Below are 138,957 nucleotides of genomic sequence, written 5' to 3' on the forward strand. Positions count from 1 at the left end.
TTCTGTGTTCTGACAGGGGGCTGGACTAGAAGACCTCCAAGGTCCCTTCCAACTCTGTCATTCTGTGTTCTGATGGGGTGGGTGGACTAGAAGACCTCCAAGGTCCCTCCCAACTCTGTTCTTATTATTCTGTATTCTATAAAATCCTTTTTAGGGGGGGGGTTCTTTGGGCAGTTTAAAATTCAGGGGTTTTTAATTCCCACCCCCCAGTCAGTCTCTCCCCGAGAGACTAGTCAGTCTCTCCCCGAGAAGGACCCCCTTCCTTCCTTTGCTCTCGAGCTAAGGGCCAGAGAGGTAGACTTTCCCTGTCCATGGAGGATCCATTTTGCCCCAGCGGCAAAATGGACTTGCCCTTAATAGAGAGGCTAGTTTAATCCTTACCCTCCTCCCGTCGTTGAAATCCTTCACAGCTAAGCCGGAAAACATTCCTTTCCTGTTGTGTGTTTGTGCGCACACACACACACACACACACACGCACACGTTGCCGAGTCATGTAAACAACCCCAGGTGCCTTGCACAACCTGGAAAGGACCAAGTGCCACGGTTTCCCCTTTGGACTGAGGGGTCATTTAGTTCAAAGTTTAGCCCTTGGTAGAAAACGAAGTCCTTAATTTTACGACGATTCAGTTAGTGACCTGAGTCACAACGGCATTGAAAGAACTGGCTTGTGACCATTTTTCACGCTTAACGACCTTGCTTTTGAGCACTTCATCCCCAGATTCGGCCACTTGGCAACTGACTCATGCTTATGACGGTTGAAGCGCCCCCCCCGGAGTCACGTGGTCTCCCCCTTTCACGACCTTCCGACAAGCAAAGTCAAGGGGGCAAGCCAGCTTCGCTTAACGACCGTGCTTCTAACTTCACCGCTGCAGGGATCCCCTTGTAGCCAGCGAGGTCATAAAACGGGGCAAAGCTGGCTTAGCCGGCGTCTCGCTGAACGATAGAAAGGTTGGGCCTGAAACGTGGTCGTAAGTAGAGGATTAGCTGTCACGCTCGTACTGATTTAAGCCGGCAGCTGTGTCCGTAGCCTACCTCGCAGGGTCGTTAGTGAGGCTGGACGGCAGATAGGTGAATAAAAATACATTTGAGGAGGGGAAACTGCTATGTGTGTGTGTGTGTGTGTGTGTGTGTGTGTGTGTGTGTGAAGCGAGGGCAGCCTTTGGTGGCTTGTCGGTAGCATGTCAGAACATCCCCACCCGGGTCTGAGCAGGTCAAGAGGGCCGGCCTCTTACGCCGCTTGGGACGCCTCGCCCAGCCAATGACGCCAGCGCCCCACGCAAACAGCCGGGGCGGGACGCAGAAGTGTGCCAAGAGCCTCCAGGGCAAGGCAGAGGCTACCGGGGAACTAGGTCACCGAGTGTGGAAAGGGCAGGAGGTTTGAACACCCTGGAACAGCCAACCTTTTACCTCCAATCCGCCTGGGGGCTGGGGCGCCTTCTGGACGTGCACAGAGGCTACACCTGGGAGGGGAGGGTTGAGTCAGGAGAGAGGCACCCCAAAGCGGCTTCCACCAATAGGGGCCAGGGAAGCCCCGGAACGGGGGGGGGGGACTGCCGGTTCTTGCCAAATGTAATTGTGGTAATTGAAAAACTAAGATTATTTGAAAGGATCCTATGTTAATTCGGGGCTCCCAGCCTTAGTTGAGCAACCGGGGAAATATTTATCACTCAGCCATATAATTTTGGTCTTTCTTTTGTTTCTTTCTCTCTCTCTCTCTCCCTCCCTCTCTCCCTCCCTCCCTCCCTTTCTTCCATCCTTCCTTCCTTTCTCCCTCCTTCCATCCTCCCTCCCTCCTTCCCTCCCTTCCTTTCTCTCTCTCCCTCCCTCCCTCCCTCCCTTTCTTCCTTCCTCTGTCCCTCCCTTCCTTCCTTCTTTCCTTCCTCCTCTTTCCTCCCTCCCTCCCTCCCTTCCTCCTCTTCCCTCCTTCCCTTCCCTCCCTCCATTCCTTCCTTCCTTCCTTCTTCCCTTCCTCTCTTCCTCCCTCCCTCCCTCCCTGACAGAAATTCCCGCCGGATCTGGCAGCAGCTGGGAGCAGCCACACAAGCGCCGCCTTGGTGCCCAACCTCAACACAATCACCACCAGCCACAGCCTGCAGTGGATGGTGCAGCCGTCTCTCATGGGCGCCTCTTCGGCTCTTCCTCCTTTCCCCCGGCCTTACCGCTGTCCGCACTACGCAGCCGGCATCCGTCCTGGCGTGATTCGCACCATGGGCCCGGGCTTAGTGCCTCGGAGGCGTCACTCAGAGCACGTGAGTGTCGGGGGGGAAAAAAGAAAACTCCGCAACCACATTCGGCTAATATTTTATTTGCCTGCTGGTTTGTTTTCATTCCGCTTGCCGCGTTTTATTTTTTTTAATAAATAACTCGGGGCGGTGAACTCATGCCGGAGTTTGATGTCCCTCAAGAGTTGCCAAATTTGGAAAACTCCCGTCGCAGTTCAGTTTGCACACCTGCCCGGGTCAAAGACGAGTAGTCCTCGGACTTACAACGGTTTGCTTAGCGGCCATTCAAACTTACGACGGCAGTGAAAAGAGGGGACTCAGGGCTGTTTTTCACACTTACGACAATTGCAGCATCCAGAGATTTCATCGCGTGGCAGCCGGCTCACATTCACGACGGTTGCCGTGTCCCGGGGTCACGTGATCCCCTTTTGGGACTCTCTTGGCAAGCCACGTCAACGGGGAAGCCGGGTTCCCTTAACGACCGCGTTCCTAACTTTATAACCGCAAGCGATTCGCTTAGCAACCGTGGCGAGGAAGGTTGTAAAACAGGGCAAAATTCACTCGAACAACGCTCTCGCTTAGCCACGAGAAATTTTGGCGTCGGTTGTGGCCGTAAGTCAAGGACTACCTGTCCTTTTAAAAAGGAAAAAGCTTGGAGGTCCATCCTGGAGGGGGAAAAAAAAGTGGAAATCCTCAAAACTGGAATTAAAAAAAAACAACAGGACAAGTTATCTTGGATTGTCCTGGTATGTTGCGCCCCCTGCTGGCCATTAGGTGACATACTCATTCAAGACCCCCAACTGATGGGTCAACCCACCGTACCGGAATAACAAGGTTGGAAGGGACCTTGGAGGTCATCTAGATCAACCCACTGCTCAGGCATGAAGCCCTGGCCTATACCATTTCAGACAAATGGCTATCCGATCTATGATCTATGGATCTATGATCTATAGAGATGGGTCCACAGCTCTCACTTTTGTGCTCCGATTTGATCCTGTTTCTCCTCCAATTCAGGCTGGGGAGTGGGGATGATGGGAGATGTATTCCAATTAATTATGTTTTTAATTTTTAACTCTAATTTTTAATTTATTTTTTAATTTTAATTTATTGTACAGAGGCCTTTAATTTTAATTTTATCTTAACTTCTGTATTTATTATATGTTATTGTTGTTAGCCGCCCTGAGTCCTTCGGGAGATAGGGCGGCATATAAGTCCCAATAATAAATAAATAAAATAAATAAAATAAAATCCTGAAAGTGAAAAAAAACACAAAAATTGCATTCATCGTCCGCTTTTTAATACACCGCAATCTGATTTTTTACAGTCTGGAGCGTCAGTCCAGGCCCAGCCAGAATTGGTCTGGTTTGAAAAAAAAAAAATATTTTTTTTGCAGATTTTGCACAGCTAAGCAAGGCAGTGGCAGTCGCACCCAATTTTATCCCTTTTTTTGGCCACCGTTGTAAAGTGAATCACACGGTTGTAAAGTGAATCTGGCTTCCCCATTGACCTTGCTGGTCAGACGGTCGCGAAAGGGGATCGCGTGGACACGGCGACTGTCATAAATATGAACCAGTTGCCAAGCGTCCGAATTTTCATCACCTGACCCTGGGGATGCTGCAATGGTCGTTAAGTGTGAAAAATGATCATCAGCCGCTCTTTTTCCAGTGCTGTTGTAACTTCGAGCAGTCACTAAGTGAATCGTAAGTCGAGAATTAACTTTATATTGGGTATGTGTGTGTGTGTGTGTTGCTGCCTGTTTGCAGAGCCCCCCCAAGTCCTTCCGAAGCATGGCAATTGCATGCAAGGATTGTGTTACGCACCGTGCTGCTCCAAGAGACAGTTGCATTGTGTTGTGTAGTTGTGACTCCAGACTCTCCTTTGCAGCTTTCCCCGGAGGAGGAAGAGCGACGGCGTTTGCGGCGGGAACGGAACAAGCTGGCGGCCGCCAAATGCCGCAATCGGCGCAAAGAGCTGACCGACACATTGCAAGCGGTGCGTTCAAGACAAGCGGGATAGTTAGACCCATATTAGGTCTTATCTCGCAGCGATGAGGGTGGCGAGGTCTAATTAATTTGTATTAATTTATTACGGGCACTCTTGTTTAATTACTTTTAATAATTTTTAATTTTTGTATCTTGTTTTTATGTATTGCCCTGTTCACCGCCCTGAGTCCTTCGGGAGAAGGGCGGTATACAAATTAAATTAATAATAATAATAATAATAATAATAATAATAATAATAATAATAATAATAATAATAATAATAATAGTTTAATTGCATTAGCACAACGGTCTGCAATAGGCGGGGGTGGGGGTCAGACTGAATGATCTCTGATGTCCCTTCCAGGTCTTGCAAGCTGAGCTTAGAAAGGATGGACAGGGTCCTTCAAAAGAAGGGTTTGTTTTCATTGGGGGGGGGGATTTGGGAAGGGGGTGAGTAGGCAACCGGGAAGGGGTATAATTCTGGTTTGCCATGCCTGTTTGCAAAACAGGTTCCCTTGGTAACCAGGTTAATCAGGACAGGCAAAAATGAACTGCTATGGGAAATTGCAGCCATCTTTTTCTGAATTTTGTCTTTCTTCCAATGACAGCCCTGCTTTTGGGCCCATTTTTAGAATAGAATAGAATAGAATAGAATAGAATAGAATAGAATAGAATAGAATAGAATAGAATAGAATAGAATAGAATAGAATAGAATAGAATAGAATAGAGCTGGAAGGGACCTTGGAGGTCTTCTAGTCCAACCCCCTGCCCAAGGCAGGAGACTTTATAGCAAGGGGTCTCCAAGCGTGGCAACTTGAAGACCGCAACTGCCAGAATTCCCCAACCAACATGGCTGCCCCAGGGAATTCTGGGAGTTGAAGTCCACCAACCTTAAAAGTGGCAACTTTGGAGACACGCCCCCCCCTAATCTTATACAAGGCAGTCCTCGACTTACAACCAATCAACCGAGCCCAAAATTTCTGTTGCTAAACAAAACATTGGCCAAGTGAATTTTGCCCCATTTTACGAACTGTCTTGCCACCCTCATTAAGTGAATCGCTGCAGTTTTGTTCAGTTAGTCCCACGGCTTCCCCATTGACTTTCCTTGTCGGAAGGTCGCCAAAGGGGATTCCCAGGACCCCGGCACGCTGCGACCGTCACAAATACGAGTCAGCAGCCAAAGCACCTGAATTTTAATCGCGTGACCACCAGAGGACGCTGCAACGGTCGCAAGTGTGCAAAAAAATGGTCCCGAGTCCCTTTTTTCAGGGCCCTTGCAAATTCGGTCACTAAACCAACTGTCGTAAGTCGAGGACTACCTATACATTCCGGTCAACTAGTTTTCCGGTCTAGTTTTTTTTTTTTTTTGGGATAAACCTCCTAGCAAGGAAGCCCCCAAAGATCAGAAGGGTCAGATTCCTCCACCCACCCAACCCCGGGTCTAAATCCCTTCCATTTTTCATCCCCCCCCCCAGGAAACGGATCAATTAGAAGCCGAGCAGTCGGGCCTCCGGAAGGAAATTGCGGAACTGCAGAAGCAGAAAGAACGTCTGGAATTGGTGCTGGAAGCTCACCGACCGGTTTGCAAGATCCTGGAAGAATCGTCCGGAGATGAGGAGGGGGGGTCCCACAGTCGGCCAGCCGGCCCCTCCCAAATGCTGGACAAACAGGAGTCTCCTCCGGGCCCCCGGCCTGGCTCTCGCCGGATGGCCCCGGTGCCCCCCAGCATCACGCTGCCCCCCAGCGGCCTGCTGGAGCCCGAATCCCTGCACACCCCCACCCTCATGTCCACCCCGTCTTTCACCCCGTTTACCCCCAGCCTGGTCTTCACCTATCCAGCGCCGGGGGACTCCGACGGGCCCTCGGGGTCTGGCTTTCCCTCCGAGCCTTGCTCCTCCGCCCACCGAAGGAGCAGCAGTGGGGACCACTCCTCGGATTCGCTCAATTCTCCAAACTTGCTGGCACTTTGAGGAAATGAGCTGGATTCGAATCTTGTTCACGGTTTGGTTTTTTTTGAGGGCGGTGGGAGGGTGTCAAGAGGGTGAACCAACCTTCGGGCATAACCCTTCGGCTATGCCCGATTCTCTTTGGCCTCGCTTTTGAGAGCCCGGTTTCCATCCGTAGTTATAGGCCTGCTGTTTTCCCCGCCCAGACGCGGGCGTCAGGTTGCTAGTCCTCAAGACAAGAGCAGCCAAGGAGCCTCTTTTCTTTGGTTCGGAAGGCCCGCTGTCTGGGAAAGCCGAATTCCAACCAATGTTATGTTCTTTCACGAAACACTAAAATGTATCTCTTACACAGGCCTCTTGTCCTTGCACTTGTGTTTTTTTAAGGCCCAAGTGGCGTTAGTCCTCAAGACTGACTGGTCAGTCTTTTTTCTTTTTCTTTTTTTTCTTTTGACACCCAGAATTCTGTTTCTGGAAAACGAGCATTCGGGTCCTTAGATCACGTTCAAGAAAAAGAAATCACCGTTTTAAAGTCATTTTTCACATATATATATATATATATCTGATTTTTTGAAACCAAGAGAAGAAATTTAGGACAAATATAGATTTATTTTTCTACAATGACCTACAGCCGCCGGGATGAAGTGGGATGCATTTCTTTGCGGTCCAGAACTGAAGCTGGTTGGATATAATGTATATTATTATATATAAACATACAAGCGGTCTTCTGTTTTTTCCTGATGCCTCATGAAAGTTACAAGGGATGTTTGGGCAAAGTTGTGATGGTCTCGTCCCGTTTTCGACGCTGGTGGTCCTTGATCACTTGAAGCTTGTGCAAATAGGAACGGATGCAAATCTATACTGTCATTTTTTGTGTGTCTTCAAACCTCATAGGAATTAATCTGAGTTTGGTGGGAAATTTAAAGAAAAATGAAGTAAGCACAGCAAGATGTGGCATCCGTCCCAGATTTATCCATTTGTATTCTGTTATTTTTTTTGGAAAATGTATGTTGAATAATAAGCTGAAGAAACCTGCAGGATTCCACAGTGCTGGAGCCAATCCCAGGTGTGTTGATCTAGATGGGTTGGGTATTATTTTTCTGCCCTTTTGGCTTAGTTTTTCTTGGAAAATAAACCAAACATTGCTGCTAGACCTCATGAACTCATGATTTGACCAAGAATACTATCTAACCCTAGGACAATTGTTTTGAGAAAGCTTGGAAAACAAACAGAAAGACGTGAAGATTCTCCAGAGAATAGCCTTACCTGAGCAATCCAGACCACAGATATTCCTCACTTTACGACTGCAATCCAGGCCACAGGTATTTCTCGCTTTACAACCACAATTGGGATCAGAATTTCCACTGTTAAGCAAGGCAATTGTTAAGTAAGTCCCGGATGATTTTATGATTTTTTTTTGGCCACGGTTGTTAAATGAATCACATGGTCGTTAAGCAAATCCAGCTTGGCCCATTGATTTTGCAGATCGGAAACCGGCTGGGTTCGAATTGCAAACGAATTGAATTGAACTGAACTTGATTTGGCCAAGTGTGCTTCGACACGCCAGGAATTTGACAGCGATCATATATGACTCTTGAAACGCTCCATACATACCAATTGCCAAGCGCCCGAATTCAGATCACCTGACTTACAGGAACATTTCCGTGGTCGTAAATGTGAGGACCGGTTCCTAAGTCGACTTTTTTTCCCAGTGCCCGTCGTTACTTCGAAGAATTGCTGAGCAAAGAGTTGCAAATCAAAGACTGTCTACGTACCGCACTTTGCAACGTCCAATCAGATCGGCGCTTTGCCTTTGCAGACTTCGCCTCAAACCTCATGAGGACTAGCTCCCTGCAGAGCCAAGTGCCATACATTTGTGATACTTTTAAGGCTAAGCAATACTGCAACCGCTCTCAGCCTTGCTTCCCGAAGCCGTAAAAGGAGATTTTTAACCTACCTTGGACCGGAAAACCAAAAAAGAAAAAGAAAAAAGGAAATCGTCTTTTTCCAAGAAAAATCACAGCCAGAAATTAACGCTGTAATCCCAGCTGAGTAGAAAAGTGTTTAGTTCCAGCATTGCCAAAAAAGCAGGTTTTCCATTTCTTGTATTCCTTTTTTCCTGTTTGTGTTTTGGCAGGCCCCTTCTTTAAAAAAAAAAAAATCTGTGCAAGCAGCTTTGGGAGAAAATGTTTATTTGGAAAAACGGAGGAGTCTGATTAAAAACAAACACTATTGCAGCAGGATTTGTGTGTGGGTTTTTTTTTGTGTGTGAGCAGTTTCAACCCAGGGCGAGCCAAGAATTTGGGCAGGTAATTAGAGAGAGTGGATTTCTTTCAGGCCAGCCAAGGAAACCAAGTAAATGGATGGATAAAAGCCAGGGAAACTTCACAGAACTTTGTTTTTTATTGGCTCAGGGTTCCCCGTTTCTGGCCACATTCACACAACCAGTTTCCCCCCCCCCGAGTGGATAGAAAATGTGAGTTAGTTTAGGTTTGGGGTGAGAATCCCACCCGTTTGCATAATTTACAATTGTGTATTATTATGCCAAACCAGGAAAAGAGGGATTTTGATCCCTGGGTCAAACAAGTTGTGTGAATGCAGACTTTCGCGGGTCGAGAAGGAAAACCCACGCAAACACACTTTCTGCTGCATTTAATCTGCCTCCGCTCCTTTTCCAAGTCAGATTAACCGTTTTCATTTTGATCAAGCAACGTCAGAGTCCCCAGAGCAGACCAAGGGATCTCTCCATCCGGTCACGAGGATGGTAAAGGTTGCCCTTATCAGAAACCAGGATCCGGCCACCTGTTTCCTGGCTTAGAGATCTTTTGTCTCCATCCAGGCTGGGCAGGAAGTGTCAGGAAGGCCGTTTTGTGGCCCCATTCGGTTGTGATTTTGCAAATAGCCGAGGCGCATTGTGGTTCCTCCTCTTGCAATCCACCAGATATAGGTCATACACCGACCAGCAAATCTTGGCCTGGACCAAAAGAAGATTTTGAACAAACCAGGATTGTTGTTGGGCTTGCCTTGGGGAGGTGTGTGTGTCAGACTCTTGGGGTTGCTGGCTCTTTTCACCCACTTGTAACCCTCCACACTCTTGTTGTGTTTGCTAAACGGGGGATGCCCAAACTGAACCCTATTTTGATTTGTACAGGCTAAATGAAGTTTGGAAGGGACCTTAGAGGTCATCTATCTCAACCCCCTGCCCACTGCAGGGATCTTCCATTCCGGCGACAGCCAGCCATTCTCCCATGTTCACTAGGGAAGAGGCTCTGCTTCCACCAGGAATTTTCCCCCTCGCCCTCTGAAATCTACTTCCCTACAATTCCCGTTCTATAGAACAGCACGCTTATATACCTGGGCAGCTTTGAGATGGGTGGGACTTCAATTCCCAGAATTCCCCAGCCAGCGGATGGGTGACCTATTTTTCCTTCCTCCAACCGAAGAAAAAAATTCCTGAAAAAAAGTCCACATTCAGTTCTTACCATTAGGTAATTCTTCCTACGGTCCGATTTCCATCCGCTTCTTTTCAACTGAATATCATAGAGTGTTAGGGCTAGAAAGGTCCCTGAAGACCACCCGGCTGCCAATTAAAAGATACACACACACACACACACACACACACACACACACTTTTCTGGTCTAGGTTAGCGATTTTCAGTCTTGGCAACTTTAAACTACTGTTTGGGGAATTCTGGGAGTTTGAAGTCCAGCCATCTTAAAAGCATGCTGGCTGGGGAATTCTGGGAGTTTGATGTCCACCCCTCTTAAAGGCATGCTGGCTGGGGAATTCTGGGAACAAGAAGTGTTGGGCCGGTTCCGTAGAGAGAGGTTTTTCCCACAGACCGGAGGGTGGGTGGTTTTGTGTGCTGCCTGCATCCCACGGATGGAGCTTTGCTTGTTTGTGCGGACCGGTTGCTGGCGTGCCGCGGCCCAGTACCGGTCCACAGCCCGGGATGTTGGAGACACCCTGACCTACACCACGCTTGTGCATTTGGCTTTTCTTGTCTAAATGCTGCTCAAGTACCATCCCCGTATCTCCATCCGGGGGAAGAACGCAAATCCACCCATGCAGAAATCCTTCGCCAAAGTTGCTGTTTTGTTTTGCTTTTAAAGATATTTATTAACATTCTCACTTTCAAGAGGATGAATCCGACCTCCGCTTTTCCAAAGAGGCCTCTTTGTCTTTGTCCCTCTCCGGGGGGATTAGAGGCCTTATCAACTCAGCCAGATGTGGTTTCCTCTTTTAAAAAAATAATCCCGCCACCCAGTTTCCCTCAGGGCTGGCTGAAAAAAAAAATAAAAATAAAAACTGGGGCCTAATCAAGATTTTGGGGGAAAGGGCCTCTCTCTCTGGCTGGGGACCTGTAATGTCGTTTTATTTCTATTTAAAAAGAAAACGGGCCTCTTTCACTGACACCAGCATTTCTGCAATCTTGCCAGCGACCGCTCTAAGTTGCGACGGCGACGAAGAACGTGACTGATGACCCTTTTTTTCACACTTACGACCGTGGCTGCTGCACCCCCATGGGCCAGGTGATCTAAAATTCGGACGCTTGGCAACTGACTCACATTTACGACGGTCGCAGTGTCCCCGGCGGGGGGGGAGGGGAGGCTCAGGGGATCCCCTTTTGCGACCTTGTGACCAGCAAAAGTCAGGAGGGAAGACAGATTGTTGTGACTCACTTAAAACTGAGGCAAGAAAAGGTGGCCAAACGGGGCAAAAAAAAAACAACAACAAACAAACCTCCCTTGGCAAATTTCTCACTTAGCAACGTAAATTTGGGGCTCAAGTGTGGCCGTTAAGTCGAGGACTACCTGCAGCTGGTGCTTTCCCCAATTTCAGCCCTCTACCGGGCAATCTGCCAGCTTTGCCCTCTCTGGGGTGAATGGGGGGGGTCACCCAGCATCCGCGACCACAAAAATAAATCCCAAAGCCACAACCTGCCCTAAAATTCCATTTTGGCACATACGACAGCCAAGTGGCAAGGAGTTCCTCTGTCCGCCCTTTGGAGCTCCACCTTTGGGGTCCAAAGCTGGATCTTGGAAATATTGCTCATCAGAAAGAAAGAAAGAAAATGGGGGAAGCCCCCCCCCACCGCATATATTCTATCGAAATTCAACGCCTCCCCCCCTCCCTCTTAACTTACCCTGGGTTAAAGGGGGAGGGCAAACAAGGAAGATTTCAACGCTAGCAGAACTTCGAAAACTTTAGCGCCAACCTTGTGTACCCAACTTCTTAAAACTGGGGTATCTTTGAATCACAAAAGGCATCCATAAAATCCCTATTTTCCCCACCGGGGTTTTGGAGTGCAAATCTCAGCACCGCTAGGTAAAAAAAAACAGGTTCAACCTTTAAGCCAGGGAATACATTTTGAAATAGTTTGGCATATTTTTTTTTTGTTTTCACAGTAGGTGAGCCCGTGGTGGATGGATAAATGGGAGTCTGTCCTTCCACACCCAACAACGCGCCCTAAATTTGTACATCCTGTCTTCCAGGTCTGTTCAAATCCCGCCATGCTGTTGCTGTCCCCCAACATGGCTGCAGTTTTTTTACAGTATTTTGCACCCAGGTTTAGCTTTTCCGTAGCTGGTTTTGTGTATGATCCATCGTATTCCACAAATTCAGAAAAAAATGTTTTTTATTCAGTAGCCTTTAAAAGTCCTTTTTTTTTGGAGTCAGTGATCCCCGTAGATCTCTTTGTGTGGTGCCTCCAGATCTGTTCTTGCAGGAATTAAAATTGGGAGTCAACAAGAGTGGGGAGAAAGTCCCGAGGAATCAGACGCTTCCCCCCTCCCCCAAAAAAATCCTGCCCAAATTCAAGCAATAACCACATTCGTGGAACGCTGGTTGGTTCCAGACAGCCAGAACAAAGCTCCAAAATGGTGAATCCTTTTTCTTGCAAAGTTTCCGCCAAATCTGCAAACTGCTTCCTCGGATTTCTCTCTCATTCGTCCTGCAGGAAACCACAGAGTTCAGGCTGATCTCTCTCCTCCTTCATTTCGCCTTTCCCCAACAACCATCCTGCAGGGTAGGCCGTCCCGAGGACACGCAGGGAAATTCTTGACCTCCGTGGTGGAGGAAGCCGGAGACGTGTGTAAGAAAATTCCCAATCCAAACCGCCTGTGTTTCCATCTGGATGGGGGTGGGGCGGGAGAGGAACGCCAAGGCTTTCCGAAAGACTCCTATAAGATTCCCAAACCTTGCTACTCTCATTCAAGGAAAAAAGAAAAAGAAAAAAAAGAGGGGGGGGATTTAGCCATAAAAATTCCTCATTAGGTTAGGGAAGGAGACTTTTGTTCTTTGACCCGCAAGGATCCCGCTTGGGCTGCTTGTTCAGCTGCCTTCAAAGGAACCTATTGGCTGGTGGGCTGGCGGGTTCGAGTTCTCCCCAGATTCCCCCCCCCTTGGGAGAAACATCAGAAACCACACAGGTAGCCCCAAAACCTGGGGAGCCAGCATTTCTCCACCAGCCTTACTTATGCCTTCTAACTAATGTTTTTTAAAAAAATAATAATTCCCCCGCAGAAGAGCCCTGTGTGATGCAGAAGCTGGCTGTGTTGGCAGCGACTCTGGGCAGCCCAAGACTTGGAATCGGGAAAGCAGGTGGGTGGGTGTTTGCTTGGTGTGTGTGTGTGTGTGTGTGTGTTGCCTCCTTCCTCTCCTCCATTGGAATCGGGAAAGAGTGTGTGTTTGTGTGTCTGTCTGTGTGTATTGCCTCCTTCCTCTCCTCCCTTGGAATCTGGAAAGAGTGTGTGTTTGTGTGTCTGTCTGTTTGTGTGTGTTGCCTCCTCCCTCTTCTCCCTTGGAATCGGGAAAGTCTCTCTCTGTGTGTCTGTTTGTGTGTGTATGTGTGTGTGTGTGGATTGCCTCCTTCCTCTCCTCCCTTGGAATCGGGAAAGTGTGTCTGTGTGTGTGTCTGTTTGTGTTTGTGTGTCTGTTTGTGTGTGTGGATTGCCTCCTTCCTCTCCTCCCTTGGAATCGGGAAAGAGTGTGTGTGTTTGTGTGTCTGTGTGGATTGCCTCCTTCCTCTCCTCCCTTCCATCTTCCTCTCCGCGCGGGTTCCCACGCTCCCGGGCTGCCGTCCGTCCGTCCGTCCTTTCATCCGGGACGGCAGCCTTCAGCCCCCCGTCCCCGCCGGCAGCCTCATTCGTCGGGGGAACAGGCGGGGTGCGGCTGGTCGGGGCTGCCGACGCTGCCGGTGCTGGAGCTGCCGTCGCCCAGATCGCGGGGTCCGCAAGGCAGGCTGAGCTCCGACGACCCTCCGCCCGGGCTGGGGCTGGCGTCGGGCCGGGCGGCGGCGGCGGCGCTAACGACGGCGCCGACGGCGGCGCACTCCTCCAGCGCCAGGCAGAGCTCCTTCAGCTCCAGGTTGTCCTGGGCCAGCCGCTCCTGCAGCCCTTCCAAGCCGGCCAGCTTGCGCAGGCAAGCGGCCACCTCGTCGCGCAGCACTTGCGCCGCGTGGTGGCCGAAGAGCTGCCAGTGGCGGGCCAGCCGCTTGGCTTTCAGCCGGTCCTCGTCCAGGAAGCAGCAGAGGTCGCGCAGCTCGCGGTTCTCCGCCTGCAGCCGCCCGTTCACCGCCTTCAGCTCGCGGATCTCGCGCAGGTGCTCCTGCAGCTGCCGGTTCACGCCCTGGATCAGCCGGCCGCGCTGCACCAGCGCCGCCAGCTTCTCGGCCTCCTCGCGGCGCAAGCGGCGCACCAGCTCCTCCTTGCTGCAGCCCACCAGCTCCGCCTCGCCCGCCGCGGCTTCGCCAGACGGCGGCGGCGGAGGCGCACCGGGGGCGGCCGAGGCCGGCGGCGGCGGAGGCGGCGGCGGCGCCGGGAACATCGCCTCGCTCAGCTCCGGCCGGTGCCGAGCGGCGTCGGGGAAAGCAGCCGGCTAGCCCGCCGTCTCGGCAGCGGCATCTTTGCGAGGCGGCAGGGCGGCAGAAGCGACGCGGCGGCGGCGGATAGCCGTCCTCCAGTCCGCTCCGGCGCCGGCAAATCGCCACGGGCTGACGCCGGACGATGCGCCTCCGCCGGCCAGAAGCAGGTGCATCGCCGGCAGAAGGGCGCCTGCGCGGCGGAGGGCGGCGAGAGGAGGGGAGGGGCCGGGGGTGGGTGGGTGGGGGGTGGCAAGGATTGCACGCCGTCGGTGCAAAGTGAGTGGGTGGGTGGGTTGGGAGGGGAGGGACGCTGAGGAGCGCGCGCGCACGTCTGCATGCACGCGTGGGTACGCCTGCATGCGCGCGCGCACGTGTGCATGCACGCGTGGGTGCTCCTGCACGCGCGCGCGCACGTGTGCATGCACGCGTGGGTACGCCCGCATGCACGCGTGCAGACGCGCGCGAGGGGGGGGGTGTCGGACGGCGGGAAAGGAGAAGGCGTCGCTCGCTTTTGCGAGGCGGGGGAATTGGGGGCGGGTGCCTAGGGTGGGGTGGGGAAACGGAGCTGGCCCGCGCCCCCTCCCCCGGGTTTTGCAATCCGGATTAAGGGCTTTCTCCTGGGGAGACCCACGCACCCACCCGCCCACCCACTCCGGGTTGTGGGACGCCCCAGCGGTCTTCTTGCAGCTTGGCAGGGCGTGGGCCGAGCGGATTCCCTCCGCCCGTGCTTTCCACGCAGGATGGGGAAAGGGGCCACGCAGTGGAGATGGGGATGGGGAAAGAGTGGAGGGGGGGCCCCGCCGGCCGGGATGGGGCTTGGAGGAGTTGATGCAAAGGAGGGAGGATGGGGAGGGGAGGTTGAATTCGGATTGGCAGGGAGGGAGAGACTGGCAACCCCACCGGGGTCGTGTGGACGGACGTGCGGCAGCGGGCTTGCGTGAAGACACTGGGGGTCTTCGGGATGGCCTCAACCGGGGTTGGGGGTGTGGGTGGTGGGCGTGTGGGGAAAACAAGGCAACGGCGACGAGGTTTCTGGGCTTGGGTGGCTGAAAGGCTGGAGAAGGGGCCAGGTTGCCACCTTCTGCGGTTTGCAGCTTGGCCCATGTAGGCTGAAGTCGTGTAGGCTGGAGTCGTGTGAACTCTGCCGATGGGTTAATGAAGGAGGTTGCGGGAACCGATTGCCTTTGTCTGGCTGCTTTGCAAAGTAATTTCCTCTGCATTTCTGTGGGAATTCTCTGAATCACCGGCGGCCCATTTGGCTGGCGGCACATCCTGCCCCGGCAGCCTTTTGTGTTAAGTGGAGCATTGTCTTCATTTTGCAGGATACGAGATCGAGATTTCTATAATCCAGGGGTGGTTGGATTATCTCACCAACCAGGTTTAGCTTGACGGGTGAGTCACTCAGAAATATAATTTCCCCTTACAGCCAATTTTCTGCCCGTCTGTTTGGAGGGGGACAAACCCAATCCTTCTTTAGGATTGCTTTGTCAAACACGATTTCCCCCACCCACACGACCGAAAACAGATTTAAAAACCAAACGGATTCCATTTGAGGCTTCAGTTTTCCTTCTCCCTCCCGGAGTGGTTTTCCTTCATTGTCGTGCCTTCATCAAACAGCGGCCCCAAGACCAGGGGCCTTCTTTTGACTGGTTTATAATTGGTAAATTTGACGGTGAAAGGTATAAATAAAATCTCAGACCTAGTGGTTGTAATTCTTTTATGCCAGAATAAATCGGGCTTGCTGTCCCGATTTGAAATGAAGGACAGTGTGACTGATTCCCAACCTGGTTAGCCAAGCTATGGCTTACCTTGTTAAAACTACAGGTCCTCAACTTACAGCAGCTCATATAGTGACCGTTCAGAGTTACAACAGCACTGAAAAAAAGGGACTTAGGTCCGTCTTTCACACGGCCGTTGCAGCATCCCCATGGACAGGAGATCGACATTCAGATGCTTTGCACACTGACTCGTATTTATGACGGTCGCAGTGTCCCAGGGTCGTGTGATCCCTTTTTGTGACTCTTCGGACAAGCAAAGTCAACGAGGAAGCAAAATTCATTTAACAACTGTGTTACTAGCTTAACAAGTGTAGTGATTCACGTAAAAAGAAAGAAAATAGAATAGAATATAGAATAGGAATAGAATAAAATAGAAAATTGAATAGAACAACAGAATAGAGACTAGACTAGACTAAAGAATAGAATAGATTAGAAAGAATAGAATACAATTACAGCATAGAATAGAATAGAATTACAGAATAGAATAATAGAATAGAATAGAATAGAATAGAATAGAATAGAATAGAATAGAAGCTGGAAGGGACCTTGGAGGTCTTCTAGTCCAGCCCTCCTGCTCAAGCAGGACAATCTGTACCATTTCAGGTAAGTGACTGTTTAGCTTCTTAAAGGTCATAAAATGGGGTAAAACGTACTTCAGAAATGACTTGCTTAGCAACAGAAATGTTAGGGTCAGTTGTGGTTATGAATTGAGGACCATCTGTAATTTCCTGCAACCTTTTGAAGTCTAAATTCTACACAGGGGTTCAAAAGGTCCATGAACCTCCAAAACGTGGCTTATCCCAGCCTTGATTCTTAGCTTGCGGCTAACCCTCTGCAAATTTCCCATCATTATTTTTTTTTTTCCTGCTAGGTAGGTAGGGAAAAAAAAACAGATAAGCAAGATGCAGAGGCCAAGACACCTTTAATTTGTTTTTTCTCCGGGGTTATCATCGTTCAAGAGGATGTGAGCCAGGCCAGAAAACTGAAAAGGGGAGGGAGAGAAAAATCTTGAGTTTTTGACATGCCTGGGTGCCGTGCCAAGTAGAACTCGGTGCCTACCTCGTTGCTTGGCACAAAGGAGGGTTTTGTCAGTTCTGGCACTAAAAGGAAAGCGGAAAGGGATTCCTGCATGGAGAGAGTCTGCAGGCAGAGACACTGTGTGTGTGTGTGTGTGTGTGTGTGTGTGTGTGTGTGTGTGTGTGTGTTCAAAACTGGGAGCCCCCCAAATTTGTTGCAAAAGGGAGAAACCAGCACACAGCTGTAGGGAATGCTTGGGCTATATTTAACATGCCCCATCCACACCCCAACTAACAACACACAACCAGGCCCTGCATAAATACAGGTAGTCCTCAGCTTACAACCCTTCATTGAGTGACGGTTCGAAGTTACAACGGCACTGAGAATGGCCGTTTTCCCACACTTAACGACAGTTGCAAGAATTCCAAGGTCAGGCAATCAAAATTGAGACCCTTGGCAACTGCCTCATATTTTATGGCGGTGGCACTGCCATTGTGCTCAGGGTGCCCTGGCTGAGGAGGATGGTTGTTGTAATCCTTATCTGGGTGATAACATAGTTCAGTTCAACGCTCCTGCTTTCCAAGTTAAATTGGTTTATTTCTGCCTTTCTCCAACCTGGTGTCCACCCAGCATATTGAGTGGCATCTCCCATAATTCTGCACTGGCTGCTGGGGATGAGTGGTGTGGTAGTTAAATCACAATTTGGAAGGAAGGTGCTTATTCCACGGATTACAAATTCAATACTTGGTTATAATGTGAGTAGCCAGGCCCCAGATGAGCCCCATGCCAAGAGATGGCAGAATAACTGGTGAGATTTGATTCAAAAGTACAAAGGGATCAATGTTCTTCAATGCTCAAAACAATGAATTAATCATGCTTCTAGACCTCAGATTCAGCACTACTTCCAGCCCCAAAGCCCAAAGGGATCATTTTTTTAAATGCACAAAACGCTGAATTAATCATGTTTCTAGTCCCCAGCTTTAGCAGTATTTCCAGTCCCAAAGCCCAAAGGGATCAATTTTTTTTAAATGCACAAAACACTGAATTAATCATGTTCCTAGTCCTGAGCTTCAGCACTATTTCCAGTCTCAAAGCCCAAAGGGATCAATTTTTAAAGAACGCACAAAACTGGTTAATCATGTTTCTAGTGTTCATCTATTTCCCAGTCCCATTTTAAGTCTCAAAATGTGTGTGTATATTTTTTTAAAATTTTATGCTGTTCATTCCAGAAGGCTTAACCACCCTAGGGAAGCCTCCTCTGAAATGCATCGGACCACAACTCCCATAAGCCCCATCATAGGCTTATGACCCATATACGAAGTCTCTCTATATACATAGTTCATATGTGGGTCATAAGCCTATGATGGAACTTCTGGGAATTGTAGTCCAATGCATTTAAGAGGACGCTTCCCTAGGGTGGTTAAACCTTCTGGAATGAACAGCATAATACATACACATATACATACACGCACACGTTATCTACACACACACACGCACACACACAGATATTATACACACATCCATACACAGAGAGACACATAAACACCCAGGCATACACATATTGAAAACTAAAACGGGACTGGAAAATAACTAAGGACTAGTAACATGATGAATCAGTTTTGACTGGAAAATAACTTAAGGACCAGTAACACGATTACGAAGGCCTCTAATGGAGGCGCTTGCCAGTCGTAAAGATGGAAACCGGGCATACAGCGGGGGAGGGAGGGAGGGAGAGAATGTCGCGCATGCGCGAATCTCACCCCCGGCGGGCGGCGACCCGGAAGAGGTTCTGCCCGGCGAGGTCACGTGAAAGGCTCCATCTCAACAGCTGCAAATGGCCGCTGGTGGGTCTTTTTTTTTTTTGCAGCTGAAAGGGGGAGAAATGGATGGATATCGAGGGGGCCGTTTGGGGTTTGGCTGGCTGGGCTTTTTGTGCGGAGATGGGCCGCTGAACGGGCCGGGAAGAGGCGGGGAGGCTCTATCCAGCAAGGGTGTATGTGTGTGTGTGTGCCTCTGAGCATGTACAGAGTGCCACGCCTCTTCCCTTTCTCGGCGGAGCAGAACGGCTGGCCGAGGCTGCGAAGCGAGGAGGGGGAATAATACTAATACTAATAATACTAATAATACTAATACTAATAATAATAATAATAATAATAATAATAATAATAAAAGCACAAGAGGCGCATTCAAGAAAAGGCGGAAAAAATATAGGTGTGAATATGAACCAGATTTTTAACTCCTATAAAATTAACATTTTTTTTAAAAAAACCAAAAAACCCAGCACCTTTCCTAGAGTGCGTTCTTTCCTATGATTTCATCCCCCATTCTTCTCCTTTGGAGAAAATATATATTTTTTAAAAGGGTCTTTCCCCGTAAACATGCCATAATGGAGTGGGCTTTAACCATTCTCTTCTGTAAACGTTTTTAAATGAAAGTATTAATTTAACTGTTTCGTACCACATATATATGCTTGCTTTGGGATGTGCTGTTTAAACATCCCTTTTCCTAGCGCTTCCTGCGGAGAGTACTTTTAAAAAATTTTCATCTTTTCATTTAACATTTCGGGGCAGTTGGCCGCTGCATTCCTTCCCCCAAAGACTTTAAAAACACAAAAGTCATAACTGGGTTTGTAAAGGCCCCAAATGTCGGAAGACTTCTGGGTTGGAGCTTGCTGGCTACGAGAGCCTCAGAGGTGGAAAAGACCTTGTGGACTACAACCTTGACTTCTCTGCTTTCTTTGCAGGCTGTGGGGTGCAGCCTGATGCCGGCAAGGGATTCCATGCCAGAAGAAAGGGACTCCATTAACCATGACCAGCAATCTGGACATTTTTGTGGGGAACACCACCTTGATCGATGAGGAGGTCTATCAACTGTGGCTAGATGGATATTCTGGTAAGTCTTGATCCTTCACGTCTGTTGTCTTATGACATAGTGATTCTCAATCCTGGAAACTTGAAAATGGGTGGACTTCAACTCCCAGAATTCCTCAACTGCTGGAGAATTCTGGGAGTTGAGATCCACCCATCTTAAAGCATGCTGGCTGGGGATTTCTGGGGATTGGTCCACCCCTCTTAAAGCAAGCTGGCTGGGGAATTCTGGGAGTTGAAGTCCATCCATCTTTAAGCATGCTGGCTGGGGGATTCTGGGAGTTGAAGTCCATCCATCTTTAAGGATGCTGGCTGGGGATTTCTGGGGATTGGTCCACCCCTCTTAAAGCAAGCTGGATGGGGAATTCTGGGAGTTGAAGCCCATCCATCTTTAAGGATGCTGGCCAGGGGATTCTGGGAGTTGATGTCCACTCATCTTAAGGCAAGCTGGCTGGGGATTTCTGGGGATTGGTCCACCATCTTAAAGCAAGCTGGCTGGGGATTTCTGGGAGTTGAAGTCCATCCATCTTTAAGGATGGTGGCCAGGGAATTCTGGGAGTTGAAGTCCACCCATCTTTAAGCTGCCATGTTGGAGAAACTCTGGAGTAGATGATCTCTAAAGTCCCAGTCCTGGCAACCTGGGAGAACATTAACTGGATGCGTGCATGTGTGTAATTGTGGGTCTGTGCATGCTTTTTCTTGCCTTTGAGCCTTAAAGCCAGGCACAAATATTTGCAGTCCACCAATCTTCCCCTGCTCTGAAACTCACTTCTTGAGACAAACCTTTCCCTCTTGGCTGTCCCCAGTGGACGATGCCGTCTCTCTGCGCCTCCGCTCTGGCATCCTGGAGCAGACCGGCGCCACGGTTGACGTCCTCCAGAGTGACACCATGGACCATTACCGCACTTTCTACATGCTGGAGCGTCTCCTCCATTCACCCCCCAAGTTGCTGAACCAGCTGCTTTTCCAGATCCCGCCTTGCCGACAGACCATGCTGATTGAGAGGTGGGCCGGCCAACAGGACACTTGAGAAAAGGGCACCTGGGTTGGGTTTGTGCAACACATCCGCTGAGGACAGGGGTCTTCAAACGTGGCCCTTTGATGACTTGTGGACTTCAACTCCCAGAATTCCTCATGCCTGGCTGAGGGAGTTGAAGTCCACAAGTCATAAAAGGGCCCAGTGTGAAGACCCCTGACTTAGCAGGATTGTGGTAACTCAGTTGTTTTGGAAAAGTACTGTATGCGAATCCAGTCCAGGGACTCATTAGAGGTTTTCAAGAAAGGACTGGACAGCCATTTGTCTGGAATACAACCAGCTGCATTTGTTAAATCAAAACTCCAGGCTCTGTGTGACTTGTGAGGCAAACTCATTGTGGCTGATTCGAGAAACATTAGCTACAGGGTCTCCTACTTGAACAGGGGGTTGGACTAGAAGACCTCTAAGGTCGCTTACAACCTTACGATTCGATGTTCTGTGAAGTTCACAGGCAGGTTTTCTTGTTCTGGGGCCACAGGCACTTCTCTGAATTAATCTGACATTGGAATCTACTCTTATTACAGACTCCAGGCAATATACTACATACAGTGTCTCAGGTTTGACAAAAATCACTATTTACGCGATCATGTCGGGGATCTGAAGGATAAATTGCACAATGAATGCCTAAGGCAGGGGTAGGCAACCTCGGCTCTTTTATGACTCATGGACTTCAACTCCCTATGCTATGCTGACTCAGGAATTCTGGGAGTTGAAGTCCATGAGTCATAAAAGAGCCGAGGTTGCCTACCCCTGGCCTAAGGAACTCGATACGTTTAGCCTAATGATGAGAAGGACGAGGGGAGACAATGATAGCAGTCTTCCAATATTTGAGGTGCTGTCACAAAGAAAAGGGGGGGGGGTCCATCTCTTCTCCAAAGCACCGGAAGGCAAGACAGGAAACGACGGGTGGAAACTAACCAAGGAGAGAAGCAACCTGGAATTAAGGAGGAATTTCCTGACAGTGAGAACAATTAACCAGTGGAACGACTTGCCTCCAGAAGTTGTGGGCGCCCCATCACTGGATGGTTTCTAAGAAGAGATTGGACAACCATTTGTCTGAAATGGCAATAGGGTTTCCTGCCTGAGCAGGGGGCTGGACTAGAAGACCTCCATGGTCCCTCCCAGCCTTGGGATTCGACTTCTTTGTTTATTTGGAAGGAAGCAATTAGATCCATGATAGTGATGGCTCTTTGTTCCTGGTCTTATTCCTCTCATTCCCAGGTACTATGCCTTCAATGATGCCTTTGTCCGCGAGGTCCTGGGTAAAAAACTATCAAAAGGAACTAAAAAAGACCTGGATGATATCAGTGCCAAAACTGGGGTGACCCTTAAAAGTTGCCGCCGACAGGTAAGTTTGGACCCGAATGCACAGGACCAGGGTTGTTGTCGTGAGGAAAATGAGGAAGAAGTATTTGATATCTTCGCCACCTTGAGTTGAGGGACGCGGTGGCTCAGTGGGTTAGGACGCTGAGCTTGTCGATCGGAAGGTCGGCAGTTTGGCGGGTCGAATCCCGAGTGCCGCATAACAGAGTGAGCGCCTGTGACTCATCCCAGCTTCTGCCAACCTAGCAGTTCGAAAGCATGTAAAAATGCAAGTAGAAAAATAGGGACCACTACGGTGGGAAGGTAACAGCGTTCCGTGAGCCTTTGGCGTCTTGTCATGCCGGCCACATGACCACGGAGACGTCCTCGGACAAGCGCTGGCTCTTCGGCTTTGAAAAGGAGATGAGCACCGGCCCCTAGAGTTGGAAACGACTAGCACACATGTGCGGGGGAACCTTTACCTTTACCTTTACCTTGAGTTATTTCCAAAAATAATAAAGGCGGGATATAAGTGTAAAAATAAAATTGGTCAGACAAGCTGCAACCCCAGTCCTGATTTTTTTTATTTTTTTTTGCAACTGCAGACGAACACGGTTGGCCTCCCACGTTGATGTCTGTTGTTGTTGTTTTCCTTCTGCTTCAGTTTGACAATTTCAAGCGTGTTTTCAAGGCGGTGGAGGAACTGCGCGGATCTTTAGTTGAAAATATTCAGCAGCACTTCTTGCTTTCCGATCGCTTAGCCAGGTATGGAAATAAGCATGTGTGATGTTGGTGCTTTAGAGTTTTTACGACTCCTACCTTGGGCAGGGGGTGGGACTAGAAGATCTCCCAAGGTCCCTTCCAGCCCTATGATTCTATGAATCCCAGATTCTGGGCGCTCAATCCACCATAGAATTCAAGGAGAGATTTTGGACTCGTCTCTGTCTCTCTCGTTTCCTTCCTTCCTTCCTTCCTTCCTTCCTTCCTTCCTTCCTTCCTTCCTTCCTTCTTGAAGTCCATCAAGTCGTCAAGCTGCCAAGGTTGGAGACCCCTGCATTACGCATCTGCAGGCTCGGCTGTCTCTTATCTTGTGGCAAACAAACGCAAACAAAATAATAATAACAATATCAATCTAATCATCTCTCTGTCCTGTCGTTCAGTGGTCTTTTGCTATTACAGAATCCCACCGGATCTTTGTTGCACCGGGACTAAAAACAGAGATTTCTCGAGAAATAGGTAGAACGAGGCGATATTTTTTTCCCCCCTTCTAAACTGAAGTCAGAAGAGGGAGGCCCTTAAGTGTCTCTTAAGCAGAAACAGACTTTTTGACGCACAGTTAACCTGCAAAAGGCAGGTCCTTGATCCTTGCTGAGCCAACTGCCCTTAGTGGTTAAGCTGTCCTGGCTTAAACCCCCAAAACCTCTTTTTTCCCACCCCTCCCCACAGGGACTACGCGGCCATTGTCTTCTTCGCCAACAGTCGCTTTGAGACGGGGAAAAAGAAATTGCAGTACTTGAGCTTCGAGGATTTCGCCTACTGCGCCGAGCAGATGATCGAGAATTGGACTTTGGGGGCGATGGGTAAGATGGCAGATCCCTCAGGGGGTGGGGTGGGGGTCCTGGAGGAGACCAGGCCCTCTTCGAACGGGAATTCAGGGTCCCAACAAAGGGGACTCAATCTCTCTTTTTAATTTTAAGAGTGTGTTTCCGTAACCCGTGTCAGGTTTTTTTTTTACCAGACAGGAAATATGACCAGATAAACTAATTCCACTTTATTGCAAAGCTGCATTAACGGGATCTTGCATGTCTGAAAGCACCGTTCTTTCCTCCCTCCCCCTTTACAAGCAGAGGAACTAGCATTTGTTCAGCATTTGCCCCCCACCTGTAATGCAGCTGAAGGCTAAGCAGTCTCTTATCTGACCGTTCCTGGCCAGGGTCTCTGCGCTCCGTCTCCCAAGGTCTTCCCTACGTAACATTAGACATCCCTGCACACACTCTGAACTCTTCCCATAGATCTAGATCCCCTCCCCCCCCCATTTATAAACTGAAAAATTGGGGGGGTTGTCCCTCCTGACCCTCTTTCTTCATCCATTATGCAGCTGAGGGCAACGCAGTCTCTTATCTGACCGTTCCCTTGGCACCGTTCAGCTAGTTGCCACATGCCATTGCACCTGCCGCCAGACACTGTAATAAATTTAAACCCTTAATTCTATCATTTAAATCCCTTCTCCTGTGGCTTTTGCTCAGAGACGGTGCAAGCCTATATTTAAAGGGCATTTTCGTTCACCCTTTAATCATATCTTCTCCAGGCTAAGCCATTCTCCACTTGTAAAGTCTTGTTTCTGCTCTCCAGTCATTTTTCTCCTTGCCCTTTTAAGGGGAAAACAAGTTCCCAGCTGCCTAAATTCATCTGAAATGTGGCACCGATAAGAATGATCCCCCACCCTCCCCCAGAGATAAGGTTCTAGCCCTCATTTGGGTCAAATGCTTCGACAAATTAAAGCTGTGGTCTTCCAGAAGGAGGGATGAGTGGGGTTTTTTTTAGGGGACCAAGAGTCAGTCAAGGTAGAGAAATGTCAGCTTAGTGATTATGAGGCAGTTCGGTGGAGGGGTTAAGATGCTGGGTTGGAAACCAAGAGATTGTGAGTTCTAGTCCAGCCTTAGGCACGAAAGCCATCTGGGTGACTTTGGGCCAATCGTCAGGAGACGGTGAGTTCTAGTCCTGCCTTGGGCATGAAATCTGGCTGGGTGACTTTAGCTGCCCATCACCAGGAGACGGTGAGTTCTAGTCCCATCTTATACCTGAAAGCCAGCTGGGTGACGTTGGGCGAATCACTGGGAGACGGTGAGTTCTAGTCCCACCTTAGCCATGAAAGCTGGCTGGGTGACTTTGGGGCCAGTCACTTCCTCTCCACCCAGCCAGGGTTGCTGTTGTAAGGCAAAAGAGAGAGAGAGAGAATGAGAGAGAGAGAGAGAGAGAGAGAGAGAGAGAGAGAGAGAGAGAGAGAGAGAGAGAAGGAAGCAATAATTACAGACGTTGACCACCTTGGGTTGCTTGTAAAGGAACGAAGGCGGAAACGACACAAACAAAACGGCTCTCTCTTATTTGTCCTGGCAGATACGAACGTGGACGACATGGACGTCGACTTGGATAAAGAATTTTTACAGGGCCTGAAAGAGTTAAAGGTCCTGATTGCAGACAAAGATCTGCTAGATCTCCACAAGAGGTAGAGGAGGGGGGACTGCCTGGAGGGGGCTTTGCAGAACACTCAAAGCTTGGGTTAGCGCACTTTGCCCTTTGCCGATAAGGCAGCTGAATAATGCGCTAATGCGCTAGGAGCTGGCTGGAGATGATATTATTCGATACCATGTCTGAGATGGCATAGGGCCGTGCTGGCGAACCTGAGGCACGGGTGCCACCGGTGGCACGCAGAGCTCTCTCTGTGGGCACCCGCGCTGTCGCCCCAGTCCTAGGCCTTCAGCTGGGTTTTATAAAACCTTTTCGCTTTAGGCCTCCGCCACCATGTGCAAAAAAAAAAAAAAAAGGTTCAATCAATCAGTCAGTTTCAACTTCTTCCAGGGGGGAAAAAAGATCTCGCAAAGTTGGAATTGATGGATTGAACTTTTTAGCCCCACCCAGTCTCCCGTTACCACCACAGCCATGCCCACTGAATGGGCCACGCCCACCCAATTGGCCACACCCACCCAATGGGCCACACCCACCCCGGTACCCAACGATACATAAGTGGGTTTTGGGTTGCAGTTTGGGCACTTGGTCTCTAAAAGGTTCACCATCATTGGTATAGGGTCACCTGCTTGAGCGGGGGGCTGGACTAGAAGACCTCCAAGGCCCCTTCTAACTATGAGCATTCCAACATTTGAGTGTGTGTGTGTGTGGGGGGGGGGGGTGTTCTGTAAAATTTCCTGAATTTTTCCTACTTCTTTCCTTTTCATACTTAATCCACAAGCCTGGTGTGCACAGCGCTGCGGGGGAAGATCTCCGTCTTCAGTGAGATGGAAGCCAATTTTAAGGTGGGTCCAGCTGGAGCCCGAGTTTTAATCCTGACACCACCACCACCACCACCCCTTTGCTCCCACAATCTCCTTTTTATGTAATAGATTAAAAAAAATGGGACAGGATCCGAATTTTCTCCAAAATCTCTTGATACAAATCGGGAAGTCCTTGTGAGCTGTTATTTATCATTTGGCCACACGGGGGAGCCAGTGCACTTTGGGGGAAAAGCCCTCCCTCCTGCAGAGCCACAAAATGCGGGTTTTACAGATGTAGAAAAGATGAAAATAGCGGGTTTTTTGGTGCAATGTCTTGATCGCTTTAAGATAAGTGAACTTCAATTCCCAGAATTCCCTAGCAGCATGACTGGCTGGCTGGGGAGTACTAGGTGTTGAAGTTCACAGATCATTTAAATTGCTGTGGTTTGTGAACACTGTTCTAATGATTCCCTGACCTATTCTATTCTATTCTATTCTATTCTATTCTCTGTTTATTGTATTCTCTGCTTATTCTATTTCTATTCTGTTCTATTCTATTCTCCGCTTATTCTATTTTTATTCTGTTCTATTCTATTCTATTCTCTGTTTTTTCTATTCTCTGCTTATTCTATTCTATTTCTATTCTGTTCTATTCTAATTCTCTGTTTATTGTATTCTCTGCTTATTCTATTTCTATTCTGTTCTATTCTATTCTATTCTCCGCTTATTCTATTCTATTTTTATTCTGTTCTATTCTATTCTATTCTCTGCTTATTCTATTCCATTTCTATTCTATTCTTAATTCTATTCTATTCTATTCTATTCTATTCTATTCTATTCTATTCTATTCTATTCTATTCTCTGTTAATTCTATTTCTATTTCTATAATATTCTTATTTCTGTTCTGTTCTATTCTACCCCATCCCATCCCATCTTATCTCATCTTATTTTTTCATTTTATTATTATTAATCAAATTTCTATAGCTGCCCATCCATCTCACCAAAAGTGACTCTCTTCCAGAATCTCAGTCGGGCTTTGATCAACATTGCCTCGAAGCTAACCCACAGCAAAGACGTCCGAGATTTTTTTGTTGACCTAGTGGAAAAGGTAACGTTGAGCCCCTTCCAGCTCTGGGTTTTGAGCTGCCCAACATTTATAGTTTTAGAACTAGATATCAACTCCCAGAATCCCCCAGCCAGCCGTGCTTTAAGAGGGGTGGACTTCAACTCCCAGAATTCCCCAGCCAGGACACTTTAAGAGGGGTGGACTTCAACTCCCAGAATTCCCCAGCCAGCCCTGTTGGCTGGGGAATTCTGGGAATTGTTCTCGTGTTAAAAGTCGCCAAAATTGAGAAACACTATCTTGGAGTGCCACGGGACTTCAGAAAGTGCCCTGGAATTGGAAAAACATTCACGCAAGGCCCCTCTGGGCCCCGCACTGAATCCATTCGTTTTTTATTCGAGGTGCTTCTGATTTTGTGGAATTTGGGGACCTTTCTCCGACTTTCCTCCTGGTGAGACGGCAGCCTCTGCCCCTCTTCCAAAACTCCCCGGGGCTCCCAGCCCGAATCGCTCCTTTCCAAAGCTCGTAAATTATCACTTTTCCTACCAAGAAGCCTTGCCCAATTTTTATTCTTTTCTCTCCCCCCCCCCCCCGCTTTTTTTTTTTTGGAAGTTTGTGGAGCCGTTTCGATCCGACAAATGGAGCTCAAACGACGTGCAGCTTTTCCTGACCCAGTACACGGCCAGCGCACACTCGTTGGAAGTGTTCAGGTTTGCAACACGCCTTACACACACACACACACACACACACACACACACCTTGGTTTGTTTTGCAGGGCAGGTAGTCCTCCACGTACGACCTCGGTTGAGCCCCAAATTTATCTGGCTATAAGTGAGACATTTGTTTTTAAGTTTTGAGTCATGGCCCAATTTGCAAGCCGCCTCGCCCGGAGCTGCTGAGTGAATCACTGCAGTTGTTAAATTAGTCACACATGGTCATTAAGCGAATCTGGCTTACCCCCTCGACTTGGCCTGTCGGAAGGTCGCAAAAGGGGATCACGTGACAACCCCCTCCCCCCCGGGACGCTGCGACCGTCATAAATGTGAGTCAGTGGCGCAGTGTCTGAATTTTGATCATGTGATCAACGGTCGTCAGTGTGAAAAACGGTCATAAGTCCTTTTTTCCCCCAGTGCCGTCGTAACTCTGAAACGTCACTGGTTGTAAGTCAAAGAGTATCTGTATTTGTTTTCATTTTCCAATCTCTGACTTTCTCCTCTTGCAGGCATCAAGTGCTTTGGGAACGCTATATGGGTACCCTCAGGGCCTGCCTGCTCAAGATATACCACGACTGAACCCCACTATCTTAATTTCTTTTCTTTTAAAAAAAAGAATAGATGTTAATATTCCCTCTAGGGAGAGACCTGGTGCCATTCCTCTGTGATTGCTCTCCTCGCACCCATAACCCAAAAATTCATCCTCCCCCTTTTCTCTCTCTCTCTCTCTCTCTCTTTTTTTTTTTTTTGGACAATGAGGACTAGTCAATTGTTTTGAGTTTTTTGCTCGGATGAAATAAAGAATCCGTTTTGAACCAAGCAGGCGCGTGTGGCTTGATTTGCCTGGCTGGTTGAAGTAGGGGCACTGAGTCTTAAGGACAGAAGGCTGTGCCTGGTGGGGGATAATGGGGATTGTTGTCCAGTTGATCTGGCAATGGAATGGGGGAGGGGTTTTCAGATGTCAGAATTAAAATTGGGGACTGGCTGTCTTTGGGGGGAGTTTTTCTAGGGGGGAAAAAATCTGCTGGATGGCCAGTTGGTTGAATTAGAGCAGAGTTAAGGGGAGAAGGTCAGGCCTGGTAGGGGATTATGGGAGTTGTCATCCAATGCATCTGGAAAGGGAAGAGGAGCCTCAAAGTGTCAGAATTAAAATTGAGTTTATCGCTCTTTAATGGTGCTAGTTTGGTTCTTGATGGTGTGTGTGTGGGACTTTGATTTTCCATAAATGATAGACTAGATGACCTCCAGGGTCCCTTCCAATTTTATTATTATTATTATAGAGGCAGGATCAGACTTGGAATCAGAAATTTGGGAATAGAGATTCAGACCGAAGCTGGATGGCCCCCAGCTTATCCCAGCATGGAAGAATGGGGAAAAATGTGTGTTGGCCATTATCAAAACGGGCAGTCCTCAATTTACAACCAATTCACTTAGCGACCGTTCGTAGTTACCACGCTGGGGAAAAAAAGTGACTTATGACTGGTTCTCGCACTTACGACCATTGCAGCCTCCCGGGGTGACGTGATCGCCATTTGCGGCCTTCCCGGCCGGCTTCCGACAAGCCCAAGTCAATTTCACTTGTGCCACTTGTCTGAAATGGCATCGAGTCTCCTGCTTGAGCAGGGGGTTGGACTAGATGACCTCCAAGGTCCCTTCCAGCTCTGTTATTCTGTGCGGTTTGGGGTGGGCTCCGTGCCTAAGGAAGAGAAGGCTTTAGGGTTGATACAATAGCAGTCGAGGGGCTCTCACAAAGAAGAGGGGGGATCAGAAACAACGGATGGAAACTAATCAAGGGGAGAAGCAACCTGGAACTAAGGAGAAATTTCCTGACTGTGAGAAAATCAAATCAGTGGAACAGTTTGCCTCCGGAAGTTGTGGCTGCTCCAATCACTGGAGGTTTTCAAGAAGAGACTGGACAGCCATTTGTCTGAACTGGTATAGGGTTTCTTGCCTGAGCAGGGGGTTGGACTAGATGACCGCCGAGGTCCCTCCCAGCTCTGCTCTTCTGTGATTCTGCCAAACGGTTTGAAATCCAACAACATCCAAGTTCTCCCAATGCCACCCTGCAAGGTTGGTGGTGGTGGTGGGGGGGGGTGTCTGCCCCTCCCTGAGGAGTGGAGCAAGTGAGGTGGGGGTGGGGTACAGCAAGTTTGGGGGGGGGAAACGAAGGCTGGTTTGGAGAGGCAGAGCTGGCTTAATGGATGCAAACAGCTGGCTGGTCCCGAAAGGGTGTTTATTGCAAGCTAAAGTGAAAACAGATGTTGGCTGCGAGCCTTTGACAACATCTGCTTGTCTCGGGGCCAAGAATTCGGGGTGGGGGGTTGAGTGTGTGTGTGTGTGTGTGTGTGTGTGTGTGTGTGTGGTGGGGAAACCAGCCAGCAGCGCTCTTCCCAGAGCACACCCGCCCCGTCACTTCTCTCTCGCTCTCCGCGCCCCGGCCAGAATTGGGGGTGTTCGCCGGGAGACGGAGAGAAAGGGGTGCCAGAGGCCGTGCCAAGGGCTTGTCAAAGGGTGAGTGATGGGAGGTGTCTTTCTGGGGTGGGTCTGGGGGCTGGGAAAAGGGGGCTGAGAGGGGAACAGAGGAACAGGCCAGGCCTGTGAGAAGGCGCAGGAGTTGAGAGGAGGAAGGGAGGAAAGTCGTGCGTAAGCGGCAGAAAAAAAGGGGTGCCTTTTTTTGTAAGCAACGCCACACTGCTCCGAAGGGGCGTCGCTCCATCCAAGCCCCGAAGGACCCCCCAAAATAAAATCTAGAGGTGCCCTTGCTCAATTAATTCCGCTTCTGGTTTTTTTTTGCAACCGGGCACCAGAGAGAGCGAAGAAATTTATTTCCGCCGCCTTAATTTTCTGCCCAGTCCCTCTTACCCATGTTGACATCATCTTGGTTTGTTCTGCTGCCCGAACGCTCCAGCTGAGTTTTTTTTGGGGGGTGGTGGTGGAAACAGAGAACTAGCCTGGTTTTCCCCAGAGGCTCTCTTTAATTTGGGGGGGAGGGGGGTGCAGGGGGCATTTATATATAGGGCACTGAGGACGAGATAGTCCTTGCGGGTGGCCGGTAACCCCCCCCAAAAAGAGCCTCTAAAAGCAGCCAGCAAACTCGAATGTGGTGTTCTTTGCAAGCCAATGTTTATGGGGACCCAGATTGTTGGGGGGCAATTAAGCTGTCTTTGTAATAATGCCGCTTGGGGTGTGTGTGAAAGCCCTAATAAGCAGGCATATACATAGAATGAAGGCTACTGCTAAGCTTGTAAGCCGCCCTGAGTTTTCGGAGAAGGGTGGGATATAAATGGAATTAAAATAAAATAAAATAAAATTAGTGCAGGTTCGAGTCCCACCAGGCTCAAGGTTGACTCAGCCTTCCATCCTTCCCAGGTAGGTAAAATGAGGACCCAGATTGTTGGGGGCAATTAAGCTGACTTTGTAATAATGCCGCTTGGGGTGTGTGTGAAAGCCCTAATAAGCAGGCATACACATAGAATGAAGGCTATTGCTAAGCTTGTAAGCCGCCCTGAGTCTTCAGAGAAGGGCGGGATATAAATGGAATAAAAATAAAAATAAAAAATAAATAAAAATAAATCTGGAACTGATGTGCGGTCTGCATCTGCTGCCGACCGCCTTTACCTTCTCTCCGGCATGTTGGTTCCGAAACCTAGATAACTTGACGGCTCCCTTGAAGTTCGTTCTGTACCTGAAATGAATAGTGTCTCCGTGTCAGTTTGGGTTTCTGTCCCAGGCAAAACCGGAAAACTTTTATTCTTAGTTCACTTGATCCGTGAGAACAATTCACCGGTGGAACAACCTGCCTCTAGAAGCGGTGAATGCTCCAACCCTGGAAGTTTTTAAGAACAGCCTTGTTTTTTTTCTGAAATGGGATAGGGCAGGGGTGGGAAACCTGGACTCTTTTAGGACTCGCGGACTTCAGCTCCCAGAATTCCTCAGCCAGCCACACTGAGGGGAAAGGGAGAGGTTTCCAAGCTGAGCCAGGCTGGGAGTTGAAGTCCACAAGTCATGAAGGAGCCATAGTTTCCCCCATGCTGGCTCAAGAATTCTGGGAGTTGAAGTCCACAAGTCATGAAGGGGCCATAGTTCCCCCATGCTGGCTCAGGAATTCTGGGAGTTGAAGTCCACGAGTCATGAGGGGGACATAGTTCCCTCATGCTGGCTCAGGAATTCTGGGAGTTGAAGTCCACGAGTCATGAGGGGGACATAGTTCCCTCATGCTGGCTCAGGAATTCTGGGAGTTGAAGCCCACCGGTCATGAAGGGGCCATAGTTCCCTCATGCTGGCTCAGGAATTCTGGGAGTTGAAGTCCACGAGTCATACAAGAGCCCAGGTTGCCTACCCCTGGTCTAGAATCTCCTGCCTGAGCAGGGGGTTGGACTAGATGACCCCCAAGGTCCCTTCCAACTTTACTATTGTTCTCTTAGAGGACCCTTTCCAGATTGTTGGAGCTTCAGATCATACATAAACAAGACACAGACGCACACAGAAACCGAGAGAGAGACTTCTTCACTTGCAACCATTTGTTTAGTGACTGTCCGAAGTTTACGACGGCATTGAAAAAAAGTGACTTGTGACCATTTTTTACAACTTCGACTGTTGCGGCATCCCCAGGGTCAGATGATCAAAATTCAGGCCCTTGGCAAATGACTCATATTTGTGAGGGTTGTAAGCACGAGGACCCGTCTTCCTGTGCTGTTGCCACTTTGAATGGCCGCTAAACGGATGGTTATAAGTCGCATTACCAGCCACTTTGAGGTAGGGAGGATTTGGTGTCCGGGTTAAAAAGGAAATAAACACCGGATAAACTCAGTGGCCGGGTGTGTTTTATTTATATTGTCTACCTTTGACAAAAGGCTGTATTTAGTGTTCCTTGGAGACAGTAGCTCTCTTGTGTAAATATACAACCCGCCTTGATCCGTCTGGGGAAGGGTCACCAATTCCTGCCTCCGATTCCTGCAGGAACTGAATTTGCTTTCAAACCGCTGATTTTAAAACGAAATAAATCCCAGCATTTGGAGCTTACGACCGTGCTACCTTCTTCGGTAGGACAAATTGGGTATATTTTATTCCTTTCTTTAACTTTTGCACGCTGTTAAACACACACACACACACACACACACACACACTAAAATTCAGAGTGAGTTTGGGATCGGATAAGATTCGCTCAGCCTGGTGTATTCAACCTGCTACAGCTAGTGACTCGATTTACAACGGTTTATCTAGTGACCGTTCGAAGGTACCACGGCGCTGGAAAAAAAAGCAGCTTTTTTTTTCATGCTTACAACGGTTGGGGCATCCCTGGGGTCACGCAATCAGAATTCGGACGCTTGGCAACTGGTTCACGTTTGCGACGGTGGCAGCGTCCCGGGATCCCCTTTTGCAACCTGCAGTGATTCACTTAACAACGGTGGCGAAGAAGGTCCTAAAAATGGGGCAAAATTCAGTTAACGTCTGTTGGGCTCAATTGTGCGTGGCTGAAAACAGCAGAGCTAGCAAAGGAACACAAGCTGCAAACACGTTGAATTTTTAAATGATTTTTTTTTAAAAAAATAATAGTAATAATTGCTCATTCTTCCTCTCCCAGGTGTGAAAATGAGGGTGGTTTCCTGCGTCTTCCTGGCCTCCCTGCTGGAAGCTGCATTTGCACAAGAGGACCCCAATACTTACACGGTAAATGTTCCAAATCAAAGCTTGCGGGGTCCCTATTGCTGAAACAGGAGAGAGAGGAGATTTGCACAAAAAGATTTTTGTCATCCACAATCCCGAATTGCATCCTTGGTGGGGATATCAAGAACAGGGGGGCCCTCTGCATGCTGGATTCAGACTCAACTTTTGTCCAGATTTTCTGGGCAAGACCAGTGTGTTTGTGTGTGTGTGCGTGTGTGTGTGTGCACATGCATGCCTAAAATACCCTGTGTCTCTCTCTCTTAGCCTAAACTACCCTGCAGGGTTGATGTTAGGATATGGAGATATGTTAAGTGGATGACCGCTCTTTTTCAGTTAGTAACCTGGCTCTGAAGGCAGAGAGGAAATGGGGCATTAAGAAAAACACTTCCCATCTTTTAGGATAGAAGTGGCTGCGATCCTATCCTAGATCTAGGAATCTGACCCGTTTCTTTCCAACTTTCCTAATTTCTCCCCGTCGTAGGAATGCACGGACGGCTATCAGTGGGACTCCGAAACCCAGCACTGCAAAGGTACAGCTCAGCCCCCAGACCCCGTCTTTCAAATCCTGGGTTAAATGGTTGTGGGAAAGGGACTTGCGAGTGAACAGCGGGGTGGAGGGAAAAAACTGCTAAGCTTGTAAGCCGCCCTGAGTCTTCGGAGAAGGGCGGGATATAAATGGAATTAAAAACAACAACAACAACAATAACAGAAAAGAGTGGGTTTTTCAAGCTCTCCAATCTGTCTGCCTCGAGAAAGAACAGATGGAAACTAATCCAGGAGAGAAGCAACCTAGAGCTAAGGAGAAATTTCCAGACAGTGAGAACAATTAATCAGTGGAACAGCTGGCCACCAGAAGTTGTGGGTGCTCCATCACTGGAGGCTTTTAAGAAGAGAATAGACACTTGCCTGGAATGGTATATGGTCTCCTGCTTCAGCAGGGGGCTGGACTAGAAGACCTCCGAGGTCCCTTCCAGCTATTCTGTTATTCTGAGTTCCAAAAACAGGGCAGGCTTCCAAACTTCACCCAGAATGTTGAAATACTGACATGTCAAGCTAAGTTTACTAAAGTTTGACGGCGTTAGTTTGTGCTGTCGCCTCAGTCCAGCTCTTTACGTTAGTCTGAAGTTAGTTGCATAAGTAGTCCTTGACTTACAACTGTCCATTTAGCTACTTTGAGTTTACAACAGCACTGAAAAAAATTGACTGATGATCGGTCCTCGCACTTATGACCGTCACAGCATTCCCAGGCTCACGTGGTCAAAATTTGGGCACTCGGTAGCCGGTCACAGCATCCCGGGCTCGCCATTTGCGACCGTCCCAGGCAGATTCCGACGAGCCAAGTCGATGGGGAAAGCTGGATTCGTTTAACGACTGCCCGGTTCACTGAACGGTTGCACTGATTTGCTTAACAACCGCGACGAAGCGGTCGTAAAATCGGGCAGGATTCCCTTCACTCCCTCGCTTAGTAATGCCGCGTCCGGTTGTAAACCGAGAACTGTCTGTAGGGTGCCAAGGCAGGGAATGAGTTCCTTGGGTCAGGGGGTTTAACGGGTTGTGTGAACTGGGTAGTGGGTCAGGATCGGGGGTTGTGGTCAGGTTTTTAGTTTCAGAGACGTTTCTGCCTGTCTAGACATTAACGAATGCGAGACCATCCACCATGCTTGCAAGGGGGAGATGAAATGCATCAACCATTATGGGGGATACCTCTGCCTCCCGCGTTCCGCCTCCGTCATCAACGACGTCAATGCCGAACGAGCTCCTCTGGACAGCCCCCCAAGGCCAAGACCCCGCCCGCCGCCCCAGCCCTCCGTCCGACCTCACACTTGTGCCCAAGGTTACGAGCCGGATCGGCACGGATCGTGCGTGGGTGAGTCGGCCGGGCCTAAATTCCAAGACAGAAAGAAAAAAAAAGAGACACTGTGTTTGTGTGTGTGTGTTTGGTTTGTTTTAAAATGGCTCGGCTGCGCTCGCTGTGTCAAAGAAGGATCCTGCGTGCAGATGTTGCTGAAAATAAATTGAATAAAGGCTAGAAAACGGTGTCTCTCAAACCTCAGTAGCTGGAAGATGGGTGGACTTCAACTCCCAGAATTCCCCAGCCAGCTTCCTAAATTCTGCCCAGTGCCACAAGTTCGATCCTGACCAGCTCCTTCTGAGGTTGGTAAAATGAGGACCTGTAAAAATGAGGACTCTGCAAACCACTTAAGAGAGGGCTGTAGAGCAATAAGCCTACCATGCTATTGCTATTTTCCTTCCTTCCTTCCTTCCTTCCTTCTTTCCGTCGGTAAAATGAGGACCCAGATTTTTGGTGGCAATATACCGACTGTAAACAGAGGGCTATAAAGCACCGTGAAGAGACATATAAGTCTACATGCTTTTTTTTTTTGCTGTTGCTATTCTTTCGCTTTTCATCCTGCTGGTGACCACCTCCGTTTCCCCCCCCCCCACAATCCTGGATTCCAATCTGCCTTTTTTTTTTGTGTGTGTGTGTGTCCCCCTCCAGACGTGGACGAGTGTGAATACGATTTGCACGACTGCCAGCCCAGCCAGCAGTGCATCAACACCATCGGTAGTTTTCATTGCCAGTGCCCGGATGGCTATCGGAAGATCGGCACGGAGTGTGTCGGTAAGTGAATCGCACACACTCGGGCTTGTGTCATTCACTGTTTAGTCAGTGCATTGTCGGGCACAGGGGTCGCCAGAGGACCCCTTTAAGCATTTTATTTATTTAGGAAATTGATATTGCCGCCTACTCGCACATGGCGACTCGAGGCGGCTTGCACGGATATGTAACTTCATAATTCAGAAATTCCTGCTGAGTTTTCCCCTTTTTTCCCGCTACAGACATCGACGAATGCCGTTACCGCTATTGTCAACACCGTTGTGTCAATTCCCCAGGATCTTTCACTTGCCAGTGTGAATCCGGATTTCAGCTGGCCAGTAACAACCGCTCGTGTGTGGGTAAGAGAAAACTCGCTCCCTGGAAGTCCCATGCAGGCGGTCCTTGACTTACGACCATGACCGAGCCCAAAATTTACGTCGCTAAGCGAGACGGTGGTTAAGTGAATTTTGCTCCCTGATATGACCTTTCTTGCCTCCATTGTTAAGTGAATCGTCGCACTTGTTCAGTTAGCGACACGGTTGTTAAGTGAATCTGGCTTCCCCCCCGATTGACTTTGCTTGCCGGAAGGTTGCAAAAGGGGGATCACGTGATCCCGGGGACCCTGCAACTGTCGGGAGTACATGCCAGTTGCCAAGCCTCCTTGGATCATGCGATCATAGGGACGCTGCAACGGTCGTCAGTGTGAAAAACGGTCTGAAGTCACTTTTTTCCAGGGCCGTTGTAACTTCGGACGGTCATTAAATGAACTGTCCTCAGTCAAGGACTGCCTGCCCAGCGCTCCTTCCGTTCAAGAGACCCAATTTCTGATCAAAACACACATTCAGGTTTGGGACAGGTCCACAGAATCTAAAACCATAAGATCGGAGGGGCCCGCCTGGCCGTGTCTCTTGAATAGACTACTGCAGTGCGTTCTGCATGGGGCTGCCCTTGAGGAGTATCCAAAAGCTTCAACCGGGGCAAAAAAACCCAAGCAAGGCAGGCAGTTACGGCCACCTGCACGTGTCACACCTCACCTCTGCCAGCTCCGTGGCTTGCCAGTTTTGCTTCTGGGTCCGTGTGTTGGCTGGGGAATTCTGGGATTTGAAGTCGAGTTTGAAAAACACGGCATTAACCCGTCATTTAGTGCTTTGAAGGACCCAGGGTGTGTTTTAAAGAGAAGGGAATGGCCCTCCAAGCCAGACCTTCCCTATTTTAAGCCTTTTAGCAGTGTACAAACACTTAGGGTCAAGTATTATGGGATGTAAAGTCTGACTTTTGTGCAACCTTCCACCCCTCCCCAGATGTGAACGAGTGCGAGATGGGGGCCCCTTGCAAACAACGCTGCTTCAACACTTACGGCACTTTTATCTGCCGTTGCAACCAAGGATACGAACTGGACCACGACGGCTTTACCTGCAAAGGTAGGCGGGGCTTAGCCCCACCCCTTTACCCTTCCCACACCTTGTGGCAAGCTCCTCCCCCTGCCTCTTTGCTCTTTGCTGGTGGGTGCTGTGGGGGGAAAAACAGGAGGAGAAAAAAAGAAGAACAGATAAATTTGCCGCCTGGAGTTATTTATAAAGATATTTTTAATTTTTTTTTAATTATTATTGAGCGTATGGCATACAGGAAGTCCTCAGCGTATGAGCACCACGGGGCCCAAAATTGCTGCTGCTAAGTGACACGGGTGGTTCAGTGAGATTTGCTCCCATTTTACGACTTTTCACGCCACGGTTGTTAAGTGAATCGCCGAAGCTGCTCAATTAGTAAGCCGGTTGTTAAGCGAATCTGCCTTCCCCCCATTGACTTTGCTTGTCGGAAGGTCGCAAAAGGGGATCACGTGATCCCGGAGAGACTGCCACCATCGTAAATGTCTCAATTTTGATCCGCTGAACATGGGGATGCTGCACCGGTCGTAAGTGCGGGGAAAAAACCCCGGTCGTTTTTCTGTGCCGTTATAACTTTGAACAGTCACTGTTGTAAGTCAAGGACCAGCTGAGCAAGGTCAACTGGCGTTTTTACACACAGTAGAAATTTTGGCAGCCCACAATTTGAAATAAAAGTGAGATATAAATAAGTAAATCAATAAATAAAGGCCAAGGGTGGGGAATCTGGGCTGTTTTAGGACTTGTGGATTTCAACTCCCAGAATTCCTGAGCCAGCATGGCTGGCTCAGGAATTCTGGGAGTTGAAGTCCACAAGTCGTAAAACAGCCCAGCTCCTGGCTCAGGAATTCTGGGAGTTGAAGTCCACAAGTCGTAAAACAGCTCAGCTCCTGGCTCAGGAATTCTGGGAGTTGAAGTCCACAAGTCATAAAACAGCCCAGGTTCCCCACCTAGACTTACAACCATTTGTTTAAAGTCACAACGGCACTCCAAAGAGGCTTAAAACCCATTCCTCGCCCTTACGACAGTCGCAGCATCCCCATAGCCACGCAATCAAAATTCGGGCGCTTGGCCACCGTATTTACGACGGTGGCCACGTCCCCGGGGTCACCTCTTCTCCATTTGCGGCCCTCCCAGCCGACAAGGGCTTCCGACAAGCCATGTCAGCCGGAGGAGCCGGCTTCGCTTAACGACCGCCTGTGTCCCTTCACCGCAGTGATTCGCTTAACTACCGTGGCCGAAGCCCTCAAAATTGGCCGTGACTCATCGAACCAGCGCCTCGCTTAGCAACCGAAATGGCGGTCGTAAGTCGTGGCCGACCGATAACAACCCCTCCTTTCTTTCTCTCCTTCCTGCCCAGACGTGGACGAATGCAGCTATTCGAACTACTTGTGCCAGCACCAGTGTGTGAACAAACCTGGTCACTTCTCCTGCGTTTGTCCTCAAGGTTACAACCTCGTGAACACCCGGCTTTGCCAAGGTAGCCAAGCGAAAAAAGGAGAAAAGGGAATTTTTGACATGGCGGATGGGTGGAACAGAAATTGTGGGCGCTTCGTCACTGGAGGTTTTTAAGAAAAGACTGGACAGTCGCTTGTCTGAGAGGGTCTAGGGCAGGGGTAGGCAACCTTGGCTCTTTTATGATTCATGGACTTCAACTCCCAGAATTCCTGAGCCAGCCTGGCTCAGCTTGGAAACCTCTCCCTTTCCCCTCAGCGTGGCTGGTTCAGGAATTCTGGGAGCTGAAGTCCACAAATCATGAGGGGGCTAAGTCTGAAGACCCCTGGTTTAGTGCATAGGCCAGGGGTAGGCAACCTTGGCTCTTTGATGACTCATGGACTTCAACTCCCAGAATTCCTGAGCCAGCATGGCTCAGCTTGGAAACCTCTCCCTTTCCCCTCAGCGTGGCTGGCTCAGAAATTCTGGGAGTTGAAGTCCACAAGTCATGAAGGAGCCAAGGTTGCCTACCCCTGGTCTAGGGTCTCGCTGCTTTGAGCAGGGGGCTGGACTAGAAGACCTCCAAGGTCCCTTCCAGCGCCTGTTCTGTTCTAAGGTTGGGCGACCTGGTTGGGGGGGGGTCTCAGATTACAAAATGGTTTCTCGCCTCCCTGAAGGGATGGAAATCCTTTCAGCCAGACTAGAAAACATTTCGGGAAGCTTGAGGAGAAAATCCAAGAAGAGCGACTGGCAAGGCTGATTGAGGAAAAAGCAAAAATAATTTTGGCAGCGTTTTAGCGCTGGGTTTTTAAAAATTTTTTCCCCTCCTTTCCTTTCTCTCCTCTTCTTCCCCTGCCCTCGTCTTCCTGTTTCTTTTCCTTCCTTCTTCCTTTCCTCCCTGCTCTTCTCCTTTTTACCTGCCTACCCTCCTTTTGTTTCCGTCTCCTTCCTTCCTTTCACCTTCCTTTCTTCCTTCCCTCTCTGTCTCCTTCATCTTCCTTCCTTCCCTCCCTCCCTGTCTCCTTCCTGTCTTTCTCCTTCATTTCTTCCATCTGTCTCTTTCCTTCCCTCCTTCCCTCCCTTTGTCTTTCTCCTTCCTTTCTTCCATCTATCTGTCTCCTTCCCTCCCTCCCTCTGTCTCCTTCCTGTCTTCCTCCTTCATTTCTTCCAACTCTATCTCTTTCCTTCTTTCCCTCCTTCCCTCCCTCTGTCTCCTTCCTCTTTCTCCTTCATTTTTTCCATCTCTCTGTCTCCTTCTTTCCCTCCCTCCCTCCTTCCTGTCTTTCTCCTTCATTTCTTCCATCTCTATCTGTCTCCTTCTTCTTTCCCTCCCTCCCTCCCTTTCTTTCTTCCTTCCTTCTTCCCTCCCCCCTCCATTTCTTTTCCTTCCTTCCTTCCTTCCTTCCTTCCTTCCTTCCTTCCTTCCTTCCTTCCTTCCTTCCTTCCTTCCCACTATATCTGTCTCCTTCATGTTCCTTCCCTCCCTCCCTTTCTGTAACCTTTCTATCTTTCTCCTTCCTATCTTCCATCTCTCTCTCTCTCTCTCTCTCCTTCTCTTTCCTCCCTCCCTTTCTGTCTCCTTCCTGTCTTTCTCTTTCCTCCCTCCCTCCCTCCCTCCATCTTCTCTGGCACCCGCAGACATTAACGAATGCGAGTCAGGCAGCCATCAGTGCACGGAGTCCCAGAACTGTGTGAACTTTCACGGAGGGTATCGGTGTGTGGAGAAGAAACTCTGTCAGGAGCCCTACATCCACGTCTCTGAAAAGTGAGCAGGGACAGGTCTTTGGGGGGGGGGTGTAGCAGTGGAGGGGAGAAGCAGAGGAATTGTAAACAGGCCTGGTCATGCTTGCGTGGGGCACAAAGGCTCCTTTATATGCCCGCCCAGAGTCAGTCTCGTGGGGCAGCTTGCAAACTGCGACGAACTAGCCTGCAGGATTTCTGGCCCCGCAGAAAGTGGCGAGAGGCACCTAGGTAGCCGAGGAAGAAATAAAGGCCGCGCAAGCCTCCACATGTGGTGGCAGTCTACCCTTTGAGCATCAGTGTGGTTAAAAAAGAAAGAGTGGCATTCTATCTGGTTGGCATCCTCAGGCATTGCCCTACGTGGTGGGAACCCAAATTCAGGGAGGAAAGGAAGGGAGGGAGGGAGGAAGGAAGGAAGGAAGGAAGGAAGGAAGGAAGGAAGGAAGGAAGGAAGGAAGGAAGGAAAGGAAGGAAGGAAGGAAGGAAGGAAGGAAGGAAGGAAGGAAGGAAGGAAGGAAAGGAAGGAAGGAAGGAAGGAAGGAAGGAAGGAAGGAAGGAAGGAAAGAAGGGGAAAGGAAAGGAAAGAAGGGAAGGAAGGAAGGAAGGAAGGAAGGAAGGAAGGAAGGAAGGAAAGGAAGGAAGGAAGGAAGGAAGGAAGGAAGGAAGGAAGGAAGGAAAGAAGGGGAAAGGAAAGGAAAGAAGGGAAGGAAGGAAGGAAGGAAGGAAGGAAGGAAGGAAGGAAGGGGAAAGGAAAGGTAAGAAAGGAAAGAAGGGAAGGAAGGAAAGGAAGGAAGGAAGGAAGGAAGGGGAAAGGAAAGGTAAGCTAAGAAAGGAAAGAAGGGAAGGAAGGAAGGAAGGAAAGGAAGGAAGGAAGGAAAAGGAAAGGAAAGCTAAGAAAGGAAGGAAGGGTAGAAGGAATGAAGACAGGAAGGAGACAGAAGGGGAGGGAGAGAAGGAAGGAAGACAGGAAGGAAGACAGGAAGGAGAGAGGGAAAGAAGGAAGATGGAGGAGACGGATACAGAGGGAAGGAAGAAATGATCGCAACCATCCACCTTCCTGTTGCAGCCGCTGTCTTTGCCCGACCACAAACCCTCTTTGTCGCGATAAGCCTTCTTCCGTTATCTACCGCTATATGAGCATCTTGGCTGATCGGCCAGTGCCCTCGGACATTTTCCAGATTCAGGCTACCACCTTCTACCCAGGAGCTTACAACACCTTCCAGATCCGCTCAGGCAACGAGGATGGAGAATTTTACATCCGGGTAAGTCCGTATCCTAGCAACAGCCAATCACAGTCTTTTTTTTCTTTATTTTTTGGAATGATGCTTTGCCAGCAAGGTTACTCTGGTACCCGGCTTCCTAACACTGATTCTTTAGGACAGGGGTCTCCAAACATGGTAGCTTTAAAACTTATGGACATCAATTCCCAGAATTCCCCAGCCAGCATCGCTGGCTGGGGAATTCTGGGAGTTGAAGTCCACAAGTTTTAAATTTGCCAAGTTTGGAGATTCTTGCTTTAGGAGTATTAATATATTTTATCGAAGCGGTCAGTTGCTTGGTCTGACCTTCTCATAGCAGCGCTTTTGATCCCTCTGGGCGGAAAAGTCAGCTCTTAATTAAATGATGATCATCACAAAGCGACTGGAGTGCTTTGCATCCCGTTTGGGGGGGGGGGAAAGGTCTCGTTTATAGGCAGTCCTTGACTTACGACCGTAATTGGAACTAGAATATCCGTTGCTAAACAAGGCGGTGTGTTCAGTAAATCATGCCTGAGTAAATGACATCTTTTGCAAAAAAAAAACAGTGTAAAATCAGGTCAGTCGCATTGCCAACTCATTTGACGGCTTCCGAGTTTCCGCTCCATTACGCGGCCGTAACCTGAGGACTACCTGCAAATTGAGTTGAACCCATTTTCCCAGGCTGGGGTGTGTGTGTGAGCTTCTGTTTCCCGGATTGTTTGAAACTTAAATCCTTCTTCTGAACTCAACGGCCGGCTTCTCACAATCTGTTTCCTCGGCAGCAAATCAGCAACATCAGCGCCATGCTGGTCCTATCCCGGCCGGTGTTGGGTCCCCGTGAGTTTGTGCTGGATTTAGAGATGGTCACCGTCAATAATCTGATGAGCTATCAAGCCAGCTCGGTGCTTCGCCTCACCGTCTTCGTGGGGGCTCATCCGTTCTAGCGGGGGCAGATCTCCTGGCGTGGCAAGCAAGGGGGTAAGTTGGCTTTGGGATAGGGTGGAAAGTGGTTGGGGGGGGGTCTCCAGTGAAGAGGAGAGCATAGCACTGGGGTTAGAATCTCTGCTTTGCATGCAGGAGATCTCAATTTCAATAATTTGGGGTCAAAGCACCGGAGGGCAGGACAAGAAACAATGGATGGAAACTAATCAAAGAGAGAAGCAACCTGGAATTAAGGAGAAAGTTCCTAACAGTGGGGACAATTAACCAGTGGAACAGCTTGCCACCAGAACTTGTGGGTGCTCCCTCACTGGAGGTTTGCAAGAAGAGACTGGACATTCACTTGTCTGAGATGTGATAGGGTCTCCTGCAAGGGGCTGGACTAGAAGACCTCCGAGGTCCCTTCCAGCTCTATGTTGAGTGACGGATTGATTGGCACTTTTCACCGTTATAAATGCTGCAACAACACCCCTCTGGTCATGGGATCCAAATTCTGACACTTGGCAGCTGACTCATACTTATGACGGACGCAGTGTCCTGGGGCCACGTGATTGCCTTTGGCGACCTTCCGACAAGCAAAGCCGATGGGGAAGCCAGATTCACTTAACAACCGTGTCGCTAACTTAACAATTGCAGTGTTTCACTTCGCTTCACTCTGAAGCAAGAAAGGTCATAAAATGAGGCAAAACTCCCCACTTGTCTCGCTTAGCCACAGAAATTGCCGTAGGTCAATTAATCAATCAGAATGGAGCTGGAAGGGACCTTGGAGGTCTTCTAGTCCAACCCCCTGCTCAAGCAGACCAGGGGTAGGCAACCTTGGCTCTTTTAGGACTCATGGACTTCAACTCCCAGAATTCCTAAGCCAGCCACGCTGAGGAGAAAGGGAGAGGTTTTCAAGCTGAGCCATGCTGGCTCAGGAATTCTGGGAGTTGAAGTCCGCAAGTCAGGAAGGGGCCATAGTTCCCCCATGCTGGCTCAGGAATTCTGGGAGTTGAAGTCCACGAGTCAGGAAGGGGCCATAGTTCCCCCATGCTGGCTCAGGAATTCTGGGAGTTGAAGTCCACGAGTCAGGAAGGGGCCATAGTTCCCCCATGCTGGCTCAGGAATTCTGGGAGTTGAAGTCCACGAGTCAGGAAGGGGCCATAGTTCCCCCATGCTGGCTCAAGAATTCTGGGAGTTGAAGTCCACGAGTCATGAAGGAGCCATAGTTCCCCCATGCTGGCTCAAGAATTCTGGGAGTTGAAGTCCGCAAGTCATGAAGGTGCCATAGTTCCCCCATGCTCACTCAGGAATTCTGGGAGTTGAAGTCCACGAGTCAGGAAGGGGCCATAGTTCCCCCATGCTGGCTCAAGAATTCTGGGAGTTGAAGTCCACGAGTCAGGAAGGGGCCATAGTTCCCCCATGCTGGCTCAGGAATTCTGGGAGTTGAAGTCCACCAGTCATGAGGGGGCCAAGATTTCCTACCCCTGATCTATGCCATCTCAGACAGATGCTTGTCCAATCTCTTCTTTAAAACCTCCAGTGATGGAGCATCTAGAACAGTGATGGCGAACCTTTTAGAGACCGAGTGCCCAAACTGCAACCCAAAACCCACTTACGTATCACCGGGTGCTGGGTGGGTGTGGCCCATTGGGTGGGCGTGGCTGCGGTGGTATTGGCAGACTGGCTGGGACTAAAAAGTTCAATCCATCAATTCCAACTTTGCGAGATCTTTTTTTTCCCACGAGAAAGTTAAAATTGATTGAACCCTTTTTTTTTTTGCACACGGCGGCGGAGGCCTAAAGCGAAAAGGTTTTATAAAACCCAGCTGAAGGCCTAGGACTGGGGCGACGGTGCGCGTGCCCACGGAGAGGGCTCTGCGTGGCACCTGTGGCACCCGTGCCATAGGTTCACCACCACGGATCTAGAACTTCTGGAAGGGAAGCTGTCATCCCTGGGCCTCACCTTCCCCAATGGCAGAATAAATTTAGCTCATTGTGCGGCGGGCCTTGTCCAAGCTCTTCAAAGAGCTGATCCATCGGAAACCTGACATCTCTCTTGCAGAAACGTCTTGTCCAAGGTGGAGGAACGACCCAACAACAAAAAAAGGACACAACTGCTGCTGCTGCTGGGAAGAAGAAAAAAAAAGAGGTTTGACGGTCCCACGGTTTTCCCCAGCAACTGTCTACCAGAATCACCAATTCCCAGAACTGGATGAGTCCCGCAGAACCAGATCCTTAAGCTTAAAGAGATGATGTTTGTGGCCATCCTGGACCCAAGCCACCCTTCCTTAGCATCGCTTCTTGACCCGTTTTAACGCCGGCCAATAACGCAACCTTTGTCTCCTATTCCCAAGGGTGGACAACTGCATAGGGGTAGGAGGACCCATCCTCACGCTTGGGACGGAGGGAGGAAATTTGAACCTTTCCGTAGAAGTGCCCTTTTTATTTCTCTGGTTCAAAGAGAAAATGAGAGAGAGAGAGAGAGAGAGAAAAGACTTAACAAGATTTAGTAAAAGTTTGGGATTTTTGGGGAGGGGGAAAAGAAAGACCGAGGAAGCCGTTTGTGATGTCTGGTTTGGGGAGGGTTTGAAATGGGAAGAGGGCGAATGAGCGCAGGTCTTGTAAATGCAGCCTTTGGAAAAAATGGTTCAGGTCTTGGGTCAGCTGTGGGAAGACTGGCTTTAGTCAAAGGGCAATGGTTGAACTGGTTGACTTTTGCAGACGTTTGGGGTAAAGTTATCTCTGTTTTAAGGGAGGGCAGAGCAGAAGAGCACAGAGGTGGATCTTGCTTGGCTCGGCGGCTAAGTAGGATCAGATGATGCCACTCACGTGGGAGATGATCAGAAAGAATTGAAGTCCCCAAGTCTTAAAAGTTGCCAAGGTTGGACGCTCCTCCCTGAGACCATGGCATCTCAACCTTGGCAGCTTTAAGACAGGTGGATTTCAACTCCCAGAATTCCCCAGCCAGCATGCTTTCAGAAGGGGGAGGCATCAACTCCTAGAATTCCTCAGCCAGGCTGGCTGAGGAATTCTGGGAATTGAACTCCACAAGTCTTAAAAGTTGCCAAATCTGAAGACCCCCTGCTTAACTCAAAATAGCCTCTGAGCCTAACTGGATTTGTTCTCCCAAGGTCTGAAAAATCCTGGGTGGAATTAGAGCATCACGACTAAAAAAAAGACACTAATTTCGACTCGGAGATTAAAAACTAATATTTGCCTTTCGAATATTACGAATTCTTCCAGTGGTCACGGGGCTAAGGATTGCGAGCTGTTTATTTTTCTCTCTGACTGCCTAAAAGTTTTTGCTCTTCTTCCCACCTATAATATTTGAAAGTGTCAAACAAACAAATGACTCTTCTTGGAAGTCTGAATATTACTGGGGATCCAAAAACAGTAAATTTCTTTTTTAAAAAAACACCAAAACACCCCCCCAAAAAACAAAATATAATCCGGCCCCTTTCTACATTGTTTTTAAGCTCCAGTTTCTAATCAAGGAGGGTCAGTTTAAAAAAAAACATGGAAGGCTGAAATGTGGTTTGGGAAATTAAGCTTTATTAAATAAACCATTGTTGGCTGGGTTCACTCATGATGGCTTGGGATGCTGTTAGGAAATTGGAAAAGGGCCCGGCTGCGTTAGACCAGAAGTTCTCATTTCCTGCATTTGTCAATGATAGGCAGTCCTTGACTTATGACCAAAATTTGCATTTGGGAAGGAGGGAGGGAGGAGGAAGAAGACATTAAGAGAAGGAAGGAAGGAAGGAAGGAAGGAAGGAAGGAAGGAAGGAAGGAAGGAAGGAAGGAAGGGAGATATTGTGGGAAAGAAAGAAGACATTAAGAGGAGGAAGGAAGGAAAGAAAGGAGATATTGTGGGAAAGATGTCCTAGAAGACATTAAGAGGAGGAAGGAAGGAAGGAAGGAAGGAAGGAAGGAAAGGAGATATTGTGGGAAGGAAAGGAGGGAGACGGGAGAAAGGAAGGAAGGAAGTAAAGGACAGAAGGAGGGAGGGAAGGAAAGATTGTGGGAAGGAAAGGAGGGAAACATCGGGGGGGAAGGAAGGAAAGGAAAGGAAGGCAGTTGGAAGAAAGGTGAGAACGCTCATTTTTAAAAATTACTAGAAATTTTATTGGAGTATTAAGACAATTTTCTTAGGACTTTATTAGCATTTGAGTATATTTCTAAGGTTGCTTTCAATCAAACAGGACACAGCTAGGCAGGATTGGGCACCGAAGGGAACATCCAGTAAGCCCATCTGGAGAAGGACTGTGTGTGTGTGTGTGTGTGTGTGTGTGTTTGTTTGAGTGTAGGCAGAGATGAAAACCCCCTTCCGGGCTGTGCAAGGAAGTGCGTGTTGGGGAAAAAAACCCTTTGCCTACTAGAGTTGAGGCATGCTCCTTTCCCGGTTTTACAAGAGGTGAGCAATTGTGTGAATTTTTCCTCTTAATCGACAGCACAGTAAATGTCGTTATTTTATTCCTCTTTCTCTGATTCTCTCTCACACACACGCACACAGCCAGCGCACACTTCTCACAGCCTTTTGACGTTCAAGGCAGTGGTCCGGGTGTACAGTACAGTTGAGCCAACGTTTTGCTAAGAGAAGGACCCAGATTTCTGGAAAAAAAAAAAAAAAAAGAGGCAGGGGTTGTTTTAAAAAGGCAAATTCTACGGCTCATTCATTAATCCATCCAATTTATTGGGCCCCGCTCTCTAACAATCCCCATCAGCTTACAGGGAATCCTTGAGTTATGACCACGGCGGAGTTTATCCATCCCGGCCGCAAATCGTGATGGTTGCAAAATGGGTCACTTCACACACACACACACACACGACCCAGTTTTATGACTTTGGCTGTTAAGCAAAGGCGGCAGTCATTAAGCAAACCGTGGGGGTGGTTTCGCTGAAAACCCGAAATCACCTGATCAAAATTTAGACACTTGGCAACTGGCGTGTACTTATGTCGGTTGCAACATCCCGGCATTGCACGATTACAAAGATTGCCACCTTCCCAGTCAGCTTCCAACAAGCCAAGTCAAGGGTGGGGAGGGGAAACTGAATTCTCTTTAACGACCAAGAGATTCACTTAACAACCGGGGGGGGGGGGAGAAAAAAAAAGGTTGTAAAATTGGGCACTTATCTGCCTGGCTTAGCAATGAAAATCCTGGTTCCAATTGTAGCCGTAAGTCGAGGACTACCCAATATTCAGGGGGAGGAGGGGGCTGAGGAAGCTTGTGCAAAAGGGGGGGGGAAGAGGGGAAAGACACCCACACACACACACACACACACACACGCCCTCCAGCTCTAATCCTCACCTCTGCAATTGGCCGCATTTGATGTTGCTCAGAAGTTGCCCTTGACTTTCTGCATCGGGACACGCAGCGTAAGCCTCCATCAGGCTGAGAAAGAAGCGAAACAGCAGGTAAAGTTGCCAGCCCCCAACACTGACATGCCAAGGAGAATCCCCCCATGTTTCATCACACATGTGAATCTTCACACTTCGCCGCCTAGAATGGTGCTTTAAACTAGGGCACAACGCGGTCTGTTCTGCCAGCCACCGGCCTCTAAGCTAGCTTTTCTCAAACCTGACCAGCTGGAAGATGCTGTACGGCAACGGGTCTTCAAACTTGGCCCCTTTATGGCTTGTGGACTTCAACTCTCAGAATTCCTCAGCCAGCAGGGACCATATAAGCCAGGGGTCTTCCAACTTGGCCCCTTTATGGCTTGTGGACTTCAACTCCCAGAATTCCTCAGCCAGCAGGGACCACATAAGCCAGGGGTCTTCCAACTTGGCCCCTTTATGGCTTGTGGACTTCAACTCCCAGAATTCCTCAGCCAGCAGGGACCACATAAGCCAGGGGTCTTCAAACTTGGCCCTTTTATGGCTTGTGGACTTCAACTCCCAGAATTCCTCAGCCAGCAGGGACCATATAAGCCAGGGATCTTCAAACTTGACCCTTTTATGGCTTGTGGACTTTCAACTCCCAGAATTCCTCAGCCAGCAGGGACCACATAAGCCAGGGGTCTTCCAACTTGGCCCCTTTATGGCTTGTGGACTTCAACTCCCAGAATTCCTCAGCCAGCAGGGACCACATAAGCCAGGGGTCTTCAAACTTGGCCCTTTTATGGCTTGTGGACTTCAACTCCCAGAATTCCTCAGCCAGCAGGGACCATATAAGCCAGGGATCTTCAAACTTGGCCCTTTTATGGCTTGTGGACTTCAACTCCCAGAATTCCTCAGCCAGCAGGGACCATATAAGCCAGGGATCTTCAAACTTGGCCCTTTTATGGCTTGTGGACTTCAACTCCCAGAATTCCTCAGCCAGCAGGGACCATATAAGCCAGGGATCTTCCAACTTGACCCTTTTATGGCTTGCGGACTTTCAACTCCCAGAATTCCTCAGCCAGCAACGCCGATCGTCATACCTCGCGGGCGTTTTGTATTTTTCCAAAATGGCAGCCGCCTTCTCTCCGCTGAGCCCGCTGATCTGCATCAGTTGCCTTGCGAAGACTTCGTACACCGTCTGAGCCTGGGAAAGGGAAGCAGGGACGGGGTTCCAAAAAAAAGCAAAAAAAAGCGGGTGCGCTGGTTGTGTGAATGCAGCTGAGGACCTAGTTCAGCAAGGCTGCTTTTCTTCCCTCGTGTTTAAGCGAAATGTCTGGGCTAAATGCACGTAGCGGCGAAGGCACCAGATTACAGGCCGGGAGCCCCGAATTCAAATCCTGCCTTGGGCCAGCCCTGCTCTCTCCAGCCCTGGGAAGGAGGCAGTGACAAACCAGCCACAACCAACCACGACTGCAATTGAGTGGGAAAATTTCCACGGCTAAGCAAGACGGTGAAGTGAGCCTTGCCCCCTTTTAAGGCCATTCGTTGTTGCAGCTGTTTAAGGGAATCACGTAATTGTTAAATTTGCAACACGGCCGTTAAGGGAATCGGGCTTCTTCACTGCGTTGGCTTGTCAGAAGGTTCTCCTCTCCTGCTTGAGCAGGGGGCTGGACTAGAAGACCTCCAAGGTCCCTTCCAGCTCTACTCTATTCTAAAGGTCGCAAAAGGGGATCTTAGGGCCCTGAGACACGGCCGCCGTCGTAAACATGAGCCAGTTGCCAAGCGTCCCAATTTTGATCACACCGTTGTATCTTAAGTTGCTTTTTTCAGGGGCCGTTGTAACTTCAGCCGGTCGCTAAACGAATCGTCGTTAAGTCGAGGACGGCCTGTTGTTTTCCTGTTCAATCTGGGATCCTCCACACGGAAAGAACATGTTTATTTATTTTATTTATTTTATTACATTTATATACCGCCCTTTCCCGAAGGACTCAGGGCGGTTTACAGGGTGATTAAAAAACCAAGATACAAAAGTTAAAAACAAATTTAAAAAATTTGAGGTCCTTCCCTCTTGAGGTCCTTCCCATCATCTATTTTTTCAGCCCGCCCCCCCCCCCAAAAAATGCAACTCCTGCCGGATTCCTCACCTTGTTCTTTACAGCCCCTTCGTTAAATTCAGCGAAAGTCAGAAGCCTGCAGGTGCCTTCCATGGGCTGCAGGGGGCGCTCTTCCTCCAGTTCCTGTTTGGTACAGCTCAAGAGCATTTTGTCCTACAGGGGGAAAACAGGAAAATAATCCTCAGTAAGCAGCTCTTTTCTTTTAACTCTTCTTCCCACCCACCCCCAACTATTGGTCTATGTGTCTTTACAATCAGTCCTCCACTTACGACCCACTTACAGCCAATCCTCGACTTATGACTTACTCCCCCCCAGGGGAATTCTGGGAGTTGAAGTCCTCGTGTCTTAAAAGCATACTAGCTGTCAAGGGGGGGGGATTAACAAGTGTCTCGCTTAGCAGCTGAAATTTTGAGCTCAATTGTGGTCGTAAGTTGAGGACTCTCTGTAATGAACGAATGGAGAGCTGAACCTCTTTAATAGCTATAAGGACACGCAGAAGTTTAGAAGAGACGCTGTTCCAATCCTAACAAGAAATATCCAGAATTAAACCCGGAAGGTTTCACACCCAAAGTGGAAATCATAACGCCGGGGTAAGAGACTAGTCCTCATCAGGGCCAAGGAAGTCCCTATTGCTCCAAACTTACCCCGTACAGCCTGGTCAAGTGACGGGTCAGGATGGTCAGATAAGCAGCAGATTCCCGAATGTCACGGGTACGTTTGACGAAGAAGCCATCTATCACCTGAGGAAGATGAAGATGATGAAGGATGATCACGGCCATGCCCCAAACCCCTTTGGAGATTACAATTAGTGCAGCTGAAAGGAACAAGTTAAAGGCGTGGCAAAACCTGGGGCCAGATAGAAAGCAGGTTTACGGTCCGAATAACCCGAGTGGGAAGGGACCTCGGAGGTCATCTAATCCAACCCCCTGCTCGGGCAGGAAATCCATTACCGGTTCAGACAAAGCGTCATCCAGCCTCTTCTTTGGAAGCACCCACAACTTCTGGTGGCAAGCCGTTCCACTAGTTAATTGTCCTCGCTTTTGGGAAGTTTCTCCTTAATTCCAGGTTGCTTCTCTCCTTGATTAGTTTTCATCCGTTGCTTCTCGGCTTCCCTTCTGGTGCTTTGGAGAATAATTTGACACCACCACCCCCTTCCTCTTTGTGGCAGCCCCTCAAATATTGGAATATTGCTATTATGTCCCCCTTAGTCCTTCTTTTTCTCTAGACTAGCCATCGCCAATTCCGGCAACCGTTCCTTCATAGGTTTTAGCTTCCAGTTCCCTGATCCTCTTTGTTGCTTTTGGAGTTTGAGACGCCAAGTTTTCCCCTTTGCAGGTAAACCCAAAGGCGCTTTTCCAGGAGGCAACTGTGGACTTCCTTGTTCTTTCTTTGAAGACGTTTCGCTTCTCCTCCCAGAAGCTTCCTCAGCTCTGACTGGAGGGTGGGGGAAATGGGGGGATTTGTATTCCTTGCGGTCTGACCAGCCATCTGCAAGGAATATACTGTAAATCCCCACCCTCCAGTCAGAGCTGAAGAAGCTTCTGGGAGGAGAAGCGAAACGTCTTCAAAGAAAAAACAAGAAGGTCCACAGTTGCCTCCTGAAAAAGCACCTTTGGGTCAACCAGGACCTGGAGGAGGGAGAATCTCCATAGCCATTTGCAGGTGAACCTCACCTGAGTGTTGACAATAGCTTGTTGCAGAGTCTTTTCAGGAAGGCTGAGATGTTGCACAGAATTCGCATCTTCTACCAAGTAGATGGGGTGGGAAAGACCACACTGTCGCAGGCGGAACTGGATTCCAGGCATGACAAGAGGACGGGGTGGGTGGGTGGGGGGAAATGGGTGGATAGATGGTTAGGAACCAGAAATTAAATCCTGAGTGAAAGATGAACATTAGAACCTCAGTCAGGAATGGAAGATCTATTCCTAAGCAACGTAGAGCGAGACGTTATTGTGGGAGCAGGCCTGCTTCTACAATCTTTTTTTTTTTGCCACGGTTGTTAAGCAAATCCCTGTGGTCGTAAAGCGAACCACAAGGTTTTCTTGACAAGCGAGGTCAGCGGCGAATCCGGTGAGGGGAGTCGCTTAGCAAACCGTGGCAAGAAAGGTTTTAAAATGGGGGCAAAACTCATTTAACAACTGTATCACTTAGCAGCGGAAATTTTGGACTCCACTGTGGTCGCTAAGTCGAGAACTACCAGTACTGGAAATCTCACTTTCCAGGAAGCCGAGTTACAGACACCCACGCTTGATGGGTGATGCAAATCCAGGCCGGAATGCTTTCCAGTTAGAATGGAATTCCATGCGTCCAATTTATATAATTCCTTCCCAACTTCGTCGGGTCCTGAATTAAGAGGCCGCCACCTTTTGTTCACGAAAGCGACCGTCGATGATGCTGCCACACAAATCCGGCATCCGTTTCCGTTCTACCACATAGTCCAAAACCAGCTCACGAACCGTGGTTGGAGGCCGCTGCTCTGAAAAGGGAGATTAGAAGGGAGGATTTAAGGATTTAACCACAGGGAAGCCGAGATTGACATTCTCCGTTTAGGAACAAGGGTTTAGGTCAGGGGTAGGCAACCTTGGCTCTTTTATGACTCGTGGACTTCAACTCCCAGAATTCCTGAGCCAGAACAGCTCAGGGGCCATAGTTCCCTCACGCTGGCTGAGGAATTCTGGGAGTTGAAGTCCACGAGTCATGAAGGGGCCATAATTCCCTCATGCTGGCTGAGGAATTCTGGGAGTTGAAGTCCACGAGTCATGAAGGGGCCATAATTCCCCCATGCTGGCTGAGGAATTCTGGGAGTTGAAGTCCACGAGTCATGAAGGGGCCATAATTCCCTCATGCTGGCTCAGGAATTCTGGGAGTTGAAGTCCACGAATCATAAAAGAGCCCAGGTTGCCTACCCCTGGTTTAGGTCAACCAACCCCTGCCGGGAATTCTCACCCACCTGCCACCTGGGGCCTCCTCTCTCTGGCCACCCAGAGAAAATCCCCCACGTGAAGCTTCCGGATACTAAACGGGACGTTGTGACGCTGAAGTTCGCGCACTAGCTCCTGTTTACGGGACGTGGGTCCGCTGAAAGCCAGAGAGGGGAAAAGTGCTTTTCAAAATCTATTTCAAAAGGGAAATTACTTTCTTTTCCCCCACCCCAGAAAAGTGGGGCCTTAGGTGCTCTTTGAGGTTGGATGTTTACTTGCAGACGTTTCATGACCCAACTAGGTAACATCATCAGTCCTAGAAGGGAGGGGTGTTTGAGGAGGAGGAGGAGGAGGAGGAGGAATAACTATATGGGGTCATTGCTGTTCTCTGAGCTTGGTGGTTTTCTTGCAAACACTGCACGTCAGTCACCCGTAACTTCAAACGGCCACTAAACAAGACAATCGTATGTCGAGGAATACTGCATGAGGGAAGGCGCCTGGATTTTGTACACCAACATACACACACCGTACATTACACATATGATGTAGGTTTTTTTTTTATCACCGGGGCTGCTCACCCTGTGGTCTCGATGAAATCCACGCAAAGAATCACATCGAATTGTCCAGGTCGCAAAACAAACTGGGCTTTCGACAGCCCCGAGTTCGGCTCTTGGCGGCTTAATCTGGAAAGAAAAGATCAGCAAGAGAGAGGATACCCGGGCGGGTGAAATTATAGGCAGTCCTCGACTTACGACGACAACAGAGCCCGCCCCCTGATGGTCGTTAAGTGGTGACGATCGTAAAGTGGGTCGTCCCGTTTAACTGATTCCCGTTTTACGACCTTTTCGTGGCAGTTTTGAAGCAAATCCCTACGGCCCTTAAGTGAACCTGCCGTCGTTAAGCGAACCCATCGTTTGGTGGTACGGAGCATTTTTGCCAAGCAACCGTGGAAATTTGGAACAGGATTTTTTGGCCAACAATGCGGTGGAGATTCTTTGCATTCTGGTCCCCATCGTGGCTCATCATTTGAGGACTACCTTCACTTGCTGGCGGGGCTGGTCCTCATTGTGGAAATTCTGGCCCCCGTTGTGATCGTAATTCGAGGATTACCTGTCTTTGCCGGTGGAGCTGCTGCCTGAAGCTTCTGAGCCCAACGAGCTTCCGTCGTTTTCCTCCAAATCCACGGCGGTTCCTCCTCTTTGAGGTGCTGCGGTTTTCGGGGTGCTGGAATTGTCTTCCTTCAATTCTTCGGAGCCTTGCAGCTCCCGAGCGACGGTCAGCCCTGTTTCGGTCAGGGAATATCTGCCCGGAAAGAGGTTGCAAGTCAAGACAGCCTTTGGGTCCGCTTCTCCGGAAGTCCCTCCGCTTAACCACGAGCGTCAGTTTCGGCCTTCTGAATTTTTAAACATGGATTTCTACTTTTACCTGGTACGTTTGAACCTGGTTCTTAATTCCGCTTCTAAGTTGTGGGTTTACCAGGTTTTATGATCTTGTGGTTAAACCACCCGTTTAGGACTCATTTAGGAGCAATGGGCGGTGTAGAACTTTAATAAATCCAATTAACCAAATAAAAATCAAAGGGGAAGAAAGATAACCCTAAGGCAGGGGTAGGCAACCTTGGCCCTTTTATGACTCGTGGACTTCAACTCCCAGAATTCCTGAGGCAGCCATGGGGTGCAGGCAGGTTCTCCTCCCTCCCAACTCTTTAGTATAACAAAAAAAAAATCAACCTGGCTGGGATGTTAGTCTTGAGGACTAGCTCCTTGCGAATCAGAGTGCTGACGATAGACCAGGCGGTGCTCTTGCTTCCAGAATCAGCCTGTAATGGGGGAATCAGCATGAGAATTGCTAGTCTAAATAGCAACAGACTTACCAATACAATACTTCTATTTGCACAAGGAACCAATTTTCGATAAATTTAATCATGGCTGTAATAACAAACAAGGAAGGGATCAGCTTACCAGAAAGAAAGATTTATCACACAGCGGCTGAGCAGTTTTCTGCAGCTCTGGTTTGCTCAGATAGCCCCGGGAATCAGGTTTCTAGGAAAGAAATCCAATTCTTCTTTAGCAAAGTGGCCGTTAAGCGAATCACTGAGTTGTTAAGTTAGTCATACAATTGTTAAGCAACTCCAGCTTCTTCTATTCACTCTGCTTGCTGGATGCCAGCTGGAAAGATCACATAGGGCAGGGGTTTTCAAACTTGGCAACTTTAACACTTGTGGACTTCAACTCCCAGAATTCCTCAGCCAGCCTGGCTGAAGAATTCTGGGAGCTAAAGTCCACAAGTCTTAAAGTTGCCAACTTTGAACGCTGGCTGAGGAACACAAGTCTTAATTTGCCAAGTTTGAAGACCCCTGACATAGGGAGATCACGTGACACCCCACCACCACCACCGGGATTCTGCAACCATCATAAATTCATGCAGGGTCCCAAGCCCCCAAATTTTGGATCAGGCGACCACGGGGATGCTGCAAGAGTTGTTAAGTGCGAGGAGTGGTCCCTTTTTCAGTGCCTTTGTAACTCTAAACCGTCACTAAACGAATCTTTGCAAGTCAAAGGACTCCCTCTAAGTTGAATCTAATCAGGATGTAATCAGGATCTAAACAGAATCGAATCGGCTACTTTGCAGCCAGCCAATTCAACCCTGAAACGGTTCTGCAGGACACAGCGGCCCTGTGTATCTCACCACGGTGTGGTTGTAGAGTGCCAACAGAACAGCGTAAGCCGGAGAACGCCGAGTTGGCACGTAACCCCGATGCCGCAGAACGGTCTGCTTTTTCTGGAAAGAAAGGGGGAAAAAAAAGAAAGAAATCAGGCATGTCTTTTTCGATAGTTGGATATCATTGTGGTTTGTTGTGTAGTCAGCCCGATGTTTAGACTTGCCACAGCCTCTTAAATGAATCCAGCTTTAGACCCACCTATCTATCGAGAACCGAGAACAATTAACCAGTGGAAACGCCTTGCCTCCAGACGTTGCGGGTGCTCCATGACTGGAGGCTTTTAAGAAGAGATCGGACAATCATTTGTCTGGAATGATCGAGGGTTTCCTGCCTGAGCAGGGGGTTGGACTAGATGACCTCCAAGGTCCCTTCCAACTCCATTACTCCGTCATCCTGACAACAATCTTCCAATATTTGAGGGGCTGACACAAAGAAGAGTGCTTATACATCGGAGACAAATCCCTTGTTTGTCCAGTCCCGCTTGGCCGATAAAATTTTTTATTCTATTTATTATTGTCATAAAATGCATTGGCCGCCCATCTCGGAATTCAGGTGACTTTGAATTCTCTCCTCCCTGCTCCCCTGACTATCCAGAATCACGCACAAAATGATGCAAACAGTCCCAAAACAAATGGAGGAATGTTATCCATACCGACGCTCTCACCTTTGAGCGCTGCTCTTGATGTTCAACTGGCTCCAGAGAGGCCTGAGCTGGTAGTAACACCGGCCTGTCGCTGGAGGTTGGATGGTCCACATCTTCACCACTTTTCCACGGAGAAGTTGGGGTTGGCCCACCTGGAAGGCATGGGACAAACTCTTTCAACCGAAGCTTCTGAGCCTTGAGGTAGACCCAGGGCTCTTCAAACGTGGCCCTTTTATGACTTGTGGACTTCAACTCCCAGAATTCCTCAGCCAGGCGTGCTACTCCCCTTCCCCTTCTACAGAGCCAACTAGGGTGGGTGGGGGTGAGAATAGAATAGAATAGAATAGAATAGAATAGAATAGAATAGAATAGAATAGAATAGAATAGAATAGAATAGAATAGAATAGAATAGAATAGAATAGAATAGAATAGAATAGAATTACGGGATAGAATAGAATAGAATAGAATAGAATAGAATAGAATAGAATAGAATAGAATAGAATAGAATAGAATAGAATAGCAGTTGGAAGGGACCTTGGAGGTCTTCTAGTCCAACCCCCTGATCAGGCAGGAAACCCTATACCATTTCAGACAAATGGTTGTCCAATCTCTTCTCAAAACCTTCCAGTGTTGGAGCACCCACAAGTTCTGGTGGCAAGCTGTTCCACTGGTTAATTGTTCTAACTCTCCTTAGTTCCAGGTTGCTTCTCTCTCGATTACTTTCCATCCATCCATGGGATGCTGGAAACCGCCATAAATACGGTTTCTTTGCCGAACGCCCCACATGCAATCATATGAACATGGCGACAGGGCCCGCCTATCTGATTTTGCTTCATATGTAGCCTGGCATGGGTGCTAGTGAACGGTCCCTAAGCAAATGGTCATAAGTTGAGAACTACCTGTACTGATTCCAGGCCTCTCTCCTTCCATACCGGCTGGCGCTGTAGCACCCTGGGTGCTGCAGTGTCTCTCCAGCTGTTCATCCAGCTGACGGCAGATCTTCTCCCCAAAATACATCAGGATCCGAGCCTCGCTGCCGCTGCGCAAAGGGAGGGGATATTTGCGAAGAGAGCTCAGCGCCTGCGCACGACAGAGAAATGCCAGATAAATTGGGAGCCCAGAGCAGGAATGAGACGTTGCTTAACTCAAGACGGTCATTTTTTAATAGATTTTATTTTTTTTAATGCTGCCTTTACAGGAGCCAGGTAGTCCTCGACTTAACAAGTTTCTTTAGTCACCGAAGTTACAGCCACACTGAAAAAAGCGACCTAGGACCGTTTTTCACACTTATGACCGTTGCAGCATCCCCCCTGATCACGTGATTTACACTCAGATGCTTGGCAACTGACTCATATTTATGACGGTCATAGTGACCCGGGGTTCTCTCGACCTTCGGACCAGCAAGCTCCAGAGTCACTTCACCGCTTAACAACTGCACCGATTCGCTTAACAACTGTGGCAAGAAATATGGTAGAAAGGGGCACAAATGTCTCACTTAGCAACATAAATCCTGGGCTCACTTGTGGTCGTAAGTTCGAGGACCGCCTGCAGTCTCAGCTGACCAATTACGCTAATCTCACATTCAAAGTTCTGCTCTCGTTAAGCTAAGTAGAAATAATTTATATTGTATTAATAGTCTTAATTTGTGTGGGTATTTATAGTCCCTGATGAATTTAATTTAATTACTTTCAAAAGTAATTAAATTACTTTCAAAATACGAAAAACTGGAAGATGAGCTAGGTTCGCATCCCACCAGGCTCATGGTTGACTCAGCCTTCCATCCTTCCGAGGTAGGTAAAATGAGGACCCAGATTGTTGGGGGCAATTAAGCTGAGTTTGTAATAATGCCGCTTGGGGGGATGTGTGAAAGCCCTAATAAGCAGGCATATACATAGAATGAAGGCTACTGCTAAGCTTGTAAGCCGCCCTGAGTCTTCGGAGAAGGGCGGGATGTAAATGGAATTAAAATAAATAAATAAATAAATAAATAATTGTATATTAAATATGCTAATTCCTGCAGGACTGCATTGAGTACTATACTAACAACGATTGCAAATGGCATTATACCAAAAGCTGGGTAAATTATTGCTTTTTTATTATAATTATTTTCCTAACAATTACTCTAATTACTATTATATTAAGAGTTTTTCTCATTATTGCAGCATTAATAGGAACTTTTCCCCAAGAGACACATTCAGGTTCAGGCGGGCCTTGCCGCTGTGGGCGGGGCTTGCCGCTGTGGGCGGGGCTTACCCGTTCATAAGCGCGTTGGCTCTTTAGGCGGCCGCTCTCCGCGGCCTGGTCGCGCCATTCTTCCAGCCATCGCGTAAATAAAGGGTTCGGGCCTTCCTGCGGCGGCTTCGGCATGTTTCAAAGCCCGCCGCCGGGTTTTTCCCCCCGTTTTTTCTCCTTTTCGCGCGCTTGTTCTTTTAAAAACGGGAAATCGTCGGGCTCTTGCACCAAAGAGTTGCAGGGGGGTAGAGCGGCTGTCCGTTGAGCAGCGGCGCAGGCGCAGTTTGTCCGCCGATTGCGCGGCGCAGGCGCAATTCGTACCTAGTGACTCTTCGGAGGAAGCCATAGAGATAGAAAGCTAGAGAGACCCTCGTTTGAACATCTCATTTCCTCAACTCCCCAAATTGGTCTTTGCAGAGGATAATTCAATGTATTATTGTATGTAAAGCAAACAATGCAAAAAAAGTGTCAAAAATCCGTACTTAACTCTCCTCGCCAGTCTTATCTGGAATATTTTAGTTTTTTTTTCAATCTTTAGAGCAGGGGTCTTCAAACTTGGCCCTTTTATGACTTGTGGATTTCAACTCCCAGAATCCCTCAGTGGAGGAATTCTGGGAGTTGAAGTCCACAAGTCATAAAAGGGCCAAGTTTGAAGACCCCTGCTTTAGGGTGTGTGGACTTCAACTGTTAGAATTCCCCAGCAGCTCCCACATTGGGGCATCCTGGGAAACAGGCCCTTTAAGTCAGTGTTTCTCAACCTCAGCAACTTTTAAAATGGGTGGATTTTACTTCCAGAATTCCCTGCTCAACGTGGGAATTCTGGGAGTCAGGTCACACTGCTTAAGGCATGTTGGCTAGGGAATTCCGGTGAGTTGAACTCCACATGTCCTTAAGGCTGCCAAGGTGGAAAAACACTGGCCTAGAGTGATGTACAATATTTAGGATGGGCAACCGCTTTTAAGATTTCTAGGAAAATAAATATAAAGTAGCTGCTTTGTGTAAACACGTCTGGCCATAATCTAAAAGCATAACGCTATTCTCTGCTCCAAAATGATAAAAAGCACATTCTCTTCTTCAAATATTTTTGCAGACATTGCTGTCCTATTGGAAGTAAAACACAAATTCCTGCTTCAGATGCTAACACCTCTGCACAGAATATTACTCGTGTATTTTCAAAATATGCACAATGATCAATATTCTGGACAAGCAAGTAACAGTTTGATGGAATCGGCAGGGTTTTTTTAGGTGGATCAGTCTCCAGCTAAGCTTCTTAATTTGGTTAAAAGCGTAGCAGTTTGTTCCTGTTCATAATAATAGTAAATCTATTTATATTCTGCATTTCAACAGAAGAGGTTTCTTTCCCATCGCCTGCTAAAAGATCATTTTCACTGAAAAAAATATGAATAAGGAATATTATTCCAAACATTTTAACCGGGTAAACCTTTCTGCTTCCCCACAGACTTTTCTGGCTTCCGCACAACAGAATAATTATGCTTTAACCAGCTTTTAAACTAGTTCTACTATTACCAAAACAACATGTTAGACTCAACCCAGCCTTTGATCTGATTTAGTGCCTTAATTTCTACCCTCGCTTTGCAATTTGTACTTTGGAAGAAAAAGCTGGCATTTAATGCCAGCCCTGGATTAACCATTAAGAAAACTAAGCCCCTGTTTAGGGCATAAAGGAGGGGCACCCCATTTTTCCCCCCTCCTAGCAATTACGCCTTTAACTCTTTCACAGCCACGCCCAACTTTAGTTTGAATTTTCCCGTATTTGGCCTCCTTGTCCTGTTCGATTTTCATCTGCATTGTTTAGAAAATGTTTTCATCAGCTTGGGCAATGACTAAAGTTTAAAGGTTTGGTTGGAAGGTGTTGCCAAGAAATCACATTTATCACCGTCTCCTGGCATGAGATTTTGGCTTGCGTGCGAGGAGAGATACCTCGGTGGGCTCTGTTCAGGGCATCGGTTGGTGTTACTCCAGGTCTGCTTAACCCCTGAAGTAATTTGGGGAAAATGCTATCAAGCAGAGCGGAAAAATAAAAATAAGAGTGAAATCTGCTTGTGGGTTTGAAAAGATGGGATGATTTTGTTTGTTTGTTTCTTTATCAAATTTATTTGGGCCCATCTTGCAGTTCAGATGGCTCTGAGCGGCATCTAGCCTCTGTTCAAGCTCATCCATGGAAGACCCACCATCTCCTGAGGCAGGCAGTTCCACCGGCAAACAGCTCTTCCCTTTGAAGCAGTTCTTGTGGATGTTCCACCCACATCACCTTCCTTGTAATTTAACCTGGTTTCTTCTCCTGGTTTCTGAAACAGGTCTGAACAAGTCCACCACGTCTTTTGACATGACAGCCCTTCAGACAGCTACGAAGACAGCTGTCAGCTCCCCCCCCCCGCGCAGCCTTCTCTTCTCCAAGTAAACCTGCCCAGTGTCTCCTTCTATTTCTCATTTATTAATATACAGTAGGCTAACATGCTTGACTCCGCGTCGGGAATGCTTTCCATCAGCTTTGCCAAAAGTCACCACCTTTGTTTGCCTCCAATCCGATCTCTGAAAAAAATGCACACTTCTGCTTAAGAAAAACAAAAAAAAATCTTAATTTTTCTAAATTCAGGATCAATTATTATTAGCATTCAGGGTTGTGGAGGAGGGGCTAGTTTTTAAGTTCTACGTGTTTCCCTTTCACGTTCTGGAGTTTTTATCAGCCTGGACCCACATGGCCTGCGGTTAGGGAATCAGAGTCGGAAGGGACCTTGGAGGGCTTCTACTCCAACCCCCTGCTCAAGCAGGAGACCGTACATTGTTCCAAACAAATGGCTGTCCAATCTCTTCTTACAACCTTTTGCGCCTTGTTTCTTAAGGAAATCACAGCGGTTGTTAAGTGAATCACGCAGTTGTTAAGTCAGCCCATCTGAAAGCATGAGGGCTAGGAGCTCTCCGCCCTCTCAAAGTTGCTAATATTGAGAAACTCTCTGGAGAGCCACAAATTATTCACTTAAAAAGGCCCAGTTGAGGCAGAATATGATTGCTCTGTTTTCAGGGAGACACCGCCCCCCACCCCCCCAAACTTAGGATCCACCAGCTTTCTCCTAGGAGTGCATCATGGGTCTTGAGAACCTATCCTGACTGGTTGGCAACATGCCCAGCCCTTTGTCCATCCCTCCATCTTTCCTTCTCCCTCCATCCCTCCTTCAATTTCTCCATCCATCCATCTCTCCATCCATGCATCCATCCATCCCTCCATCTTTCTCTCCCTCCCTCATTCCTCCCTCTCCTTCCATCCCTCTCTCCATCCATGCATCCATCATTCCTCTCTCCCTCCTTTCCTCCCTCCCTCCCTCATTCCTCTCTCCCTCCCTCCCTCTCCCTCCCCCCTTCCGTCTCTCCATCCCTCCCTCTCTCTATCGGTCATCCATGCATCCATCATTCCTCTCTCCCACCTTCTCTCCATCCATCCATCCATGCATCCATCATTCCTCTCTCCCTCTCTCCATCCATGCATCCGCCTCCTCCATCCATGCATCCATCATTCCTCTCTCCCTTCTTCTCTCCATCCATGCATCCATCTCCTCCATCCATGCATCCATCATTCCTCTCTCCCTTCTTCTCTCCCTCTCTCCATCCCTCTCTCTCTCCATCCATCCATCCATGCATCCATCATTCCTCTCTCCATCCATCCATCCATCCCTCTCTCCATCCCTCATTCCTCTCTCCTTCTCTCCGTCCATCCATCCATGCATCCATCATTCCTCTCTCCCTTCTTCTCTGCCTCTCTCCCTCCATCCATCCATCCATCCATGCATCCATCATTCCTCTCTCCATCCATCCATCCATCCATCCCTCTCTCCATCCCTCATTCCTCTCTCCCTCTCTCCATCCAGGCATCCACCCCCCTCCCCCCTCTCCTTCCCTCCATCCTTTTGCAGTCACATCCGCAGCGGGCCCTGCCCCGCCCCTCCCCTCCTTCCCGCCGGACTGCGCTACCCGGGCGAGGCGAGCGGAGGGCGCCCTGGCTGCAGATGCCCATATAAGGGCAAATCGGGCTGCGGGGCGGGCGGGCGGCGCTGCCGGGGCTCCATCACCGCCTTATTTGGACTCGCTGCGCAGCCTGGCGGAGAGGAGGAAGAGGGGGAGGCGGGAGCGCGCGTGTCTTCCTCGCCCGGCCCCGCTTGGTTGGGCCGCCCCTGCGCTTGCCCGACGCTCCAGCCGCCTTTCCCACCCACCCCCCCAAAAAAACCCCTCCCCACTTCGCCTGCCCGCTCTCCGGGTTGCACAACATCGGCGTGCCCGTTGCGCAACAGCCCACCCCCACCCCAAACACACACACACACACTTCCACGCACTTCTGCCCACCGGCGCTTTTGCACAATTGCAATCGGGAAGAGCGCGCACCGCGGGTGGGTGGGATGGGATGGGAAGCCCGGCCGGCTGGTTGTTCGCACGACCTTCTGCACCGGATCCGGGTCGAAAAAGGGTTCGGCGTGTTGTGCGAACGCAGCTTGTCCTCCAACCGCTTTGCCTTTTTAGCTGCACGGTGCCTTGGTGCTTTTTGAGCCTCCCAAGGAGGGGAGGGGGCGGGAGTGGGGTGGGGATGGATGGATGGGGTAGCCTGGGGTGTGAGGGGGCGGCCAAGCCTGTCCCTTTTTTTGTGCGTGTTGCTTGGAACTCGCAAAAGAGACGTGTTGGCGAGGAGGAAACCAACGCCTTGCTTTTTCAGAAAGGAAGTCCCGTTTTGCAGGAGGGGGCCCCAGATTTTGCATCAGAGATGCCCCCCCTCTTCTATGGCTGGGCAGGAGTGCAGCAAAACTGAACATTTTTGCGACAGAGAGGGCCAAGGGACCAGATCCGCAGGAAAGAATCCAGCACCACCAGGAAATCACTTCGGACTGAAAAGCAATGGGCGTTTCTCCCCCACCTCCCCACCACTCCTTCGCCGCGTCTGTTTGTTCTATTTTTATTTTTAGCTGTGTTTCAGGAAGGAAAAACTGAAAAAGCTGCAAGGTCTCGCTGAGAAGTACCTTCTTAGGCGTGCACGAAAGGGAAAGGGGGTGTGTATGTGGGGGGGAAGTCAATAAAAAGGGAATGAATGGAAGGAGAAATTAAAAAGTTCCTTTGGCATCTCTGCCCACAAAAGTCCCTTGTCCCAACAGCTGAACGCCTCCGTTTCGCTGCCGTCGCACAATGAGGCAATTCATGGACCCATCATACGGGCTGGCTTCGGCCCACGTGCCAAAGGTGGGCCCGTGGGCCGCATTCAGACAGTTGCCTGGTTTGAGTCGAGTTCCTACAGGGCGATGGTGGGGCTGGACACCCCACGCCAGCCATAGGTGAGAAATAAGGAACTTAACACACATAGTCCTCGGCTTACAGCAATTCATTTAGTGACTGGCGCCCAAAAAAAGTGACATGACCGTTTTTCACGTGATCCAATTTCAGAAGCTTGGCCACTGACTCGTACCTATGACTGTTTCAGTCACGGGATCCCCTTTTGCGACCTTCTGACAAGCAAAGTCGGTGGAGAAGCCAGGTTCGCTTAACATCCATGTGACTTAACTTAAACAGCTACAGTGATTCCATTAACAAATATAATAAATAAAAAAGTTGGAAGGGAGCTTGGAGGTCATCTAGTCCAACCCCTTGCTCAGGCAGGAAACCCTATATACCATTTCGGACCAATGGCTGTCCAGTCTTTTCTTAAAAACTTCCAGGGTTGGAGCATTCACCGCTTCCGGAGGAGGGTTGTTCCACGAGTGAGTTGTTCTAACTGTCAGGAAGTTTCTCCTTAGTTCTAGTTCTGTGGCAAGAAAGATCGTAAAAGGGGCAAAATTCACTTAATGACCGTGTTGCTTAGCAACGGAAGCCTTGGGCTCAGTTGTGGCAAGTTGAGGACTTGCCCATATAAGGTATTCCGGGTGCTCATTTATTAGTCAATAAACCATGTTTATTGACTAATTTATTAGTCAATAAACCATTATTGACTAATTTATAATTTATTTAGCCAATAAACCATTTATTGACTAATTTATTAGTCAACAAACCATGTTTATTTCCGCACAAGTTGCAGTAGCAAACAAAGTCCTTCCTTTCATACTTGCCCTGTGACGACAACTCTTTGAGGTGAGTTGGCTAAAAGAGAGTACAGGTAAAAAAAAACATTGCACTGAAAAAAAGTGATTTAAGAACAGTCTTCGCTTTTATGACCGTCACAGCATCCTTACCGTCACGCGGTCAAAATTGGAGCACTTAGCAAATGACGTGCATTTCCAACAGTTTTCTGACGGCGTCCAGGATCATTCCATCATCTATTGTGAACTTCTGAACTCTCCTCTTTTTCCACTTCCCCTAAAACCCTCGTCTCAGATAGTAATAGCATTGCCTTGTCTAATTGTAGGATCCTAGGGCTGGAAGGGGCTTTGAAGGTCATCTAGTCCTTGCTCAGGGAAATGGATCCTACGCCAGTTGTCTGATCTCTTCTTGAAAACCTCCAGTGATGGAGCAACCACACACATCTGAAGGCAAGCCGGAATTAATTGTGGTTGGTTAACTGTGGATGGTTTTCTCCTGGATTAGTTCCCATCCCTTGCTTCTTGTCCCACCTTCAGGTGCTTTGGAGAACAGGTTGACACCCCCCCACACTTCTTTGTGGCAGCCCCTCAGATATTGGAAGACTGCTATCGTGTCTCCCCTGGTCGTTCTGTTCATCAGACTACTAGACCAGGGGTCTTCAAACTTGGCCCTTTCCTTTGATGACTTGTGGACTTCAAGTCCCAGAATTCCCCCGCACATGCGTGCTAGTCGTTTCCAACTCTAGGGGCCGGTGCTCATCTCCGCTTCAAAGCCGAAGAGCCAGCGCTTGTCCGAGGACGTCTCCGTGGTCATGTGGCCAGCATGACTGGATGCCAAAGGCGCACGGAACGCCGTTACCTTCCCACCGGAGTGGTCCCTATTTTTCTACTTGCATTTTTACGTGCTTTCGAACTGCTAGGTTGGCAGAAGCTGGGACGAGTAACGGGCGCTCACTCTGTTAGGCGGCACTCGGGATTCGACCCGCCAAACTGCCGACCTTCTGAGCGACAAGCTCAGCGTCCTAACCCACTGAGCCACCTGGACTAGACAGCCCCAATTCCTGCAACTGTTCTTTATATGTTTTATTTTCCAGCCCCCTAATCATCTTTGTTGCTCATCTCTGCGCTCTTTTCAGAGTCTTAACGTCTTTTTTTTTTTGGTATCGTGGTGACCAGAATGGGGTGCAGCTTTCCAATTTTGGCCTCGAGGTATAAAACGGTACTATTTCTCCCATCTCTGCTTGGACAGTGAGAATTCTGCTTTTTTTTTTAAAAAAAAAAAAAGCAACAACAACATACAGTGTAATTGATTTCTATTCTGTGTTTCGAGTCTGTGAGCATTTCGCCAAGGTGTGGAAGAACAGGGAGATTCCCTATTTAGAAAACTGCAGTGATGCTTAAGAAAAGGGAAGGGGATCAGGGCCCCCCTCCCTTCTTTGTGCAGCAGCAGCAGATTAAAAAAAATAATAATTGTGGGCTGCAGCTTTCCGCCCACGTGCCTCGGCGTGGGTCAGCCAGAAGATGGGGAGAAGGTTTGGTCTTGTTCTGCTGTGGAGCCCCAACGTAGCAAAACCCCAAAGGCTAAAGGCTGCCCTTTCCCCATAAGAATATAGATTGCTGAAACAAAGGAAGTGTGGGGGTGGGGAGAGGGAGAATAGAAGCAGGTTGAATAGAATAAGGGAATGAAAGAAAGAGGAAAGGAGAGGAGGGGAAGGGAACAAAGAGGAAAGAAGAAGGGAAGGGGAGGGGAGGGAGGGGAGGAAAGGAAAGGCAGAGGGAGGGAAGGGAAGGTAGGAAAAGGGGAAGGAAGAGGAAAGCAGAGGAGGGGAAGGGAACAAAGGGAAGGAAGGAAGAGGGGAGGGGAGGGGAAGGGAAGAGGAGGGAGGGGAGGAAAGGAAGAGGGAGGGGAGGGGGGAAGGGAAGGAAGAAAGGAAAGGAAAGGAAGAGAGTGAAGGGAAAAGGGAAGGAAAGAAAGGGAGGAAAGGGAAGAGGGAAGGAAGGGAAGGAAAAAAGGAAGGAAAGGAGAAGGGAAGGGAAGGAAGAGAAAGGGAAGGGAAGGAAGTGGAAAGGAGAGGGGAGGGGAGGGGAAGAGCAGAGAGAAGAGAGTGAACAAAAGAGGGTGGAAAACTCCAGACAGAGGCTGGAGCGAAGGAAATAAATGATTGCAGGACTCCAATACCTTCACTTGCTTCCTCAATTACCCCACTTCCTGCTTTCTGAGAACAGATTCATCCCTCAAAGGAACCCCGCAGGCTGGCTCAGGGCTTTTGCAGAACACCTCGAAAGTAGCCAAGATTGGAGCCTTGCAAGGTTAGCCAGCTTGCGGGGCTCCAGCGACTGAGCCTTGAACCAGGGTTAAGAGATGGCCAGCCGCTGGGGGATCTCGGTCAAAGCACCATTCTTCCATGCCCACCACCCCCCCCATACCCTCCACCCCCCCGACTCTTTTATCCTGGTTCAAAGAAGGGTGGAGCGCAAAAGGAAGGAGGGTGATGAAGCTGGATTGTGGGATGCGGATGACGTTAAGCAGGGCTTTTGTGAATTCGGGCAGAGCCCGGGTCAAAAGTATTTAGGGTATGCTTGTTCCCGCTTCACGCGTTGTTGTTTTTTTAAGCTGGGCAATTTTCCTGCTGGCAAACCAAAACTTTTTTCCTCTGTCTTTTTTTCCCCCCCTAAAAAGGGCATATAATTTATGAGTGCCTGCTCCCTCCCTTTCTCTCTCTCTCTCTCTCAAAGAATGTCTGTTGCTTTTCCTTTTCCAAAATAAAATCTAGTAATTCCCTCCCTCCCTCCCCCGTTTAAATTCTCTTAGCAGGCTGCGGGGGATTTTGCAAAAAAAAAAAGGGTTCGAAGTTGCAAAGCTACAGCCTTTCTTTCTCTACCTTTCAAGCTTTCTCGCCTAAGCATCGGATAGTTGGAGAGCTGATTTAGTTGCGTAGACTGGATTGTGGCCAAGCTTTTCGCCCATTGATTGGTCGGGCAAAACGTCTCTAGAAAATCTGCATTCTCGAACCCAGTTAGAGCAATGGGTGAAAAAAGAGATTTATCTTTCATTTCTATTTTGTTTTTTTTTTTTTTTTGAATTTAGGATGAATTACCCTCAGTCACTGTTACGAGTCTTTGCTCTTCCCCCTCTCCTAAAAAGTACAGGCCGTCCCTGACTTACAACAGTTCGTTTAGCGACCGCTCAAAGTTACACCGGCATTGAAAAAAGTGACTTATGACCGTTTTTCAGAGTTACGACCTTTCCAGCATCCCCGTGGTCACAGGATCAAACCGGCTCATATTTATGACCGTCGCTGTGTCCCAAGGTCACGTGATCCCCTTTTGTGACCTTCTGACGAGCAAAGTCAGTGGGGGAAGCCAGATTCACTTAACAACTGGGTTACTCACTTAACAGCTGCAGTGATTCACTTAACAACGGTGGCAAGAAAGGTCGTAAAATGGGGCAAGAGTCACTTAAGAAATGTCTCACATAACAACATAAATTTTGGGCTCAATTGTGGTCGTATGTTGAGGACCAGCTGTAGACTTAAGTCCAATCATCTGTGTTCACTGCAAAAGTCCTACAAAATGCATTTGCAAAACATGCTATTAGAGTTATCTTGATCAGGGTTTCCCCCCCCCCCCCTCTGCTAGCCCAGCCTGTTTTCTTCATTTAGGCTTCAAGGCAACCTGGAAAACAATTTAATTTGGATTAAGCATTAGCTTAGTAGTGTTTTCCTTTTGAAGCAATGGTGAGCCAGTACAGAAGCTGGTTTTTCGGCTCTTGCTGCAGTGAAAGTTGGGGTACTGTAGTGATAAAAAAAAAATTGCCAAGTGGGCTGTTTTGCTCTCCTGAGGTTGCTGGTGGAAAACTAATCAATCAGCCAATCAATGAAAGCCTACTTCCTTTTGACATTTTATGTTTTTTTAAAAAAGGCTTTTGCATTTTTGGAGCAGAAAGGATTTTGCTTATGAAAAGGATTTTTCAGGTGAAAATAAAGGATTAAGTAACTTTTCTGTGTTATAAAAAAACCTTTTCTTTGTTATAAAAAAACCCCCTGCAGTTTGCAGCTCAACCCCAATAGTTTTTTTAAAAAAACGTTTTATGATTTTTGAAGCCGCCTTTCCCCTTTTCTGGGGGTTCTTATTCCTAGTGTAAAATACTGTCCTTTCTTATAAATGTTATCCCGTGGCTTTTTTAAATACACATTGGATAATTTCAAAATAGAAGGCTTGACCTTCTTGAACTGCAAAATCAAGTTGGGAGAAAAAGTAGAGCAAACATAGGGGAGAAAAAACGAAATATTTCCCCCTCTTTTCTCCATTTACAATTTTATAAAGTGGGATTTGGGATCAGACCAAGCGCTATTTAGCAAGGGAAAGGCCATTGAAATGCTCTGCATCTTAAGACGAATTTTTAGGAATTAATTTGGCAGATAATCCGGAAAGTCTTTTAATTTCCAAAAGAAGGCTCGAGTGACATCTTCCCTCCTTAAAAAAAAACACAAAAAAACAAAAAACAAAACCTCATTCATTCCACTTTCTCTTCTTCCTCCCATTCCACTCTCTTCAAACTACATTTCCCATGTGCCCCCGGGCGAAGAGGCGGCTTCCCCAGGAGCCTTTTGAACAGCCCACGAGGAGAAAGGCGCGGGAGAAAAGACAGCTGGTTTTATGTCTTTCGTTATTCCCGACGGGGACCAATGTACAATGATTATTGATTTATTGATTTATTTTTTTAAAAAAATAACAATAGTTGGCGTTCTTTGCGCCTGGGAGGAAGGAAAGGAGCAGGCCTCCCGTTTCCATGGCAACCACGCCTCCCCTTCCCCTCCTCCCCACGCGCCCGAACGCCGTTCCTCCGAAGGGCGTCCGAAAGGGAGGGGAAAAGGAAGGCGGAGAGACTCGCTTTCCCGGCAGGCTGCGCGGCTCCAGACCGGAAGTGTCCCCCTCCTCCTCGGGCGGTGCCTTAAAGCGGAAGGGCCAAGGCGGGGCGGGGCCGCAGTTCCTTTCGGGCCTCGCCAGACGCGCAGCCGCCAGTCGAAGCCGCCGCCGCGGAAGAGCTGACGAGGCTAAGAAGCCGCCCGGACCTCCGAGAACCCCGCCGCCTCTCCTCTCCTCTCCTCTTCTCTTTTCGCCGCCTCGACCGCCCGGCGCCATGGTAAGACCCGCCGCTCGCCCCGTCTCCACGCTCTCCCCCCCCCACACAGACACGTTAGGCCGCCATCTTGTCTCCCGGCCGCCATTTTGTGGGGGCTTCCTCGGGGAGGCGACGGGGGGGAGAGGCCGGGCATCCCTATCTTGGCTTCCCTGAGGGCGTTTCATTCAAGGCCCCCCCCCAAAAAAAAATATTCCCTTTCTCGGGGTCTTTTCCCTCTCCCTTCCCCCTCCTCCCCGGTTTCTGCTTCTCCCAGTTTTTTGGGGGGGTGTCTCCGTCCTTTGTGCCCCCCCCAGTCTTCTTCCTCAGTGTCTTTTCTCTCCCAGCCCCCACCCCCGGTTTCTCTTAATTTGGTGGGGGGGCTGCTTTCTTTCCCCCCTTACACACACACACAAACCCTGCATGTTGGGGGGGGGGCTGGAGGAGCATCCTCACGGCCCCCTCTGCCTCCAACCACCTTATAAGGGACGATGATACAAATATAATAAATGAAATGAAATGATTTCTTCTTCTCTCCCCTCCCCCCAATTGGTAACTCCTCTCAATTTGTGTGCAGGGGGGTCTCCTTTCCCCCCCCCCCAACCTGCAAGTCTGGAGGAGGGGGAAGTGGAGTATCCCATGGCTTTTGTGCCCCCCACCACCACCCCCAGTCTTATTCTCCAGTCTCTTATTCTCTTCCACCCAATTTGGGGATGGTCTCCTTTCTCCCCTGCAAACATGAGGGGACCCCCGTCTGTGCCCCCCCCACCTTGGAAGGAAGGAATTCTCTCCCTCTTCCCATTGATGTGACTCCCCCAACCTTAACCTAGCTCCCTCTTCTGCCCTAATGCCTCCCTGGATTTTTTTTTGGGGGGGAAGAAGCCAAAATGCAACCCCCACCACCCCATCTCTCTCCCCCCTTCCTTAGGCTCATCTTTACTCCCCTCCCCAATTTCCTGCTGGATTTCGTTGGGTGACCCAAAGTTGTCCCTTCCCCCCCCCACCTTTTTCTTGCTGGCTAAATAGTGGGGAAGACCAGGAACCCCCAATGCAACCTCTAATCATGGCTTCATTCCCTTCCCCTTCCCCCCTTTAGGCTTTGCAAGTGGGGGGAGGAAGAGGCTCTATTCGACACCCCCCCCCCAAAAAAAAATTCTCATTTTTTTTAATTGTTGCCTAGTTTTCTCCCCTTTGCCGGGAGCTGTTGGGCGACTTTGCGGTGTATTCATCCTATTTCCACCCCACCCTTCGAGTCATCATCCATCCATCCACCTCCGGCCCTGGGATTCATTGGCCAACCCAAGATGGTTGGAAGACAAGGAGGGTCATTATCCCCAGCGACACATGCCGGAGAAGGATGGAATTTCTCCCCCTCCACACACACACACACCCACCCACCCCTCCTGTGTCTTTGCACGCCTGCTTTCAAGGGCTGTGTTGTACAATGGAGGCAGGAGGGGAACATGGGCCGGCATGATTTTTTTTCCCCCATCAGTGTGGGCCGGCTGCTGTGCGGTGGGAGGGGATGATGGGAACCGGAGGCCCTGTCCTGACTGGGGGACGTAGCGCCCCCCCCTCCCCCCCACTGTGTCAATTCTCCGCTACTGATGGGGACTGTAGGCCCTGTACCTTTCCAGGGCTTGCGGATCACAAGTTCTATATATGAGGAAGGGAAAATAAATGCAGAATATCCCTCTGGCTTTAGGAGAACAAAAGTGTGACGTGTGTGGAATTGTAATTGTCTAGCTATACTATTGTTTCTGGACTCTTTCCTTCCCCTCCCCCCCCAATTTTATGCCGACAACCCTCATTCTTCCCTCCCTGCATCGATTCTACACCTGCACCCCTCTATCTTTCTCTCCCCCCCACCAGCCTGCCAAAAGACCCCCTTGAGCGGTCACCGCTGGCCTTTCCCTTTGCTTGACACCCCACCCCCCCATTTTCTCTTAGCCCTTTCAGTCCTGCCCTATCTTCCCATCTCCCTTTGGCTTCTTGGTTGAGGGGGGGGCTGGACTAGCAGACCTCCAAGGTCCCTTCCAGCTCTTTCTTCTGTGCTTGGCGACACCCCCCCCCCTTTCTCTCTGCAGGCCTCCCTCTTCTCAGCTGTGCAATCCTGGATTCTTCCCCCCCCACACGCTTCTTTGCCTCCTTCTCACAATCTCTCTCTGCTCGTTCGCCAGCCTCTCCCCCCTCTCTGCAGCAGGGCGCCACTTCCCCTTCTGCAGCCCGAGCACCATCTGCCCAGCTGGCGGCTTCGGGCCACCACCGGCTCTTTTCGGCCTGTGCCTTTTCCTTCCCCTTCAAGCTACAAATTGGGCTGGGCTTCCTCCCCCTTCTGCTTCCTCCCAGGGAATCTGGAAGACGGGATTGCCAAAGACTGTAGCTTTCCTCTCTCTCTCTCTCTCTCTCTCTCTCTCTCTCTCTCTCTCTCTCTTCTCTTTTCTCTCTCTGCTGGTGCCACGCCCAGCTCTCCTGCCTCCTCTTCCTCGGTCAGTCCGGAGCGCGGAGTTTGCCCTGGATGGGCTCTTCTCCCGAGGCTGGAAGCTTGCTTTCCTCCGCGCCCGTCCTTGCGAAAGTCTTGCCTTTAATGAAAGAGGCTGAGGCTTTGGATGGAGCCAACGGGAAGATCATCCGGCTGGCTGTCCCGGCAGACTCTTCAAACTTCCCTGGCCTCTGTAATCAGGACGATGTCTCCTTCTCTCCCCCCACCCTGTAGGGATGGGGAGGTGCCCTGACATGCAGTGCCTAGACACACAAAAGCCGTGGCCTGGTTGCGGTGATTTTAATTGGCTGGGCTGCTCTCCCGAATAACCCAAGAACCCGGATTCCCTCTTTATTTTCTTTCTTTTTTTTTTGGCCACGTTGTGCCACTGCTATCCTAAAATGGGTTTTCTGCAGAGGAGCTTTGAGATCTCAAGCCGATCGGTTCCCTTTTCACAGCTCGGCGCCGTCGTCATCATCAGCGCCAGGCCGAGGTTGGCACAAATGGTTGCAGAGGTTGCAGAGCGGGGCGATGCAGCCTTTTGTGGCCATCCAATCCTTTGCCTTGGTCTTAACAGTCTGAAGGGACCTTGGAGGTCTTCTAGTCCGACCCCTTGCTCGAACAGGAGATCCTGTGCCATTTTCGAACAAAAGGCTGTCTCTAAAAAACCTCCAGCGATGGAGCGCCCACACCTTTTGGTGGCAAGGTGTTCCACTGGATAATTGTCCTCACTCCACCCTGTCAGGAAGTTTCTCCTTAATTCCAGGTTGCTTCCCTCCTTGATTAGTTTCCATCCGTTGCTGCTTCTCCTGCCTTCTGCGGCTTTGGAGAATAGCTTGAAACCCCCCCCCCCCTCCTCTCTGTGGCAGCCCCTCAAACATGGGAATATTCTGTGAAATAGGGTAGAGCATTTGAAGAGCATCCCGGCTACTCCCGGTAGCTGACAGCTGTGGTTTCTAGTTTAGCATATTACGGGAATCTTCTGATCAACGGTCTTGTTTCAGTAAACCTGGTTTAACCAACTGTGACTTTAAAACCTAGCCTGTGCCTGCAACCTCCCACCGCTTTTCTTGCCTGTAGCAATCTTGCACGGGTCATCAACTTGTGATCACGATGAAGGCTAGAATTTAACGTCTGATTTTTTGCAACCTTTAAAAAAAAAACCATGGTCATTAAGCGAATCGCTGCAGGTTTGCTTGTCAGAAACCAGCCAGGAAGGTGCAAATGGCGATCACGTGACCCTACGACCGTCGTAAATGCATGTTGGTTGCCAAGGGCCTGGGTTTGAATCCAGTGTGTGTGTGTGTGTGTGTGTGTGTGTGTGTGTGTAGTTGTAAGTCTGAAAACGTCCTAAGTTGCTCCCCCCCCCCTTTTGTAACTAAAGGAGTGTAAGTTGACTACCTGGGGAATCCTGGGAGTTGAAGTCCACCCATCGTCCTCCTCTGATTGCCTATGGTGGCAGCCTCACGGGGGCCGACGCTGAACGTTTTCCCCCCCCCTCGGTCTTTCTCTCTCCCCCCTGCCCCCCCCCCCCTCTGCACAGGCCTCTGGGGTCACCGTCTGTGACAAAGTCATCCAGGTCTTCAACGACATGAAGGTGCGCAAACACGCCCCCCAGGAGGAGCAGAAGAAGCGCAAGAAGGCCGTCATCTTCTGCCTGAGCGAGGACAAGAAGAAGATCATCCTGGAGGCCGGGAAGGAGATCCTGGTGGGCGACCTGGGAGACACCGTGGATGACCCCTACCTGCACTTTGTCGCCATGCTGCCCCCCAGCGACTGCCGCTACGCCCTCTACGACGCCACCTACGAAACCAAGGAGAGCAAGAAGGAAGATCTGGTCTTCCTCTTCTGGTGAGCCCCCTCCCCCCTCCGTGCCCCTCCCTCTTCCTCCTCCCTTCTCTTTCCCTTCCTTACGCTCTTTCTCCTTCCTTCCTTTTTCTCCTCCCTCCCTTTCTTTCCTTGCTCTCTCTCCTTCCTCTCTTTCCTTCTTCCCTCACTCTTCCTCCTTCTCTTTTCTCCTTTCTTCCTTTTTCTCCACCCTCCCTTTCTTTCCTTGCTCTCTCTCCTTCCTCTCTTTCCTTCTTCCCTCACTCTTCCTCCTTCTCTTTTCTCCTTTCTTCCTTTTTCTCCTCCCTCCCTTTCTTTCCTTGCTCTCTCTCCTTCCTCTCTTTCCTTCTTCCCTCACTCTTCCTCCTTCTCTTTTCTCCTTTCTTCCTTTTTCTCCTCCCTCCCTTTCTTTCCTTGCTCTCTCTCCTTCCTCTCTTTCCTTCTTCCCTCACTCTTCCTCCTTCTCTTTTCTCCTTTCTTCCTTTTTCTCCTCCCTCCCTTTCTTTCCTTGCTCTTTCTCCTTCCTCTCTCTTTCCTTCTTCCCTCACTCTTTCTCCTTCTCTTTTCTCCTTCCTTCCTTGCTCTCTCGTCCCTCCCTCTCCTTCCTTCTTTCCTTGCTCTTTCTCCTTCTCTCTTTCCTTCCTTCTCCCTTCCTCTCCCTTGCTCTTTCTCCTTTCTTCTCTTTTCTCCTTCCTTCCTTCCTTGCTCTCTCATCCCTCCCTCTCCTTCTTTCCTTGCTCTTTCTCCTCTCTTCTTCCTCCCTCTTTCTTTCCTTCCTTCCTTCCTTGACAGCTTCAGGTGTGGCCAACCTTCTCCCCCCTCCCTCCAGACCCTTTTCTCTGTGACTAAAGGCTGGATACTCTGAGCAGAGAAGGTGCTTTCTTCTCTATTTTGGGAGCTTTTCCTGATGCTACTTAAACCAAGTCTGCTTCCAGGGGCACGAGGTGGCTGCAGTGCCCCCTTGCTGGGTGTGTGAGTGTGAGTGTGTGAGACTGGCATCTTGCCCCCAGCCTCCCATCTGAATTGGTGGCTTCGCCTTTCTTTAATCAAAGCTGCTTGGCTGTGTGCCATTCAAGAAGCTCCTTCCCTCCGTCAGCATGTGAGGTGGGGGGCGGCCACGACTGGCGCCCCCCCCCCTTTACTGGCACAAAGAGCCCCGGAGGGCATTGAGCTGTCCTCCCTCCCCGTCTTTAAAATTCAGGCCTTCCTCTCCCTTCCAGCCTCAATAACTGGGGAACAGGCTCCTAAGCTAGACGGCTGCTTCAATCCTAGTCTGTTAACGGCGCGAAAACAGTAATTAACTTAAATGATCTGCATAATATAATGGAGGACCTGGAGACAGGTGTCTGGGGCTGGCCTTGGTCTCTGGCTCCTCGTCCATTGGAGCCTGGGTGAAAAGAGCACGGGGGGGGGGAGTCCCAGCATCCTTCTTCTTCTCCTGCCAAAGACCCCCCCCTAACTCAGCATGGCTGGCTGAGGAATTCTGGGAGTTGAAGTCCACAAGTCATAAAAGGGCCAGGTTGGAAGACACCCCCCCCCCCGCACTTTCATTTTAAAGGTGCACCTCCCGTTGCTTCATGACTGCAGGCATGAGATCTAGCCCGAAGGTGGCACAGGTGCTCGGCTCCCTTTGTTAAATCTCTCAACCAGCAAGGCTCATGGGGGTGGGGGGGTGGGTTATGTTGTATATAGGGTCTCGGAGAATGTTCCTCCTTCCGAGAACGCCCCCCATTTAAGCCATGATAGTGCAGTGGCTAGCATGCAGCATTGCAGGCTAACTGCCCAGAGCAGCAGTTAGACCTGGCTGGTTTGAGGTTGACCCAGCCTTCCGTCCTTCCGAGGTTGGCAAAACGAGGACCCGGATTGTTGAGGGGGCAAGAGGCTGACACTGTAAACCTCTTAGAGCGGGTCTATAAGCGGTATATAAGTAAGGGCGATTTGCTGTCCTATCACCGGTGGCGCAGTGGTTAGAATGTAGTGTTGCAGGCTTATTCTGCCCACTCCCAGCAGTTCGATCCTGACCGGCTTAAGTTGACACTGTCGTGGTTCCGATAAATGAGACAGTTCAAACAAATTGCAGGCATATTATTTATCTAAAAAGTTTTAGGAAGGAAACTCAGCCTTTCGTCCTTCTGAGGTCGGTAAAATGAGGGAAACCCCCCCCCAATTGTTGGGGGTAAAAGGCTGGCTGGGTAAACCGCTTAGAGGGGGCTGTAAAACACGAAGCAGTATATAAGTGCTATTTCTGCTGGGGGCGGGGCGGGATTTATTGATGAATAACATCTTCCACCTTTGCCGGTTTTGAAAACCCTGCTTCTTCCACGGCACGAGGAACAAGAGTGTCACCTCGGAGGGAGACGCGGCTAGCATAAATGTTTAATAAATAAAAATAAATGGTGAGGGGAGTGGTGGCGGGGAGGTGGCCAGTAACACCGCCCGGTGTGTGAATGTTGCCGTCTCTTGCCTGCAGGGCACCCGAGAGTGCTCCTTTGAAGAGCAAGATGATCTACGCCAGCTCCAAGGATGCCCTGAAGAAGAAATTTCCAGGTGAGAGCCGGCAGGTGTGGGCACCTCCGAAGGGAGGGGCAGGGCCTGTGCCAGCTGGCGGCCCTTTGGGCTGACGGGGGACCCTGCGGAACCAGGGGTTCCCCAACCGTGGCGGCTTTCAAGGCTTATGGACTTCATCTCCCAGCATTCCTCAGCCAGCTTTGCTAAGCTGAGGAATTCTGGGAGGGGAAGTCCAGAAGTCTTCCAGTGGCCCCGGTTGGGGACCCCGGTGCCGAACGACCATCGCTGCGGCTTGTCCTCCAATTGGTTCTTTTCTCGGACCCGGCGTTGGAGGTTTATAGGAAAATGGCACAGCGTGAGCAAGTGCTCTGCTTCTCCCCATTGGCTGGAGGGAGGCCCAACTTTTGTGTGCCTGGCTGAGGAATTCTGGGAGTTGAAGTCCGCAAGTCAGAAAAGGGTCAGGTTTGAAGTTCCAACGGCACCGGGGGGGGGGGGGAAGCGGCCTATGTCCTTTTTTCACACTTTACGGCCGTTGCAGCAGCCCCGACGGTCACGGGATCAGAATTCGGGCACTTGGCAACCGACTCCTATTTATGACGGTCACTGTTTCCGTGGCCTGAAAAGTCGTAAAATGGGGCAAAGCTGGCTTTAACCAGTGCTCCGTTTTAGCGACATAAATTTTGGGCTCCGTTGTCGTAAGTTGAGAGCTACCAAATAAGGGTCAATCAGTTGGGCTTTTCCTCGGGGCTTTAAAAACCCCAAACTTTCCTTCCCCCCAATGTTGAGCTGCTCCTGCAAATAGTCCTTGACTGAACGACCACTTGCTTAGTGACCATTTGCTTAGCGACCGTTCAAAATGGCATTGGGGGGGGGAAGAAAAAAGTCTTAAAACAGCCCTTCCTCATCACTTTTAACGACCAGCACAGCATCCCCGCGGTTGTGCGATCGATCGCAATGCAGGCGCTTGGCAACCGACGTGCATTTACAACTGTTGCTGTGTCCGGAGACCATGGGATGGCCCTTTGTGGCTTCGGACAAAATTCAGATTCGCTTAATGACCGCATGATTCACTTAACTGCAGGGGGTTTGCTTAACAGCCACGGCAATGATCGAAAAAGTCAGGCAGGGCTGACTTAACAGCGACCTTGCTTAATAGTGGAAATAGTGGTCGTCATGGACTAGCTGTTCACCCACTTTAGGTCCCCCCTCTCCTTTCCCCCCCTCTCCCTCTTCCTCCCTCTCTCTCTCTCTCTCTCACACACACACACACACACATACACACACACACACACAGACAGACAGTCTCAAACTGCATCAAGGAGATGCTGGGAATTTAAAAGTTGGAGGTGGCTTTCATTGGCTCCACCAGTTCTGGTGGGGGATTCCGGAGTACAGCCATCTCCCCCACTTCCCCAGTACAAGCAATTTTTGGGGGGTGGGGGGGGTGGGGGCCTGACTTGATAGGAGAAGTGGGCGCTTCTCTTTGGGAAGAGCAAATGGCGTCGTTTATTTTACTACCATTTAATTGGTTTCTCTGCAGCCAGACTTCTGTTCTCTGGGCAAAGGGGAGTGGGGGGGGGGGTCAGCCTCCAACGAGGGATGGGAAAGGATGGTTATAATGCCATTTATATCCCGCCCTTCTCCGAAGACTCAGGGCGGCTTGAAATTTAAAGCACAAATAAAATATAAGGCAGACCTGGGACTTTTATGTCATTTTTGGGCTATTTTTTTTTAATTTTTTAATTTAGCACCTGCACCCTGCGCGTGCCACCAGGCCTTTACCAGCCCCTGTCGCCGTGGCCCTCTGCCACGGTCCCCGGTTTCTCACTCGGCCGCTTGGGGGGAATTTAATTGCCCGCTTCCGCGCTGGGGGTGGGGTGGGTTTGGACTAGAAGACCCCCCTCCTCCCCATCTCACCTCTCCTTCCTCTTCCCCTCGCAGGGATCAAGCACGAATGGCAAGCGAACGGCCTAGAAGACATCAAAGACCGCCAGAGTCTAGCGGAAAAGCTGGGGGGCAACTGCGTCATCAGCCTGGAGGGCAAGCCGGTGTGAGACACCCCCCTCCTCCCTTTCCCAGGTCCCCTGTCGTGCCAGTGACTCTGGAGCTTCCATGTTAATGGCCCCGTGCTACTGTTGGGGGTGGGGTGGGGTTTGGGGGGGTTTCCTTCCTTTTCTCTGTTCCATTCCAGTTTTTTATTATTATTATTTTTTCCCTCTTACCTTCTCATGTTCCCAGCCTTGGTGCTCTCCCCTCCTGTCTCAACAGCTGGCCTGGCAGGCTGCTGTTCGAAGTTGCCAAACGTGCTACAGCTTCTTTCCCGCCCCCACTCCTTCCTTCCTTCCTTCCTTCTTTCTCTCTCTCTCAAACCTCTTGAGTTGACATTCCTAAGGGGGAGGGGGGTGTCTCCATCCCTCAGCCTCTTCCTCCGTTTTCTTGGTCCACTTGCTTCCTCCATTCACCTCCTCTTCCTCAAGGATAACGATGGTGGTAAGCAGCCGACGGTTGGGACTAACGGGGACCCTAATTTCCAGAATTAGTCCCATTTTTTTTCCAGTGTGTACAAAAAAAAGTTTTGGTTTTTTTTTAATGGGGTCTCTGTACGTGCGTGCGTGCGTTTTGGGGTTGGGTTTTTTTTTGAGAAAGCGTGGAATGGCATCTGCGTTCCCCAACTCTTCCTCCCCCTTCCTCTTCCTAACTGCCATACTAGCTCTGTGCTTGTCTGTAGTACTGTGTACAAATAAAATATTGTGGAGAAAAAAAAACAAACAGTTGCACCCATCTCTACGTTGGGGTGGAATTAACAAACGTATGGAAGCAGCACCATCGAGAACCTTCGGTAATAAAAGAAAAAAAATAGTTCTCACCTTTAGCATCTCGCGTTTTCTTTGCTTGGCTTTTGGGGAGGGGGGGCTGGCGTCAAAATGGGGTTAATCTCTTACGGATGGAGGCAAATTATTTGTAGCTCTGGGGGTGGGGGGTTGAACTGTGGGGTCCTTGAGGCGCTCTGAGCTGGGAGGTTTCCTTGCAGACGTTTCATGACCCAACCAGGTGCTAGAAGGGAGAAAGAATTTTGTTCGTTCTAGCACTGATGAAGTTGGGTCATGTAACATCTGCAAGAAAACCACAAACTCACAAAGCACCCAGGGACCCTACAATCTTATCACCACTCCTTAAATCTAGAGATTGGGGAGGAAAAAGGAAATTTTGTCTCACACCCAGATGTAGGATTGGGTCACACCATCTCAACCAACCAACTCAATGCAAAGAGATTAACTCTGTGTGTGTGTGTCTGAGTTTGGAAATTTTCTTGCCTATGTTTTATTACCCAACTAGGTGACACAAAATTTCCTTTTTCCTCCCCAATCATTAGGGTCTTATCTCCCAGCTCCGGACCTCCAGGAATTAAAACGCTTCAATTTTGAAATGTGGATTTTCAGGTTAACCTTCTGCCCCATTTCAGTTTACGTGTGTGTGTGTGGGGGGGGGGAATTGCCAGTAGATCCCTTCTCTCTCCTCTTAGCCACCTTACCCGTCCTCATTTAAATTCTACATTTGGTGAACAAATGTATTTCATGGAAGAGTGAGCTAACGAATTTTGCCTTCTGGGGAAAAATTGGCAAAGGTGTCCCACCTTTTTTTAGAGCGATTTTTTCCCCACCACCCCTCTCTAAAATCCTCAACCTTGGATGTACGGACTTGCAACTCCCAGGATTTCGCTGGGAGTTGAAAGTCCACCCATTCTTCCAGTTGCTGAGGTCGAGAAGCTCTTAAGGCTTCAAGCAGGAGCAGATTAAACTCACATGTTTCTGGAACATAGTTAATATCTAACCGGGCTGCCTTCAGGGGTTGGAAGATCCGTCTCTAGCGATCGTTAATCTAGGTTTCTCTCGTGATCGGCAAACTCCCATTTCACCAAACGGATTTCCACACAGGCCGAATATCAAGGAAGCCTCACTTCCTTCTCTCAAGATGGGGTCCACCCAGGTTCTAGAAGTCTTCGGGAAGGGGTGAAAATGGTGGAGGGTTTTGATTTAGTCTGTTGTGGGCAAACCGAGATTGGGTGCAGTTTTGCAAAAAGCAGGTGGCTTCTAAGCCAGCTTGGGCTGGACTAGAAGACCACCAAGGTCCCTTCCAGCTTTATTCTATTCTATATTTTACTCTATATTCTATTCTATTCATACTATTTCTATTCTATATTTTACTCTATATTCTATTCTATATTTTACTTTATTCTATTCTATATTTTACTTTATTCTATTCATATTCTATTTCTATTCTATATTTTCTGTTCTATATTTTACTCTATATTCTATCCCTTCCAGCTTCTATTCTATTCCGTCTATTCTATTATTTGTGAGATGATCATAGTTCACACAAGATTTGATAAGAGAATCCTCAATTTACAACCATTTCATTTACTGTCTGTTCAAAGTTAACAACAATCTCGAAAAAAGTGACTTACGACCCTTTTTTTACACTTAACGACCATTGCAGCATCCCCATGGTCATGTGATCAAAATTCAGACACTTGGCAACGGGCTCATATTTATGACGGTTGCTGCGTCCCGGGGTGTGTGTGTGTGTGGGGGGGGTGATCCCCTTTTGCGACCTTCTGACCAGCAAAGTTAATGGGGAAGCCGGATTCACTTAACCAGGTTACTACTGACGTGACAATGGTTAAGTGGCAAGAAAAAGTAAAACGGGGCAAAAACGCAATTAGCTGTCTCGTTTAGCCACAGAACTCTTGGGCGCAGTTGTGGTCGTAAGTGGAGGACTGTAAAGCAGACTCGAAGTTGTAAGTCGAAGACGGCAAAGCAGGCTGCCCGTTGGCGCCAACAAGCTCTGACGTTGCAAAGAGCCGTGGTTGGTGAGGCAGCTCTGCTATTTGCGAAAGGCGGGTTCCTTTGCCGTGCGTGACCCGCGGCACAGTCTCCCAGGGATGGACCCCCAAGACGAGCTGGTTTTAACGAAATAATCTCAGTCCTGGGAGGGGGAGGGCCTCGCCGTCCAAGAGGCTCAGCCCTTCGCTCCTTGGGTGCGGCTAATATGGTTCCTGCAGCCCCACCAGGCGAGACCAAAGTCCTGCCTGGGTGGGGCCCCCTGCAATCGCGATCACTCACGGCGCCTGGGGCGCCCTGCAGCTGAATCACACCTCAGTTTCCACCAGGGCTGCTACTCCTGGTACGACGGCAACAAGGCACCAGGTGGAAGAGCAGAAGTTGGCCCAGCCTGATGGCCTTGGAACGAAACGGCTGGAATGCATCCCTGCAAGAAGAAAAGCCACCTCTCAGGGCTGGTTGGGGATATCTCCCTTTGGAAGAGAATGTTTTTAGCCCTGGGGGCATGCGGGGAGGAGGAGGAGGAGAATTATGGGGTCCTTGGTGCTTTCTGAGCTTGGACGTTTTCTTGCAGACATCTCATGACCCAACTAGGCAATATCATCAATGCTCAAATAAGCAAATCCCCTTCTAGCACGGATGATGTTGCCTAGTTTGGTCGTGAAACGTCTGCAAGAAAACCACCAAGCTCAGAGCACCAAGGACCCCACAGTCCTCCTCCTTCCCCTCCTCCTCCTCCTCCTCGTCCCTTCCATTGTACCACTGATGATGTTGCCTAGTTTGGTCATGAAACGTCTGCAAGAAAACCACCAAGCTCAGAGAGCACCAAGGACCCCACAGTTGTTGTCCTCCTCTTCCTCCTCCTCCTCCTCTTCCTCCTCCTCCTCCTCCTCCTCCTCCTCCTCTAGCACTGATGATGTTGCCTAATTTGGTCATGAAACGTCTGCAAGAAAACCACCCAGCTCAGAGAGCACCAAGGACCCCACAGTTCAAACCCCCCCTGAGCTACAAATAATTTTCCTCCATCCACAAGAGATTTGGATTGACTGAAGTCCCTATGTCCCTTCCTTCACATTCGTAACCCTAAACTATTCCAAAATGTTCTTTTCTCCTTCGCTCTTCTTATCTTCTCAGCCATCCTGCGAGGTAGGCCTAAGATTCGCCAGTCGTTTGTCCTAGTCTGCATTTAACGAGGCAGAACAATTCATCGGGCAGATAATTCCATTTAAATAATGACTCTGGACACTTGGAAGCGCTTAGCAATGATAGCTTGGCTATTTCATTAGGCTTTTTAAATTGCAAAGGCTCGTGTGTTTGATGGGGCAAAGAGCACACGAGCTAGTATTATTTCAATTAAACTGAAATTATATATTTCGTGCAGGGCAAAGTGACTTTAAAAGGAGGGCAGCAATGCACGCTGCGGGTGATTTTTAGATGTTGCATTAAATCCTTAAATGTGGGTTATTTGGTTTTGGGTGAGCATAAAGTGCAGCCAGTTATTGGTTTGTTTCATAAACTGTGGTTAGAGAAACACAGTTTAGAGAGATAGGCAAGCTGAATCAGCATACTGCACCATAATTAATCTAAAATTGAAATCTCTCTGTGAAAGAAAATGAAACTGCATTCGGCTATATTACTGCAGGCAGAACAATTGCTCCAAAAATGTTGTGTGTGGGGGGAGGTTATTTATTTTATTTTATTTATTTAATCCCATTTTATATCCCGCCCTTCTCCGAAGACTCAGGGCGGCTTACAATCTAAGCACAAATCAATGTGCTTAGCAATAGCCTTCATTTTTGCTTTGTTTGTTAGGGGGAAAAAAATTCAGATTCCTGTCTATTCTCACTTCAATATCCAGTTCACATTGCATGCATTGAGTTCAACCATTTCACTAAATTTATGCCACCTTATTTTGAGTCCATCTGTCTAGTCTAACAGAGAAGGACTAGGGGTGAATGACAGCAGTCTTCCAATATTTGAGGGGCTGCCACAAAGAAGATGGTGTGTGTGTGTCAATTTATTTTCCAAAGCACCAGAGAGCAGGACAAGAAGCAACGGATGGAAACCAATCAAGGAGAGAAGCAACCTAGAACTAAGGAGAAATTTCCTAACAGTGAGAATAATTAGTCAGTGGAACGACTTGCCACCAGATCTTCTTATTTATTTATTTATTTGATTTATATACCGCCCTTCTCCTGGAGGACTCAGGGCGGTGTACAGGGCAATAAAATAAGAATACATTAGATAAATAATTCTAAAACCCAAATCCATCAGGCCAGGCCGGCTTGTTCGAATAGATAAGTTGTCTTGTCGGCTGTGTGGTTTTTAAGAAGAGATTGGACAACCATTTGTCTGAAATGGTATAGTTTTCCCTGCGTGAGCAGGGGGTTGGACTAGAAGACCTCCAAGGTCCCCCTTCCAACTCTTTGTTATTCTGTTATAATGGACAGGCAGCTTCTCGTTCCCACGCTCAATCTTTGGCTCCACTCGTTGAGGAAACGGGTGTTATCGGTTTCACATAAATCAAAAATCTCCATTTTAGGGCAAGAGTAAACCCAGTTCCTGAGCATGTGTTGAAAGAACAGACTTCCTTGTCCTCAGCTTGTGGTTCCAACCTTCACAACCTAAACTGGTTTCTCTCTTGATGATGTACGCCAGATTGTGTGCCCTGTGGCTGAGTTTCTCAAATGAGTCATGCATATTGCATTTTGCCCAGGGAGAAATCCAGGCTATACCCGGTGTGTGTGTGTGTGTGTGTGTGTGTGTGTGAGTGAAAGAGGTTTAGACTAGAGGGTGCAACCAAAGCACGCACAGAGTTCTCCCCCTGTCTGCAACTTTTGGATGCAAAATGTATTTGTGGGAGAGAGATGTCTTATCAGGAACGTGCAAGCCGGGGTGGGGGTGGGGGTGGGTGGGATTTCTCCTCTGTCAAAAATGTATGAAATTAAAATGGGCCCAAAACATCCAGGAAGTTATCACAATGGACACGTGGGAAAAGATTTGGGTGAGGAACGTAAAATTTACACAAGCTCAAAATCTAAGAGAGAATTTCTACAAAATGTTTTATAGATGGCATTTAGATCCTAAAAAGCTTGCAAGTATGTATCCGAATTATCAGCCTAAATGTTGGAGGTGTGGTGATGAAGACGCAACATATTTTCACATTTGGTGGACTTGTAAAAAGGTTAAGGCTTTTTGGATAAAAGTCTGGTGGAACATGCAGAAGATTTTTAAACAGAGGATAAAGTTTTGTCCGCAACTTTTTTTGTTGGGAATAATTACAGATGTTACAGTTGTGGACACCAAGTTGATGTTGAATTTAATTACGGCAGCAAGACTTTTGATAGGTCAGTATTGGAAGAAAGAGGAACTGCCGACCATAGAAGAGTGGACTTTAAAGGTTTCCGACCTGGCAGAGATGGCGAAGATTTCGGCCTATTTGAAAGATCACTCGCAAGAACGCTATATTATGGAATGGAGAAAATGGATTGAGTTTATCCAGAACAAGTATAGGGTTAAGAAGTTTCATGTAGCATTTGAATAAGTCTTCTTTCTTTTTTTCTTTTTCTATTTTAGTTTCTTTATATATATTTAATATTACTAAGGTTTGTTTTATCCTATATAAGCTAGAGAGTGATGGATTTTAGAGTTTATAGTTGTTAGTATATGGTTGTTTATGATTGTTTTTTTTTTTTATTGAAAAGTTTTACAATACAATTTTCCATTAAAAACCCCCATCCCCCTCCACCCTCCCCTCCCTACCTCCCCCCTACCTCTTCCCTCCCCCCTTCCCTCCCCCCTTCCCCCCTCCCTCTTCCCTCCCCTACCTCCCCCCCACTCCCCTCCCCCCCCCCCGGACTTCCCAGAGCTAAATACAAGGTATATATATATAAAAGCAATCATAAGCAACCATATACTAAGAACCATAAATTCTAAAATCCATCACTCTCTAACTTATATAAGAACAAACAAAACTTAACATTATTAAATATATAAAAAAAAAATAGGAAAAGAAAAGAAAAAACACGAAAGAAGACTTATTCGAATGCTAGATAAAACTTCTTAACCCTATACTTATTCTGGATAAACTCAATCCACTTTCTCCATTCCATAATATAACGTTCTTGCGAGTGATCTTTCAAATATGCCGATATCTTCGCCATCTCTGCCAGGTCGGAAACCTTTAAAGTCCATTCTTCTATGGTCGGCAGCTCCTCTTTCTTTATGATTGTTTTTTTATATATACCTTGTATTTAGCTCTGGGAAGTGGGGGGGGAGGGGGGGAGGGGGGAGAGGTAGGGGGGGAGGGAGAAGGGAGGGGGAGGGGGGATTTTTAAAGAAAAATTGTATGTTAAAACTTTTCAATAAAAAAAAAATGTATGAAATTCAGTTTAATTAGAGAAAGAGGAAGTGAGGTCAACCGTTGTTTAAAAAAATTGTGCTGTGCTGCCCTCTGGAGGGGAGACAAAATTGGCCACAAACCCAAATTTAAGGACTAAATTTGCTTGCTTGCTTTTTTTTTCTTTTTTAAAAAAAATTGAATCCAATCGAGTCTCCTTCTTTTTCATCGAAATTGCGGAGGGGAGCAGAACTAGCTGTGTCTGGCAGACTCAAATGAGATTGGACGGTTTGGGGGTTTCGCGGAATGGCGTGAGTGAAGTTTTTCGCAAGCCCTAATGTGGAATCACGGAACTTATTGAACTTTTTTTTGGAGAAGATATGTTAAACCAATCCAAGAAGAGACAAAAGAGGAGAACAAAGAAGGGATTTGAACAGGCCAAGGGGGTTAAAAGTTTTCTGATTTATATATATACAGCCAGACCACGCATTGCTCCTGGAAGCAGCAGGAGGAACACTCCGGCCTGATGATGACGGATGGGATTTCGTCGAAACGTCGCCACAACTTTCTGAAGATGAAAGGAACGCGGGAAGAAACCCGAGACTCTAGATCTACATATATATATATATATATACGAGTGCCGTGTAGCAGAGTGAGCGCCTGTTACTCGTCCCAGCTTCTGCCAACCTAGCAGTTCGAAAGCAAGTAAAAATGCAAGTAGAAAAATAGGGACCACTCCGGTGGGAAGGTAACAGCATTCCGTGCGCCTTTGGTATCTAGTCATGCCGGCCACATGACCACGGAGACGTCCTCGGACAAGCGCTGGCTCTTCGGCTTTGAAACGGAGATGAGCACCGGCCCCTAGAGTCGGAAACGACTAGCATGCATGTGCGGGGGAACCTTTTATGAAGTACTGAATATCCAGCCGGTCCTTCCCTTTGTCAGCCTTCGTTTAGCGACCGTTCGAAAGTGACTTGCAATCCGTCCTCGCACTTATGACCGCTGCAAGCATCCCTGGGGTCACGGGGCCAAAATCCAGGCACTTGTCAATCAGCATGTCTTTATGTGTTTATAGGGCATTGCAAACGTCGTAACTATGAGGTCTGAATTTTGATCATTGTGGCCATGGGGATGCCGCAACGGTCGTTAAGTGTGAAAAAGGGTCATAAGTTAACGTTTCTCAGGGCTGTTGTCACTTTGAAGGGTCACTAAATGAACTGTCGTAAGTTGAGGACTGCCTGCGTTCCATTTTTATGTTGTCCATCTACCCTACAAGGTGTGACCTCCGGGCAGCTGAGCAAGTTATAAATTAAAACAATAATAAATACGGAGGAAATTTTATTTTATTTCAAATTTTTATTTTTAATTTACTTTAATTTAATTAAAGTACTTTACTTTAATTTAAGTTTTGTTGTTGTTAGCCGCCCTGAGTTCCTCGGGAGATAGGGTGGGATATAAATCCCATTAATAAATAAATAAATAAATAAACCAAATGGGCAGCTTTTGTGTTGGTTGTTGGTTTTTTTTAAAAAAAAAACCAACAACACATTTTTCTAGATACACAGTTTTTGCAAAACTGAACAATTAGATCACCCCAGAAGCTTTTGCTGCAAAGGAGGCAACGCCTAGCAGAGAGATTGTGCGATGGCAAAGGGAACAAGTGTGACGCTGTTTGTCAAGGATAAGCAGCTGGCTTGGCAAAGCCCAGAAAGGGAATTATTTTTTTGTGTGTGTTTTTTTTCTCCACCCGAACAAAGCTGACGGAGCTGTTCTCATATCGAGCAGGAAAAAGATGGAACCGTGCAATTCCCTCAGCTCTTCGCCGCCTTCGGCTGTTTATAAAGGAAGAGTTTGGACTCCTCGCCAGGCAAATTCGGGCAATTTTGCTCAAAAATAACCCGATGCTCGGCTAGGCTAGTTTGTGCAAACCCTGTGAGGTTGGCTAGGAGAGAGAGGATTGTGAACCTTGGCAACGTGACGAAATGTGAACTTCAACTCCCAGAATTCCCCAGCCAGCATGGCGAGCTAGGCAATTCTGGGAGCTAAAGTCCACCTGTGTTAATCCATGCTGGCTTGGGGAATTCTGGGAGGTGAAGCCCACCCCTCTTAAAGCATGCTGGCTGGGGGATTCTGGGAGGTGAAGCCCACCCCTCTTAAAGCATGCTGGCTTGGGGAATTCTGGGAGGTGAAGCCCACCCCTCTTAAAGCATGCTGGCTGGGGGATTCTGGGAGTGGAAGCCCACCCCTCTTAAAGCATGCTGGCTGGGGGATTCTGGGAGGTGAAGCCCACCCCTCTTAAAGCATGCCGATTGGGGAATTCTGGGAGGTGAAGCCCACCCCTCTTAAAGCATGCTGGCTGGGGGATTCTGGGAGTGGAAGCCCACACATATTAGAGCTGCCAAGACTGAGACACCCTGAGAAACAAATTTTGTGAACCCAGAAAGTGGATTAAACCAAATAAACAATTTTGAGAATAGAAAGACAGATAACACAGGGTGTCTTTGTATGTGTATAAGAAACACAAGAATAATTCAAGCAACAGCTGTGTGGGTGGGTTCCTGGGCGAGTCCTATCCCAAAATTTATTGTTTCAAATGGCAATAAATAATGATAACCTTTGTAGGAACTGATCCTTATCTAAGCTATGTGACCTGTAATAAAATCAGCTCGGGGGTCGCACAAGAAATACGATCCTGTTTTATGTTCTTGGGTCAAGTTCATCACAAGGACAATTTCTGCTTCCCAGTGTTAAACTATTCTCTTTTAGCTGCCACTATTAAATTATTACACAGGTGGTCCTCGATTTATAATGACCGTTGGGACCAGAATTTCCGTTGCTAAGCAAGTCGGTCGTTTTTAAGTCAATCACTGCAGTTGTTAAGTGAATCACAGGGTCGTTAAGCAAAGGCAACTGGACGATCCCTTTGACCCCAGGATGCTGCAGCCATTGTAAATAATTGCCAGTTGCCACGCACCCACATTTGAGCATGGGGAGGCTGCAATGGTCATAAGTGCGAGGACTGATCATAAATCACTTTTTTCCAGTGGCACTGTAAATTCGAGCAGCCGCTAAACAAATGGTTATAAGCTGAGGACCAACTGTACAGATGTTTAGAGTAGATATGGCATTTTTGATGATCTGGGATAGACAGATTTTATTTGACGATGTTAAAGGTCAAACAGCAGCACATTTTTTATGCTTCTTAACTATTATTAATTTATTGATTACGTGCACTAGGATTACATGCCTTAGGATAATGTGACTTAATCATTGTTCCATGTCACAAAGAGTAACAGAGTTGGAAGGGACCTTTAGAGGTTGTCTAGTCCAGCCCTTTGCTCTGGATTGCAGCTTGCATTTTTAGTGGCGGCTGGCTGCTTGCATTGTGTGGTGCAAGCCAAACCTTGCAGCTCGGAAACTAAGATTGATGGCTTAGGAAGGGCTGGAACTCCTGATAATGCTGGCTTTGTCAGTAATCCATGGTTAAAACTCAGAGGTTAGCAGAAAGCTTAATGCCAGCCAACCTGAATACATTTTACTCAACCGGAAGAGGGGAAAAAAACCAACCATTCTGGGTCAAGACTTTGGCATCCCTTGCCTCTAGCGAAGGCTACAGAATATGAGCAAAGAATTTGAATTTTCCATATCGCATTGCAGCCATTTAATTATCCCCGGGAATTTTCATTGCAGCTCTGAACGACCTTATCCTTGAAGCTGAATTTAATGGCAGGCGCCTTCGTGTGCCTGGTAATTGTATCTTTACAGATAGACTTCTCCTGCAGATGGACGTTCCATTACTGTGGCTAAGAACAGCGGAAGCCTTCCTGCTTTAGCCTTTGGCCTCCAACGGGATGGATCCCTTCGGGTAGCAAAGACTAAGCTCGATCACACGATTCCCCCCTCCCCACGAATAAATAAACTAAGACCTCCCCCCAAGGTTTTCACTTGATCACCATTTTTAAGCCCCTAACTTAAAAATACATAAAAAAATAATAATAGTCAAAATAAAACCAGGACAAAAATAGGTGAGATGCAATTTGCCTCTTCAGCCACCGGGAGGCACATTAAACCCTTTTTTGAAAAAAAACAAATCCAGGAATAAAATTCTGTAATTTCCAGCACTAACCCTCTTCTCCACCCCCATATATATATATATACATATATATATTCCCAACCTTGGATTCTCTTCTGAGTCGCCCCTTTCTCTTTCATGAGTCTGGGGGCTGCTTGGAGAAGAACCAGATGAACAATGGGGTGCTACGATTTGCACCAGGGAAAAATGGAGTTGGGGAAGAAATGGGGGGGGGGGTTTGCGTTCTCAAAAGCCCTTTGGGAGTTTCAGCCCACTCGTTCGGAGCGTCCTGTAACTCTTCTGGCTTGCCGCAGCTTCTTTTGAGCATGGAACTGGGAAACGTCCCATGTTTGAGTGTGCAACTCGGCCCTGACAATCCCCGAAGGAATGTAGTGTGTTTATTTTTCTGAGAGGAAGAATCAGCTTCCACTTTGCACTGGAACAGTGTGTAAAAGTCTCGTTTCCCTCGGCCTTTGCCAAAAAAAACGAGAGAGGGGGATAATACACGCAACCTTGCATTGTGCATGAGCCATTCTATCAGTGCGTCTCATATTCCTGACGCTGCTGTAGTCATTTTACAATTTGTTTATTTGTTTTTCCGGCTGTCCATGGCTGGCTGAGAATTTATTTATTGATTTGTATCCCACCTTTATTATTTTTACAAATAATTCAAGGCTAGTGAAATTATCCAATACATTTCTCTCGTTTTCCACACAACAACAGCCTTGCCAGGTGGGTTGGGTTGAAAGAGAGGGACTGTCCCAAAGTAAACAAGTTGGTTTTCTAGGCGAGACTAGAACTCACCGTCTCCTGGCGATTGGCCCAAAGTCACCCAGCCGGCTTTCATGCCTAAGGCAGGACTAGAACTCACCGTCTCCTGGTGATTGGCCCAAAGTCACCCAGCCGGCTTTCATGCCTAAGGCGGGACTAGAACTCACCGTCTCCTGGTGATTGGCCCAAAGTCACCCAGCCGGCTTTCATGCCTAAGGCGGGACTAGAACTCACTGTCTCCTGGCGATTGGCCCAAAGTCACCCAGCTGGCTTTCATGCCTAAGGTGGGACTAGAACTCATGGCCTCCCTCTTTCTAGCCTGTTGTGTGAACCACACAAACTCTTTCTACTCAGAGTTGGGAGGGTCCTTCAAGCTCATCCAGTCCAGCCCCTTGTTCAGTTCAAGACCACTATCCAGTAACTCAGCTAACCGGCAGATTTGCAGACCAAGCTCAGTGCTAACAAGTGGTGAGAAATTGGTGAACTCACTAAAATAAATTTCAGGACTCGTGGATCAGCATCTTGTGGGAACCCAGCCGGATTGCAAACGTGGGCTGTAAATCAGACCGTCCTCTAATGGCTGCAAGTGAATAGAATAACAGAGTTGTAAGGGACCCTAGTCCAACCTATACCATTCCAGACAAGTGGCAGTCCAGTCTCTTCTTGAAAACCTCCAGTGTTGGAGCACCCACAACTTCTGGTGGCAAGCTGTTCCCCTGGTTAATTGTTCTCACTGTCAGGAACTTTCTCCTTAATTCCAGGTTGCTTTGATCTCCTTGATTAGTTTCTATCCATAGTTTCTTGTCTTGCCTTCAGATGCTTTGGAAAATAAATTGACCCCCTCCTCTTTGGGGCAGCCCCTCAAATAATGGAGCACTGCTATCATGTCACCTGTGGTCCTTCTTTGCATTAAACTAGGTAAAGGTAAAGGTTCCCCCGCACATGTGTGCTAATCGTTTCCGACTCTAGGGGCCGGTGCTCATCTCCGTTTCAAAGCCGAAGAGCCAGCGCTTGTCCGAGGACGTCTCCGTGGTCATGTGGCCGGCATGACTAGACGCCAAAGGCGCACGGAACGCTGTGACCTTCCCACCGGAGTGGTCCCTATTTTTCTACTTGCATTTTTACATGCTTTCGAACTGCTAGGTTGGCAGAAGCTGGGACGAGTCACAGGCGCTCACTCTGTTACGCGGCACTCGGGATTCGACCCGCCAAACTGCCGACCTTCTGATCGACAAGCTCAGCGTCCTAACACACTGAGCCACCGCGTCCCTTCTTCATTAAACTAGACATACCCAATTCCAGCTATATGTGTTAGCCTCCAGCCCCCTGATCATCTTTGTTGCTCTTCTCTGGACGCTTTCCAGAGTCTCCACATCTTTTTTATAATATGGTGAGCAAAACGCGACGCAATATCCCAAGTGTGGCCCAACTAGCTCTTGTGTTGCCAAGTGCTTCTATTTAGTGAACTAATGTTTTAACATTGATTCTCATCTAGATCATTTTAAAAAGAAGTTGAAGGGGTGGGTGGGACCAGCCACCCCTCCATTCTCTCCTTTCTCCACCCTGGGCAGATGGGAAAACTCCCAACTTGTAAAACTTTCGACCCAATTTCGGGATGCTGGAAAGCAGCCGGGGGGGGGGGAAAGGGGGGGGCAGAAAAATCACAGTCCCTCTCCATCCGGCATTCTGTGCAAGCCGAAGTTGCAATGAACACTGAGAAGAGACAAACTGCATGTGATTCTCCGTGCCAGGACTTTTTTTCGATATAACCTCATCGTTTTGGCCTGCCGCTAAGGGACTTGTGCGATGCTATTCTGCTTATTCATGGAAGTTTCCCCGCGCACGCTCCTCCGTCCAGAGTGATGCTCTGTGGCCCAATGGGCCGGATCTTTGCCCCGATGTGAAGCCACAAATCTTGAAAAGGACAAACTGTTTCTTTCTCTCTCCATCCCACCCTGTCCCAAAGGTGCAGGAGGCTGTCTTATTAGAATGATATTATGATTTTTTCTTTTCTTTAAATGAAACGAGCTGTTCAAAATAAGCCCCAGTGCGCGAGCGGAAAAACCTGACCAGCCACGTCAAAAGGGAAGGAGCAAACTTCATGCAGCAGCTTTGAAGTCAGAGAGCAAAAATGGAGGGGAAAAACAAAAGACAAAACACACTCCCGGCAAAATTAATGGACTGTGATGTTGGAGTGTTCCCCCAAATGGTTGGCAAATTATCAGCCATCTTTCCAAGCAGTCTGGCTGTTGCCGAAGTTTTGTTGCAATCCAGCTGGGCTGGACTCCAGGGCCTATCTCTCTCTCTAGCTGCGGCATATGGGGCGTGTGATCCACAGCTTTGGGAAGGGAGCATGGTTTCTTTGCTTTTTGACTCCAGCCAAGGACCCAGATTGTTGGGGGCAATAAGCTGACATTGTAATAATGCCGCTTGGGGGCATTATTATTATTATTATTATTATTATTATCCCTAATAAGCAGGGATATACATAGAATGAAGGCTACTGCTAAGCTTGTAAGCTACCCTGAGTCTTCGGAGAAGGGTGGGATATAAATGGAATTAAAATAAATAAATAAAAATAAAAATAGAATGAAGGCTGTTGCTAAGCACATTGATTTGTGCTTTAAATTGTAAGCCGCCCTGAGTCTTCGGAGAAGGGCGGGATATAAATGGGATTAATAAATAAAATAGAATAAATAAAACAGCAGAATATCATAGTTATGTAACAGAGTTGGTGGCTGTGGAGGTCTCTAGTTGTCTAAGCTTGGTTTTCTTGCAGAGACATTTTGTAACCCAGCTAGGTAATATCATCAGTGCTAGAAGGGAGGAGGGTTTGTGGAGTGGAGGAGTGGAGGAAAGGGAGGAGACAGGGAAAGAGAAAGAGAGAAAGAGAAGAAATGTGGGGTCCTTGGTGCTCTCTGAGCCGGGTGGTTTCCTTGCAGATGTTTCATGACCCAACTAGATAACATCATCAGTGCTAGAAGGGAGGGGAGGAGGAGGAGGAGGAGGACAACAATGGCTCTGGGCACCTTGGTGCATTCTGAGCTTGGTAGTTTTCTTGCAGACATTTCATGACCCAACTAGGTAACATCATCAATGCTCAAATAAGCAAATCCCCTTCCTTCTAGCACTGATGATGTTGCCTAGTTTGGTGATGAAATGTCTGCAAGAAAACCACCCAGCTCAGAGAGCACCAAGGACCCCTCATTTCAACCCTGACCTACAAACATCCTTTCCTAAAGGGAACCATTGAAATATAATCTTGCAATATTGGTCGTTTCGGCCCTCCCGCCAGCCTGTCCTATCCTGTCTTGGCCCAGGGACTTCGATCGAAACCTAGGACACAGATCGCAACAGATGGGCAACACTCAACTCATTCACACCTTCCTTGGACTTCCCAAAGAAAGCTGCAGCCAGCCAACCCAGGGGTTGACCGTTTGGCAATAGTTTTGACTTCCAAGTCTCCTTCCTGATTAGAGGCTTATGGGCTTGGTGGTCCAAAGAACCAAGCCGAAACTGGCTGGCAGCAACGCAGGGAGGTTCTTCCAACCGAGCCCCAAGACGTGACAGAATGCTCAGCCGATCGGCATGAAAGTCCCTTAAATTTTTTTTCTTTTTTCCCGTCGGCAAAAGAATTTTCACAGCCAATGACTTGTTTAGTTTAAGATATGCGCAGCCTAAGATGGCAGGTTGTCAAAACACGCTCGAGAAGTAGCAATGAACGAAACAGCAGGCTGATTAAATCTGTCTGCTTTGGAAGGAGGGTGGGGGTGGGGTGAGCAGGAGACGGTGAGTTCTAGTCCCGCCTCAGGCATGAAAACTGGCTGGGTGACCCTGGGCCAATCGCCAGGAGATGGTGAGTTCCAGTCCGGCCTTAGGCATGAAAGCCAGCTGGGTGACTTTGGGCCAATCGCCAGGAGACGGTGAGTTCCAGTCCTGCCTCAGGCATGAAAGTCTGCTGGCTGACTTTGGGCCAATCGCCAGGAGACAGTGAGTTCTAGTCTCGCCTCAGGCATGAAAATTGGCTGGGTGACTTTGGGCAAATCACCAGGAGACAGTGAGTTCTAGTCCGGCCTTAGGCGTGAAAGCCGGCTGGGTGACTTTGGGCCAATCGCCAGGAGACGGTGAGTTCTAGTCTCGCCTTAGGCATGAAAGCCGGCTGGGTGACTTTGGGCCAATCACCAGGAGACGGTGTGTTCTAGTCCGGCCTAGGCATGAAAGCCGACTGGGTGACTTTGGGCCAATCGCCAGGAGATGGTGAAAGGAAGGAAAAGGAAAGAAAGAAAGAAAGAAAGAAAAGAAAAAAGAAAAGAAGAAAGAAAAGAAAAGAAAAGAAAAGAAGAAAAGAAAAGAAAAGAAAAGAAAAGAAAAGAAAAGAAAAGAAAAGAAAAGAAAAGAAAAGAAAAGAAAAAAGATTTGGCATGCTTCGGGTCCCATTGACTGAATCTAGGAGAGATGCCCTACTGCATTGCAGTTCCCTGAACAGCTCCCATGCCCGCTGGCATTGCCCCTACCTGCTCAAATCTCAGAGGGAGGGTGGCTGTTCCAGAAGGCTGTCCTTTGTAGAGTTGGCTCTTCTCCCCAACCCCCAGACCCCCACTTTGGGAGTGTTTTCTCCTTTGGGAAAATGGGAGGGTGTTGAGGCCACATATCTATGGCTCTCTCAAGCCATCCAGCCTCTGGAGCGTTCTGTTGTTTTAAAAGACCGTACGCAGCTCAGCCCCTGTAAACTTGGACGGCTTTTGAAGCTCGACAAAGAAATAAATAGAAATATTCAAGTAGGCCTCTCTGGGGCATATAAAATATAGGCGAAGCCGCAAAGCCAGTCGAACAAAGAAAAAGGGACGGGCGGAGGCCCGAATGAAGGCTTCGTGAATCTTCTCCATGGCAAAGCCGCGTTCTTCCATGAATTGGTTCGAACCCAGCCAGGCTTTCTGAAATGCACATTTGAATGCTTGCACACGCACACGCACACACACACACAGAGGGAGGGAGCGGGTCTTCCCACCCAAAAGGAATTCCATTTATTTCCTCCGTGCATTGACAAGGCCCTCTCGGCCCCTTCCCCAAATTCCCACTCTCTGCCCGCCAGTCTTTCAGCTAGATTCAACGGGAGGAAGCTGGCAGGGGTCACACAGCCTGCCTGAGGCACCTTGGAGGAATCAGAAGAGGGCTGGAAAGGGACCTTGGAGGTCTTCTAGTCCAGCCCCCTGCTCAAGCAGGAAGACCATTCCCAGACAAATGGCTGTCCAAACTCTTCGTAAAAACCTCCGGTGATGGGACAGCCCAGAAGTGGAGAAACGCTGCTTAAGATTAGAACGCCGTCCTTCGGAGGTCAGTAGAATGAGGACCGTGATTGTTGGGGGCAATATTCTGACTTTGTAAGCTGCTTAGAGAGGGCTGTAAAGCACTGTGAAGCAATGTATAAGTCTAAGTGCTATTGCTATTAGGAAGCAAAAAAAAAATCAAGGAGAGAAGCAACCTAGAACTAAGGAGAAATTTCATGACAGTGAGAACAATGAACCAGTGGAAGGACTTCTCTCCAGAAGTCTTAAAAACACTACAGGTTTTTAAGAAGAGAATGGACAAACCCCTTGTCTGAAATGGTATAGGTTTTCCTGCTTGAGCAGGGGGCTGGACTAGAAGACCTCCAAGGTCCCTTCCAGCTTCTATGTTCTGTACCAGCCTGCTACCGGCCCTGCAGAAAAGACAACCCCTTTACAAACGGCAAGAAGCTGGATTAACTTCTGCCAAATTTATTACTACAAAAACAAACAAGAGACGAACCAAGATACAGGAGCTTTGAAACACTATCTGAGTGGTTGCTTTCAGCAAACCAGCCCTCCCCACACATTCCCTTTATAAAGAGTTCAGGGCGTGGCTTCTCTCTGCCTCCTTCCGAGAAGCCCCATTGCCTTCCTCTGTTTACTCCTGATTGACTGCCTCCTCCGTCGGGCGTCCTTGAACAGGGCCAGCTGTGGGTCATCTTCATCCACACTGTCAGGCTCACACAGCTGGGTCTCCGTGGTGACCAAGTGGGAGGGGCCTGCCTGAGGGCTATCATCAGCAAGGTCTTCAAGCCCCTCAGCAAGGTCTTCAACACCCCCCTCCTCCTCCTCTGAGTCGTCCGACCCAACTGCCGAACCCACAGGCTGACCCTGAATCACAACATTCTATTCTGATTCTGATTCTGATTCTGCTAGGTCTTTCTGTAAGGAGCCTCAAGCATGCCGCGTGAACCGCGCCAGCTTCATCCCATTGAACCTAGCTGGAAGACCTTCCAGCTCTGTTAGTTATCCTAGGGCTGGAAGGGACCTTGAAGGTCATCTAGTCCAACCCCCTGCTCAAACAGAAGACCCTATACCAGGGGTCGGCAACCTCGGCTCTTTTATGACTCGTGGACTTCAACTCCCAGAATTCCTGAGCCAGCTATGCTGGCTCAGGAATTCTGGGAGTTGAAGTCCACGAGTCATAAAAGAGCCGAGGTTGCCTATCCCTGCCCTATGCCATTTCAGACAAATGGCTGTCCAGTCTCTTCTTAAAAACTTCCAGTGTTGGAGCATTCACCGCTTCTGGAGGCAGGTTGTTCCACCGGTGAATTGTCCTCACTGTCAGGAAGTTTCTCCTTAGTTCCAGGTTGCTTCTCTCCTTGATTAGTTTCCATCCGTTGCTTCTTGTCCTGCCTTCTTGAGTCTCCATTTTGCATTTTAAGGCATCAGCTTTCCAACCGGTTTGCCTCTTATCGCCTTCAGATTTTACAGACTGTGATTATATGCAGTAGCTGAGCTACATCTGGTCAGCAGCGGTTCCTGGTCACGCTGTGCAAAAACTCAACTTTACGATGATGTACAAAAAAATAAAAAATAAAATAAAAATCATCTTCCGGCAAAAGGGGCTTCTGTTTTTCTCCTTCATCTCCAGTGAGCTAGACAAACCCTTTCCAATTTTTCTGAGTCACTGTGTTTCTTTCTCCCCCCCTGCCCTTCTTTGACACCCGTGGCATTAAAAAAACAACAACAAAAAACAGCAGCAACAACATTAAACAGGATGGAGAAGGCATTATCTTATCATGACAAGCTGGGCATAAAAGTTTAGGAAAACTTGGCAGTAAAACACAGCCCGGATTTTCCTCCAGGAGATCAAGAGAGAGAGATGGTTTCCCAGCCCAACTTAATCCTGGATTAATTACCCTGAAATTAGAGGGGTGTTTTAGGATGGAAAAAGCATTGTTGCTTAATTCCTTGCTCTCTCTGGGCTGGCCCACCCATCCTGCTGCAGGCCCTGGTGATGGTGTGGTGCGGTTTCATCCAAGTGAAATGTAGTCTGTCGGGCAGAGACCCAAACCAATTTCCCCCTTGCCAAAAAAAATAGACGGACGTGTCTCCGAATCTCCACATTCCGTGCCAGAGATGCTTTGATTTTACCTATGCAGAATGGGCTTTGGATGCACGACGGGGTTACTGGCTTGAGATTGAATTCAGAGCGTGCCAAAGCAAACTGCAAAGCACAGTGTGTGTGTGTGTGTGTGTGTGTGTGTGTGTGTGTGTGTGTGTGGTGTTAAAAGAGTTGCTCACTCTTCAGATTGATCACGTGCATTTTCTCCGCCGGGTTTTCCCGTCATTTCCCAGCTGATGCCCAGGTATGATAGACATGGCACAAATGTGCGATATTAGGCCCCTGAGCCAGTTAACAAGCAGAGCAGATGGGAGTTTGTGAAAGTGGAATCCTTGGCAGATGCTGGTAGCTTGTAGCAGAGGAATTCTGGTAGGGGAGGCATGCAAACACAGCTTAGCGCAAAGTCAGGTTTGTAAAGGTTTCCTGTTTCCCAGGACAACTTTTTTTTTTATTGAAAAGTTTTAAAATACATTTTCCCTTTAACGATCCCCCCTCCCCCTCCCCTACCTATCCCTCCCTACCCCTCCCCCCTTCCCTCCCCCACTTCCCACAGGGTATAAAAACAGAAAACAATCATAAACATCCATATGCTAACAACAATAAACTCTTAAATCTATCGCTCTCTAGCTCATATAAAATAACTACAAACAATATTAATATTACATATAAAAAGAAAGAAAAAGAAAAAAAGAAAGGAAGATTTATTCAAATGCTAAATGAAACTTTTTAGTCCCATATTTCTTCTGGATATATTCAATCCATTTTTTCCCAGGACAACTTGACAACTTTTAAGATGCAGGAAGTTCAACTCCCAGAATCCCCCAGCCAGCATGCTTTAACATTGGGTGGACTTCAACTCCCAGAATACCCCAGCCAGCATATTTTAAGATGGGTGGACTTCAACTCCCAGCATCCCCCAGCCAGCATGCTTTAAGCTGGACGGACTTCAACTCCCAGAATCCCCCAGCCAGCATGCTTTAACATTGGGTGGACTTCAACTCCCAGAATCCCCCAGCCAGCATGCTTTAAGATACATGGACTTCAACTCCTAGAATCCCCAGGCAAGCATACTTTGCCAGGCAATTCTGGGAGATGAAGTCCACCCATCTTAATGTCGCCCAGATTCAGAAACCCTGATTTATTATCCTATTATCTTTATAGCCACCCCCAAAGGCAGCAGGCAAAACCAGCTTTGCATTACAGCTGGGAATCTTAACTGCTGGAATTCAACCAGGGGTATGACGGGGTGGGGGCTGGGGACTAGTAAGTGAAACCACAATGCCCTTGCCCCCCCCAGCAATTGTTTTTAACCATCTTGTCTGGGATGGGCGAGAGTTTTTGCTTACAGCTTCCTTCTGCAACAGACGCCCTCCAGACAGGCGACCTTGTACCACTCCCAGATTTTGCCAATTGTGGTTTGAAGGCAACCGCTTGGCTTCTTTGCAGCTCAGTAACACACTTCAACTCAGCTGCCCTGCTAACCAGGGTTTACTGCTTCCCAAGGGTCTGAAGCTGATGCTCCCCCTCCCACACACAAACACACCTCCAGCTCTTCTTAACGTCTCCAGGTACAGTAACCTCGACCCAAAACATAGAATAAGGAAGTTGGATGGGACCTTGGAGGTCATCTAGTACACACACACACACACACACACACCCGCTCTCAAACCGGAGACCCCTGTAAGATTTCAGACAAATGGCTGTCCGGTCTCCACTTAAAAGCCTTCAGTGATGGAGCAGACCCACAATTTCCGGTGGCAAGCTGTTCCCCTGGTTAATTGTCCTCAGGAAATTCCTCCTTAGTTCCAGGTTACTTCTCTCCTCGATCGGTTTCCACCCGTTGCTTCTTGTCCGGCCTTCAGGGGCTTTGGAGAATAGGTGGAACCCCCCCTCTCTCTTCTCTGTGGCAGCCCCTCAACTTTAGTCTTGGAAGCCCAGCCAGGACACACAAATACACACACCCTTCCTCTTTTATCTTGTGAAGCTAATAATTTATTTTTATTTTATTTTAATTCCATTTATATCCCGCCCTTCTCCGAAGACTCAGGGCGGCTTACATAATAATAATAATAATAATAATAATAATAATAATAATAATAATAATAATAATAATAATAATAATAATAATAATAATAATAATAATAATAAGAAGAAGAAGAAGAAGAAGAAGAAGAAGAAGAAGTTGGAAGGGACCTTGGAGGTCATCTAGTCCAACCCCCTGCTAAGGCAGGAAACCCTATACCATTTCAGACAAAGGGCTGTCCAGTCTCTTCTTAAAAACTTCTCCTGGCCTCGGATGGCAGGGACTGAAATTAGAGGCTGGAAGCCTGAAAGGCCCTCCAGCTCCGAGCGACAGTGCGGTCTAGCGGTTAGATCAGAAAAAAAAAGGCACGTCAGCCGCTTCCCCTCGCCCGACGCCCCGCAAGTTGGGCAGGGGGCGGCAGGCGGACCCTCCCTCTCCGCTTAGCCCGCTTGCCTTTCCCTTCCCTTTTCTCCAGCGCCGGCTGGCTGGGCCCCCCCCCCCACACACTTCCTCCCTCCCCCTTTCCCCTCCCTCCCTTCCTCCCTTCGTGGCAGCAGTTCAGATCCGCGCCCTAGAAGGTCGGAAGGCGGGGACCGGGCAAGCCGAGCGCCTCCTCCCCGTCCGGGGAGGGGGAAGAAGGCCGGGGAGGGGTGGGTGGGTGGGGGGGGCTCCGCCGCGGCGGGTTTGTCAGAGCGCCGGAGGCCCAGCGCGCAGCACAACCATGCTGGCCCCGCGGCTGCCGCTCGGCCCGCTGGGGCTGATGCTGCCGCTGCTGCTCCAGCTGTTCCAGCTGTTGCCGCTGCCCGTCCGGCCGGATCCTGAAGCCAGCTGCGATCCCGACGGCTGCTACGCGCTCTACAGCCAGCCGCGCAGCTTCCTCGACGCCTGGCGGGCCTGCCGGGAGCTGGGGGGCAACCTGGCCACGCTGAAGCGAGCCGAAGAGGCGGCCCAGGTCAGCCAGCTGCTGGCCGGCAGCCGCCGGCCCGGCCCGCCCCGTCTCTTCTGGATCGGGCTGCAGCGCCAGCCGCGCCAGTGCTTCCCGCAGCGGCCCTTGCGAGGGTTCAGCTGGGTTACCGGCGAGCAGGAGACGGCTTACAGCAACTGGGCGAGGGCCGGCGCAGCCGTCGGCACCCCGGGAGCCCCGGGAGCCGGTTGCGCCGCGCCGCGCTGCGTGGCTTTGGACGACCGCGATTTCCAGTGGTTGGAAGGCTCCTGCGCCGGCCCGGTCGACGGCTACCTCTGCCGCTTCGCCTTCCGAGGCATGTGCGCCGGCTTGGAGGAGGCGGAAGCGGCCACCCTCAGCTACGCCGCTCCCTTCGGGCCGCTGCCCGCTCTGGCTGCCGTCGGGGCCCCGCCGCGCTTCGTGCCCTTCGGGACGGTGGCGTCGGTGGGCTGCCCCGGCGGCGCCTCTCTGTCCCTGTTGTGCCTGCAGAAGGAGGACGGGCGGCTGGGCTGGTCCAAGAGCGGGCCGCTCTGTCGGGAGCGAGGCCCGGGGCCGTCGGGGGGCGCCTCGGCCTCGACGGGGCTGGCAGCCTCGGCGTCGGCATCCAGCTGGTGCGAGGGCGACAACGGCGGGTGCCAGCAGCTCTGCCTGGACGAGGGCTCGGGCTACGCCTGCGAGTGCCACGCCGGCTACGTGCTGCTCTCCGACGGCCACTCCTGCGAGGCCCGCGACCCCTGCCGCCACCGGCCCTGCCAGTTCGACTGCGTGGCTCAGGAGGACGGGGAGGAGGAGGCGGCGGAGAGCGGCGACGGTTACCGCTGCCGTTGCCCGGCCGGCTACGAGCTGGCTTCCGACGGCCACCAGTGCGAGGACTCGGACGAGTGCGCCGAGGCGCCGTGCGAGCACCAGTGCGAGAACACCGAGGGCTCTTACCTCTGCCGCTGCCACCTGGGCTTCAGCCCCGCCGAGGACGAGCCGGGCCAGTGCGTGGACACGGACGAGTGCCAGATCCCCGGCGTGTGCCAGCAGATGTGCGTGAACTACGTGGGCGGCTTCGAATGCTATTGCACCGAGGGCTTCGACCTGGAGGCCGACGGCATCAGCTGCAGCCCGCTGGACGGGACGGACGGCCGCGACGCCAGCCCGCCCGATGTCTGGGCCGACCCTTTCCACGTGCGCTTCACCACCCGGCAAGCCGACGACGACCTCAGCGCCCCGCCGGTCCGCTTCTCGCTCTTCCGCGACGGGGAGGCCGGATCGTCGTCGTCGGCCGCCTCGGATTCGGCCGCTTCCTTCTTGTCGCTGCCCGACCGGCTGGTTTTCCCTCCCCCTCCGAGGCCCGCCACGCCGGCGCCCGAGTTGGACGGCGCCTGGGACTCTCCTCCCTTGGAGCACGGCTTCTTGTCCTCGACGGGCCGCCCCGAGGTCCTCCATCCCACCCCCGCCGCTTCCCAGCTTCCTCCTCTCCTGACCACCGGGGAGCCTCGGACCAGCCCGCCGCCTCCGTCGCCATCCCCCGGAGCGTCGGCTCCCTCGGAGGAGAAGATGGAGCCGGTGGTTGAGGGAGTCAGGGCGCCCCTGCCCACCTTGGCCACCCCCGGCCCGGCTTCCGAGGAGGAGGAGGAGGAGGAAGGGCGGCAGAAGAGGGACGACCGCTGGCTCCTGGTGGCCTTGCTGGTGCCCATCTCCGTCTTCCTGGTGGTCATGCTGGCCCTGGGCATCGTTTACTGTACCCGCTGCGGAGCCCGGGCCAAAAGCCGAAGCGTCACTCAGTGTTACCGGTGGGTGATCAGCACGTCGGAAAAATCGGCCCCGCCCGTCTCCTCCCGGCCTTGCCAACCGGCCACTTGCCGAACCAGTGTCTGAACCACGGGCCAGCCCCTGGGGGGAACGGGAGGGGTGTGTGTGTGCGATGGCCCTGCTCCGTAGCCGGTGCACAGAACAGAAAAGACCCCCCCCCCCCATGCTCACCAGCGGGGCCAAAGCCACGGAGGATCCCCTCCCCTTCGGGCTACGTCTGGGACAGCCTGCCAGGATGCAGAGACCCAGCTGGAGGGGCGCCCAAGGCTGGGCTTCCCCACCCCTCCTTCTCCCAGGCAAACACCCCCCCCAAAACGACTCGGAACTTGGTTGCTGGAGTAAAAAAGACCTTTCCCCCCTCTTTTTGGCATAGGTGTGTGTGTGGGGGGCACAGAAGCCCCTTCCCACTGCAACTTGGCACCCCTCTGCCTTGCCACCCGAGGCTGCTGGAGGCCTGGAGGGGCTTAATCCAAAGCGGGCAGCGACGACTTTCTTGACCGGGGGGGGGGGGAAAGGAGTTGATGTTTCGCCAAGCAGTGGTTGAAAGCTGAGACTAATTCGTGTGCCACGGCAGGCGGGGTGGGGTGTGTGTGTGTGTCCCCCACCTCTGCCCAGCGCTGGCTCTTCGTTCCGCCAACCAGGAGAGTTAAAAGTTTCTAGTCCTCGTGGCTTCGGAAGAAACCGGACCCCTCCTTCCCCACTTCCACCCCCCAGCTCCTCCGCGGCCAGTTCTTTTTTTTTTTCATCTGGAGTCAGGCCAAGGATCCGCACAGCTCAGGGTGACTTTTCCTACTCCGAACTTGGGGAGGGGTGGGGGGAGACACGTTAAAAACTTTAAAAAAAATCAAAAACCTCTCGTGGGACACAGCCCCGCAAAATACACTTGATGGCGTTTGCGTCGGCTGCCGAAGGGGGCCTTCCGAAACGGGGGTGGGGGGGCTAAAGGGGCTAAAGCTGGAAGGCTTTTCACGCCCCCTCCCCACTTTAATCTGTGGAGGAAAGAGAGGGTGGGGCTCCTTCGGGGACCAGGCATCTGGGAATGACCAGCCTGGCGCGGTCCAGGGGTGGGGTGGGGGTGGGGGCCGCGCAGAAGGCGGGGCCGGTTTGCCCCGTTGCAAAACGGGGTGGTGGGGGGGCAAGGAACCCCTCTGGATCTGTGGTGTGGGGGTGACGGTCGTTGACTTTGACCGCTCGTGTGGTCTTCTTGGCGGGGGCGGAAGATTCCTGGCCGAAGCAAAAAAAAAAAAAAAAAACCACCCAGAACCCCCCACCCCCGAATATTGTGTGCGTGTGTTTTGCGTGTCAAATAAAAGGACTGGATTTTCTAACGGGCTGGAAGTTCAAAAAAAAATGAAAAAGAAGAAGGGGGTGGGAAAAACGGGTGGGGGGGGGGAAGCAATACAAAATGTGCGTGCCTTTGTTGGGTGAGAAAGTGTGTGTGTGTGTGTGTGAGTGGGTGGGTGGGTGGTGTGTGGTAAAAGGGGCAAGGAATACGATTAAGTGAATTCGAACGACTGGCTTTTTTTTTTTTAGCTTGAAAAGGTTAAATGGTGCCTCCCGTCATTCCCAGATAGACACTTTAGGACCTCCGCGCCCCTCCCCCCCATTTAAAGAAGGAAGTGCCAATTGGATTAAGAAGACAAAATCGCTTCAGTTTCCCACAAGGCAGGGTTGGGAAAGAGAAAAAAAGTGGTTCTATCTGAGAGTCTTGAGGACTAGCCACCTAGGACAGGAACGCTAAAAGCAAGCCTGAAGGGTGCAGTTTAAAGTTTTTTAAAAAGCCTGCGGTTTGCAGAGAATGTAGAACAAGTAGAACGTAGAACCTTATCAGAGTTGGAAGGGACCTTGGAGGTCTTCTAGTCCAACCCCCTGCTCAGGCAGGAGACCTTATGGCACCTATGCCATTCCAGACAAATGGTTGTCCAATCTCTTCATAAGATGGAGCATCCACGACTTCTGGAGGCAGGCAGTTCCACTGATTAATTGTTCTGTCAGAAATTTCCTCCTTCGTTGTATTTTGCTTTTCTCCTTCATTGGTCTTCATCCGTTGCTTCTTGTCCTGCCTTCGGGGGCTTTGGAAAATAATAAGAATAAGAATAAGAATAATAAGAATAGAAGCTGGAAGGGACCTTGGAGGTCTTCTAGTCCAGCCCCCTGCTCAAGCAGGAGAACCTATACCATCTCAGACAGGTGATTGTCCAGTCTCTTCTTAAAAACCTCCAGAGATGGAGCACCCACAACTTCTGGTGGCAAGCTGTTCCACTGGTTAATTGTCCTCACTGTTAGGAAGTTTCTCCTTAATTCCAGGTTGCTTCTCTCTCTGATCAGTTTTCAATCATTGTTTCTTGTCCTGCCCTCTGGTGCTTTGGAGAAGAGCTTGACTCCCTCTTCTTTGGGCCAACCCCCTCAAATAATGGAGCACTGCTATCATGTCCTCCCTGGTCCTTCTCTTCATTAAACTAAGGTAAAGGTAAAAGTTCCCCCGCACACGCGTGCTAGTCGTTTCCGACTCTAGGGACCGGTGCTCATCTCCGTTTCAAAGCCGAAGAGCCAGCGCTTGTCCGAGGACGTCTCCGTGGTCATGTGGTTGGCATGACTAGACGCCAAAGGCGCACGGAACGCTGTTACCTTCCCACCGTAGCGGTCCCTATTTTTCTACTTGCATTTTTATGTGCTTTCGAACTGCTAGGTTGGCAGAAGCTGGGACAAGTAACAGGCACTCACTCTGCTACGCGACACTCGGGATTCGACCCGCCAAACTGCCGACCTTCCGATCGACAAGCTCAGCGTCCTAACCCACTGAGCCACCGCGTCCCTCTGTTCATTAAACTGGACATGCCCAATTCCAGCCACCGTTCCTTGTAAGTTTTAGCTCCCAGTTTTAGCTCCCACTCTTTGTTGCTCTTCTCTGCGCTCTTTCTTAGACTCTCAACATCTTTTTTTACGATATGGGGAGCAAAATTGGATGCAGCATTCCAAGTGCGGCCTTTTCCAAGGCCTTGTGAAGCGGCATTAACACGTCAGGTGATCGTGATTCCATCCCTCTCTTAATGCAGCCTTAGGGTTGCATTCCGAAGGGTTCGTTGTACTGTAAAAGCAGGAAAACTTAATAACAGGTTCATGGAAAAAAGTTCTTGAGAAAGGACAGGAAGGGAGAGATATAGAAAGATAGCGTGTGTGAAGCCTGCGGTCTGAGCAGTAAAGGAATACAGGCCCAGAAAGGGTTGGAAAAGCACAGCGAAAATGCGTGGTCTTCTCTCTTCGCCAAGCCTTTCATTTCAAGATAATTAGAAGATTCTGGTTGTTTCCAGAACTTTCCAGCTGCTGACATACCTACTATCTTCCAAATCTTTTCTGCCTCTGGTTGGGAAGGCAGTAAATAAGGACATTTAAATTGTCCCTTTTGGTGGTTTCCTGTTTCTTATTGTTTATAGGGTTGACTCCCTTCAAAATCAGGACTGGGAGGGGAGGGCTTACGAAACATTTTCCCCCCCCACACACACACAGGCCCCTGCCCCATAATTTGAAAGTGGGGGAAAGCTGCAAGTTTCACAGCAGGCTTTTTTTGTTGGTGTGTTTGTGTGCAAAGATGTGCAAGGGGTGAAGCCTTCAAGAGTACCAGGAAAATTTGTGAAAGGCAAATAGCCAGACATACAGACACAGACAGTCAGACACACACACACTCTCTCTCTTCCTCTCTCTCTCTCTCTTTCTCTCTCTCTTTTTGTCTCTTTCTCTCTTTCTCTTTCTTTCTATTTTTATCTCTCTCTTTCTTTCTCTCTTTTTCTCTCTCTCTTTTTCTCTCTTTCTCTTTCTTTCTCTTTTTCTCTCTCTTTCTCTCTCTTGCTTTCTTTCTTTCTCCTTCTTTTTACCTCTTTCTTTCTCTTTCTCCCTCTTTCTCTTTTTATCTCTCTTTCTTTCTCTTTTTATCTCTCACTCTTTCTCTCTTTCTTTGTCTTTCTCTTTTTCTCTCTCTCTCTTTCTCTTTCTTTCTCTCTCTTTTTACCTCTCTTTCTCTTTCCTTCTCTCTTTCTCTCTCTCTCTCTCTCTCTCTCTCTCTCTCTCTCTCTCACTCACACACACACACACACACACACAACGACATGCAGTTTGTGTCCAACTATAGCTTCTTTTTAGAGCTGGATACTCAGCAATACAGGTCATCTTCACCTTACAACAGTTCTTTTATTTTATTTATTTATTTTATTTTTATTTTTATTCCATTTATATCCCGCCCTTCTCCGAAGACTCAGGGCGGCTTACAAGCTTAGCAGTAGCCTTCATTCTATGTATATGCCTGCTTATTAGGGCTTTCACACACACACCCAAGCGGCATCATTACAAAGTCAGCTTAATTGCCCCCAACAATCTGGGTCCTCATTTTAGCAACTGTTTGAAAGTTTGTCCCTGAAAACAGTGGCTTGTGACTGTTTTTCCCCCCTCTCTCAACTGTTACAGCCTCCCCATGGTCACATGATCAAAATTCAGGCCCTTGGCAACTGGCTCATATTTATGACGGTCGCTGTGTCCAGGGTGTGTGTGTGTGGTCGTGTGATCCCCTTTTGCGACCTTCTGACCAGCAAAGCCATAGGGGGAAGTCCATAACTTCACAACACAACCATGATTCAACTGTGGCAAGAAAGCTGGGGCTAAGCTCCACAAATGTCTCACTCAGCAGCAGGAAATTTGGGGCTCTGTTGCCGTCTTAAGTTGAGGATTTACCTGCACCTTGCATTTTATGCGTCGCTCACAGCCCGAATGCGTGAGTTTTCTGCACTTTTTCCTGATCTGAAAAGCACAAAGTTTCTGCTTCTTTTCCCCCAGCCAGGATACCTGACATTTTCAGCTTGAACGAGTCTCTGACCCTGGTTAGCAAACTAACCCCTTTTTCTGAGCTCCCACTATCCGACAGACACTCACCATCTGGCCTGTGTTTGCACCTCTCTAAGAAAAAAGAAAAAAAAAGCGAAAAGAAAGTCACAATTGTCTTAAATTTCAGTGTTTCCTGACTCTGCCAGGCTCAGTCCAGCCCCCTTGGGCTGGCGGTGGCGGTGGTGGCGGTGGGGGAAACCTCTAAATTGATGCTGGGGCTTCTAACTCCCCCCCCCATTAAATCCCACAATTGTTAACCCTTTGCAGGAGGTTGGGAAGGAGAGGATTGGGAAAGATCTCAGGAAATCCGTGAGAAAAATCGGAGAAGAACGGAGCTTCATTTGGGGGGGGTGCCGCGAGAATTGGGGGGGCAAGATCCAGACCCTTCTGGTTTTCTCCACCACCACCCCCTCCCCTCCAATTTCAAAAGGGACAAAAGAGTTTTAAGAGGAAGGGGCACGTCACTCCCCTTTCCCTTAGCAATCCTGCATCGTTCCCTCCCCCTTTAAAAAAACAACAACACCCCCCCTCTTTATCACAAATTTGGCCTTCCCTATTTCTCTCTCTCCCCCCCCCCCACTCCTTCCCAGATTTGACTGGGGAGGTATAGATCTGGTGTGTGTGTGTGTGTGTGGGGGGAAGGGATAGAGGAGAAGGCTCCCAAAAAAGGGGTTGGTTTTTTTTCCCCTGGATTTTTTTTTAAAAAAACAACAAGATATTTGGGAAGGAAAAGGGTGATGGGCTGCGGTTTTGCCCACCCCTGGCACGGCAAGGGTTAAACTCTGGAATGTGTATTTAGCAGAGACTTTTAATAAAGACCAGATGGAGGAGACCAGATGCTGGATCAGAGAAGCCGCCCCCTCCCCACCAGGGCTTCGTGCCCCCACCCCACCCCACCCCACACACACCTACCCTCCGCATTAGATCAGGGCCTCTCTCCCTGGCTCAGCAGAAAGCTGATGTTCAACAGGTAGAGCTTCTCCCTCTCCTTATCTTGCTAGGGGCCTGCTGAACCTGTTGAACGGCTGCCTCCTGCTGCTCTGGTCCCTGTTTGTCTTCTGCAAAAGAGGGCTTGTCCAAAGGGGGTCCGGAGCAATTTGGGGGGGGAAGTGAAAAGGAAAAGGAAGGGTGGGGAGGAAAAAAAATCCGGCTTCACCCCACAGGATGCAGTGAGCAAAGAGAGCTCGTTTTTTTTGGGGGGGGGGGTTCAAGGAACACAGCTGATAGAGGAACTGGATCAGGGGGTCCTTGAACTTGGCCACTTTAAGCCTGGTGGACTTCAACTCCCAGAATTCGCCAGCCATGCGAAATTCTGGGAGCTGAAGTCCACAAGTGGCCGAGCTTGAGGACCCCCTGAGCTGGATTCTCGCCATCTGCTATAGCCACAAAGGAACCGATCGGGGAGCAATATTTGAACCAAGGAACCTCGAATGGGCTAACTTGCGGAATGGCATCCAAAATCTGGGACCCGTGACTCCCGAAGGAATGCAGTTTGGAAAAGTCGTGGCTGCTTCTGAGCTGCTGAGGTCCCAAGGTCTTCACGCTCAAGCTTTTGTGACAGTTTCCCAGCCAGTCTGGCAATCCCTTGCTCCCTTCCTCACCAAGCAGCAGCCACTTAGCTGTCTGCTGAACAGGGAAGGGGAGGAGACAGAGAAAGGGAGAAAGAGGAAGGAAGGAAGGAAGGAAGGAAGGAAGGAAGGAAGGAAGGAAGGAAGGAAGGAAGGAAAGAAAAGAGGGGGAAGGGTCGAAGGAAAGCAAAGCAAAAGGGAGACGGAAGAGGGAAGGAAGGAAGGAAGGAAGGAAGAGGAAAGAAGGAAAGAGAAGAGAGGGATGGAAGAAGGAAGGAAGGAGAAGTGAGGGAGGGAAGAAGGAAGGAGGGAGGGAGGAAGGAAGGAAGGAGAAGAGAGGGATGGAAGAAGGAAGGAAGGAGAAGAGAGGGAGAGAAGAAGGAAGGAAGGAGGGAGGGAGAGAGGAAGGAAGGAAGGACGGAAGGAGAAAAGGGAGGGAAGAAGGAAGGAAGGAAGGAGAAGTGAGGGAGGGAAGAAGGAAGGAGGGAGGAAGGAAGGAAGGAAGGAGAAGTGAGGGAGGGAAGAAGGAAGGAGGGAGGAAGGAAGGAAGGAAGGAAGGAAGGAGAAGTGAGGGAGGGAAGAAGGAGGGAAGAAGGAGGGAGGAAGGAAGGAAGGAAGGAAGGAAGGAAGGAAGGAAGGAAGGAAGGAGGGGAGGCGAGGGAAGTGCAACCTCTCCAATCTTTCCCTCAGGGCAGCTGAGACTCAGAAGAGGAGCCCACCCCACCTTCCCTGATACATCCAGGGTTGGGTCTGCCCTGACATGCTTAACCCAGGTTACACGAGTCATGAGAACAGCTGCAGCGTTGCAGAAGGAGAAGGAAAGAGGCGCCCTCTCAATCGTCTTCACAAAAACCCTCCACAAGGAAAGCCCTAAATCAACGGTGTTTAATTCTCTCCCCCCCCCTGCTTTCTTGGCTACGTTGCTCTTACTTAATTGCTTCGGAGGGCTGGGGACTGGGTCGGCTTTCCAGTCCCCAATTCAGAGGAGGGGGCGCGAGCGAGAGATCCCTGGGAGCCGAAGGCCAAGCGTTTCTGAGTGGCTGCCAGCTTTTCCCCTCTTGCGAAGACCCTTCCTCCACTTGGCCGGGACCCTGAAGACCACTTTGCCCACCCAATCCAAGCCTCCCCTCTCCGGGCGGTCCAGGGTGGGGTCTTGTCAAGCTTGGTGGTGTTCACAAGAGCAGGATTGCAGCCAAGGATTCATTAACAAAACGTTAAGAACTTGGGAAAAACCGCGAGAGAGATACTTTGCCCAAGGAAATCAAGAACTTAACAGCCCTCAGAGGATGGTCTGATTGGCGGCCCCCTCCCCCCCCACTTGCCATCTGGCTGGATTCCCGCCACACGCCGATGATCCAGGCATCCTAAGATTTGTTTTAGCGAGTTCACCAGCTTCACAGCGACTTCCCAAGGCGGGGCCTGGGCTGAAAAACTCTGGGTTAGCCAAGATGCTTCCAAGTAACGCAGATTGGGAAGAGTTTTCCATCCTAGGCTCGGGATTTTTCATCAATCTTCATAAACGGATGGAGGCCAGGGGGAGAGTAAAGGAAATCCGTCAGGTTTGCAGATGACCACCAAGCTGGTGGGAACTGTTATTAGCACCTTGTAAGATAGGTTCTAAAGGGACGCGGTGGCTCAGTGGGTTAGGACGCTGAGCTTCTCGATCAGAAGGTCGGCAGTTTGGCGGGTCGAACCCCGAGTGCCGCGTAACAGAGTTGAGCGCCTGTTACTCGTCCCAGCTTCTGCCAACCTAGCAGTTCGAAAGCACGTAAAAATGCAAGTAGGAAAACAGGGACCACTCCGGTGGGAAGGTAACAACGTTCCGTGCGCCTTTGGCGTCTAGTCATGCCAGCCACATGACCACGGAGACGTCCTCGGACAAGCGCTGGCTCTTCAGCTTTGAAACGGAGATGAGCACCGGCCTCTAGAGTCGGAAACGACTAGCACGCATGTGTGGGGGAACCTTTACCTTTACCTAAGATAATTTCTAGGTTGCTTCTCTCCTTGATGGGTTTCCATCTGTTGCCTCTTGACCTGCCCTTCAGGGGCTTTGGAGAATAGCTTGACTCCCTCTTCTTTGGGGCAGCCCCTGAGATACTGGAAGGCTGCTATCATGTCACCCCTGGTCCTTCTCTTCTTCAAACTGGGCATACCCAATTCCAGCAACCGTTCCTTATACATTTGAGCCTCCAGCCCCCCGATCGTCTTTCTTGCTCTTCTCTGCACTCTTTCTACAGTATAAATGGTCTAGGGTCTCCTGCTGGAGCAGGGGGTTGGACTAGAAGACCTCCAGGGTCCCTTCCAACTCTGCTTTCTGTTACCCTAGGGCTGGAAGGGACCTTGGAGATCTTCTAGTCCAACCCCCTGCTCGGGTTGTCCAATCTCTTAAACCATCCACGTTGGAGCTTCTGGAGGCAAGTCGTTCCACTGACGAATCGCTCTTTCTGAGTCGGGAAATTCCTCCTTAATCCCAGTTTGCTTCTCTCCTCCATTGGTTTCCATCGCTTGCTTCTTCTCTTGCCTTCTGCTGCTTTGGAGAATAGGTGGGACCCCCCCCTCTTCTTTCTGTCAGCCCCTCAAATATCGGAATGCTGCAGTCACGTCACCCCCCCCCCCCCCGCTCCCCCAGTCCAAACAGATTTACCCCTTTCCTGGGTAAGAGAGATAAACAAGACCGTTTGGCCTTCTGCCTGCCTTCATCCCATATATACATTTTATTTTGCAGCAGAGACTGAAGGGCGGGGAAGAATTAGCTAAACCCTCACCCTCCCCAGGTCCCCATACAGATGCAAACAGGAACCAGATGTTTGCCCTTCCTTAGGGAAAACCTTTGTGCCTTTTTTGGGGGCCTGCAGTTTCCCACCTCCAAACCTGCACACACACACAGACACACACAACACACACACACCGTGCAAATTTGCTTGTCTTTATTCTTGTCTTCTTGCAGGGATGCTATGCCAGGGAGTCCCACGCCGATCCAAGTTGGCTTCCCCCCAAAAAAACCTCCAGCCCAGAAAAAAGAGGGGGAATAATATCCCTGCCCTTCCCCAAAAACTCCAACCAGGCTGCCACCCCCCCACCCCCCCAAAGGGTGGGGCTCTTGACACATCCTCTTTTCCATCACGGTCCCCCCCTCCCCTCCATGAGCCAAACCCCTCCCCCTGCAGAGAACACGGACAGAAAAAAGAAAGGAAGAAAAAAATAAAAAATAATCAAAGGAGCAATGGGAAGAGGAGAATATTAAGATGTTCTGCCTTCCTTGTGGGTTCGCACCCGATGACGTGTGGAAGCAGCGTTGTGAAACGGCCAGCGCGTGTTTCCATGGTTAAAACAAAAAAAACCAACAACACATCACACCCATTTTGCAAGGAGGAGCCATTCAGAAGCCGTGCGGGACAGAGCTTTGAATCCTAAGGGATGGGGTACCACCAGGAGACCCTGAGGCTGGAGGCTAGGCTAGGAAAATAAGCAAGTTTTTAAAATATAAATAAATAAATCACGGCCTTGTCATTCGGAGTTGACCTTGACTTGATGGAAAGCTTGCTTAACAAACCACGGCTTAGCCTAAGTTCTCAGACCGACCCAAGAAAGCTACAGAAAATCACGTTTGGGCAGCTGGCAAGAAACGAGATTTTGTCTGAATCCCAAGCAGAATTCAGCTGACCTAAAGTTGAGGATAAACTTGAATGGAAGGAAAGCCAAACATGACTTGGGTTGCATAACACGCTGGCCATCGAACTCCTTTCAAGTGCCAGAATTCAGACTGAAAGAAGAATTAAAAATGACCGGGCTTGAGCAAAATTTTCCCTGTCCTCAAAGTACAGCCAATTTTTGGTGTCTTTGAATGCGAGAATAAGAATAAGAATAATTCTTGCATTTGAAGATACCAACAAGAGGTATTCCGGAAGGGACCTTGGAGGTATATGAATAAGAATAGAATAGAATAGAATAGAATAGAATAGAATAGAATAGAATAGAATAGAATAGAATAGAATAGAATAGAATAGAATAGAATAGAATAGAATAGAATAGAATAGAATAGAATAGAATAGAATAGAATAGAATAATGGAATATAATGGAATGGCATGGAAAATAATAGAATAGAATAGAATAGAATAGAATAGAATAGAATAGAATAGAATAGAATAGAATAGAATAGAATAGAATAGAATAGAATAGAATAGAATAGAATAGAATAGAAAATGGGTGAGAATGGAATGGAATAGAAATAGGAATAGGAATAGGAATAGAATAGAATAGAATAGAGTAGAGTAGAGTAGAGTAGAGTAGAGTAGAGTAGAGTAGAGTAGAGTAGAGTAGAATAGAATAGAATAGAATAGAATAGAATAGAATAGAATAGAATAGAATAGAATAGAATAGAATAGAATAAAGGAATATAATGGAATGGCATGGAAAATAATAGAATAGAATAGAATAGAATAGAATAGAATAGAATAGAATAGAATAGAATAGAATAGAATAGAATAGAATAGAATAGAATAGAATAGAATAGAATAGAATAGAAAATGGGTGAGAATGGAATGGAATAGGAATAGGAATAGGAATAGGAATAGGAATAGAATAGAATAGAATAGAATAGAATAGAATAGAATAGAATAGAATAGAATAGAATAGAATAGAAAATGGGTGAGAATGGAATGGAATAGAAATAGAAATAGGAATAGGAATAGGAATAGAATAGAATAGAATAGAATAGAATAGAATAGAATAGAATAGAATAGAATAGAATAGAATAGGAATAGGAATAGGAATAAGAATAGAATAGAATAGAATAGAATAGAATAGAATAGAATAGAATAGAATAGAATAGAATAGAATAGAATAGAATAGGAATAGGAATAGGAATAAGAATAGAATAGAATAGAATAGAATAGAATAGAATAGAATAGAATAGAATAGAATAGAATAGAATAGAATAGAATAGAATAGAATAGAATAGGACAGGACAGGACAGGACAGGACAGGACAGGACAGGACAGGATAGGATAGGATAGGATAGGATAGGATAGGGTAGAACAGAATGGAATAGAGCTGGAAGGGACCCTGGAGGTCTTCTAGTCCAACCCCAAGCTCAAGCAGGCGACCCTATACCATTTCAGACAAAAACTTGTCCAATCTCTTCTTAAAAGCCTCCTCCAGTGTTGGAGCATTCACAGCTTCTGGAGTCAGGTTGTTCCACTGGTTCATTGTTCTAACTGTCAGGAAGTTTCTCCTTAGTTCCAGGTTGCTTCTCTCCTTGACTAGTTTCCATCCGTTGCTTCTTGTCCTGCCTTCGGGGGCTTTGGGGAGAAGCTTGACCCCCTTTTCTTTGTGGCAACCCCCCCAAATCTTGGAACACTGCTATCATGTCCCCCCCCTGGTCCTTCTCTTCCTTGAACTAGACAGACCCAGTCCCAGTAATTGTTCTTTTTATGTTTTGGCCTCCAGTCCCCCCATCATCTTTGTTGCTCTTCTCTGCACTCATTCCAGAGTGTCGGCATCTTTTTTTGTATCCTGGTGATCAGAACTGGATGCCACATTCCAAGCAGTATGCAGGTAGTCCTCCAGTTACGACCGTAATGGAGTTATTCCCCATTGGGGTCGTGCTCCTAGAACCAATAGAGAATGGCTCCCTTGCAGTCATAACTTGAGGACTCTCCGTAACGCTCCTAGAACAGATGGCCCAAGATCAAGGCAAAAAACCCAGCCCAAGCTAGCTTCTTTTCCAGGCAGCTCTAACAGGGAGTCCTCCAGTTACGACCGTAACGGCCAAACTCCATTACGGTTGTAACCCAAGGACAGCTCCTAGAAAAAAAAGCTAGCTTTCCCGGGACTTTTTTTTAAAATTTTATTTTTTTTGCCTTGACCTTTCTGCATCTGTTTTGCTTGCTGGCGTTCTGATGCTGAGTTAAGATGAAGTCATACATTCCACACCCAAATTCTGCTTCTCATCCATCCAGCCCTCTGCCCTGGTTTTTAAAAAGGCTGCTGACTCAAATGAAATCTTTTTCCCAGCCCTGAATTGAGAAACTCCGGCTTTTTTTTTTTATTCGTGGCTCATGTGCGAAACGGCTTCATTTCCCCTGACCTGGGTTAAATGTCCCTATGGTGCAAGCCTCACCGGGATCCGAACCAGGGGGTCTTGGAAAGCCCCAGATTTTTCGAAAGAAAAAGAGAGAACAGAATAACAGAGTTGAAAGGGACCTTGAAGGTCTTCTAGTCCAACCCCTTGTCAGAATACAAAATAAAAGATTTGGAGGGGACCTTAGAGGTCTTCTAGTCCAACCCTTCTAGTCAAGCAGGAGACCCTAGACCATTTCAGACAAACAGTTGTCCAATCTCTTCTTAAAAGCCTCCTCCAGTGATGGAGCACCCACAACGTCTGGAGGCAACTCGTCCCACTGATTAATTGTTCTCACTGTCAATGAATGAATGAATCAGATCAATCAGAATAGAGCAGGAAGAGACCTTGGAGGTCATCTAGTCCAACCCCCTGCTCAGGCAGGCAACCCTAGACCATTTTGGCTCTCCAGTCTCTTCTTAAAAACCTCCAGAGTTGGAGCATTCACAGCTTCTGGAGGCGGGTGGTTCCACTGGTGAATTGTTCTCACTGTCAGGAAGTTTCTCCTTAATTCCAGGTTGCTTCTCTCCTTGACTAATTTCCATCCGTTGTTTCTTGTCCTGCCTTCGGGGGCTTTGGGAAATAAGTTGACCCCCCCTTCTTTGGGGCAGCCCCTCAAACACTGGAAGACTGCTATCATGTCCCCGCTCGTCCTATGTTTCTCTAGACTAGCCAAATGGGTCCTAAGTCACATTTGTTCAGTTCTGTGGTAACTTTGAACGGTCAGTAAACGAACTGTCGTAAGTCGAGGACTGCCTGTAACTAAATGATGATTTATTGAATAAGCCACCAAAGTTTGGTCTTGCACGACACCTTGAGCCCCAATTAGCCTCATTACGCCTCCGTCTGCTGCGTTACGTTTTGCCGCCGTTAGTTTCATACCAGTTTATTAAATAAACCACAGTTGGCTGGGATTGCGTGCGACCCTGCTCTAAAGCGATCAGCCCAGATTTACAAGCTGGGTTTGGCCTATTAATAAGAGGGGGGAAAAATTAAACAAAACCCCAATCTCACATTCCCAGACAGGAATGGGAATTCCCATCGAGTTTAAAAAAGGGAACGAGAGCCATATGTCTCAAAGAAACGGCCCCCTCTGGCTTGATCCGGCCTTCTCGGAGCCTCCACGCTCGGTGGCAGTCTACCTTGGTGGCTGAAAGCATAGGCCTTTTTAAGCCCTGAGTGGTCCCGATTCAGCAGAAGAGTATTCCTAACGGGAAGCCAGCTACTTTTATTGCGTTGGGAAGACCACGCTTGAAATATTTTGGTCACCACGATACACAAAAGATGTTGAGGCCCTGCGCCCTGCAGAGGAAGAGCAACAAAGATGATTAGGAGACTGGAGATTAAATGATATGATGTGGGAATTAGGTATGTCTAATCTAGGCAAGAGAAGGACTGGGTGGGGGACGTGACGGCAGTCTTCCGATATTTGAGGGGCTGCCACAAAGACGAGGGGGGGTCAAGCTGTTCCCCCAAAGCACCAGAAGGCAGGACAAGAAGCAACGGATGGAAACGAATCAAGGAGAGAAGCAACCTGGAACTCAGGAGAAATTCCCTGATAATTAGAACAATGAAACAGTGGAACTGCTTGCCACCAGAAGTTGTGGTTGCTTCTTCACTGGAGGCTTTTAGGAAGAGACTGGACAGCCCCTTGCCTGAAACAGGTAGATAGCCTCTCCTGCTTGAGCGGAGGGGTGGTGGTGGACTAGATGACCTCTGGAGCCCCTTTCAATCCTATGCTTCCGTGTTCTAAGCAACCTTTCTTCACTCGTGGGCACTCCACCCTCATGGAGGTTTTCAAGAACAAACTAGACAGTTGCTTGTCTGGAATGGTATGGGGCAGGGTTGGACTAGAAGACCTCCAGGGCCCCTTCCAACTCCTTCTTATTCTGTTTGTCTACCAGAGGAGTTTTCCCGAGGGGAAGCCAGCTGGTTTGCTGAGCCCAAGGATGCCCATCCTGGAGCTGCTGCAGGGCCAAGCCCCATTGCCTGCCACTGAGGTGGGCTGGCAGCCGAGGGGCCCCGTGATCGGAGCCAGGTGGATGCAGGGCCAGGATCCTGACTGGATCCTTCCTCCCCTCCACCCACCCCTTGGGATGTGAGTCAGCCCGGCAAACATCTGGCCTGCGCATTCGCTCACATCTGATGCAGGCACCCCACCCCGCCCCACACCCAAAGCCAAGTGGACCGGCTGAGTCTCTTCCCTCCAAACCTCCAACAGGCCAGGGTTTGCAAGGGGCCCCTGACCTTTCTTGGAATGTCCATCTCAAACCCAGAGGCCTCTAACCACTAGGTGACCGCTGCCTGCTCCAAACTCTGCACATGATCTGGGCTTTGGGGAATGTTGGTGGGCTGGACCGGGCTGCCCCACCTAGCCTACTCCTCTTCCTTTCAGCCCGGCTCACTATCGAGCTAGGGAATGACAGCTGTGTCCCCCAATCTGGGCAGTCCAGATGTTTTGCACGCAGCTGGGGATTCTGGGAATGGCAGTCCAGAAAGAAATTAGTGTCTCTGCCCATGGGCAGAGGGCAAAATTATCTGGTTCCATGCGAAAGGGGAGTTCCCTCACATTGTCACTGCAATTGTTTTTTTTCCCCTAACCCAGTCTTTCTCAATCTTAGCAACTTTTAAAATTTGTGGGCTTCACTTCCCAGAATTCCCCAGCCGGGGTCTATGCTTGGAAGCACGTTGGTTGGGGAATTCTGGGACTTGAAGTCCATCCGTTATAGAGCATGCTGGCTGGGGAATTCTGGGAGCTGAATACCACCCATCTTAAAGCATGCTGGCTGGGGAATTCTGGGAGTGGAAGTCCACACATCTCAAAGCATGCGGGTTGGGGAATTCTGGGAGTTGGTCAATCCATTATAGAGCATGCTGGCTGGGGAATTCTGGGATCTGAAGACCACCCATCTTAAAGCATGCTAGCTGGGGAATTCTGGGATCTGAAGACCACCCATCTTAAAGCATGCTAGCTGGGGAATTCTGGGAGGGGAAGACCACCCGTCTCAAAGCATGTCGGCTGGGGAATCCTGGGAACAGAAGTCCACCCATCTTCAATTTGCCATGGTTGAAAAAAATGTTGGCCAGACAGTCATACAGATGTGTCCATCAGTTCATCAAACAGTGAGTTCAATTAAGGGAGAGCTTCTCTCTCAAAATACCGTACACGAAAATAGACCCGCTGTGCTGATTGCGGCAGCAACATCCAGCTTATAAAGAATTCTTCCCAAGAGAGAGAGAGAGAGAGCGAGAGAAAGGCCAAGTTTAAGCTATTTGTCCCCTTAACTTCCCAACCCATCCCAAGGGCCCCTCTTCGCCCACGGAGCCGAGGGTGGCAAAGCATTTATTTCCCTTCCCAGCCTCTCCGCATCTGATTTCCGGTGCTCCCAGCGCTGTGACACATGGAAAGGTCAGGCCAGATCGGGTCTTCCCTGGGATCTGGGCTCCATGGGGGCCAGCTGTGGGCCAAGGAGGCAAAGGTCTCAGAAGGGTCAAGCAAGGATGGGAAGCCTCCGCACAGCTGCACCCAGCTGGGGCCAAAGGGATCCGGGAGGAAGAATTGGGATCTGGGATCCCAACAGGACTCCGAAGAGACCACTAGCGAACTGCTGGGAAGGAAGAAAGATGTTTTTTGGGGGGGCAGAAAGACCCCTCTGGTGCTCAGGATCCACTGGGATCCACTGGGATCACTTTGCCCTGGTCTGAATCCCTGCTGATAAATCTACCGCAGAAAGCTCCAAAGCAGCAGGGCTAAATCCTGTGTAGACCGAGAAGAGCTCAGAAGGTTCCTGAGGCCGTGCAGAGTGTTGTTTTGGGGGGGGGGGTTTGCCTTTCCCCTCCTTTATTCCAGATTCCTTTCCTAGGTCAAATTAACCCCCCTTTTCCTTTTGGGTGGCTCTCTTTTTTTAAAAAAAAGAGATAATTTTATCTTGCAAAATTACAAAGATGGGTTGCAAATAAATTTCGAAACCAACCAACCGACGAATAGATAAAGGTGGCTCATTTAGTGAGCGTTCGTAATTACAACGGCACTGGAAGAAGTGACGGATGACCACCCCGTCGTCGGTCATCTGATCCAAATTCAGAGGCTTGGCAACTGACTTGTACTTATGACGGTCGCAGCGTCCCGGGATCCCCTTTTGCGACCTTCCGACAAAGCAAAGTCAATGGGGGAAGCCAGTTTCACTTCACAGCCGGCCTGCTAACCGAACAACTGGAGTGATTAACAACAACTGCGGCGAGACAGGTCGTAAAGTGGGACAACACTCACTTAACGGCTGTCTCACTTCGCCACAGAAATTTGGGGTCCCGTTGTGGCTGTAAGTCAAGGACTCCCTGTTAATCGATTCGCTGGTGATTTTTTTTTAAAATTTCCCTTTTGTATTTGTTCCCCCATTTCTTCCACCCAGGATGGGTTATATAAATGCCTTGAGATCAATCGATCGCTCACTCAATCGTCAATCAAGGTTTCCTTGGCTCACCGAGTCCATCATTCAAGCACCAGTTCGGCTTTCTTCATAAGGGCCCTGAATGATGGGCACTGTAGTCCAGCATTGGGAAAAAGGGACTCCCTAGTTATTCTGGACTACATTACCCAGTAGCCCCAGCCAACAGGACCCGCAGGCGCCATGCGGGATGTAGTTCACCCCCAGCAGAAGGGTGACCGAACTTATAACTGAGATCTTCCTTGATTCATCCGTTCTTTGTTCCAAATAACATTTCCAGCGTAGTCTCCAAAACCAACCCGGCGATAGAAAAAAAAAACATATATGTACAAACGGAGGAATGTCATCAAGACTAAAAGTGCCTCGTTACAAGCCTGGGAGAATAAACAGTGTGGGTACATCCCCCAAACAAATGCAAGCTGATCATTAGGACTGACTTCTTCTGAAGATAATGTTTTATTCTTAAATTACTGCCACCAGGAAGATTTCAGGCTGGGTGGGCCAGCCCCCTGCCCACGGGGGAGAGCAGAAATTAAGTTTATTTTGCTAAATGGGAAAGAATGCAGGCATTTCTTCCAATCCGAACAAAGCAGAGACATAATCAGCGTCTCCTCTTTGGGTTCGACGTAAGGAAGCGGTGGTGAAGCAGGATTTGGGTGAATATAGGGAGAGCTTGACTTAACCACAGCTCGTGTGAGCGACCGTGCGAAGTTACAATGACACTGAAAAACGTGATTACGTTGCAGCATCTCCTACGGTTACGGGACAAAATTGAGATGCTTGGCAAATGGCTCATATTTATGACGGTCGCCATGTCCCGGGGTCAGTTGTGGTCGTACCTCGAGGACTATCCATAATTCCCTGTGCTGCATCCTGAAAAAAATATATGAAGAATTAGGGCAAACTTTGGAAAAATGCAGAAGTGAGGTTGATGGAGTCAAAAAAATGGCGAAGAGAGTAGAAAGCGTACTTGAGGAATTTGTGGAACGGAATAAACAGAATAACAGAGCTGTAAGGGACCTTGGAGGTCATCTAGTCCTAACCCCCTGCTCAGGCAGGAATCCCTATGCCATTCCGGACCAATGGCTGTCCAGTCTCTTCTTAACAACTTCCAGTGTTGGAGCATTTGCAGCTTCTGGAGGCAGGTGGTTCCACTGGTTAATTGTTCTCACTGTCAGGAAATTTCTCCTTAGTTCCAGGTTGCTTCTCTCCTTGACTAGTTTCCATCCGTTGTTGCTTCTTGTCCTGCCTTCAGGGGCTTTGGAGAATAGCTTGACTCCCTCTTCTTTGGGGCAGCCCCTGAGATACTGGAAGACTGCTGTCATGTCACCCCTGGTCCTTCTCTTCATGAAACTAGACATGCCCACTTCCAGCAACCGTTCTTCCTATGTTTTAGCCTCCAGAACTGACACCATCCTGCACAACTCAGTTGTAGAAGTTGAACAGTTTTCACCCAGTTCTCACCGGCTTGTGGGCAACTTCCATGTCATCCAGGTTTGAACTTCCAATGGCGTGACTGCATTCTCCGGCACATCTGGAAAATGCCAGATGGGAAAGATGCGGCAAAGATGGAGGAGAAAAACAGCACAGTATTCTGTCTGTGAAAATAATATGAAGAGCATTGCTCGGTGTGGTTGAAGCCCCTTAGGGGTTTCTGGGCAGACTGTTTGGGAAATCGGTGGGTGTGGGTGACCGGCAATGGGTGGGTGGATAAATTAATCACTTGTCCAGAACAGGACTCCTGATTCCAAAAGTCCATAGAACGTAGCTAGGATTGAAGAGAGCTTTTCGTCTTGCCTTCAATCAGCAAATTATAATTCACCTTTCTGTTGAGTAAGGGAGATGGTAGGGACCTTGTAGAACCTATCCCACTCCAGACCAATGGCTGTCCAGTCTCTTACTAAAAACTTCCAGGGTTGGAGTACCCGTAATTTCTGAAGGCAAGCTGTTCCACTGTTTATTGTTCTGGCTGTTAGGAAATTTCTCCTTAGTTTTATTTTGCTTCTCTCCTTGATTAGTTCCCTTCCATTGCTTCGTATCCTGCCTCCAGATGTTTTTGGAAAACAGGTTGACCCCCCCTCCCCTCTTTTCTGTGGCAGCCCCTCAGATATTGGAACACGGCTATCATGTCATCCCCATGTCTTCTTTTCACTAGACTAGACACCCCCAATTCCTGCAACCGTTCTTCGTATGTTTTAGCTTCCAGCCCCCTAATCATCTTAGTTGCTCTTCTCTGAACCCTTTCCAGGGTCTCTATATTTTTTTTATAATATAGTGACCCAACGTGGATGCAATATTCTAAATGTGGTCTTTGTTGTTGTTAGTTGCGAAGTCGTGTCCGACCCATCGTGACCCCATGGACCACGTTCCTCCAGGCCTTCCTGTCCTCCACCATCTTCTGGAGTCCATTTAAGCTCACGCCTCCTGCTTCAGTGACTCCATCCAGCCACCTCATTCTCTGTCGTCCCCTTCTTCTCTTGCCCTCAATCTTTCCCAGCATTAGGCTCTTCTCCAGTGAGTCCTTCCTTCTCATGAGGTGGCCAAAGTATTTGAGTTTTAGCTTCAGGATCTGGCCTTCTAAAGAGCAGTCAGGGTTGATCTCCTCTAGGACTGACCGGTTTGATCGCCTTGCAGTCCAAGGGACTCGCAGGATTCTTCTCCAGCACCAGAGTTCAAAGGCCTTGATTCTTTGGCGCTCAGCCTTTTTTATGGTCCAACTTTCACTGCCATACATTGCAACTGGGAAGACCATGGCCTTGACTCTACGCACTTTTGTTGGCAGGGTGACGTCTCTGCTTTTTAGTGTGCTGTCTAGATTTGCCATGGCTTTCCTCCCCAGGAGCAAGCGTCTTTTAATTTCTTGGCTACAGGCCCCATCTGCGGTGATCTTGGAGCCCAGGAAAATAAAATCTGTCACTACCTCCATTTCTTCCCCCTCGATTTGCCAGGAATTGAGAGGGCCGGATGCCATGATCTTGGTTTTCTTAATGTTAAGTTTCAACCCAGGTTTTGCACTCTCCTTCTTCACCCGCAACAAGAGGCTCTTTAGTTCCTCTTCACTTTCTGCCATTAGAGGTCTTACTAAGAACTCTAATGTGGTCTTACTAAGGCTTTATAAAACAGTGCTAACCTTCATGTGATCTTGATTCTGTTAATGCAACCTAAGATTGCATTGGCTTTTTTGGCCTCTGCTGCACACGGCTGGCTCATATTTAAGGGATTGTCCAATGGGACTCTGAGATCCCTCTCACAGTTGCTGCCAGGTCTCACCTAATCTGCATCTGTACATTTAGTTTTTTTTTTCTTCCTAAATGTAGAACCTTACTTTTTATCTTCGCATCTGCCTCGAATCTTTTCATCTATGTGCAATTCCAATTTTCATCTCACCTGCATGTCACTTTGTCAGCTAGATCTTTGGTAACACTGCATTTCAGCTGGTTAGAACTTAAGAGGCTGCTGAAAATTGGGCGGCATATAAATTTCACGATTGGGAATCGAATCAAATGAAATCGAACCAAATCCTCCCATCAAGAGACAAACTGCTTCGGCTCTGCGGACGTGTCGCTCTGAGTCATCTGGAGCTGAGCTCATTTTGCAAGGATGCTGATTTTTTTTTTTTGCCCTTCCTTTTCTTCATTAATTTCTCGGACTTTGGGGACTGCAATTTCCAGCATTCCCAGCCAGCCTGCTGGGAACTGGAGTATGCATGTCATCAGCTGAATCCCACGTATTGCAATCTGCAAAAGGGCTGCAGGTTGCACGAGTTTAAAGCTTTGCATGGGATCAGGCAACGGGATGGGGAAGTAGCAAGGCGAGCAGACGAGTTTTGAGCTTCCCGTCCCGCGGGAATTATAGTTCGGAACAGCCGGGATACCCCTCCAGAAAGAGGCAAAAATCTCTGCTTGAACCAGGTCATCATCCTGTAACCTCTAATGCGGGGAAATAGGTGTGTTCTGCCACCTGGTGCCAAGTCTGCAAAACTGCAAAGCAACTCTGGGTGGGTTGTTTTTTTTTAATGCAATTGAAATTTTTAAGGTGGGGTGGGGGGGAAAAGAGAATTTGCAGATCTAAAGACATTTTTAAGAGCATTTGTGGGCAGGCAGCTGACCTCCGTTCCTCACCCCAATTCCCAGCCAAGCCGGAGTGATGTAACTACTAGAGATACGGCAAGCGGGACATCAGCAAATTTCTCTGCTCTCAGAAGGTCAAAGAGTTTTTTTGAACTTGGCTTTTTGATGCAGATCCTTGGAGATTTTTTTTCACGGCTGCTCTGCGGCGGCGGCGACTGCCGGATAAGGGCGTGCAAAGTTTTCCTTTCGAATTCAATCCGTTTTTCTTTGGGGTATTTTTATTTCCGTCGCAACCGGTTAGGGGCTTCCTTGCAAACAGCCCCGGGAGCTTCGGCCTAAAACGTTGGAGATCAATAACCGTGACAAAATCAAAGAAACTATTTGAGATGCAGATGGGAGTATAGGAAGCCCCCCACCCCCAGCCCAGAAAAAAATATTCTTGATTTTTAATATTAAAAAGGGGCAGGATAGAATATTTCCCCTAAAGGGAAATAGAGGGGAAAAATCTTAACAAAGGCAGAAAGCAGCCCCAGGATTAAAAAAAAAAACAGCCTCAAAGCAGAAGCTTGAAGAAGCTCGTCTTTAGGAATGGATATTTTGCATCCATTCAGAAAGCTGGCCCGCATTATTCATATAAACAAAGGACATTCGGGGTAGAGGGGACCATATTAATTTTATTGAAATCCTTCCTAGTCTTAAACAATGGTCAAAATTGCAGAAAAAGAGAGCCGCTGTTTGGGATTCTTGCCTCCCAGGGTTTTGAGCGTGCCATCGCTGGAGCTTTAGAAGAAAAAATTGGAACTTCCTTTGACCAGGATGGTATAAGGATCAACTGGACTTCTTTGTGGGTGTTTTTTTGAAGGCGTTTCGCTTCTCCTCCAAGAAGCTTCTTCAGCTCTGACTGGATGGTGGGGAATGGAAGGATTTACATTCCTTGCGGACAGCTGGTCATTTGCATCCTTTTACAGAGTCGTTGAGGCCACTTGGAGCAACCTCCAAGTGGCCTCAACGATTCTGTAAAAGGATGCAAATGACCAGCTGTCCGCAAGGAATGTAAATCCTTGTGTCCTCAGGGTCATCTGAGCGGTGCAAAGCAGTTCCGAGAAGGCTCCATACCCATTTGCATGGAAAAGACAGGATTTGCAGCAAAATCAGTTCCAGAAACCACCCAGGAGCGAATGCAATTCACGAATTCGAAGTGGGGGAAAAAAAAACACACAACGAAAATCCTACTTCTACAGCACAGGTAGTCCTTGATTTACGACCGTTTGTTTTGTGACCCTTCCAGGTTACTACGGCACTGAAAGAAGTCACCCTTATAACCATTTTTCCCCACTTAACAACCGTCGCAGCTTCCCCGGGGGTCACACGATCAAAGTTCAGACGCTTGGCACAACCGACTCCTATTTATGACGGTCGCGGCTTCCCGGCGGTCTGTGATCCCTTTTTTTTTTTTGCAACAAGCGAAATCAATGGGGAACGCCAGGTTTGCCGATCAAGCGTGTCACTAACTTAGAGAGGTCGTAAAACGGGGCAAGGCCCGCTCGACAAACCTCCAGCTTTAGCAGCAGATATGTTGAGCCATGCGTCAAGGACCCACCCGTACTTTTTTTTTCCCCCAGTAAGGATACCGTGAGAGGTTAAAGGGCAAACGGTGCCATCTTCAGAGTTCTGCAGGATGCTTGGTCTGCAGGAGATGCCAGACCAGGCCGGGACATTCCTTGCCCTCGACGAAATTCTGGAAAAGCATATTGGAAGGAAGGGATGGGAGGAAAGCAAAAACAGATGGGTGGGAAGGAACGAGAGAGAGGCAGAGCCGTGTAAACCCTGGCTCTCGCCAAGCACCCTGGAATGACTCAGCCTGCAACCATCTGCTCAGAGGGCCAGCCGCGGCGCGTTGTCGTTGGGTGGAAACGAAGTCTTCTCCAAACGCCGTGTTCCCGAGCAAAGCCGGTGGGACTTGCCAAAGTGCAAGGAACAAGCCAGGCTGTTCCCATCTGGAGTGGCTGCTAAGAGTGGTCAGGAAGTTTTTGGAGATGGCCAGGAGGGTAGAAAAGGGGTGGGTGGGCGGGTGGGTGGCTGAATCCCTGACCGGGTCTACTGGGGTTTCCGAGCGAAGAAGACTCCCCAGCGTTGGTCTCCGTCTGCGCAGCGTTGCAGTTTTGCTCGCCACCCGGACACCATGGATTCGAACTCTTCCTCCGAGAACTCCTAGAGATGAGGGGAGGGGGGGAAATAAAAACGAGAGGAATATTAAGAACGATCGCTGGAGAGGAAGGAGTATGTTCAGCTTGGAGAATGTGGAGAGCCAGTTTTAAGGCACTGGGCCAGAAAGCAGGACATGGGAGTCCGGCCTTAGGCATGAAAGCCAGCTGGGTGACTTTGGGCCAATCACCAGGAGACGGTGAGTTCTAGTCCGGCCTTAGGCAAGAAAGCCGGCTGGGTGACTTTGGGCCAATCACCAGGAGACGGTGAGTTCTAGTCCCGCCTTAGCCAAGGCTGGCTGGCTGCATAACTTTAAGGCAATCCGTCTCTCTCAGCCCAACCCACTTCACAGGGTTGTGGTTGTAGGGAAAATAGGAGAAGAGGGAATGTTTGATATTTATAAAAATAATAAAGGTGGGAAATAATAAACAAACAAACAACAAACAAATAACATCAAGATTTTTCATCTGATCCTGAAGCCTCCTCACCACTCTGGTCCAGCCCAATGGAGGAGAAGCTACCTGGTCTTTCTGCTGGAAGCATCGACTACTCTAGCTCAAGGTGTGCACCCACAGGTAACAGAATAACAGAGTTGGAAGGGTCCTTAGAGGTCATCTAGTCCAACCCCCTGTTCAAGCCGGAGACCCTATACCAGGGGTCTTCAAACTTGGCCCTTTCATGACTTCAACTTGAAGTCCACAACATGTAAAAGGGCCAAGTTTGAAGACCCCTGATATAGACTTTAAGAGGGCTGGACTTCAACTCCCAGAATTCCTCAGTCAGCGTGCCTGGCTGAGGAATTCTGGGAGTTGAAGTCCATAAGTCGTAAAAGGGCCACGTTTGAAGACCCCCTGGCCTACACCATTTCAGACAAACGCCTGTCCAATCTGTTCTTTACACAGATGCACCTTTGTGCTATGCTTGCCATACCACCTGAACAAACTTCTCCTTGCTCGTCTCCAGCGCTTGAAGCTCTTGAGTCAACGCAGACAACATCTGGTCCGTTGAGTCCAGCGCTCGGACCTGGACAAAGCCGGCCTCTTGCAGTAACTACGGAAGGAGAACCAGAGATCGAACCCTCGGAGTGGAAGGCAAGGATGAATTTGATCGCAAGTGTCTACGCAGATTCATGGTTGCCCCAAAGGTGCTTTTTCAAGAAGCAACTGGACTTCCTTGTTTGTCTTTGGAAGACGTTTCGCTTCTCCTCCCAGAAGCTTCTTCAGCTCTGACTGGATGGTCAGCAGTGGAAGGATTTATATTCCTTGCAGACCGCTGGTCGTTTGCCTTCTTTTAGAGCAGGGGGTCTTCCAACCTGTCCCTTTGATGACTTGTGGACTTCAACTCCCAGAATTCTTCAGCCAGCGTGCCTGGCTGAGGAATTCTGGGAGTTGAAGTCCACAAGCAAGGGTCTTCAAACGTGGCCCTTTTATGACTTGTGGACTTCAACTCCCAGAATTCCTCAGCCAGCGTGCCTGGCTGAAGAATTCTGGGAGTTGAAGTCCACGCGTCACAAAAGGGCCAAGTTTGAAGACCCCTGTTTTAGAGGGTTGTTGAGGCTACTTGGAGGTTTATCTGTATCCTCAGGGTTTACCTGAGTGGTGCAAATGGGTGTGGATCCTTCTTGGAGCTGCTGAAAGGACCGTGTTCCACTCCCATTTGCACCACTTAGGCGACCCTGAGGACACAGGTAAAGCTCCAAGTGGCCTCAAGGACTCTCGAAAAGGATGCAAATGACCAGCGGTCTGCAAGGAGTATAAATCCTTCCACTCACCACCCTCCAGTCAGAGCGGAAGAAGCTTCTTGGAGGAGAAGCGAAATACCTTCAAAGAAAAACAAGAAAGTTCAGTGGCCCCCTGATAGCAAGTGACAAACACAAACACAATAGTAGAAAGTGATGAATGGCCTTGGCGGAAAAGGACAGAATCATAGAGCTGGAAGGGACCCCTGGAGGTCTTCTAGCCCAACCCCCCCGCTCAAGGCGGGAGGTTAAAAAGTTGGATCCTTTTTGTACAGGTGGTCCTCAACGTACGACCAAAATCAGGACCGGAACTTCTCTTGCTCAACAATGCAGTGGTCCAGTTGAGTTTTACACTCTTCTTTCTCCAGGGTTGCTAAGCGAAGCACTGCGTTTGTGAAGCGAATCCCACCGTCGTTAAGCAAATCCATCTTCTCCCGCTGACTTTGCTTGCCGGAAGGTTGCAAATCAGGTGAGCCCCCCCCCCGGCCCACAGCTGGCACTTGTGAGGGTTGTAAGGGTAAGCCACTCTTCCCAGCCACGTCATCACTTTGAACGGTCATTGAATGAAACATCGTAAGTCGAGGACTGCCTGTCATTCGGAAATGTCTTCCACCTCACATACGCTACCTGGCCGTAGTCTTCCGGGGTCAGCAGGTTGTACTTCCTCTGCTCGACGTAGTGCGTGAAAGCGGTGGACCACGGACGGGGCCCACAGCAATAATCGGAGACGAGGAGCTGCCCGTCTGCTTTCAGCCATGACTAGGAAGAAGTCAGAGATGGCCGTGTAAGACTGACAGTAGGCTCTAAGGCTGGCTGGCTGGGGGATTCTGGGAGTTGAAGCCCACCCCTCTTAAAGCATGCTGGCTGGGGAATTCTGGGAGTTGAAGTGCATCTTTATTAAAGCATGCTTGCCTGGGAATTCTGGGAGTTGAAGCCCACCCATCTTAAAGCATACTGACTGGGGAATTCTGGAAGTTGAAGTTCACCTTTATTAAAGCATGCTTGCCTGGGAATTCTGCGAGTTGAAGCACACCCCTCTTAAAGCATGCTGGCTGGGGAATTCTGGGACTTGAAGTTCATCTTTATTAAAGCATGCTTGCCTGGGAACTCTGTGAGTTGAAGCCCACCCCTCTTAAAGCATGCTGGCTGGGGAATTCTGGGAGTTGAAGTTCACCTTCATTAAAGCATGCTTGCCTGGGAATTCTGTGAGTTGAAGCCCACCCCTCTTAAAGCATGCTGGCTGGGGAATTCTGGGAGTTGAAGCCCACCCAAATTAAAGCATGCTGGCTGGGGCATTCTGGGAGTGGAAATCAGCTCATCTTAACCAAAGCTGGTCAAGCAATTCTGGGAGTTTAAGCCCACCCATCTTAAATGTGCCAAACGTGCGTAACCTCGACTAAAGGTTACTATATATTACTATAAAATAAATAAATAAAAATAAATAAAGGCTCTGTGTGTCCTGTGTCTATTGAGGGAAAATTGGCTTCCTCTATTTATCTGCAGAGGCAAGAAAAAGGCTGACCAGGAATCTCCGAAAAAGACCGATTTTGTCTTCAATGTGCAGGATAGTGTCTCGGCTATAAACAATATCAAAGGAGGCTTGCGGGAATATCCTTCGGGTCACGTCGCTGATTTCAAATTGGACCTGGAAATAGGAACAGTTCAGAGAAAAAGACAAGGCTGGGGCCAAAGATTTTTCACCCTCAATCGGAATAATCTTAATCCTAACCCTAGCCCAAATTATCCTGCTTGAATTCCACGTCTTGTCTTTCCTGGTTATTACCAATGAGCTGGGTTCCTCCTGTGCCCGTTCCAGCGCCATCTCCACCATATTGGAGGAAAGATCAAGGCCTAAGACCTCCACCCCAAATTCCTGCAAAGGAAATAAATAAATATGATGTATTTGTACCAGTAACTCGCTCAGACCCTTAGGGGGGGTTCCCCGATTCAATTCTACAACGCCCAGCCCTCTTTCAGAGAGGATTTTTTTAAAAGAAAAATAAATCTGCCTAAAGGAAATTAAAAAACAGGATGATTAAGATGATTAACTAGAAAAGACGCTTCAGACTGATGTGGTTGTTACTTGTAGAAATACTGGGGAAATGTCTACATTCAATTGTTCTCTATTAAAATACGAAGAAATGTACTAATTTAAGGTTGATAAATGAGAATGTTATTGGAAGAAGAAGAAGAAGAAGAAGAAGAAGAAGAAGAAGAAGAAGAAGAAGAAGAAGAAGAAGAAGAAGAAGAAGAAGAAGAAGAAGAAAAAATCAGAAGACAGATGAAAGAAAGACCTGTTGAAGACCCGCCATGTAGGAAGAGGTCTGCCTCAACTTCCGAGTGAACTTTAGAACTGGCTTCCCTGAGGTCATTAGAATCAGAATAATAACGAAAGCCAAGGTACCTTGGCCAGGTAAAAATCACTACCGCCAAGTCCGCAGCCTACGTCCAGCACACGTTGACCTGGTTTCAAATCCAGCAAACGGACCAGCTCCTAGGAAAAAAAAATGGGGGATGTTAGTTGGAGTTCAGGGCAAGGACAGGAGACTGGAGAAGACAGGAGACAACGGCATGTAAAGAGCGGTTGCTGGAATTGGGTCTGTCTAGTTTCATGACGCAGTGGCTCAGTGGGTTAGGACGCTGAGCTTGTCGATCAGAAGGTCGGCAGTTTGGCGGGTCGAATCCCGAGTGCCACGTAGCAGAGTGAGCGCCTGTTACGCGTCCCAGCTTCTGCCAACCTAGCAGTTCGAAAGCACGTAAAAATGCAAGTAGAAAAATAGGGACTGCTACGGTGGGAAGGTAACAGCGTTCCGGGCGCCTTTGACGTCTAGTCCTGCCGGCCACACGACCACGGAGACGTCCTCGGACAAGCGCTGGCTCTTCGGCTTTGAAACGGAGATGAGCACCGGCCCCTAGAGTCGGAAACGGCTAGCACACCTGTGCGGGGGAACCTTTACTAGTTTCATGAAAAGAAGGACTAGGGGTGACCTGATAGCAGTCTTCCAACATTTGAGGGTTCTGTGGCAAAGAAGAGTGGGGTCAACTTATTTTTCAAAGCACCAGAAGGCAAGACAAGAAACAATGGATGGGAACGAGTCAAGGAAAAAAACAGTCTAGAAGTAAGGAGAAATTTCCTGACGGTGGGAACAATTAACCAGTGGAACCACTTGCCTCCAGAGGTTGTTGGCTGGTGGTTTTTAAGAAGAGACTGGACAAGACGCTTGGTATCTAGGTCTCTTGTCTGAGCAGGGGGCTGGACTAGAAGATTTCTGTGAAGGATAGAATAACAGAATTGAAAGGAACTTTGGAGGTCTTCTAGTCCAAACCCCTGCTCAAGCAGGAGATCCTATACCAGGGGTAGGCAACCTCGGCTCTTTTATGACTCATGGACTTCAACTCCCAGAATTCCTGAGCCAGCCAAGCTGGCTCAGGAATTCTGGGAGTTGAAGTCCATGAGTCATAAAAGAGCCGAGGTTGCCTACTCCTGTCCTATACCATTCCAGATAAAGTGGCTGTCTAGTCTCTTCTTACAAGCCTCCACAACTTCTGAAGGCAAGCCATTGCTAGCCAGCATGCTGGAGTTGAAATCCACCTATCTTAAAGCGTGCTGGCTGGGGAATCCTGGGAGCTGAAGTCCACCCATCTTAAGCTTACCAAGATTGAAAAACACCGGTGTATATATTATGCAGACTCAGAAAATATGCGCGTCGGGGTAGCCAATTTAAGTTAGGAAGTGATTGGGAAGAAGGACATTACCTTGGTGCTCTTCAAGCCCCCTGTGCTGACAAACGTGGGTCCGAAGACCCATTCGTAGCGCCGGATGCTCCGAGTGGCATATTGCTCGTTGTCCAGAAATTTCTGGAAGGTGTCGTATCCAAGCGTGTTTTTGAGCTCCCGGGGGACTTTCTGGAGAAGCCAGCAAATCTGATTCTGGTTTTGCTTTCTCTGGGCGACAAACAAAGAGACCAAGAAACCAAACTTGAAGTTAGGATGGAGAATTTGAGGATCACGTTCGGTTTGCGCTTGAAGCTCACGTTTGTAGTCCGACATGTCTTGGCCAACCGAGAGCATCTTGGCAAAAACATGGTGGTCAGCTGTTTTTTGTTTTTTGTTTAAAGGCAGGTTGTTTTGCAGTTTGTAAGCTGTAAGCTACTCAGAGTCCCTGGGAGATGGGTGATCTATAAATTGAATAGAATCTATAAATTGAATAGATGGATGGATGGAGGGAGGGAGGGAGGGAGGGATAGATAAATGGATAGATGGATAGATGGATAGATGGATAGATGGATGGATGGATAGATAGATAGATAGATAGATAGATAGATAGATAGATAGACAGAGCTATATATACATAGATAGATGATAGAGATAGATAGATAGATGATAGAGATAGATAGATAGATAGATAGATAGATAGATAGATAGATAGATAGAGATAGATAGATAGAGATAGATAGATAGACATACAGACATACAGAGCTATATATACATAGATGATAGAGATACATAGATAGATAGATAGATAGATAGATAGATAGATAGATAGATAGATAGACAGACAGACAGACAGAGCTATATATACATAGATGATAGAGATAGATAGATAGATAGATAGATAGATAGATAGAGATAGATATATAGACATACAGACATACAGAGCTATATATACATAGATGATAGAGATACATAGATAGATAGATAGATAGATAGATAGATAGATAGATAGATAGATAGATAGATACAGACAGACAGACAGACAGAGATATATATACATAGATAGATAAATAGATAGATAGATAGATGATAGATAGATAGATAGATAGATAGATAGATAGATAGATAGATAGACAGACATAGCTAGACAGATAGACATAGATAGATGATAGACATAGATGATAGATAGAACTAGAGGAGGAGGAGATAGTCTGCTTGTGCCCAGAGGCACCCTTACATCTCACAGTATTGAAAACAGAAAAAGAATTGCTGTTACCTTGATGTAGGTTTTCACTGACCGGGACAGGACAATCTCAAAGCCATAAGCCATGTTTCCAGTTGTCACTTGTGCTGAGGTAAGGAGTTGATTGTATTCTGCAGGCTTTCGGTAAAAGGAAGGGTTAAAACGTCTTGGGCTGTTTCCTAAAAAAAAAAAATGTAGGGGGGGTGAAAGTCAGCAGATTGGTGAGAAAAAAAAGCCAGGCATCAAAACTCATGGAGAAATCAAAGTGAAATCAAAATTCATTGAGAACCAATGATAAACCAGGATTCTCATCTTTGCTTGCATTCCAGTTTTGATCTCAGGTTTTAATCTCATATCCAACGTTTGAGCTGTATTGAAAAACCTGGAAAACTGGCCCTTAATTGTTCCTCTTGGGATCAGACTTTGCTCTAAAACCATGAGAACTAGAATCTTTTGAGACAAGATAGAATTGCTCTGGAAAGGAGCAAGAACACTGCCCAAAACCTATTCCAGATTAATTCCTTGCAACTTCTGCAGATGGAGCTGGGGGAAAAAAAGGCTCAAAACTTGGGGAGACTAGCAAACTGTTGACTAGAAACATATTAAGCTGAGGAAGCCAATATTTTGAGTTTTTCTAAGATTGCTTCCTTAGATCAATGGATTTTCGGAATGGGTTGTTTGGGATTCAATGCACTGGGGAAATCCAGCTATTATCTTTGCAAAGGAGGGAAAACCAGGCTGTCCCATCAAGCCATACATTGGTTTATATGTCTGTCCTAGGCAATGTTAAGTAAACACAGCAATTCGTTTGCTTACAAGACTAGAGTTTAGCCCGTTGTGTGAATGCAGACAAAAAAACATGCTTGCTATATTTTGCAAATATGAAGGTTATGGAGGTGTATTATACTCGTCTGCCCTCTGGTGGCTGAGGTTGGCTGTTGCACGTGTTCACTCAAATTCCTGTGCATTCCAAAGGACGGCAAGTATGCTGCCCTCTGGTGGCTGAGACTTGCCATTGCACTTTTCTTGGAAAGGACTTAATTTTAAAAGAGGAGAAAAAGGCAGAAAGAACAGTTCTGCCCTCTGCTGGCTACTGTTGGTCATTGCATCAGCTATGGGAAGTGATGGCGCTGTTTAAAAAGGCTGGGCAATGCTGCCCTCTGGTGTTTGAGTCTCAGCATTGCACCCATGGGAAAATATTTGCATTCAAGTTTTAGGAGAGAGAGAGAGAGAGATTAGGATGTAAGTCTCCTTCTCTTCCTAGAGAGAGGCAAAGGCAAAATAAAATAAATAAAATAAATAATTATAATAAATCAATAAATAATAATAAAAAACAGTCCCCCTCCAAAAAAGGCAAAAACACCAGGAAAAAAGCCCCACCAAAATAATCTGTACTAGCAAAGGGAGAAGAGTGTCTCAGGTTGACCCCCTGCATTTCTTAAGGGCCCAAATGCTGCCCTCTGGTGGCTGGGTTGTGCCACTGCAGGTCTATAAATAAACCTATGCAACCTTTAAGAGGATTTTTAATTATTCCAAAGGGCACAATAATGTAACTGGATTTACTCATTTTACCAACCTTATTTATTTATTTATTTATTTATTTATTTATTTATTTATTTATTTATTTTTGGGATTTATATGCCGCCCTATCTCCCGAAGGACTCAGGGCGGCTAACAACAATAAAAACAACAGTACAAAAGTTTTAAAAAATTAAATAAACAGCCCCAATAAATAAGTTAAACTAAACAATTAAAAATTAAAAAACATTTTAAAAAACCCTGTCGTCGTTTAAAAAACCCTTAGCCAGAGTTATCCCTTACATTTTTGTAAGCTTCGAATCGTGGTTAATGTTGACTTTTCTGCTGCTGGGGTTTGCAGATGGAAACCAACCCCCCCCAACCAGATTCACACTGACATTTACCCACATCAATGAAAGACTGAAGTGACTTTTATATCACTCCTGTTACCATCGTCATCATAATCTCAGTCAACTAACTCTGGTTAGTTTATGGTTCCACATTTTGGCTGCTTCCAGAACCAACTATGTGTACCTAAGAACGTTTTATGCAACCAACACATCTGGATCCAGCTTTTCCAAAGTGGGGCACAGCCAGATGTGTAGACTTCAACTCCCAGAATTCCACAGGCAGTAGGAACACTGCTGAGAGCTGTAATCCTGACACTTCAATGCCTCAGTTTCCAAATGTGATTTGAATCTGGTTTTCTCAGGTGGACTCACCTGACTGGTAAAAACACGATTCCCGGAAGAAAATATGGCCCTGCGGTCGTAGCCACAACAGCATCTTCTGCGCCAAAGCGTTTAGCTCGGTGTCCGACAGGTACATGAACAGCCAGTTGGAGAAGATGAGGTCAAAGCTAAAATTCGGAGGACAAATAAATAATCAGAAAAGTGTAGGCTCTTGCTGGAATTTCAAATTTGCGTTTTATATTCCGTACATTTGAAATCAGAAAGCATCATCAACTGGGAAGTTCTAGTCCCGCCTTAGCATGGAAGCCAGCTGAGTGACTTTGGGCCAATCACCAGGCGACGGTGAGTTCTAGTCCTGCTTTAGCCATGAAAGCTGGCTGGGTGACTTTGAGCCAATCACCCGGACATGGTGAGTTCTAGTCCTGCCTCAGACAATAAAAGCCATTTGGCTAACTCTAGGCCGATCACCCAGAGGATGTGAGTTCACCACGATTCAAAGTTTACAAAAATGTTGTGGATAACCCTGGCTAAGGTTGGTAAAATGACTAAATCCAGTTACATTATTGTGCCCTTTGGAATAATTAAAAATCCTCTTAAAGGATCCCTTTGCTAGCCCCATTTTGGCGGGGCTTTTTTTCCTGGTGTTTTTGCCTTTTTTGGAAGGGGACTGTTTTTTTTATTATTTATTGATTTATTATAACTATTTTATTTTTTTATTTTGCCTTTGCCTCTCTCTAGGAAGAGAAGGAGATTTACATCCTAATCTCTCTCTCTTGAATGCAAACATTTTTTCCATAGGTGCAATGCTGAGAGCCAAACACCAGAGGGCAGCATTGCCCAGCCTTTTTAAACAGTGCCATCACTTCCCATAGCTGATGCAATGACCAAAAGGAGCCAGCAGAGGGCAGACCTGTTCTCTCTGCCTTTTCTCCTCTTTTAAAATTAAGTCCTTTCCAAGAAAAGTGCAGTGACACGTCTCAGCCACCAGAGGGCAGCATATTTACCGTCCTTTGGAAAGCAGAGGAATTTGAGTGAACACGTGCAACAGCCAACCTCAGCCACCAGAGGGCAGACGTTTGCAATACACCTCCATAAAATCATATTTGCAAAATAGAACAAGTATGGGGTTTTTTTGGCTGCATTCACACAACGGGCTAAACTCTAGAGCAGGGGTAGGCAACCTCGGCTCTTTTATGACTCATGGACTTCAAGTCCCAGAAATCCTGAGGAATTCTGGGAGTTGAAGTCCATGAGCCATAAAAGAGCCGAGGTTGCCTACCCCTGCTCTAGAGTCTTGTAAGCAAATGAATTGCTGTGTTTACTTAGGTATGAAAGCCAGCTGGCTGACTTTGGGCTGCTAGTCCTTCTCTCTGTCTCAGCCCAGCCTACCTCACAGGGTTGTCGTTCTGGAGAAAATAAAGGGAGGAAGCTGTGATGGATATGTTCACCACCTTGAGTTATTTTGAAAAATCATAAAGGGGAGATGCAAAAAAAGAAATAAACAGACTTACGGAATGGGGGGAATGTCTGTATTTCCTAGCAAGGAAGGCCTGCCTGAATAAAATTGGGATCTTGCATTTTGAAACCTCTGTTTCAACACATCCATAAGGTGTTTGCCCTTAAATATACTGTACATCAATTCTCACACATAACGTTCTGGGAGGTCCTGCTTGCATTTTGCCTAATACGTTGCTTTAAACCTTTTTTTTTCTTGTTTCCGTAGCCTGGCGTTTGTTTGAAAAAGAGACATTCAATCAGCTTTTGCTTTAGGACCAAACGCCTCTCTGATTTCTTTCTTTTTTCTTTTCTTTTTTTAACATTTCACATTGTCAGCTTTGAAATCTTTCGCTGGGCAAAGCGACAAAGGTACGTTCGTTTGGAAACCGACCGAATAAACGTTTATTCGCACCTCTGGCTTGGGAATTCCAAATTGGTGACATCAGCCTGCAAAAACGTGATGTTGGTCCGGTGGCGGTTTCCTTGCCGATTCCGGTTGAGGAAACTATCCATAAAATCGACCGCGGTAACGTGACGGGCTAATTCTGCTAAAGATCCGGTGAATCGGCTGAAGAAGACAGAAGGAAGGGAATTATATACAGTTTCCACCGCAGAAGCAATACAGGTAAGTCGCGACTGAGGACCAAAATTTCCGTTGCTAAGCAAGACCGTTGTTAAGCGAATTTTATGGCCTTTCTTGCTACCGCTGTTAAGCCGATCGCTGCAATTCTGAAGTTAGTCCCACGGTCCTGAAGTAAACCTGGCTTCCCCATGGACTTTGTCGGAAGGTCGCCAACGGGGATCACGTGATCCCCCTGGGGACATTCTGAAACCGTCATAAAATATTGCTAAGCACCCTAGTTTTGACCACGGGGGATGCTGCAACAATCCTAATTGTGAAAAAAACGTCACAAGTTACTTTTTTCCCCAGTGCTGTGGTCAGTCCCAAATCCAGTTTAAACATCTGGCCGATTCTGCAATCAAGTTCAATATTCTTCCTGATCTCGCCGCCACTCACCCTATCCCGGCTCCCAGTTCTAACACCTCCTGTCCTTCCGGGAAAGGTAACAGACTGAGTATCTCAGGGGTATCTTCCAGAGTGAGTTGCTGAGCTCCGGAATCCAACATCATTTCTTCCAGCGAGGAATTTTGTGAGTGTTCTTCCCAGAACTGGAGCATCAGATGACGGGGGGAGGCCTTGGGTGCTGTTTTGGGGAAAAAATAATAATAAAAATATTCAAAAATAGTAAAAGCCTAATTATTTTTAGGAATAGAATAGAATAGAATAGAATAGAATAGAATAGAATAGAATAGAATAGAATAGAATAGAATAGAATAGAATAGAATAGAATAGAATAGAATAGAATAGAATAGAATAGAATAGAATAGAATAGAATAGAATAATGGAATATAATGGCATGGAAAATAGAATAGAATAGAATAGAATAGAATAGAATAGAATAGAATAGAATAGAATAGAATAGAATAGAATAGAATAGAATAGAATAGAATAGAATAGAATAATGGAATATAATGGAATGGAATATAGAATAGAATAGAATAATGGAATATAATGGAATGGAGAATAAAATAGAATAGAATAGAATAGAACAAAACATGAATGGAATGGAATATGAACAGAACAGAACAGAACTTTATTGTCACTTTAAATATACACTAATGAGCATACATTAAAATGAAATGTCGTTGCATTCAGCTCTCAAAAGATCTCCTGGGTCCCTTCTATGATTCTTTTCCTACACTGTCTCTCTCTTCTGTTTCTCAAGGGAGAAAACTGATGGGGAATTTTGCAAAAAAGGGGAGAGGAGTGTGGGGGACGGACGGTGTGAGTTGGAGGCAAATCCAGGACTTGATCCCGACAGGAAGAGGTGGCAGATTTTAGAGAGGCAGGCGGACCTTTGGACGCCAGCAGACGCTGGAATCGGAGGACCGAAGATCACGGCCAGAGAAGGATTGTGATACGCAACAGATAAAGAATTGGGTGAAGGTCATCAAAAGCCTGTGCAGAGGAGGAAAAGGGAACTGCTAGGCAAGGAAAAATGTGCCGACCTCAAGGGTAAAGCACCAGCCCTGATCCAGACGGCCTCAGCAGCGTTAAAAACCCTGGCTGGATTCACACAACCCTGTTGAGCCAGGCTGAGTAGGAATCTAGCGCCGAGGACTGGGATGATATTGACAACTGGACTAATCATAATAAGAGTAAGAATAAGGATGATGAGCACGGTGCTGATGACGATGGCCTGAATTTACACAAGCAGTTGAGGCTGGCTAAGTAAAAAGCTAGAAATAAGGGCTGGAAAAACAATAGGATGGATGGATGGAGGGATGGAGGGAGGGAGGGAGGGAGGGAGGGAA

General features: G+C 48.5%; 8 protein-coding genes across 11 annotated transcripts in view; 5 read left to right on the top strand and 3 right to left on the bottom strand.

The window, feature by feature from the left end:
• Positions 1-6,656, top strand: part of FOSL1 (FOS like 1, AP-1 transcription factor subunit) — a gene marked incomplete at its 5' end in the record, with an annotated part of 12,343 nt that extends 5,687 nt beyond the window's left edge. The window contains 4 exons of the mRNA XM_083374802.1: positions 1,211-1,375; positions 2,001-2,249; positions 4,107-4,214; positions 5,680-6,656. Coding sequence (XP_083230928.1) covers positions 1,211-1,375; positions 2,001-2,249; positions 4,107-4,214; positions 5,680-6,174 — 1,017 coding nt within the window. The 3' untranslated portion in view covers positions 6,175-6,656. The remainder of the gene's footprint in view (positions 1-1,210; positions 1,376-2,000; positions 2,250-4,106; positions 4,215-5,679) is intronic.
• Positions 6,657-12,779: 6,123 nt separating this feature from the next.
• On the bottom strand, positions 12,780-14,178 carry CCDC85B (coiled-coil domain containing 85B). The gene has a single exon (XM_083374037.1). The coding sequence runs from the start codon at positions 13,973-13,975 to the stop codon at positions 13,292-13,294; it is 684 nt and encodes a 227-aa protein (XP_083230163.1). The 5' UTR covers positions 13,976-14,178; the 3' UTR covers positions 12,780-13,291.
• Positions 14,179-18,604: 4,426 nt separating this feature from the next.
• Positions 18,605-33,447, top strand: FIBP (FGF1 intracellular binding protein). Of its 3 annotated transcripts, none has more exons than XR_014493817.1 (11): positions 18,605-18,651; positions 19,551-19,699; positions 20,481-20,679; positions 21,932-22,058; positions 22,677-22,777; positions 23,459-23,592; positions 25,130-25,238; positions 25,980-26,043; positions 26,986-27,109; positions 27,677-27,774; positions 33,362-33,447. XR_014493817.1 is itself a non-coding variant. In XM_083374023.1 (11 exons), the coding sequence occupies exons 2-11, from the start codon at positions 19,615-19,617 to the stop codon at positions 28,354-28,356; spliced, it is 1,074 nt and encodes a 357-aa protein (XP_083230149.1). In that variant the 5' UTR covers positions 18,605-18,651; positions 19,551-19,614; the 3' UTR covers positions 28,357-28,766. The 3 variants fall into 3 exon arrangements, 1 of the variants encoding a protein (XP_083230149.1); XR_014493818.1 differs by lacking the exon at positions 33,362-33,447 and adding an exon at positions 28,287-28,376; XM_083374023.1 differs by lacking the exon at positions 33,362-33,447 and adding an exon at positions 28,287-28,766 and having other exon boundaries at positions 27,023-27,109.
• EFEMP2 (EGF containing fibulin extracellular matrix protein 2) lies at positions 33,362-46,714 on the top strand. The gene is made up of 11 exons (XM_083374014.1): positions 33,362-33,447; positions 33,926-33,974; positions 35,075-35,311; positions 35,945-36,067; positions 36,286-36,402; positions 37,345-37,464; positions 38,786-38,905; positions 40,498-40,624; positions 41,666-41,861; positions 42,620-42,815; positions 44,820-46,714. The coding sequence occupies exons 1-10, from the start codon at positions 33,370-33,372 to the stop codon at positions 42,779-42,781; spliced, it is 1,329 nt and encodes a 442-aa protein (XP_083230140.1). The 5' UTR covers positions 33,362-33,369; the 3' UTR covers positions 42,782-42,815; positions 44,820-46,714.
• A 141-nt stretch (positions 46,715-46,855) lies between these two features.
• On the bottom strand, positions 46,856-58,961 carry MUS81 (MUS81 structure-specific endonuclease subunit). Of its 2 annotated transcripts, XM_083373997.1 has the most exons (16): positions 58,728-58,961; positions 57,374-57,554; positions 56,496-56,626; positions 55,798-55,890; positions 55,071-55,151; positions 54,840-54,928; positions 54,220-54,411; positions 53,688-53,792; positions 53,139-53,266; positions 52,552-52,664; positions 51,862-51,978; positions 50,833-50,928; positions 50,219-50,341; positions 49,175-49,278; positions 48,064-48,147; positions 46,856-47,365 (listed from the first exon to the last, which is right to left on the bottom strand). In XM_083373997.1, the coding sequence occupies exons 1-16, from the start codon at positions 58,839-58,841 to the stop codon at positions 47,299-47,301; spliced, it is 1,818 nt and encodes a 605-aa protein (XP_083230123.1). In that variant the 5' UTR covers positions 58,842-58,961; the 3' UTR covers positions 46,856-47,298. The 2 variants fall into 2 exon arrangements, with proteins under 2 accessions (XP_083230123.1, XP_083230124.1); XM_083373998.1 differs by lacking the exon at positions 56,496-56,626.
• Positions 58,962-69,708: 10,747 nt separating this feature from the next.
• On the top strand, positions 69,709-79,579 carry CFL1 (cofilin 1). The gene is made up of 4 exons (XM_083374054.1): positions 69,709-69,920; positions 73,922-74,229; positions 76,676-76,752; positions 78,655-79,579. The coding sequence occupies exons 1-4, from the start codon at positions 69,918-69,920 to the stop codon at positions 78,765-78,767; spliced, it is 501 nt and encodes a 166-aa protein (XP_083230180.1). The 5' UTR covers positions 69,709-69,917; the 3' UTR covers positions 78,768-79,579.
• A 21,258-nt stretch (positions 79,580-100,837) lies between these two features.
• On the top strand, positions 100,838-103,945 carry CD248 (CD248 molecule). The gene has a single exon (XM_083374301.1). The coding sequence runs from the start codon at positions 100,876-100,878 to the stop codon at positions 102,961-102,963; it is 2,088 nt and encodes a 695-aa protein (XP_083230427.1). The 5' UTR covers positions 100,838-100,875; the 3' UTR covers positions 102,964-103,945.
• A 21,635-nt stretch (positions 103,946-125,580) lies between these two features.
• LOC310647044 (uncharacterized protein) overlaps positions 125,581-138,957 on the bottom strand; it is a gene marked incomplete at its 5' end in the record, with an annotated part of 16,022 nt that continues 2,645 nt past the window's right edge. The window contains 11 exons of the mRNA XM_083373970.1: positions 125,581-126,185; positions 127,113-127,229; positions 128,545-128,676; positions 129,440-129,562; positions 129,701-129,790; positions 130,322-130,411; positions 131,674-131,862; positions 132,908-133,053; positions 135,115-135,251; positions 136,994-137,149; positions 137,600-137,786. Of these exons, the coding sequence (XP_083230096.1) occupies positions 126,072-126,185; positions 127,113-127,229; positions 128,545-128,676; positions 129,440-129,562; positions 129,701-129,790; positions 130,322-130,411; positions 131,674-131,862; positions 132,908-133,053; positions 135,115-135,251; positions 136,994-137,149; positions 137,600-137,786 (1,481 nt within the window). The 3' untranslated portion in view covers positions 125,581-126,071. The remainder of the gene's footprint in view (positions 126,186-127,112; positions 127,230-128,544; positions 128,677-129,439; positions 129,563-129,700; positions 129,791-130,321; positions 130,412-131,673; positions 131,863-132,907; positions 133,054-135,114; positions 135,252-136,993; positions 137,150-137,599; positions 137,787-138,957) is intronic.

Source organism: Vipera ursinii, assembly GCF_947247035.1.
Source record: "Vipera ursinii genome assembly, chromosome: 15".
Taxonomy (NCBI): Eukaryota; Metazoa; Chordata; class Lepidosauria; order Squamata; family Viperidae; genus Vipera; species Vipera ursinii.

Bases quoted from the DNA above. Each gene is read 5' to 3' on its own strand.
- CCDC85B (XM_083374037.1), bottom strand. From the start codon at position 13,975: ATGTTCCCGGCGCCGCCGCCGCCTCCGCCGCCGCCGGCCTCGGCCGCC.
- FIBP (XM_083374023.1), top strand. From the start codon at position 19,615: ATGACCAGCAATCTGGACATTTTTGTGGGGAACACCACCTTGATCGAT. The intron at 20,680-21,931 runs GTGGGCCGGCCA...TCTCATTCCCAG, and splicing joins CAGACCATGCTGATTGAGAG to GTACTATGCCTTCAATGATG. The intron at 26,044-27,022 runs GTGGGTCCAGCT...ACTCTCTTCCAG, and splicing joins AGATGGAAGCCAATTTTAAG to AATCTCAGTCGGGCTTTGAT.
- EFEMP2 (XM_083374014.1), top strand. From the start codon at position 33,370: ATGAGGGTGGTTTCCTGCGTCTTCCTGGCCTCCCTGCTGGAAGCTGCA. The intron at 37,465-38,785 runs GTAGGCGGGGCT...CTTCCTGCCCAG, and splicing joins CGACGGCTTTACCTGCAAAG to ACGTGGACGAATGCAGCTAT. The intron at 38,906-40,497 runs GTAGCCAAGCGA...TGGCACCCGCAG, and splicing joins GAACACCCGGCTTTGCCAAG to ACATTAACGAATGCGAGTCA.
- MUS81 (XM_083373997.1), bottom strand. From the start codon at position 58,841: ATGCCGAAGCCGCCGCAGGAAGGCCCGAACCCTTTATTTACGCGATGG. The intron at 53,267-53,687 runs GTGAGCAGCCCC...TCTGGCTTTCAG, and splicing joins GATTTCATCGAGACCACAGG to CGGACCCACGTCCCGTAAAC. The intron at 50,342-50,832 runs GTAAGTTTGGAG...TTCCCCCTGTAG, and splicing joins ACTTGACCAGGCTGTACGGG to GACAAAATGCTCTTGAGCTG.
- CFL1 (XM_083374054.1), top strand. The intron at 74,230-76,675 runs GTGAGCCCCCTC...TCTTGCCTGCAG, and splicing joins GATCTGGTCTTCCTCTTCTG to GGCACCCGAGAGTGCTCCTT. The intron at 76,753-78,654 runs GTGAGAGCCGGC...TTCCCCTCGCAG, and splicing joins CCTGAAGAAGAAATTTCCAG to GGATCAAGCACGAATGGCAA.
- CD248 (XM_083374301.1), top strand. From the start codon at position 100,876: ATGCTGGCCCCGCGGCTGCCGCTCGGCCCGCTGGGGCTGATGCTGCCG.